The following is a 144179-nucleotide window of genomic DNA, read 5'->3' on the forward strand; positions in this document are numbered from 1 at the left end:
AGTAAATAGGTCACTGGCCGATTTGCAATTTAAAAATTAAGTAACACAAACTCTACTCTCCTTAACCTTTGCATCTCCCCTTTGCTCCAAGAGAGAGAGAAAATGAATTGATGGCAATGCACTTTTTACTTGGTTTTATAGTGGTCAAAGAAAAACCAAGGTGAATTAAATTAGGCATTAGTTTTGCCGAAGTACCTTGTAATGGAGGAGAAAACAACAGCAGTGGTGTTAAAGCCCTCGGGTGTAATTTGTTGTTACACAAACAAGTTTACCAGGCTGGGGGTTTTTCCCCCATGACCATAGCTGTTATGATGATATGAAATGAAGCTGAGGTAAAAACAATGACAAAGAGTTGAGGGCTATAGTTTTTTTTTTTTTTTGTGGTACATTCCCACTAACCATTGCCGGCTTTCATGGATATGGGAAAAATAAAGGCTTTATGAACAAAAAATAACTGGCACAATTTAAATTGCATTCAAATTTCTCAAATTTCTTTACATTGTGAGGGAAAACGAGACACATACACAAACACACAAAACCATGGCAAACCATATAAAATTCCCCAGCATAAACCTTAAACTTGAACCAAATAGTATGCAAGGAATAGAATGCATGCAAAATACTCTTTTCTCCTTTAGTATTTAAAATAATAGAGAAATATATTCTCTTTTATGAGAGTTGATATACTCACCTCCAGCAATTCACCACTAACTGACTGTTGCCTCGTTTATACGAATCATTCCTACGAAGTCGACCAGAGCGTTATATGAATAACGACACACAAACAATGGTTTTTGCTTAAGGGAGAGATGAGTGCAAGCCATCACCCACACACACACGCACACATACCCACAGCCTTACAATGACCAAATCGTATGGAGCACAAGAAGAAAACAGTAAATATGCCGAAGCATATCCTTAAGCAACGAAGCCAATGACAATTCAGTTAAATGTTGGATTTACAGATAAACGGACGAAACGGAAATTACACACCAACGAAAGACAGCCGACAAAACGAAAAGTAAAACAGAAATAAATGAAGCTTTATAAAGGGCCGCTATGGGTCGAATAACAATAACAACAACTACAATAACATGTAAACAATCAATGAAACGCGGGTGTTTTTTTCGTATGAAATAATAACGGAAATTTCAAATTTAAAACGTGGAAAAAGGAATTATTTTTGATTTATTTGTTTTTTTATATGCAAAAAAAAAGTGTTGATATTTTTTTTAGAAAAAACGTGTAAAGTGAAAGTTTTTTTGTAAATTATAAGTAACAAATTTTTTTTATTATAATAAAAAAATATAAAATAGGAAGTTTAAAAACTTTTTAGACATTTGTGGTTTTTCTGATAAGCCGGCTTTGATAAACTCCCTATCCTTTGAAAAGGAAGCATACATTTCACGGCATCATCCATGAAACGTTTCCCAGAAGACTTTATTCATTGTTAGTAAAGTTTTCACTGCCACTAGACACACACGTCCAAATTTGTTTGTAGAGAAGGCCCTTGAAGAACAACTAACTAACTATCGTCCTTAGAACTCTAGAGCTGGTGGTACCCACTTCTGTTGCTTTTATATGTTACCGGTTCGTGCCTACCAACCACTGTTGCATTGAAAACCACTTCTAATGCATTTTATGTCAATTTGAGTTAATGTTTACAAGCTGTTGTTTTAACATTTCATTCGCATGTTTCCTCATCACTAAGTAGTCCTAGTCCTTGTCGTTGTCGTCGAACTTGAAGGGGACTCAATTTGCTGTCTGCCATTCCCTGTTTTTTGTGTTTTTTTTTTTGTTTTTGGAGGTACTGGTAATGTGGTCTCCTTTGGTCTTCTCTGGCATACCACAAGCCACATAAAGCCATCATGCTGATGCAACAGAACATATCCTTGCATTCTCAGCCAAGTAAACTACTATGTGTGATGTAGCAATAGACACGTTTAGACAATGTTGAAACAACAACAGGAATGTTGTTATTGTTGTTACAGAATGCTCTTTGCTAGAAAGACTACATAGTTACATCTATCAGGACTTTTACATGATCATGATGATGATGAGGATGCTACTATTGAAGCAGGAGTTAAAGCTGGCTGTCGGTGATGAGAACAATGTTATTATGGCAGACATGCCCAAGTTGCCTTATTGTCTTGTTCGGGCGCATGGTAATACTTTAGAGGTTTGGCTTGGGAAATAAAAAAAAGCAAAGGCTTTAAATGATATGGAATAATAACAAAAAAAAACTGATATTATAAAAAGTTGAATAAAAAATAGAAAAACGCAATTTAACCCACCCAAAAAAAAAAACAACTAAGATTGCTTTCTTCCTTGCAAAATCAACAAATCACCAATAATAAAAAAACCAGTTCTGCTTTTATAAATTCTACAAATGTATCTTTATAAACTCTTTTAAATTTTTGTTGCCTCACAAAAAAAAAAAAAACGTTTCTAGATATCTTTTATATTGCATTTGTATTTTCTACTAACACAAATCCTATGGAAATGTAACATCCCGGAAAGTTGAAGCTTAACGCGTGTTGTGTTCGAATATGCCCCAAAACAGAAATATTCTTGCCACAAAATATCATGGCTTTTTGTATTTTACATTCAAAGAGCAACAACTGAGTCATCATCGTTAGTCTCATACTTTATCTGGGGCTGGTAACCGTTACCTCGTCGTCCTCGTCTTCGTTACCATCGTCATCAACAACTATTACAAATATCAGCAACAATAAGAGCCTTTTGGTGCAGCAACATAATGTCATCGTGGTGGTGCCCTTCAGGATTAATCGCTTATTCAGCAATCGTTTTACTTTGTACTTCCGGTAAGTGAAAACTTCATTATTTGCTTCAACAATCATCATCATCACCATAATCTTGAAAGCAATTCCCATTCTCATTTCCCTTTGCTCTTTCAAATGCTACCACACTAATACTACTACTACCACTACCACCACCTTTATCCACTACTCTATACTCAGTCACTTTTTGAAATCATCAGCCCGACATCGACGTCAACTTGCATTCGTTTTGTGTGGCGTTATGACTTTGCGTGTGTGTGTGTGTGTGCATGGCTATGGATTCGGCAGTCATTCGAGAAGAATGTGCCGTTTTATGTGAGATATTTTGTTCAATTTTTAATATTAGGGTGTACTATTATATCATAATTATGTACACTAAAAGAAAAAAAAATCGTAATATTAAAGATTGATGTTCTTTGATTAAAGTTAGTTTAAAATTTAAAATTAAAATTTATGTTAATACCACACGCAGAAAAGGAATATGATCACCCCAATCTATGTTTCAAGAGCACAATTTTACTTTTTAACGGAAAACATGTAATATGTTTGTCGAAACCATGTTATTTTCTCGGAAATCATATATCTGATTTCGGAAAGCATGTATGTTATGTGTGACGAGAAAAGAATATTTTTGCGACCAAAATGTCACATGGTCGCCGTGAAAAAGTAACATGGTGCTCTTGAAACATGTTTGAGGTGATCATAATCCTTCTCTGGGTGACAAGAAAAGAATATTTTTGCGACCAAAATGTCACATGGTCGCTGTGAAAAAGTAACATGGTGCTCTTGAAACATGTTTGAGGTGATCATATTCCTTCTCTGGATGCACGAAACGAACGAAGTACATTATATATGTACGTATATACAATAGCAAATGATCATAATCGTAAATAGTAGGGAAATTTAAAGCTTGGTATAAACTAAGCAAAAAACACGTGCAATTAACCTTCCAATAATCCATTGATAGTCCTTCTAATAAAATAATCAAGGTTTATCACTCCAAAGCAAGAAAACGAAGGAAGCAAAAATGTATACAATAAAACTCAGTATATGCTGAAAAAATCTCTTACAAAATTTTCACAAAGTTTAGTTTTTTTTACCCATTTTTGTTGTTATTAGGTGTGTTTTACGAAGGCCGCCTAAAGGCAGTCTTGTGCATTAGAGAGTTAATTTGGACGAACAACTTTCTATCTAGATATTGATTGCTAAGAAATGCAATAAATGAAGATGTTTTACTCTGAAACAAGTATATACGGCCAGTCCGGATCTTATGTACCGTCCACCATGAATTGCGTACAAACGTCTACGAAAGACTGTCAACCACAATCGAATTACTTGGGTTGCGGTAAAACTTGCCGATGGCAAGGTATCTTAAAACTTCTAAACACCGTCTTCTAAATTGTAAGTTAGTCCATACGGGATATATAATAAAATTTTAACAAAATTTTCTATTGAAATAAAATTTTGACAAAATTTTCTATTGAAATAAAATTTTGACAAAATTTTCTATAGAAATAAAGTTTTGACAAAATTTTCTATAGAAATAAAATTGTATCTAATTATACAATTATTTTTCGAGCTTTATGGACAGATATAGATTAAGGAACATGGTTAATAGAGCCATTGAAAAGAAAACGCCAGATACCAATCTATACACGCCTGGACTGTACATGTTTCGGTTCGGGCGAATGAACCTTTCCACAGCCTTTAGTATAGATCTGCATTACTATGTAACAAAACGAAATAAAAATAAGATTAAGGGACTTGTAAGTTATATGAAAAGATGATGTACAGTGGGAGAAAATATGATTCAATTTGTAAGAGGAAATTTCCCAAATGTTTTCTCCATAAGGAGTTAGCATAAAGGGCCCAAAATTGAGTTATCTCTCCCAGCCAGATCTATACTAAAGGCTGTGGAAAGGTTCATTCGCCCGAACCGAAACATGTACAGTCCAGGCGTGTATAGATTGGTATCTGGCGTTTTCTTTTCAATGGCTTTATTAACCATGTTCCTTAATCTATATCTGTCCATAAAGCTCGAAAAATAATTGTATAATTAGATATAATGCATTTGGACGTCAATTGCCTGTTTCGGTATCAGGCTAACATGTAATATAATAAGCAACGATGAGCCCGTCGTAAAACTAGGAAAAACACGACTAATGTACGCGTTAGAATTGTTGTTGTATCCTGGAAACCAGTTTCTGTTAATTGTCATATGTTGTAGTTGACTGTAGAAACAATAAGCATTGTTCGACTGTTCACCACTTAGGTGAATTCTAACAAATTAGCTTTCTAAAAATAAAAATTTCGTGTTGTTGCATTACTATGTAACAAAACGAAATAAAAATAAGATTAAGGGACTTGTAAGTTATATGAAAAGATGATGTACAGTGGGAGAAAAGATGATTCAATTTGTAAGAGGAAATTTCCCAAATGTTTTCTCCATAAGGAGTTAGCATAAAGGGCCCAAAATTGAGTTATCTCTCCCAGCCAGATCTATACTAAAGGCTGTGGAAAGGTTCATTCGCCCGAACCGAAACATGTACAGTCCAGGCGTGTATAGATTGGTATCTGGCGTTTTCTTTTCAATGGCTCTATTAACCATGTTCCTTAATCTATATCTGTCCATAAAGCTCGAAAAATAATTGTATAATTAGATATAATGCATTTGGACGTCAATTGCCTGTTTCGGTATCAGGCTAACATGTAATGAAATAAAATTTTGACAAAATTTTCTATAGAAATAAAATTTTGACAAAATTTTCTATAGAAATAAAATTTTGACAAAATTGTCTATGGAAATAAAATTTTGACAAAATTTTCTATAGAAACAAAATTTTCTCTAGTAATAAAATTTTGAAAATTTTTCTATAGAAATAAAATTTTGACAAAATTTTCTATAGAAATAAAATTTTCAAAATTTTTCTGTAGAAATAACATTTTGACCAAATTTTCTATACAAATAAAATGTTGGTAGAATATTTTTGGAGATATGGACCAATTTTTGTGTGATTGGGGATCGGCTATATATATAACTACAGACCGCTTTGGACCAACTTTGGCATGGTTGTTAGCGGCCATATACTGGCGTAATGTACCAAATTTCAACCGAATCGAATGAATTTTAGTCCTCCAAGAAGTTTCGGAGGTCAAATTTGGGGATCGGTTTAAAAGGGGGTTATATATAATTATGAAACGATATGGACCAATTTTTGCATGGTTATTATAGACAATACACTTACACGACGTACCAAATTTCAACTGGATCGGATGAACTTCGCTGCTCCAAGAGGCTTCGGAATTCAAATTTGGGGATCGGTTTATATGGGGGCTATATATAATCACGGACCGATATGAACCAATTTTTGCATGGATGTTAGATACTATATTTCAACACCACGAACCAAATTTCAACGGGATCGGGTGAATTTTGCTCTTCCAAGATGCTCCGGAGGTCAAATCTGGGGATAGGTTTATATGCCTATATAATTATGGAAATACAATTTTGACAAAATTTTTTATAGAAATAAAATTTTGACAAAATTTTCTATAGATATAAAATTGTGATAATATTTATATAAAAATAAAATTTTGACAAAATTTTCTATAGAAATAAAATTTTGGCAAAATTTTCTTTAGAAATAAAATTTTAACAAAATTTTCTATAGAAATAAAATTTTGACAAAATTTTCTAGAGAAATAAAATTTTGACAAAATTTTCTATAGAAATAAAATTTTGACAAAATTTTCTAGAGAAATAAAATTTTGACAAAATTTTCTATAGAAATAAAATTTTAACAAAATTTTCTATAGAAATAAAATTTTGACAAAATTTTCTATAGAAATAAAATTTTGACAAAATTTTCCATTGAAATAAAATTTTGACAAAATTTTCTATAGAAATAAAATTGTGACAAATGTATCTATAGAAATAAAATTGTGACAAATGTTTCTATAGAAATAAACAGCCTGTTTCTCTATGTCGAACGAGCTCTATCGATCGACTGAAGTTCATAGAAAGAGCTGACTTTTGGTTATAAATTCAGCTGTTTTCCTCATTTCAGTCGATCGATTTAGCTCGAACGACATACAGAAACAGGCTGAAAATTTTGACAAAATTTTTTATAGAAATAAAATTTTGATAAAAATTTCTGTAGAAATAACATTTTAACAAAATTTTATTTCTATATAAAATTTTGACAAAATTTTCTATAGAAATAAAATTGTGATAAATGTATCTATAGAAATAAAATTGTGACAAATGTTTCTATAGAAATAAAATTTTGACAAAATTTTCTAGAGAAATAAAATTTTGACAAAATTTTCCATAGAAATAAAATTTTGACAAAATTTTCTGTAGAAATAAAATTTTGATAAAATTTTCTACAGAAATAAAATTTTGACAAATGTTTATATAAAAATAAAATTTTGACAAAATTTTCTGTAGAGATAAAATTTTAGCAACATTTTCTATAGAAATAAAATTGTGACAAATGTTTCTATAGAAATAAAATTTTGACAAAATTTTCTATAGAAATAAAATTTTAACAAAATTTTCTATAGAAATAAAATTTTGACAAGATTTTCTATACAAATAAAAGTTTGACAAAATTTTCTATTGAAATAAAATTTTGACAAAATTTTTCTATAGATATAAAATTTTGACAAAATTTTCTATAGAAATAAAATGTTGACAAAATTTTCCTTAGAAATAAAATTTTGAATTTCTATAGAAATAAAATTTTGACAAAATTTTCTGTAGAAATAAAATTTTAACAAAATTTCCTATAGAAATAAAATGTTGACAAAATTTTCTATAGAAATAAAATTTTAACAAAATTTTCTATAGAAATAAAAATTTGACAAGATTTTCTATACAATAAAATTTGAAATAAAATTTTGACAAAATTTTCTAAAGAAGTAAAATTTTGACAAAATTTTCTATAGAAATAAAATATTGACAAAATTTTCTATAGAAACAAAACTTTCTCTAGAAATAAAATTTAGAAAATTTTTCTATATAAATAAAATGTTGACAACATTTTCTATAAAAATGATTATTGGTAGATTATTTTTGGAGATATGGGCCAATTTTTGTGTGATTGGGGATCGGCTATATATAACTACAGACCGATATGGACCAACTTTGGCATGGTTGTTAGCGGCCATATAATAGCGTAATGTACCAAATTTCAACCGAATCGGATAAATTTTGATCCTCCAAGAGGTTTCGGAGGTCAAATTTGGGGATCGGTTTAAATGGGGGTTATATATAATTATGGACCGATATGGACAAGTTTTTGCATGGTTATTATAGACCCTACACTTACACGACGTACCAAATTTCAAACGGATCGGATGAACTTTGCTCTTCCAAGAGGCTTCGGAATTCAAATCTGGGGACTGGTTTATATGGGGGATATATAATTATGGACCGATATGGACCAATTTTTGCATGGTTGTTAGACACCATATTTTAACACCACACACACCAAATTTCAACCGGATCAGGTGAATTTTGCTCCTCCAAGATGCTCCGGAATTCAAATCTGAGAATCGGTTTATATGGGGGCTATATAATCATGGACCGATATGGACCAATTTTTGCATGGTTGGTAGAGACCATATACTAACACCACATACCAAATTTTCAAACGGATCGGATGAAATTTGCTTCTTTAAGAGGCCCCGCAAAGCAATTCTGGGGACCGATATGGACCAATTTTTTGCATGGTTGTTAGAGAGCACATACTAACACCACATACCAAATTTCAAACGGATCGGATGAAATTTGCTTCTTTAAGGCCAAATCTGGGGGTCGGTTTATATGGGGGCTATACGTAAAATTGGTCCAATATGGCCCATTTGCAATACCGTCCTACATTAATGACAACTACTTATGCCAAGTTTCAAGTCGATAGCGCGTTTCTTTCGGAAGTTAGGGTGATTTCAACAGACGGACAGACAGACGGACATGCTTAGATCGACTCAGAATTTCACCACGACCCAGAATATATATACATTATGGGGCCTTAGAACAATATTTCCATGTGTTATAAACGGAATGACAAAGTTAATATACCCCCATCCTATTGTGGAGGATATAATAAAGACGAAATAGTTTTTTAAGGGAACCGATGAGGATGGGGAAATCCGAAATAGCAGTTAGCTTTTTGGACAACACTTTTATGAATTTCATAACACTATAACAATCAGTTATAATAGGCTTATAAATAAGCCATTATATTATTATACCAGTACTAATGTACTTCGTACAATAACAGTCGAATGCACATCAAAAATGGTAAATGCATTTTAAAGACAAAATCTTTAAAAGTTGACATATTTTTTTAGCTTAGTTTCCAAAATTTTTATAAAATTATCTGCTCTGGAAGTAACATCTGGCGACCAGCATTAAATAACTTATGATACAATACTACTTAGGTGATTAGGTATTAGTTGGCTCACTTAAACTATTCACTTTATTGTGGTCCCACACATGTTGAACTTCTCTCTAGTCAATGAATGCTGGTCGGTTCCATGTTTAGCTTAATGTTAACGACGTCCTTTTTAATGCCGAGTTGGAATGACGTTTCATTTTGTGGTGAAACCACATAGAGAAACTTTAAAACACTCAGAAATATCACCAGCATTAATGTGATGCGATACTCCACCGCTGAAATATTTTCTAGTGTTTGATCGAAACTGGGATTGAACCCATGACTGCAAGACGGGCATACTAACTATTGCACCATGATGGCTGGAAAATACTTAAAACAGAAATATATTTATGTCATCATCAATGAAATGCTTCCAACCAAATTTCAACAACATAGTCGCATTATTTAAAACTCCTTTGACTCTTGTTCGGCTTAAACAAATACACGCTGTTTGCTTGTTCATGAGGAGTGGGTACATATTTGTATTTGTGACCATACTCCTGTGAATTTGCGCGCACTCACACTGACACCCACATACTAATGCACTCACTCATCCATCCGCATTTTGCATTCGGTCGCCCAGGGGGGAAAATATGAGAGGCCTCTCGGAATTAGGCATGCTTCATGCCGTAAAGAGCTCTGTATAGTTATTAGAAGACATTCATTGTGTTACGAATTTTGAATCTACGTAGGCCTCACAGAAACCAGCCCTGTTACACTAATTGACTTACTGAAGTAGTTAAGGGTGCATGAGTTTAGAAGCAATGAATATTGCTAAACATCGTTTTGGTATTCGGTCGAAAATGGAATGGAACCCACGACCCTTTGTATGCAAGACGGGCATGCAAACCATATCACCACGATGAAACCATGATACAATAGGGCCTTCTGCATTGTTAACATGGCCTGTAAATGCCGTGATCTTTCCCACTGGGCGGTCTGTATTTTGCCATTTCACTGAATTGCATTTCAATGTTATTCAATAAACTTTGAAGTTGAATGGCGGATGGGGAAGGGGGAGCGAATAAAAATTGAAAACCCAGGAACCGACGAGCCTTTATTATTGAAATTCAACTCTTTTTTCTTTTTCACTATCAAAACTCTTCTATAAGTTTTTATGTTAATACATTAGACTGGCTATAAGATGTAGAAAAGGCAGAAAAGGCAGAAAATTATAAATATTTATAAATAATCTATTGAAGCAAGTTCCTACCTATTATATTTTATAATTATTTAATATTCGTATGTTAAACAGGACTACTAATAAATATAAAATTATCCATTGCCTAATTTCACCAACAACTTTAGAAATGGATGAATTTTGTTGCGATTCATCAGAGATCGCAAATGAAAATTCGATCCATAAGGTTTTTTGCGTTAATTTGTGTGGCATTCATATATCGAGTTTTGTTCTCATATTCAGCCTTATTATAATTGTTTGTGTTGCATATTTTAAACATTTTGCCCCAATAAATCGAAATTTTTTGTTCGATTGGAAAACCCTAGTGCAGCCTAACCAAAATGTGCCTAGCCAATAGACTGAGTGTATATATGCCGAATAAATTAAAAAAATCCTACAAATCAGCACAATGGGATAAAACTTGCGGTGGCTAGAAGCCACCCAAGAAGTCTAATCGGAAGATCGGTTTATATGGGCTCTATACGAAAACACGGACTTTTGTAGACCTATTATCATAGTAGAATTCTAGAATTTTCGATTTTCTACTTTTTGGTACCAAAGACATAAAACTGTTACAAAACTTTCTATAGAAAATAAAATTGTAACAAAGTATTCTATAGAAATAAAATGTTGACAAAATTTTCTATAAAAATAAAATTTTGACCAAATTTTCTATAAAAATAAAATTTTGACAAAATTTTCGAAAGAAATAAAATTTGAACAAAATTTTCTATAGTTTATATGGGCTCTATACGAAAACACGGACTTTTGTAGACCTATAATCATAGTAGAATTCTAGAATTTTCGATTTTCTACTTTTTGGTACCAAAGACATAAAACTGTTACAAAACTTTCTATAGAAAATAAAATTGTAACAAAGTATTCTATAGAAATAAAATGTTGACAAAATTTTCTATAAAAATAAAATTTTGACCAAATTTTCTATAAAAATAAAATTTTGACAAAATTTTCGAAAGAAATAAAATTTTAACAAAATTTTCTATAGAAATAAAATTTAGACAAAATTTTCTAAATATATAAAATTTTGACACAATTTTCTAAATAAATAAAATTTTGACAAAATTTTCTATTGACAAAATTGGACAAAATTGTTACAGCAATAAAATTATAATATTTTTTTTTTATTTCTATAGAAATAAAATTTTCACAAAATACACTTGAACCTCCTGAAAAGAAGTTTTCGATAGTCGACTTTGCTTTAATAAATTTTCTGTATAAACATCACTTTTCCTTTATTAAGTATCTGTAATTTCAAGTAAATCGAAAAAAAAAAAAAATAATTTTCTAACGGATTGACATAATTATGCGAGGTTTGCCTGGTTATCAATATGCCCACTGACAGCTTTACCGTACAGCTTCACATTTTTGAGGTTACACGTACTAAGAATATTTGTACATACGAGACTATTTGTGTTGTTGACAACAACATAAAAGATTCATCCCTCAAAAAAAAAAATAAATAAATAAATAAATCGTAAACATTTTCGTGAGACAATTTTTTACAATTCTCGACGTGGATAAAATCCACACAGGGCGTCGTATATTTTTCAATTTTTGGCTATCATGAACATGTGTTTACCGATGGTATAGTGAATTCAAGCGAGGTCGTAGTTCACTCCAAATGAATTTCGTGAAGGTCAAGTCAATTGTTTTGGAAATCATTGATGCGCCAACTGATATTGCCAGATCGTCATGTAATCTATTGTGAAATTGGGACAACCATAGGCATTAGTGGGACCAGCATATATTCAATATTGAATGAACATTTTGCCGTCAAACAATTTTGTTCGCTTTGGATCCCACACAATTTGTCAATCGTCCTAAAAAGGCTCGTGTCTATTGATCAAAAGAAATGCTCCAAAAATACGATCGCTGTAAGGGTGTTTCAAGATCAACCAAATCCAACAAAAGTTATCACACACCAAGCACTTCCCGGCAAATTATCGGCAGTTTCTTCAGACTGGACATGTCACCATCGCAATATTCCATTTCATCTAAGAGATACTTCACAAACTTTTATATAAATCATTATCTATCCATTGTGATAATAATTGCATGTAAAAATAAAACTTGACAATATTTTCTATAGAAATAAAATGTTGACAAAGAATTCTATAGAAATAGAATTTTGACAAATTTTTTTATAGAAATAAAATTTTGACTAAAGTTCCCTTAGAAATAGAATTTTGACTAAAGTTTCTATAGAAATAAAATTTTGAAAAATTTTTCTATAGAAATAAAAAGTTGACAAAAATGTTGACAAAATGTTCTATAGAAATAAAATTTTGACAAAATTTTTTATAGAAATAAAATGTTGACAAAATTTTCTATAGAAATAAATTTTTGAAATTTTCTATAGAAATAAAATTTAAAAAAATTTTCTATAGAAATACAAAGTTGAAAAAATTTTCTATAGAAATAAAATTTTGACAAAATTTTCTATAGAAATAAAATTTTGAAAAAATTTTCTATAGAAATAAATATTTGACAAAATTTTCTATAGAAATAAAATTTTGACTACATTTTCTATAGAAATAAAATTTTGACAAAATTTTCTATAGAAATAAAATTTTGACAAAATTTTCTATAGAAATAAAATTTTGACAAAATTTTCTATAGAAATAAAATTTTGACAAAATTTTCTATAGAAATAAAAAATTTTGACACAATTTTCTATAGAAATAAAATTTTGACAAATTTTTCCATAAAAATAAAATTTTGACAAAATATTCAATAGAAATAAAATTTTGAAAAAAATTTCTATAGAAATCAAATTTTGAAAAAATTTTCTATAGAAATAAAAAGATGACAAAATTTTCTATAGAAATACAATTTTGACAAAATTTTCTATAGAAATAAAATTTTGACAAAATTTTCTATAGAAATAAAATTTTGACAAAATTTTCTATAGAAATAAAATTTTCACAAAATTTTCTATAGAAATAAAATTTTCACAAAAGTTTTTTATAGAAATAAAATTTGGACAAAATTTTCGATAGGAATAAAATTTTGACAAAATTTGCTATAGAAATAAAATTTTGACAACATTTTCTATAGAAATACAATTTTTTGTTATTGTTGGTTTGTTCTCCAATAATATTTGTTGTTTTGATTTCAGCTTAAAACAAAGATAAGGGTGATACGGTCAAAATTTGGTCAAGGGAAAACGCGTGTAAATCGGTGAAATCGTTTATTTAAAAAATCAAATTAAATTTCTTTTTCAAGTTCAATTAGTAAAAATATTCAGTTAGGCTTTCGCTTTTCCAAATCCGAATTGCTGGTCCTCACGCTTGACACCTGCCATCAGATTTTGTACAGCCACCTTGTCCACCTTCTTCGCCGCAGAAAGCCAATTTAACTTGAACTGCTGCTCGTCCTTAGCAGTTTTTTTGGTCTTCTTTAGGTTCCACTTGACAATAGCCCAGTATTTCTCAATTGGGCGGAGCTCTGGTGTGTTGGGAGGGTTCTTGTCCTTGGGAACAACCTTCACGTTGTTGGCGGCGTACCACTCCATGGCCTTTTTACCGTAATGGCAAGATGTCAAATCCGGCCAAAACAGTACGGAACAACCGTGTTTCTTCAGGAAAGGCAGCAGACGTTTATTCAAACACTCTTTCACGTAAATTTCTTGGTTGACAGTCCCGGAAGCTATGAAAATTCTGCTTTTCAAGCCACAGGTACAGATGGCTTGCCAAACCAGATATTTCTTTGCGAACTTTGACAGTTTTATGTGCTTGAAAATATCTGCTACCTTTACCCTTCCTTTTGCCGTATAAAACTCCTGTCCCGGAAGCTGCTTGTAGTCGGATTTGACGTAGGTTTCGTCGTCCATTACCACGCAGTCAAACTTCGTCAGCATCGTCGTGTACAGCCTACGGGATCGCGCTTTGGCCGTCGTATTTTCTTTATCATCGCGATTTGGAGTCACTACCTTCTTGTAAGTCGATAGTCCGGCTCGTTTTTTGGCTCCATGCACGGTTGTAGACGACACACCCAGCTTATTTGCGGCATCTCGGAGAGAGAGGTTAGGGTTTCGCTTGAAACTACCGGCAACTCTCTTTGTCGTCTCAGCGGATTCCGGTTTTCGATTTCCCCCCGATCCAGACTTCCTGGCTGTCGACAAACGTTCCCCAAACACTTTAATTACATTTGTAACGGTTGATTTGGCAACTTTTAGCGATTTTGCCAGCCTTGCGTGCGAGTAGCTCGGATTTTCGCGATGCGCGAGCAAAATTTTGATACGCTGCTCTTCTTGCTTGGACGGCATTTTGGCAACTGAAGAGTGAATTCCAAAATCAAAATAGGAGCAACATTCTACACACACGCCTTCAAAATGAGGGGTGTTCAGATTTTTTAAATGCATAATTGAAAGAAATACGTCAAGTTTATATTGACCAAATTTTGACCGTATCACCCTTTACGACGTTCCTCATCAGCATCCTTTGATGACAAAATTTTCTATAATAATAAAATTTTGATAAAATTTTCTATAGAAATAAAATTTTGACAAAAGTTTCTAAAATCTCAAGAATTTCTATAGTTTCTATAGAAATTTGGACAAAATTTTCTATAGCAATAACATTTTGACAAAAGTTTCTATAGAAATAAAATTTTTACAAAATTTTCTATATAAATAAAATTTTGAGAAAATTTTCTACACACAGAAAACAACTTTGTTGTGCCAACCAATTTTTTTGCCAACCAAATTATTTGGTCCCATCTACTATCAGAGTATAACCGACAAAATTTGTTGAAGCAACCAATTGTTGTCTGGCACAACAGTACATAAAGTAGTTTAAAGAACTAAATTTTGGGTACATTAACAGTCTAATTAGCCAACAGAACCATTAAAATTGCATTCGTTTGTACAACCAACTAATTATTGTCCGACGACCAATACTTGCGAATTTAAAGAAAACACCATTTTTGTTTTTATTTTATTATATATTAATGTATATTCTAGTTATTAACCAAAAAGGAACTTGTAAAAAGTCCTTAATGAACGGTAAAAAATAATCCCATGAAATAGCTAAGGTGGAGATTTTCAAAATCTTCAAAAGCACAATCAAGTATTTCCAATTGTTGTAGTACCACATTATCATCGTTGAACGCGTCCCATAGCAAATGAATAACATGGATTTTCCCAACTGCCGCCAATACTCACGCCCATACACTAATTTTGTTAGTTCGGCCACGCTCAGTTAGTTCGACCACTCACAATCATGTGATCAATTTTCAGTGTGACTTGGGATTCAATCATGGCTCATGAAATTTTTCTTATATATCGGCATCAGGGGAATGTTGAAATTTTGAGACCGCTGATGAAGCAGACAATCTATATGTTTACCTTTCCCAACCTCAGTACTGGTAACATTTTCTATGATATCTATAGAAATTTTATAGAAATTAAGGGAAATGATGAAGAGTAAGTTGCAATTTGATGTTTATCTTACTTACCTTGATGCTTAACTTACAATGCAGCTACCGGAATTAAAAAAATTATGAAAAAATCTAACTTTAATTTTTATATAACTAATGAAACAAAAGATTATTTGTTGTCATATATGTAGTCCATAGCAACAAATTCCTTTTATAACTATCAAATCTGTTAACACAACTAACTTATTTGCTATACAGACTTTCAGTTGGGTTTGGTGATACATTGGCAAAACAAATTAGTTATCACAACAAGATGGAATAAATTGAAATAGTTGCTTACTGCAATATATAAATAACGACCAATATTTGGTCGGGTGTACCAACTTTTAGTCACACAACTATTATATTGGTTACAGAAACCATTAAACAAGGGAAGTAACTAAAAATTATTTCAAACAATTAAAAATTGTGGGTCACCACAATCTATTTGTTGTCGTACTCGAATTCCAACCAATCATTTCTCTGGGTGTATATACATAAAATTTTAACAAAATTTTCTATATACATAAAATTTTAACAAAATTTTCTATATAAATAAAATTTTGACCAAATAAGATTTGTTTGATAAAATGCTCTCCAAATTTTGGTAGAATATTTTTTGCTCGAGTGGCAATCATGTTTCTATGTCGTTGTAAAGACATTTCGAACAACACTTGCATATATTTTATGGCAAATTAACATACAAGTCTTTGAAAAAATTTATTAGCGAATTTTTCAAATATTTGTTGGAAACTGCAGAGTTTTATTTGCCTTTACTGTGTTTGGTACCCGGTAAATCTCCAAACTTTTAAATGAAGTAGAAAAATAATTTTTATAAATTATACCAAAATAATTTAGAAAGTGCTAATAAAGACAAATGAGCGTTAAGAAGAACGACTTGGAAAGGAATTCCAGTTTTTTTTGCTATGATATTTTACACCCAGGGAAGGAATATGACCACCTCAAACATGTTTCAAGAGCACCATGTTACTTTTTTACAGCGACCACGTAGCATGTTTGTCGCAAAAATATGATTTTTTCGTCAAACATAACGTGCTTTCCGAAATCAGATACATAATTTTTGAGAAAAGAACTTCGACAAACATGCTACATGTTTTCCGTAAAAAAGCAACATTTTGCTTTTGGAACCTGGTTGGGGTGATCATATTCCTTCTCTGCGTGCAGTTAACTTTTTCTAAAACACACCAACATTTTCTCTCTAAAAATCTTTGCTGGGATATTTTGAGTTAACATTTTCTAAAAACACCTTTACCTTTTCTTTTATGATTAATTCATTTTTGGATGCATTTTTCAATTTAAAATAAAAATTGTTTGAGACAGGCAGTTCTGTCCCTCCTTTGTCTTTCTTTACTTGTTTTTCTATACTTTTTTTTTTTTTAATTTTGCATAAAACATCATTTATAAGGGTCAGTACTTGAAATATAAAAAGCTTTCCTCAATAAGTTTGTCTTATTCATTTCTACTATATTTCAACCAGCACTTACAAAAACATTTAAATTTGAAAGTACTGTTCAACGTATGTCATTTTTCCAAAGCATAGTGCATGCATTTCGAGTGGATAACTGGAGGAAGTTCAATGAAATCATTATATAAAATATTCAAAGATACTTATTCAAATTTTACATAGACACATATAAGGATGAATATGCAAGTATAAATTCTATTATAGTAAAGTGGGTCGTTGAGGATATGGAATAAAAAACTTATTCAATTTAAAAATTTTAAAAAAATCACAGATCTTGGTATGTAATATGGCTATGGAGCCAATACCATATGAAAGTATAAATCAAAGAATATATACATATATAAAGAATCAAAGTATGGCATAATATTGGTAGCCAAAAACCAGATGAATTTGTTTGTAAAATGAAAAATCTTTATTTCTTCTTCTTCTTCGATTTTCTTGTATCTCTGCAATCGACTAGAAACGCATTCCTTCGAGCAAACAAAACTAAGCTTGAACATGTTTATCACAGCCTTTTAATGCTTACATAGAAGAAAATATTACCAAAATATTTCCAATTAAAAAGTTGATTGAAGCTTAAACGTAGGCAGTTAAAAAATTAACTGATACAATTAATTTTTAATCAATTTAGAAAATAAATTCAATTAATAAAATTATTGAAATTTTCTTAGTTTTTAATTAAATTATTCAATATCTCTATTAATATTTAAATAAATAATAATTAAATAAAAAAAATATTTCCAATCAAAAAAAAATTAAATTTTATTCGGAAATATTTAGTTTCTATTTGCAAACTATTAAATGATGCATTAAATTTTGACCGAAATTCAAAGAAAAATCCAACATAATTATAATCGAAAAATAAATTATACGAAATTCTAAAGGTAAAATAATTTTAAGTAAATAAATAAAAAATAAAGATTATCGACAAAAATAAATTAAATTTATAATTGAATCAATGGAAGAAATAAGTTAATTTTTTAATTAGATATACCTTTTATTTATGATAAATCCTGTGCTTGATTTGTCAATTAAAAAATTAATTTAATCAATTAATTTCGTGATTGAAACAGAAAAAAAATCTATGTATTTAGAGCATTTAATTATTACCAAAAAGAGAAAAAAAACAAGTATACACGGCCGTCAGTTCGGCCAGGCCGTATCTTATGTACCCTCCACCATGGATTGCGTAGAAACTTCTACGAAAGACTGTCATCCACAATCGAATTAATTGGGTTGTGGTATCTTAAAACTTCTAAATTGTTAGTTAGTCCATACGTGGTATATATTTGACAAAAAAGGTATGTATCGGTCCAGTATTGAAATATGGGGGTCGCTTATATGTGGGCTATATACAATTCTGAACTTGGTATGGACCAATTTTTGTGTGATTGGGGATGAGGAATATATATAACTATAGACCGATATGGAGCTAGTTAGGCATGGTTGTTAACGGTCATATACTAGAACAATGTACCAAATTCCAACTGACTCGGATGAAATTTGCTCCTCCAAGTGGCTCCAAAACCAAATCTCGGAATCAGTTTATATGGGGCTATATATGATTATGGACTGATATGGACCACTTTTGGCATGGTTGTTAAATATCATATACTACCACCACGTACCAAATTTCAACCAGATCGGATGAATTTTGCTTCTCCGAAAGGCACCCGGGATCAGATCTGGGGATCGGTTTATATGGGGGCTATATATAATTATGGACTGATATGAACCAATTCCTGCTTGGTTATTGGATACCATTTACTAACATCACGTACCAAAATTTCAACCGTATCTGATGGATTTTGCTCTTCCAAGGGGCTCCGGAGGCCAAATCGGGGGTCCGGTTTATATGGGACTATATATATATTTTTGTACCGATTTCGACCAATTTTTGTATTGGTGTATGAGGCCATATATTAACACCACGTACCAAATTTCAACTGAATCAGATGAATTTTTGTCTTCCAAAGGGCTCCGCAAGCCAAATAGAGGCTCCGCAAGCCAATAGGTTTATATGGGGGCTATATATAATTATGTACCGATGTTGACCAATTTTTGCATGGTTGTTAGAGACCATACACCAACACCATGTACCAAATTTCAGCCGGATCGGGTGAAATTTGCTATATATAATTATGTACCGATGTTGACCAATTTTTGCATGGTTGTTAGAGACCATACACCAACACCATGTACCAAATTTCAGCCGGATCGGGTGAAATTTGCTTCTCTTAGAGGCTCCGCAAAACAAATCGGGGGATCGGTTTATATGGGGGCTATACATAATTATTGACCGATGTGGACCAATTTTTGCATGGTTGTTAGATACCATATACTAACACCATGTACCAAATTTCAGCCGGATCGGATAAAATTTGCTTCTCTTAGAGGCTCCGCAAACCAAATCGGGGGATTATATGGGGGCTATATATAATTATTGACCGATGTGGACCAATGTTTGCATGGTTGTTAGATACCATATACTAACAACATGTACCAAATTTCAGCCGGATCGGATAAAATTTGCTTCTCTTAGAGGATTCGAAAGCCAAATTTCGGGGTCCGTTTATATGGGGGCTATACGTAAAAGTGGACCGATATGACCCATTTACAATATTTTCCGACCTTCATCAATAACAACTACTTGCGCCAAGTTTCAAGTCGATAGCTTGTTTCATTCGGAAGTTAGCGTGATTTCAACAGACGGACGGACGGATATGCTCAGATCGCCTCAGAATTTCACCACGGTCCAGAATATATATACTTAATGGGGTCTTAGAGCAATATTTCGATGTGTTACAAACGGAATGACAAACTTATTATACCCCCATCCTATGATGGAGGGTATAAAAATATGGTGGAATATGATTATGTTAGGTATAGTGGTGGCCCGATATTTCAAGCTCACTTAGACTATTCAGTCCAGGATGATACCACAGTGGTGAACTTCTCTCTTATCACTGAATGCTGCCCGATTCTATGTTAAGCTCAATGGCAAAGGAGAAATTTCATCGGCATTACTGAGTTGGGATAATCCACCGCTGAAAAAACTTTTGGTTTTTGGTCGAAACTTGGTTGGAACCCACGACCCTGTGTACGAATATAAAAATTGGACAAATAGTATTGGAAACCATTAAATGGTCAGATATATATCTAGAACCATTGAATGGTCGGAAAGGTCATTTACAGCTTTTTCGCGATTATTTAATTTTTCGATTTGTTTGCGGTAAAAATAATTTTATTAAATGGCGTTTTTATTTCGCCGACGAAAACTTTGATATGAAATTTAACCCGGATGTCATTGAGGGTCCTGCCAACTATAGAAATACCCCCAAATGAAAAGTCCTCCAAATTTGAATTGAAAATTTAACTTTCTAAAGTTTTGCCGACAGTAGAGAATTGCTTAGGGAATTTTATATGGAAAATTTCATAGTGCAGCCATTTAATTTTTTTTTTTTGCTTTTGAAAACTTCTTCTCGAGTAGAATTACAAAAACATTTCTAATTCTATGTCTAATATAATAACCCTTGGCCCCATATTATATTTGTTGAGAACATTTACGCTCTTTCCAATCGTACTCTACTCACGTCAATATAAATATCTTCAAATGTTCAAAAGATACCGAAGGCTTTGCTGGTATACAAAAATTCAATTGAGATACCTAAGCTCTGTATTCTGCATCGATATGATTGAAACTCTTCGTATAAAAAAGAAAACACAACCAAAATTTCAAGTGTATTACTTTTAACAAGAATTCCAAATAGAATTCAATTGAAATAAAATTTTGTAATGCAATACCAAAATTTGCAAAAATATATTTTTATATATATATATATAAAGAAATGTGCTTATATTTGTTAGATCGAATGACTTTACTTAGGTTGATATGTGTATGTGTGTGAGTGTTTGTTAGCCGATGTATATGTAAATGCAATTTGCATCGTACCAGTAAAGGACTATAAAACGAAAAACTCTCACAAATTTAACAAGAATTTCTAAGATGAAATAACTTCTGTAGCAATGCACAGAGATCACATAAAAAAAGAGGAGCAAAACGCAAAAACAAAAAAAAACTTAGGAAAACTAAAATATTGTTTTAGGAAAACTTTGAAGTGAAACTAAAGACTATATGTCAAGTGGTATGATTTTAACTTTCAATTTTTCCTAGTATCGATTTGCAAGAAACTCGTATTCTGTACATATATTAAAATTTTAACAATACATTTTTATTTAAGTTTTCTAAAGATCTGGTCCACAGAAGTCCTATGTAGTGTTTGACAATCTATGTGAATTTAATTGAAGTGGAAATTGCTATCGAGATATGTTATTTCAAATTGATATTGATTTAAGCAGTAAGTAGAAGTAGAAATTTTAGTATTTTTTATTTTAAGATTTACATTTAAATTTTAATGTAACAATAATATTTATTAAAATTTTAGTTCAAATTGAAATGAAAATGTCAATATACTTTTAATATTCTAACATAGTTCTCTTCAATTTTACCGACTATCTGACAAATCTCTATGAGATAAACTGAGTTAAATTACTAATAATTAAATATATATTTAATATATTATTTCAATTATATAAGTCGCATTGGATAAAGACTCATGCAAAAAAAATGGAAATTAATCCACTTCCACTTCCCACTTCACAGAATTTTTTCTAATTCAATCACGGAATTTATTTTTTAAAAGTCTTCAATCACAGAATTAATTAATTAATTAACAAATACAATTTTTTGATTAAAAATTAATTGATTTCTTCCAGCATTTGCAATTGATTTTTTTATTGGTTCAATTAAAAATGTAATTCAATTTGGCTCAATTATTATACCCTTCACCACTACTGTGGTACAGGGTATAATAAGTTTGTGCATTTGTATGTAACGCCATACAAAAGTCTGAGACCCATCGTTTAGTATACCGATCGTCTTAGAATTAAATTCTGAGTCGATTTAGCGATGTCCGTCTGTCTGTCTGTCTGTCTGTATATGTAATTTTGTGTGCAAAGTACAGCTCGCAGTTTATGTCCGATCGTCCTTAAATTTTACACAGAGCTTTACTTTGGCTCAAAGACAATCGCTATTGATTTTGATCGGTTCAGATTTTGATATAGCTGCCATATATATTTATCACCGATCTGGTCATAATTGACGTATTTATTAACGTATTTTCTCAAAATTTCGTACAGAAAAATGGTTTACGGTTCTCGTAAAATGTGCAAAATATCAGCCAAATCGGTTCAGATTTAGATATAGCTCCCATATATATCTTTCGTCTGATTTGCTTTTATATGGCCACAAAAGTCAGAGTTTTGTCTTGATTTGCTTCAAATTTTTCGCAAGGAGTATGTTTAATAGCAACGTTAATTGTGCCAAATTTAGTTGAAATCGGTTCATATTTAGATATAGCTCCTATATATACCTTTCGCCCGATTTGGACTAATATGACCACAGATCCAAAAGTTTTACTCTGATTTACATGAAGTTTTGCAGAGGGAGTAGAATTAACATTATAAATACGCTTGCTATATTTTGTTTAAATCGGTTCAGATTTAGGTACAGCTCCCGAATACAACTTTCGACCGATTCAGACTCATATGTCCACAGATATTTTTAGCCCGATTTTCCGTCATAGGACCACAGAGGTCAAAGTTGTAATCCGATTTACGTGAAATTTTGCACCGGGAGTAGAATTAACATAGTAACTATGCACGCGATTGAAATCGGTTTAGATTTCGATATAGCTTCCATATATATGTTTTTCCGATTTAGGCAAAAATGGCAAAAATACCCACATTTTCCTTATAAAATCGGCACTGCTAAGTCGAAAACTTGTAAAAATGACTCAAATTTTCCTATTAATATAATACACTAGCGTAACCCTGCCCGCTTCGCTGCGCCTTCCGAAGCATATTTGGAGGAATAATTTGCGTTAACTTAGTCAACTATATCCTTCGTGCTGAAAACAAATTCGAAAAGATTTGAATTCTTTTAAACAAATCGGACTACTTGATTTTTCGTTTATAGGTACAAATACGGCGGGAGAGGGTGTGTCTTCTTCTATATTTCTTGTGAATTTTAAGTGTGTTTTGTCAAGGAAAAGTATCCTTCTCCTCAACATATCTGAAAATTAAGCACTATATTATAATAACATACAAAGAATTACTGTTTCCCATCCAATAAATCGGAAAAAGCAAAAATAGTAAAAAATTTTACCACATTAACATTTGCTAAAATGCTGGAAAATGATGCAACCTCTACGTTTGCTACCAATTCCATGTAAATTTAAGTTCTTTACTAAAAAGAAGTCTGGCAGAAGCCTGTGCAAAAATCATAAAATTATGTACCGAGTTCCCATTTACGGACAACCCTCTACTTTCAATTTAAGAAAAAAAAAAAAAAAAACGGACAAAAGGGAACCCTCCCCCACCTTCGCTCCACTCCGACCTGATATCGGACTATCACGTACCCTATATTAATTTAACAACTACTCAATTGTTCCTACAAATTCTATCGAAGTAAATCGACAAAGTTTATTTCAATTTTCCCCTTCCCCAACCAGATATCGAAAAATCATATACTAATTTAAAAATCATGTATAAGTTTAATCACCTCTTCGCACGTTCCCTGTAAATTTCATGTAGATCGGCGATGTTTAAATTTTGCTCTATTGTTTTAAAGGGACGTCACTTTCCCCGATACAATATCGACAAACACCGTAGTGAATAGCACCCCTAACCTTCCCTGAAAATTCTTGAAACTTTCCTTCAAGTGTGGGGGGGGGGGGGGAAGGAAGTGTCCGCTTCGTTCATAACCTTCCCCCACTGCCTATGTAAATTTCAAGAAAACTTAAGAATTGTTTTTTTTCAGTTTTAGAGGAGGACCTCCTCCCCGACTAAATATCGAAAAGTGATGTAGCGTATCTTTTGTAAACGTCCCAGAAAATGTCAAGCAAATTATAAGCCTAAAAGGGAGGCCTCTCTTCCGTCCAAATATCACAAAATCAAGTATCAACTATTAATATCGTAACCTCTCCCCAGTCCTCTGTAAATTTCAAGTAATTCGGTAAAAGTTTAATTGTTTCTCTGTATGTACTTAAGAGAAGCGGATGTCTCCCTATGCCCTTTTATTTTTATTAAAAAATCAAGAGCCTGATATAAATTTCAAAACCCATTTTTTTCCGTAAAATTTCAATCGGGGGAGTTTAGTTTTGTTTGTACTTTCAAACAAAAAAATTGGGGTTAAGGGGTGGTCCCCCTCCCCGACCAAATATCGAAAAATAATGTAGCGGAGTTTTGTCTAGATGCCAACCCCAACATTCAATGAAAATTTCAAGCAAATCGCATAAATTTGTTCCAAGTTTAAAAAGTAGGGCAAGGGGGAGGCCCCCCTCCCCATCCACATATGAAATTATCGGGTACCCCATATTAATTCCATATCCTCACCACATGTTCTCTGTAAATCGTAGATAATTTAGAGAATTTTAGTTTTTTCACTGTACTTAAAAAAAAGTCGAACAAAGGGGAGGCCCCCCTCCGCCACCATATATCGAAATAAAAAGTAGCGGATCTTAGTCTAGATGCCAACCCCAATCTTCAATGAAAATTTCAAGCAAATCGGTCAACTTTGGTCTAATTTTCAAAAAGTCGGACAAAGGGGTGGTTCCTCTCCGCGACCATATGCCAAAAAATGAGGTACCCTATTTTCAGCACATGAGTGCACCCCACGATCTCTGAAAGTTTCAAGTAAATCAGTTCAGCCGTTTTCCCGCCAACCCGGAACATACAAATAAACAAACAAACAAATAAACAAACATAATTTGAATTTTATATATATAGATATCTATCGATTTTTTCGTCTACAAAGTGGTGAAGGGTATAATATAGTCGGCCCCGCCAGACTTTAGTCTTTACTTACTTGTTTTTTTAATACTGTTTTTCATATGTTTGGGTGTAAAAATTATATGTTTGCAACTCAAATTTATTAACACAATATTTTTAAGTGTAAGCATATAATATTCATAAACTAGCATAACATGTTTGGGGCATACATGTTAATATGTTAGAACATATGCTTAGATGCAAACATATATTAATTTGGAAATAACCTATAAACATATATATGAACAATACAAACAATATTTTGTTTGGACCGATCCTGGAAATATATATGTTTGAAGCAAAATGTGTTTGGGGTATATGTTACAGAAGCGATTTTTTTTGAGGGTGTTAAAATTTACATTTTCTGAATTTATTTTATTTTTTTAATTTGATTATAAAGTTAATGTTTTAATTTATTACGCTTTCATCTTCAATCGATTATTTTTATTGAAAACATGTTGGTAATATATTTCTATGTTTCGATGTTATTTTGAATACGTCGTAGAAAATATGCTACTCGTTCAATGGTTCAAGCAAAAAAGTTTCACAAATTGTAATTAAATAAAATTAATATAAAAGAGTAATACAAAATTGATAGAAACAAAAAGTGAAATTGGTGAAGTTTTTATTTTATTTATTTTATTTTTTTATTTTTTTTTCGAACGAAGTTCCAAGGCATAGCTTCTAAAGAAATGAAGGGGGTTTGACAACGGAGTGGGTCCGTCAAGTTGGATGCAAAATTCATTGGAAATGATCCCGATTTTCACTAATCCTGATTCAAGATACTATTTTTGAAGCTCGTTTGTTTCTTTGAAGACGAAGAAGTTTGTTTGATTAAATAAATACCAAACATAAATATATACACGTCTACACGCTAAAAAATCGCTTCTATAACATATACCCCAAACACATTTTACTTCAAGCATATATTGGACCAAACAAAATATTGTTTGTATTGTTCAAACATATTATGTTTCACCTTAGGCATAGACTGGTAGAAAAAAAAATTAATGGAATTTTCTTTGTGTATATATATTTTTAAGGCCCAAATTGGTTACTTCCATTTTTTTACTTTCAGCATACTCTCTAGGTCTCTCTTTCTAAACACATATAACACAACGGGAATTAGGTTTGTAAAATTAACAAATAAATTTCGTACAGATTTTGTACAATTTATAATTTTGGGTCTAATAAAGACAACACGAACCATGACTTAAATAAATAAGAAAGTAAATAAAACATTTATTACGTTCATTTAAATATTTGACTACCCACACTTTATCGCTATAAGTAATTTTGTTCATTGTTCCGAATTTCCTTGAAACCAGTATTTTAAAAATACATAAATTTCACACATTCAATTTAATAGAAAACAATTCATGGTCATGACCAGTGCGGGTATTCGATAGTCGCTATAAATTTGCAATATCAATTAATTTGTCACCAGCTTACGGAGGGCTCACAAAAATTGAGTCCGCAACACCAGCAGTACATTCAACGCGGAACACTTACTATAATCCCCCAATATAGAACTCTTACATTCACACTTTATTTGTTTCATTTATTTTTAGTTGGTTTTATTACCAATTTAACTGTTGCCTGTAATCTCTTTTCTCTGCATTGAAATAATTATTGTGCTTTGTACAATTTGCATTTGCATGCCACATAGAATGGGGGAGATATACAATTTTTTTAAATATTATTTATATTGAATGATAGAATTGACATAGCCCATAAACTAACATTTGCCTACTAATGATAGGATTTTTGTATAATTGTATATATATTTGGAAAAATTACAATAAGATTTGTTTTTAAGAATAAAAAAAAATCGATTTATATTCAGGGCCAGGATAATAAAGAATGAGGAGGGGCAACAATCAGTAACTAGAATTTCGACTTTATATATTTGTTTGTATACATAGGTACTTAGAGGGCCACTAAAATGACAGCATAAAATAATAGTTATTGCAACATGCCTTCCATACAGGGCTGCCAATAAAATTTCAAGAAAAATCGTCACTTTTTTCCGAAGAAATCGTCATAATCACAACTTCCATTTTAAAGATCGTCAAAAAATCTGCAATGAAAAAAATATCAAAACCAAACGAATTTTTTGGTTAAACACAAAAGTATTTATTTCATAAAAAGAACAGAATATCAACACACATAACTTTTTTTTTAATATCTAATTACTAATTCCGTAAGATTTTTATTTAAAACTAAAAATCCTTAATATTTATTGATTGACTCTCCAATTAAGAGGCCCAGTCTATAGAAATACAATTTTAACAGAATCTTCTAAAAAAAATTAAAATGTGACAAAATTTTCTATTGAAATAAAATTGTGACAAAATTTTCTATAGAAATAAAATTCTAACAAAATTTTCTATAGAAATAAAATTCTGACAAAGTTTTCTATAGAAATAGAATTTTGACAAAATTTTCAATAGAAATAAAATTTTGACAAAATTTTCTATAGCAAGAAAATTTTGACAAAATTTTCTAGAGAAATAAAACTTTGACAAAAATGTCTAAAAAATAAAATTCTGACAAAAATTTCTATTAAAATAAAATTCTGACAAAATTTTCTAAAGAACAAAAATTTTGACAAAATTTTCTATAGAAATAAAATTTTGACAAAATTTTCCATAGAAATAAAATTCTGACAAAATTTTCTATAGAAATAAAATACTGAAAAAAAATTTTCTATAGAAATAAAAAAATGAAAAAAAATGTTCTATAGAAATAAAATTCGGACAAAATTTTCTATAGAAATAAAATTTTGACAAAATTTTCCATAGAAATAAAATTTTGAAAAAATTTTCTATAGAAATAAAATGTTGACGAAATTTTCTATAGAAATAAAATTTTGATAAAATTTTCTAGAACTACAATTTTGACAAAATTTTCTATAGAAATAAAACTGTGACAACATTTTCTATAGAAATAAAATTGTGACAAAATTTTGTATAAAAATAAAATTCTGACAAAATTATCTATAGAAATAAAATTCTGACAAAAATGTTTATAGAAATAAAAATTTTCAATTCTTTTTTTTTTTTTTTCCTTGGTGTTTTATTCGATCTTTTTCTTTTTAATAAAAGTCAATAGTTTTTCAAGCTTAAGATCTTCGTTTCCTTTATTTTTTATTTTTAATCCATTATTCCTGATATTTCGCAATTCAGTGAAAATTGCGAAATATCAGGAATAATTGATTAAAATTAAAAAATAAAAGAAACGTAGATCTTAAGCTTGAAAAACTATTGACTTTTATTTTTCAATACTTTTTGTTTTGTTATTGTTGGTTATGTTCTTTAAGCATTGTTTTCGTTTTTTATTGCAGCTTAAAACCACACATTGACTAAACTACAAGTGTAGCTTAACCAACAGAGGAAAAGAAGACAAATTTTTCTATAGAAATAAAATGTTGACCAAATTTTCTGTAGAAATAAAATTTTGACAAAATTTTCTAGAAATACAATTTTTGCAAAATTTTTCTATAGAAATAAAATTTTGACAAAATTGTCTAAAGAAATTAAATCCTGACAAAAATTTGTATGGAAATAAAATTTTGACAAAATTTTCTATAGAAATAAAATTCTAACAAAATTGTCTACAGAAATAAAATTTTGACAAAATTTTCTATAGAAATAAAATTGTGACAAAATTTTCTATAGAACTAACATTTTGACAAAATTCTATAGAAATAAAATTCTGACAAAATTTTCTATAAAAATAAAATTCTGACAAAATTATCAATAGAAATAAAATTCTGACAAAGTTTTCTATAGAAATAAAATTTTGACAAAATTTTCTATAGAAATAAAATGTTGACCAAATTTTCTATAGAAATAAAATTTTGACAAAATTTTCTAGAAATACAATTTTGACAAAATTTTCTAGAAATACAATTGTTACAAAATTTTCTATAGAAATAAAATTTTGACAAAATTCTATAGAAACAAATTCTGACAAAATTTTGTATAAAAATAAAATTCTGACAAAATTATCTATAGAAATAAAATTCTGACAAAATTTTTTATAGAAATGAAATTTTGACAAAAATTTCTATAGAAATAAAATGTTGACCAAATTTTCTGTAGAAATGAAATTTTGACAAAATTTTCTAGAAATACAATTTTTGCAAATTTTTTCTATAGAAATAAAATTTTGACAAAATTATCTAAGAAATTAAATCCATACAAAAATTTGTATGGAAATAAATTTGTTACAATAAATAAAATTTTGACAAAATTTTCTATAGAAATAAAATTCTAACAAAATTGTATATAGAAATAAAATGTTGACAAAATTTTTTATAGAAATAAAATGTTGACCAAATTTGCTATAGAAGTAAAATTTTAACAAAATTTTCTATAGAAATAAAATTTTGACACAATTTTCCATAGAAATAAAATTTTGACAAAATTTCCAACAATACAATTTTGACAAAATTTTCTAGAGAAATAAAAATTTGACAAAAATGTCTAAAAAATAAAATTCTGACAAAGTTATCTATAGAAATAAAATGCTGACAAAATTTTCTATAGAAATACAATTTTGACCAAATTTTCTATTAAAATAAAATTTTGACAAAATTTTCTATAAAAATAAAATTTTGACAAAACTTTTCTATAGAAAAAAAATTTTTGGCAAAATTATCTAAAGAAATTAAATTCTGACAAAATCTTCTATGGAAATAATATTTTGACTATAAATAAAATTTTAACAAAATTTTCTATAGAAATAAAATTCGAACAAAATTGTCTATAGAAATAAAATGTTGACAAAATTTTTTATAGAAATAAAATGTTGACCAAATTTTCTATAGAAATAAAATTTTAACAAAATTTTCTATAGAAATAAAATTTTGACAAAATTTTCTACAGAAATAAAATTTTGACAAAATTTTCTACAGAAATAAAAATTTGACAACAATTTCTAGAGAAATAAAATTCTTACAAAATTATCTACAGAAATAAAATTCTGACAAAATTCTCTATAGAAATACAATTTTGACAAAATTTTTCTATAGAAATAAAATGTTCACAAAATTTTCTATAGAAATAAGATTTTTACAACATTTTCTATAGAAATATAATTTTGACAAAATTTTTCAATAGAAATAAAATTTTGACAAAATTTTCTAAAGAAATTAAATTCTGACAAATTTTGCTATAGAAATAAAATTTTTACAACATTTTCTATAGAAATACAATTTGGACAAAATTTTTCTAAAGCAATAAAATTTTGACAAAATTTTCTATAGAAATAAAATGTAGACCAAATTTTTTGATTAAAAAAATCGTCAAAATGCCGATAAATCTGCAAAATTGGCAGCCATACACACTAAACATAAACTCTCTCTCTCTCTCTCATTGTATACTTCTATAAATAACAGCACACTTGCTAGTTTAATTTTCATATGAATGAATTTAATCGAATATGCCACCACCAATATTCCGGTCGTAAGTAACACCAAATCACCGACACATATGTACATGCAATTTACTTTTGTACATTGTTTTTGTGGTGGTCTGTCTTTGTGGTCTAATATATTAACAAATAATTTTTAATTTCCTCCCCTCTGGCAAAATGCTAGACTATACCGTATAAATGAAAAAGTTAACTAAAAAATTTATTCATGTTCAGACGATGTATTTGGCAAACACATAGCGTTTGTGTTATACCGACCGAGTAGTATGTCATGGCATCATTGTTCTGGTAGCCGACTTTTATGAAATGTTGGTCAATCTAATGGATTTGTGGTGAATGTAATCATAAAGTGTTGTGCACAGAGAAAAAAATAAAATATTAAAATGGTCTACACTTTCATATTAGCTTGATTGAAGATAGGCTTCTAATATCTGTCAAAATGTACTTCAATATTAAAGCCTTGGTGCAGAATTTTGACATCAATTATTTTGACAACTAAATACATTTATATTTTAAAAGTAGTTTCAATTGTATTTTTCCATTAAATCGAAGTTGGCCAAAGTCGATTTGTATTTTCGATATCTAATTTCATAAACACTGGAATTCGATATTGATGTCTGAATCTGATGATGATCGTCCAGTCGAAATTGAATTGTAGAAACATGAATAGCTGAATAGGGACAACTTTTGAGCCTTGGTCGGGGGTTCAACTGCCAAAAATATCTTGCCGGTGCTCTTCTAATTACAGTTTTTGAATAGTTTATTTAAATTATTCATACATTATGTCTGAAAATTAAGTACGTATTATTTTATTAATCACGACAACTTTTTCTCATTTTAAATTTTTGAGTTAAAAATATTTTTCGACAAATTCAAGAAGCAAGCATTTATAATAAAATTTACAAATTTAAAGAAATAATGTCCTGCTTCCTTTTTTTGTTCGCTTAAATAAAGTACGCAAAAAAATATTAGAGTCAATTAAAATTTCTTCAAACTAATAATTCCATGAACTTAAAGTTAAATTGGTTTTAGTGAAACTCACTTTTTTTGAGTATAGTTATGAGAGGTTAATTTTAATGTGTTTAATGTCCCAGCAAAAAAATTTGGAAGTTCTTCCAAAGTCACAACTTTAAAAGCACTTCCAGAAGATGCACTCCCAATGATATTCTTTATTTTAACTACCCAGGAAGTTCTTTTAATTCAATTTTTTATAACTTGTTTTTGTCATCCTTTATTGGATAATTTTAACTTTTTTTGTTACAAATAAGTTAAAAACAGAGTTAGAATTCATAAAATGGTACAAATCATTTAAATTTTGTGGAAAAAAATGCTAAAGCCGATCTGAAAAAATTGAGAATTTTTGAAAATATTTCAGGTCAAACGTTTCCGCGAGCGTCAGAATCCATTAAAAATTATAAAAAATATAAAAATTATTTATTTGACAAAATATCACAGAATTTTTTAAGTTACATCCAAAACATTGAATTCGGATCACACCTAAAGAAGTGATGCAAATTCAGTGCAACGGCTGTTGAAATGGAGAACTTCCGTCCTATGACAAGCCCCATGTTAAATTCATCGCTTCTGCGTCAATTTTGCACCACTTCCGGATCCAAAAAGAACATTTTCATTACTTTTTTGGCGACGCTTTTTTTGCTGGGGTGTTCAAAGTGTTCACTGTATAATTTTTGTGGCTCACAAAAAATTTCCGGAGTAACGAAAATTATCGTGATATATCAATAAGGCATGGTGCTGGAATGGTTAGTATGTCCACCTTGCATAGGTATACAAATCACTGTTGCCACGAGCCAAAAACAATCGACCAAAATTTTGACACAACTTTACCAAAATCTACCAAACAAAAAATCATATTTATACATACAAAGAATTCTGTCAAAATTTTATTTCTGTAGAAAATTCTGTCAAAACTTTATTTCTATAGAAAATTCGGTCAAGATTGTATTTCTATAGAAAATTTTGTTAACATTTTATTTCTATAGAAAATTCTGTCAAAATTTTATTTCTATAAAAAATTCTGTCAAAATTTTATTTCTATAAAAAATTCGTTAAAATTTTTATTTCTATAGAAAATTTTGTCACAATTTTATTTCTATAGAAAATGTTGTCAAAATTTTATTTCTGTAGAAAATTTTGTTAAAATTTTATTTCTATAGAAAATGTTGTCAAAATTTTTTTTCTATACAAATTTTTTTCAATATTTTATTTCTATAGAAAATTCTGTCAAAATTTTGTTAAAATTTTATTTCTATAAAAAATTTTGCCAATATTTTTGTTCTATAGAAAATTTTTTCAATATTTTATTTCTATAGAAAATTTTGTCAAAATTTTATTTCTATAGAAAAATTTATTCCTAAAAGAAATATGTTTAGTACCTCTTAGTTGGAGGAGAAAATTTTCTTTGTCCATAGATAGCACTGAACTGATTTGCCCGGTAATTGAAAATTATCCTATTTTTAGCTGAAAATATTTGTGAGACAAACATGCAGAAATAAACATTTCATTGGTTTGGCGACATTTTCTTAAAAAAAAAATGCAACAAAACAAAATTTCAACTTAACATTTTCTGAGTGTATCCTTTACCACATGTAAACATGTTCCAAAAAAAATACATTATAAATTAGCTATACATGAATGTTTGAAATTTCACTCCAATTTTTATAATTATAGTTTATTTAATTTAGTATGTCGTTATTTGTAACGTCTGTGTCGTTTATAGCTTGAAAAAGGTCAAATTAAATATATCAAAAATTCCATGATGTCTAGACATTTGTTAAAAATATCCTTTCATGTGGTCGCATAGACATAATACCCAGCTAACTAACTAGCTAGGCATCTTCCGAACACAACCGCCACCACTAGCCTCATATGTAGGATTTCCTTTTAGAATGAAACAAGTTTCCATATGACTGCTTGACATGCAAAATGAGAATTGGGTAATTAAATGTCATTGCAAGAACATTTTTGTAATCTTTTAATAAAAATTCCTTGAGGCTAATTGGGATTAATTAATGTTGGCCTATGTTAGCCACTACATGTGTAGTTAACTATAAACAAGGTCAGCAATTGGAATGATCTCAAATCTTAAGATGAATATTGATGATATTTTATAAGTAATACATTCGCAGTTGAGGTTCACAAGCTTAATCATTGTTTAATAAAAATCGATATATTGCTGATATGACATCATGATTTGTTTTAATTGAAAAATCTTACAGCTCATGACTTCTAGGTGACATAAGTATTGGTTGGCACTTTCGGGCATGTACTGTCATTTATCAGAAGAATATTAGTATTTATTACATAAAATAATGATTTTACTTCACATTCTAAATATTTCGGTCGAGGCCTACTGTATTATACCCTGCACCACATTTGCTATATATAGGAATAACATTTTCTTTAGAAAACTAATTTTGGCAACATTTTCTATAGAAATAAATTTTTGACAACATTTTCTATAGAAATAAAATTTTTTCAAAAATTTTTTATAGAAATAAATTTTTTATAAAAATTTCTATAGATGGCAAAATTTTTTATAGAAAGCAAATTTGCCAAAATTTTCTATAGAAATCAAATTTTGACAAAATCTTCTAAAGAAAATAAATTTTGACAAAATCTTCTATAGAAAACAAATTTTGACAAAATTTTCTATAGAAATAAAATTTTGACAAATTTTCTATAGAAATAAAATTTTGATAACATTTTCTATTGAAAACAAAGAAGTCATACTTGTTGTTTTGATTGCAACCTAAAACATTGCGTCCATTTTCTACAGAAATAAAATTTTGAGAAAATTTTCTATAGAAATAGAAGTTTTACAAAATTTTCTATAGAAATAAATATTTTGACAAATTTTCTATAGAAATAAAATTTTTATAAAAATTACTATAGAAATTTATATAAAATTTTTTTATAGAAATAATATTGTGACAAAATTTTCTATAAAAACGGAATTTTGGCAAATTTTTCTACAGAAACCAAATTTAGATAAAATTTTCTATAGAAATAAATTTTTGACAAAATTTTCTATAGAAATAAAATTTTTATAAAAATTACTATAGAAATAACATTTTTATAAAAATTTTGTATAGAAATAAAATGTTAACAAAATTTTCTATAAAAACGGAGTTTTGACAAAATTTTGTTCAGAAACCAAATTTAGACAAAATTTTTCATAGAAATAAAATTTTGACAAATTTTCTATAGAAATAAAATTTTGACAAAATTTTGTATAAAAACCAAATTTTGAAAAAATTTTCTTTAGAAACCAAATTTTGACAAAAATTTTTTAGAAACCAATTTTTGAAAAAAATTTCGCTAGAAATAAAATTTTTACAATATTTTCGATAGAAATAATTTTTTTTCAATATTTTCTATAGATAACAAATTTTGACAAAAGTTTTTATAGAAAACAAATTTTGACAAATTTTCTATGGAAAACTAATTTTGGCACAATTTTCTATAGAAAACAATATTTGACAAAATTCTCTATAGCAATAAAATTTTGACAAAATTTTCTATAGAAATAAAAAAAATTTATAGAAATAAAATGGTGACAAAATTTTCTATAAAAACGGAATTTTGACAAAATTTTCTACAGAAACCAAATTAAGACAAAATTTTCTATAGAAATAAATTTTTGACAAAATTTTCTATAGGAATAAAATTTTTATAAAAATTACTATAGAAATAACATTTTTATAAAAATTTTATATAGAAATAAAATGTTGACAAAATTTTCTATAAAAACGGAATTTTGACAAAATTTCATATTTGTTGTTTTGATTGCAGCCTAAAACATTGCGTTTATTTTCTACAGAAATAAAATTTTGACAAAATTTTCTATAGAAATAGATGTTTTACAAAATTTACTATAGAAATAAATTTTTTATAAAAATTACTATAGAAATTTTATTTTTTATAAAAATTACTATAGAATAATTTTTATAAAAATTATGTATAGAAATAAAATGTTGACAAAATTTTCTATAGAAATAAAATTTTTATAAAAATTACTATAGAAATAACATTTTTATAAAAATTTTGTATAGAAATAAAATGTTGACAAAATTTTCTATAAAAACGGAATTTTGACAAAATTTTCTACAGAAACCAAATTTAGACAAAATTTTCTATAGAAATATAATTTTGATAAAATTTTCTATAAAAAAAAAATTACAAAAATTTCTATAGAAATAAAATTTTTGACAAAATTTTGTATAAAAACCAAATTTTGAAAAAATTTTCTTTAGAAACCAAATTTTGACAAAAATTTTTTAGAAACCAATTTTTGAAAAAATTTTCTATAGAAATAAAATTTTGACAAAATTTTCTATAGAAATAAAATTTTTTCAATATTTTCTATAGATAACAAATTTTGACAAAAGCTTTTATAGAAAACAAATTTTGACAACATTTTCTATGGAAAACAAATTTTGACAACATTTTCTATGGAAAACAAATTTTGGCACAATTTTCTATAGAAAACGTGTTTTGTTGTTGTTTTTTTTTTATTTCAGCTTAAAACCATACATTGACTAAACTACAAGTGTAGCTTAACCAACAGAGGAAAAGAATGTTAGTCAAATTTATTTGGTCAAAGCCCTATAGACTGCAATATGGTTGGATGGACACACGTTTCGGAATTACCACATTCCTCATCAGCATCCTCTACTGGCAGCAAAACTATCAACCAATTATCAGAATAAATTCAGGCAGTTCATTAAACCGAACAATAAACCACACTTGAACCCTCCGAAAAAAGGTTTTGTATGATATACAAAATTTTCTACAGAAATAAAATTTGAAAAAATGTTCTATACACTAATAGAAAAAATTACGTTCCATAGTCGTGAACGGACGGTGACAAAATGAAACGGAAACGTTAAAAAAAAATCAAAACGGAATGTTCACTATTTCGTCCACAGGCGTTCTCGATTTCATGCATTCGTTTTTCTTTGGCCATGAAAAGTCTTAAAATAATCGTTAGACGTTATATAGAAATATATATATATATATATATATATATATATATATATATATATATATATATATATATATATATATATATATATATATATATATATATATATATATATATATATATATATATATATATATATATATATATATATATATATATATATATATATATATATATATATATAGAAATTTTCTATAGAAATAAAATTTTGTTAAAATTTTCTATAAAAGAAAATTTTGTCAACATTTGCTGTAGAAATAAAATTTTGACAAAATTTTCCATAGAAATAAAATTTTGACAAAATTTTCTATAGAAATAAAAATTTTGCAAAATAAGATTTTCGGTAAAATTTTCTCAAAATTTTTGTAGATTATTTTGTGCTCGAGTGGCAACCGTGTTCTGGGGCCATAAATGCATATTAGGCGAAAGATATATATGGAAGCTGTATATAATTTTGAACGGATATCTACCAAAATTAGTAGGATTCTGACTAAAAGTGTGCGCGTGAGTGAAATTTTAATAAATACCAGTACTCACGCACGCTCACGCACAATGAATTTTTAAAAACTTACACTCACGCACGATTCACGACAATTCACTTGACTCACGACAAATTCATTAGACTCACGACATTTACCAAAGGTAACCAAATTCATGAATAGAATTCAAGAATTCACATCCACGAACTGATTTGATTTCACATGCACGCACACGCACGGCATATTTGTTTCAGTCGCATTCCCATAGACATTCACGGGAGTTGCTTTGCACATTTGGTCCCTACGGACGTGATTCACGCGTTGCACGACAATTTCGTTGATTGGGCTAAAACTGCGTTGATCACAAAAAACGAGTTCACAGGCGGACGGACATGCCTAGATCGACTCAGGGGCCAGCCCTGAGCATTATAGTCAAGGACATTATGTGTCCATCTCGTCTTCTTCTTGGTGTTGCAAACATATGCCATAATTTGTAATATACTGTTCGACAATGTGGCTCAGAGTATAAAAATGAGAACTAAAGCACCGACCGATTTTGATGGTTCAGATTGATCTTCCGATTGTCATGTATTAGATTTATAGCACATCGGCTATTAGATCTTTCTATCAGAAATATCACAAATTTTCAATTATAATTAGTCTCTTCCCTGGTATTTCAATCTTTTTTATCTAATTTAATATTCGAAAGTTTTAAATACGAATTAGCATAAAAGCAAAAGCATTGCTACAAGTCAAGTTGAAAATTAAACTAATTGTATCCTCTATGGCAGAGTTAAAGTTCCCTTTGAGTGTTAAGTGGAAACTTTCAATGTTGTAACAGGAAAATTTTCATATTTAAATTTAATTAAGATATCTCAACTAAGTAGCAGCAAATGTAAAACTAATTTTCCAAGCATATATGCACATACATCCATGTTTAGAAAATAAAATAGAAATGCTAGTTGTCCAGGAGGGCAAAACATCTTTTGGTCTTCTAAGGCAGAAACATAATCATATATTTTATATATAATCGTTCCACTTTGTCCACTACACAGCTACTCATAGCATCTCCAACAGAGTACACATGAGAAGATTTAAGCTGACCACATGCATGGTAACAAAACCAATGACCACTAAGTGGCCATTGCTTAAATGCCATCCAGATACATAACATGCTCTTAACCCACAAATCCGAAGGAAAGCTAGACAGAGAGAGAGAGAGAGAGAGTAAGGTCTAGCTACAAGAAGGCTTGGTTGGAGAGGGGAAGAACATAACGATGGACGAAGGCTTTATGCTAAAAACTCTAAGAAAAAAAAAACTCATAAAAAAACTTCCACATCCGCAAAGTTGCCAAAATCATGTACAAAGTGCTGAAAAATAATAGTGAAGCCCAACAAATTGCAGAGTGCGGACACCAACAAGATAAAGTTTGTTTTTGGAAACTGCAACATCATTTGAAAGTGGGTCGGAAGTTCTTAAATAAAAAAATATTATGGAAAAACATTTCATTGCATAAAACCATATAACCATGCTGCCATTGAATTGAAATGAAGAGATTGCAAAAAACTCGCAGATTAAAGAGGAGAAAATTCTATTTTAAAATTCAAATTTTTTTAAAAGTCAGAACCAAAATTACTAAAAAGTGTTTGATAGATGTTGACTAAATGCTTCACCTAAAAATTTCGATAGAATTCTCAGTAGCTTGGAGCAAAATGTGGCCACGTAATATCATACTGGGAAAAGATAAAAACAATCCAACATCAGGTGACATTTTGAATCACCTGGTAAATCACAAATAAGAAAATTTCATTATAATTGAGTCAACCAATATTTTCACTCACATAACGAAAACTTTGTTAATGCGAGGGTTGTCTTTTATATTTCGATATAAGAGGAAAAACAAGTATATACAGTAGTAAGTTCGGCCGGGCCGAATCTTAAATACCCACCACCATGAATCAAATATAATAGCTTCGTTTGAAAATTTCAGGGGGGGTTTTATGACAGATATTTTCCCAAGCAGATCAGTTCAACCAGTACACTTCCCATAAATAAATGTAAAGATTTTACCTATGAAGACTAGATCAGATTCTGGAATTTAAAAGAACCATTTTTTTTTTTTTGAGTTTTAGGGGAATCATAAACATTCCTTGTAAGTGTGCAAGAAAATGATGAAAAAACGCCTTGATTTGAAATCTAAAATCTGTAGATTTTCATCCCAATTATTTATATGGTTACGAGAAGTAAAATGTGGAAATTTTGCATTCAGTTTCAAGCACTTTTCATGATCAGTGTGCCTTTTGTGCCCTCAATAATTGAAATCGGTCTATATGGAGGCTTTACCAAATGAACCGATAAAACTAAATCATATACACTTTGTTATGGGATCGGATAAAAACTACAATTTGTAGAAACCCTAGGAGTTAAATCGGGAGTTCGGTGTAATGGCGGCTATACTAAAACATGGAAAGATACACACAGTATTCAGCACATCTAGAATCTCGACCCCAAATCGGAGGGCCGGTTTATAAAAGGGCTATATCAAAAACTATACCGATACTCAATATTTTTGGCACACCTCTTTATGGTCCAATAATACCTCTAGAATTCCAATTTCAATTTCAATTGCACCCTCACAAAATATCGCTTCTGTAACATATATACCAAACATATTTTGCTTCAAGCATATACATTTTTGGGTATTGCCCAAACATTTATATGTTTGATCTCTACCAATATATAATATGTTTGAAAGCATATTGGTCTAAACAATATATGTTTGGGTAGTCTAAGTTCCAAACATGTTGTATTTTTGCATCCAAATTCAATAATGTTGTCTTCCAAAAAACAATATGTTATTATGTGACCATATAATATGTTTGGAAGCATTTTGCACCCTAAAATATTATATGCTTAAAAAAATTCTCCCAAACAATATTGTGCTCAAAATTTTATTTATTTTTTTATATATTTACAATCATAATGAATTATGAAAATAAACAGGTAATATAGGTGCTAACAACATAGGTTTTCGACCTGAATGCTCCAAATTTTGTTTCTGCCCAATTGTATATTCCCCGACATCTTTCTCACTTCCACGAGATTTTTTAGTTCTTAGCACCTTTTTCTGTAATACAAACATTGTAGAAGAAATTATTCAATTTTATGATTTTTTATTTTATTTTAATTTTACCTTTTGCCGGACGGGGATTCGAACAGCGGACCACACAGTTTGTAAGGATCAAAGAAGTAGCTGATCAATTGCCCAAGGAAAAATAAAATGTTAATTTTGTAATAACAAGCAACAACCACCAACTTAATTCAATATCGCTCCCTGTTAAATAGCGCTCCAAGCTACTAAACACATATATGTTTATAGGCTATTTCTAAATTAATATATGTTTGCATTCAAGCATATTATATTTACAAACATTTTATGTCCCAAACATAATATGTTCTAACATATTAACATATATGTCCCAAACATGTTATGCTAGTTTATGAACATTATATGCTTGCACTCAAAAATATTGTGTTTAAAAATTTGTGTTCCAAACATATAATGTTTATAGCCAAACATATGAAAAACAGTCTTTTTCAACCGTGTGGATAAAAACTACGGATTCTAGTATTCAAAGAAGTAAATCTGGAGATCGGTCTATATGGGGGCTATATCGAAACATGGTCCGATAATCAACATTTTCGGCACATCTCTTTATTTTCCTGGAATACTTCTACATTTCCAATTTCAGGCAAATTGGATAAAAACTACGGATTCTAGAAGCCAAAGAAGTAAATCTGGAGATCGGCCTATATGGGGGCTATCGAAACATGGTCCTATAATCACCATTTTCGGCACATCTCTTTATTTTCCCAGAATACCTCTATATTTCCAATTTCAGGCAAATTGGGTAAAAACTACGGATTCTAGAAGCCCAAAAAAAAATCGGGAGATCGGTTTATATAGGGGCTGTATCAAAACATCGACCGGTACTCACCATTTTCGGCACACCTCTTTAATGTCCTAGAATACTTCTAGATTTCAAAATTTCTGGTAAATTGGATTAAAACTACGGATTCTAGAAGCCCAAGAAATAAAATCGGGAGATCGGGCTATATGGGGGCTATATCAAAACATGGGCCGATATACCCCATTTTCGGTAAACTTTTTGATGGTTTCAAAATACCTCGAGCTTTCTAATTTCAGGATAAAAACTACAGATTTTATAAGCCCAAGACCCCAAATCGAGAGATCGGTTTATATGGGGACTATATCAAAACTTGGACCGATATAGCCCATCTTCGAACTTGACCTGTCTGAAAACAAAAGACGAATCTGTGCCAAATTTCAGGCCATTATTGAAGGCTGCAGCGTGATTACAACAGACAGACAGACGGACATGCTTATATCGTCTTAGAATTTCTCCCTGATCAAGAATATATATACTTTATATAGTCGGAAATCGATATTTCGATGTGTTACAAACGGAATGACAAATTTATTATACCTCCGTCAGCATTCTATGGTGGTGAGTATAAAAACCAAATATCGTTTTATTGTTTTACAAAATATTACCCATTGAGATCTTTATACACTGAAAAAAATATTGTCCGGAGTCCAAAGATTTCATGTCCTTAAAATACGAATCCTAATTTTGCTTAGCATTTCTCTGTTATAAAGTATTTTTCCTTGCCCAAAAGTCGATAAACTTTTCAATGATGTTGTTTTGTCCTTAGAGATAAGTGAGTCGACTTAAAATTGAGTACCCTAAAACGAAAGAACATTGTGTTTTTGACTAAGGTCCACTTTGCTTAAATAATTCTGGAAATTCTACAAAATTAATGAGGTCATCTTTAATTTGTCGACTTTTTGCATCTTGACTACAAAGCAAAAATCTTTTAAAAATATGAGATTTTTTTCAAGACTTTTTTACTTACAACATAGCCTAATTTCTATTTGTAGTCGGGTCTGAATTCGGAAATTTAAGTAGTCGTTAACATGATTTAAAGGACTCTAATAGTACATGATACACGAAGAGATTACACTTTGTTTCCTATAATTAAGTACACAAAAATTAAACTGAAAAGAGAATTGTGTCTAAAATTTGCTCTTACTTCATTTCTCTACTTTTTTCATTCGGAATCAATGCCATTAGTTTAAAGACATGTTTTTTTTTTCTTGTGTACACTTGAATGGGTTTGAACCAATTTTATAAATGGCCCTTTGCCACCCTAAATGAGCTATCTCCAAACATACATTCTCAACCGTACTTTTTACGGCAATAAAAAAAGTCATTCGGTGCTAAGTCAGGACTATATGGCTGATGATTCATCATTGAGTTGATTGAGTGGTCCAAAATCCAGTTGTTTAAGTCGATGTTTGAGAGTTCGAATTGTGGTGGTTAAGAGCGATGCGTCTTCGGTTGTTGGTTTTCATGATTTCTTGGCAAGCAAATGGTTATGTACCACTGAAGCTTCATACTGTACAGAAGCTTCATCTAATCAAAATATTGACACTCAGGTTCTTGTACTTGCATCGGCAATTGCAGCACAATATGCACATCGAATTGAGTGATCAAATGAATCAGAAAAACAAGAATTTTTTGTAGATAATATTTCCATCTATTAACACGGGCATTTGCCTTTAAGACCCATTTCAAACTTTCATAGTTAGAACACCCTCGCTTCTATAACTTGAATGGAATTTCCTTATGGTGCATGTCATAATCATAGTATCGGTGACAAATGAAAGTCATAAGCTAAAGCCTTTTACCCTCCCCCCCAGGTATATGTTAAGTTCAAAAACCACTAATGAACAATCACGTTTTCTGGTGCACTTCCTTTCTTTCTAATGGCAAAGTGACTTGTTGGCAAGATGGAGAAACGTATAATCTTCTTAACCACTTTTCAGATACTACACACACACACACAGAGAGACACACTCACTCATGCATGTTCAGCTAGAACAAGCTAAAAGCCAAAGAAGGACAGTATGCCACTTTATCTTTGGCATGCAAATTCAAGTGAAGATACTCCCGTGCGTATGAATAATTATATCCATATTCGACATACGCACTAGAGTACATAGGTAAGCTGTTGTTCTACTTACAGACTCTTCTGGCGCATAACAACAACAACAACAACAACACAATTTCTTTATGCAAAATTCGAAAGTTTTAAGAGGAAGAGGCTTAATTCGGGTACATTATGTCATGACGTTAAGAACCAATTTAAGGGAATTTTATTTGAAGGATAGAGAGAGAGGATAGATATATATGAAATGTGTATTGTTTATATTAAGCCATAATTAAATTTTAGAAAATAGATTTATATTTATATGGGATATCCAATTTAATTGTAAGTGCAGCAAACTATTGGTATGTGACAAGTCAAATGTTCAAAAGTTTCAACATATCGAATTTTCCACAATTTAAATAGAATAAGTAAGGAAAGTCTAAAGTCGGGTGGGGCCGACTTTAGACTTTAGACCCTGCACCACTTTGTATAACCACATTTTCGATGGCATATCAAACTCGTCCAATGTGTTGGGTGCTATATATAAAGGTTTATGTTCCATATCCATATATTTAAATATGACCTGAACAAAATTTGTTAGAATTCCACAAAATTTATAGACTTTAAATTTAAGTCGGCTCTGGGGTGGAACACAAAGTTAGTAAAAAAATATGGGAAACATTTAAATCTGAACCAATTTTAAGGTAACTTCGCCAAAGTGTATTTATGATTTATCAGTCAATATATATGAATTAGAAGTAAATGCAAATTGGAGTCATTTTTACAAGTTTTCCACTTAGCGCTGGCGATTTTACTAGGAAAATGTAGATATTTTGGCTATTTTTGCCTAAATCGGAAAAACATATATATGGAGCTAAATCGAAATCTGAACCGATTTCAACCAAATTTGGTTTGCATAGCTAAAATGTTAATTCTACTTCCTGTAAATCGGAGTCAAACTTTCAAGTAAATCGAAGTCAAACTTGGGTCTCTGTGCTTATTTGTGACTAAATTGAGCGAAAGATACATATGGGAGCTATATCTAAATCTGAACCGATTTCAATAAAATTTGGACACTTTACGATACTATCAACTGTACTCCTTGTACAAAATTTCAAGTAAATCAGGGTAAAACGCTGGCTTCTGGAGTCATATAAGTTCATATTGGGCGAAAGATATATATGGGAGCTATATCTAAGTCTGAATCGATTTCTTACAAAATCAATCGAGTTCTATTCTGACCCAAAACAGAAACTTGTGCCAAATGTGAAGTCGATTAGACTAAAACTGCGACCTGGACTATTATTACAAAAAATGTGTTCACAGATAGACAGACGGACCGATCCTGAGCAATATTGCCAAAGACACCATGTGTCTATCTCGTCTCCTTCTGGGTTTTGCAAACATATGCCCTAACTTATAATACCCTGTTCCACAGTGTGGCGCAGTGTATAACAAGTATATACGGGTGTAAGTTCGGCCAGGCCGAATCTTATGTACCCTCCATCATGGATTGCATAGAAACTTGTATTAAAGATTGTCATCCACAATCAAGGTATCTTAAAACTTCGTCTTATAAATAAAATCTTGACAAAATTTTCTATAAAAATAAAATTTTGACAAAATTTTCTATAGAAATGAAATTTTTAAAAATTTTTCTATACAAATAAAATTTTGACAAACTTTTCTACAGAAATAAAATTTTGACAAAATTTTCTATAGAAATGAAATTTTTAAAAATTTTTCTATAGAAATAAAATTTTGACAAAAATTTTTTATAGAAATAAAATTTTGACAAAATTTTCTATAGAAATAAAATTTTGATGAAATTTTCTATAGAAATAAAATTTTGACAAAATTTTCTATAGAAATAAAACTGTCGACTTGACATTTGACATAAGGAGTATGGGACGAAAGGTTATTGTGTGTACTTTCAAGTGGTTTTAAATTTAATTGCGGCAGCATCCGGGTTATAAATAACAAGTATATACGACCGTAAGTTCGGCCAGGCCGAAGCTTATGTACCCTCCACCATGGATTGCGTAGAAACTTCTACTGAAGACTGTCATCCACAATCGAATTACTTGGGTGGCAGTAACACTTGCCGATGGCAAGGTATCATAAAACTTCCTAACACCGTAATATATACCACATAGTCCATACGTGGTTATATCAAAACTAAAAAAGGCCGATTAAATACGTATATAATTAAGTTTAAAGTTTCTATAGATATAAAATTTTGACAAAATAAAATTTTGATAACATTTTCTATAGAAGTAAAATTTGGAAAAAAAAATTCTATAGAAATACAATTTGGATAAAATTTTCTATAGAAATAAAATTCTGACAAAATTTTCTATAGAAATAAAATTTTGACAAAATTTTCTATAGAAATAAAATTTTGATAAAATTTTCTATAGAAATAACATTTTGACAATGTTTTCTATAAAAATAAAATTTTGGCAAATTATTTTTGGCTCGAGTGGCAACCATGATTATGAACCGATAAGGACCAATTTTTGTGTGATTGGGGATCGCCTATATATAACTATAGACCGAAAATCTGGGGATCGATTTATATGGGGGTATATATAATTATGGACCGATATGGACCAATTTTTGCATGGTCATTAGAGAACATATACCAACACCATGTACCAAATTTCAGCCGGATCGGATGAAATTTGCTTCTCTTAGAGGCTCCGCAAGCCAAATCGGGGGATCGGTTTATATGGGGGCTATATATAATTATGGACCGATGTGGACCAATTTTTGCATGGTTGTTAGAGACTAAATACTAACACCATGTACCAAATTTCAGCCGGATCGGATGAAATTTGCTTCTTTTAGAGCAATCGCAAGCCAAATTTGAAGGTCCATTTATGTGGGTGCTATACTTAAAAGTGGACCGATATGGACCAATTTTTGCATGGTTGTTAGAGACCATATAATAACATCATGTACCAAATTTCAGCCGGATCGGGTGAAATTTGCTTCTCTTAGAGCAATCGCAAGCCAAATTTGGGGGTCCGTTTATATGGGGGCTATACGTAAAAGTGGACCGATATGGCCCATTTTCAATACCGTCCGACCTACATCAATCACAACTACTTGTGCCAAGTTTCAAGTCGATTGCTTGTTTCGTTCGGAAGTTAGCGTGATTTCAAAAGACGGACGGACGGACAGACGGACGGACATGCTCAGATCGACTCAGAATTTTACCACGACCCAGAATATATATACAGTATGGGGTCTTAGAGCAATATTTCGATGCGTTACAAACGGAATGACAAAGTTAATATACCCCCATCCTATGGTGGAGGGTATTGTAAGAATCTGGTCACCTTATTCCCCTCTAGTACAATCCCAATACTATTCTCCTCTTTGTACTTTTGTCTTATTCTTTTTGATCTTGTTAAATCACTCCTTTTGTAAACCTCCTTGAATAAAGATCGTTTTGTTTTACTCGTGTACTTAATCGTGTTCTTATTTAATTCCGCTTTACACCCACATAGGTTATGGGCCCAGCGTGCCAAAACGTTAAATAAGAAATATTAAGTCGGTCGAGAATTTGTTAAAACGGAAAATTTTTGTTAAAAATTCGTGGTATTAAATTGTGAAAAATGTCCGGTTCGCTACAAATAGAAAAGTTAAATGGAGACAACTATTCCAGTTGGGCAATTCATATGAGAAGCCTTCTCATAACTATGGATTACTGGTCAGCAGTTGAAAGTGCTTGTCCTATATCGGCTACTGTAGAGGAAAAGGAGTTTTGGAGGGTGATGGACATGAAGGCATTGGCCACAATTACCCTGAGTATAAAGCCATCAGAATTAGTACATGTGAAAAAATGTAAGACTGCTAAAGATGCTTGGAATACTTTAAGCAGCATTTACGTAACGAAAGATCCAGCTCGGAAGGTAACCTTATTCAAACGGTTAGTTAGATTTAAAATCCAAGAGGGATTGCCGTTTACACAACAAATTAATGAATTTACGAGCCTCGTCGATTCTCTGAAAGAAATCGATATAACCATTCCAGAAGACTTTGTAAGTATTGTCTTGCTGTGTAGTCTACCTGAAGACTACGAGAGTTTTGTTGTTGCTGTAGAAAGCAGAGACACGTTACCTCCATTTGACCGTCTCAAGGTCAAAATATTAGAAGAATCCCAAAGACGTGGAGAAAGAGAGAATGTGGGGGAGGAACATGTATTCGCCGCAAATTCCAAGAATAAGTCAAACTCTAAAAGAAGACAAAGCGAAAAAGACAATGATGAAAATCGAAAAAAGAACATCAAGTGCTATGCGTGCGGAAAGCGGGGGCACATCAAGTCGCAATGCAGATTAAACACCCACAACAACAACAACAAGTCAATGATGATGAATGCAAGCGAGAAAGAAATATGCTCCAACAACAAGCAGTGGATATTAGACAGTGGAGCGTCATCACACATGAGTGGGGATAAGTCGTTGTTCTCTTCGTTAAGAGAGCATAAACAAAACATTTCATTAGCATCGGGAGATCATATGTATGCAGCGGGGATGGGTGATGTAAACATAAAATCGGCATTTACCGACATCACTTTATCTAATGTGCTCTTTGTACCAGAGTTGAGTGCCAACTTTTTGTCGGTGTCAAAAATTATTGAGCATGGAAATCAGGTGTATTTTTCAAAAGAGAAAATAGCTGCAATGACAAAGAAAGGTGAAATGATTTTTAAAGCAAAGGCTAAATCAGGTATTTTTGTTGTGGAATTAGATAAAAATGAAAAATTGATGATGGCAAAACCAAATGAGTGTGTTCTTTGGCATAAAAGGTATGGCCACCTTAATATGAGAGACATGCAGAAACTCAACAGCAAAGATATGGTACGTGGTATGTCAATGGAATTATTTGAACCAAATGATTTTTCGTGTATGACCTGTTCAATGTGTAAAATCACGGTGCAACCATTCCAGAAATACAATGAAAGTTTTTCAAAAAGACCATTGGAATTGGTACACACCGATATTTGTGGGCCGATGAGAATTTGTAGTGGAAGTGGTTCACGATATTTTATATCGTTTATAGACGATTTTTCAAGATTCACTACAGTGTATTTTTTGAAGAAAAAGAGTGAAGCCCTGAATGTTTTTAAAATGTTCAAAATCAATGCTGAAAAACAAACTGGCTGTGTTTTGAAAACATTACGTAGTGATAATGGTACCGAGTACCTCAGTAATGATTTTCAAAGATTTTGTAAAGGATGAAGGCATAAACCATCAAACTACTGTCATTTATACCCCTCAGCAAAATGGAATTGCTGAGAGGGCAAACAGAACCCTGGTAGAAATGACCAGATGCTTATTGCTGGAGTCGGGATTACCTCAGATGCTGTGGGCAGAAGCTTTAAATACGTCATCGTATATTCGTAATCGTTGTCCTACGAAGGTACTTGGGAACAAGACACCTTATGAATATTGGTTTGGACGAAAACCTTCTGTAGCCCATCTACGTATATTTGGCTGTGATGTGGTAAAGTTGGATAAACGAAACAATAGATCAAAATTATTGCCCAAAGGAGAACGCCTTACATTTGTAGGCTATGCTCATCAAACTAAGGGATATCGTTTGTTCAATAGCCAGGACAGAACAATAACAATAGCCCGTGACGTCAAATTTTTCGAAAATAGTTTTTCGAATTTGTCAAAAGATAAAAATGATGACGGAGGGAATGTGGAGCCAAATGACGATTGGTTTGCTGTTGATTTGGAATTGCCGAAAGCAAGAAAAGAAAATTCAAGAACAGAACCAATTAATGAAGAAGAAGCAGAGAATGAAGGTGAGACAACATTTGAAGAAAACGAAGAGGCCGAACCAGGTGAGAAAAGAAGAAGAGGAAGACCCAAAACTGTGAAAACAGGTAGAAAGGGAAGACCAAGAAAACTTCGTGTGGTGGAGCCAACTACAAGTGCATTGTTAAATAATATAACAGAAGAAGAAGAAGATCCAAAAACAGTGGCTGAAGCGATGAAGAGCAAGAATAAAGCATTTTGGAAAAAGGCAATGAATACGGAATATGAAAATTTGAAGCAGAAAGGAACATGGGAATTAGTCCAAAAACCGGTGGATAAAAATATTGTTGGGTGTAAGTGGGTGTTTGTGACCAAGCGAAAACCAAATGGCGAAATAGAAAAATTTAAAGCGAGATTAGTGGCACAAGGTTTTTCGCAACAACCCCAGGTGGATTATACCGAAACATTCTCACCGGTAATAAGAGTGTCTGCTATTCGTATGCTGTTTGCCATAGCTGCTCAGAAGGAATATTTGGTAAATCACATAGACATTGTGTCGGCATATCTCAATGGTGAATTAGAGGAGGAAGTTTTCATGCGACAACCAGAAATGTATGTGGACCAAAAGTACCCTGATCGTGTATGTAGATTGAATAAATCACTCTACGGATTGAAACAAGCCGGCAGGGACTGGAATAGAAAGCTAAATGAAATCCTGATAAAGATTGGCTTCGAAAGGTGTAAGTCAGATAATTGCCTGTATGTAAACAAAATAGATGGCGAATTGGTTTTGCTCGCCGTTTATGTGGACGACATTTTGTTGTCGTGCTCATCGGAAAATATGATGAAGAGAATTGTCCAAGAATTAAACAAATATGTAGACGCAGTTGACAGAGGGCCTGCTAAGTATTACTTGGTACTTGAAATCGAGAGAGATGGATTGAGAGGAAAAATCCGAATACATCAAGAGAAGTATGTAAGAGATTTACTGGCCAAGTGGAACATGAGCGAATGTAAGCCAGCAAATACTCCTCTCGCAAATGGATTGGTACTTGAAAAATGTTCGAAAGAGGATTGCAGTGGACACGATGCAGCTAACTACCAATCATTAGTCGGAGCATTAAATTATTTGTCGGTGTATTCTCGCCCCGACATATGCCATGTGGTGTCAAAGCTATCTCAGTTCTGTAGTCACCCTGAGAGAGAACATTTTACGGCAGCTAAGCATGTTCTTCGATACCTCAAATCGAAACCTAAAGGTATGTTATCTTATGATAAAAATAATAATGGTTTGGTTTCATACACAGATGCTGACTGGGGGTCAGACGTGAGCGACAGACGGTCGTATAGCGGATTTGTGCTATTTATGGCGGGTGGTCCCATAGCTTGGGAATCCCAAAAACAAAAACAAGTATCTCTGAGCTCTATGGAAGCCGAATACGTGGCTATGTGCCAAGGTACCAAAGAAGTGGTGTACGTTAGAAGTTTGCTGAAAGAAATGAGTATGGATGACTATGTTCGTGGACCAACAATTCTGAAGTGTGACAACCAAGGTGCACAGTTTCTTGTCGAAAATCCAGTGGCTCACAAACGTAGTAAACACATCGACATTCGGTACCACTATATAAGGGAAAAATTCGATGCCAAAGAGATCCAGATCGAATATGTTACCACAGCAGAAAACATAGCTGATTTGTTTACTAAATGTTTATGTAAACAGAAACATGAAATTTTTTGTAAAATGTTATTTGATGAATATTGAATCAAATAGTATTTGGATTGCGGCAGGGTTTGTAAGAATCTGATCACCTTATTCCCCTCTATTACAATCCCAATACTATTCTCCTCTTTGTACTTTTGTCTTATTCTTTTTGATCTTGTTAAATCACTCCTTTTGTAAACCTCCTTGAATAAAGATCGTTTTGTTTTACTCGTGTACTTAATCGTGTTCTTATTTAATTCCGCTTTACACCCACAGGTATAAAAACAGTCAGTGTTTCTAAAAAAAAAAAAAAAATCACTCGTAACATTTTGACTGCAAAACGGTCGAAATTCCTTTGGTGTCGTATTCCAAATTTTCGAGGAGTACAAAGTAAGCTTGCATGGCATCAATAATTTAGAAAACATGTAATATTTTCGCTAGAGCCAAACAAAAATGGAAGAAACACAAATAACAGATACGACTCGAGGAACCGATTTCCTCCAAAATCAATGGGGCTCTATCCTGACTCAATGTTTCAATACTCATATGTTTGCCAAATTTAAATTCAATTGGTCTAAAATTGCGACCTGGACATTGAATACAAAACCACAGTCTAGTGCACAGTATAAATATTAACGTATCTATGTGCGGATCTATCTTAAAAATTTTATGAGCTCTTCTGACGTTATGCACAACATGTGTTCCAAATTTTAAAGCGATAGGTGCATTTTTGTAGCTTTTGTCTCAAAATCGGGTCATAGTGCGGTGGTTAAACGAACTAAACTGAGGAAAAACGTTATATACAAATGTTCGTATATCACAGAAAATACTTCCGAGTTTCTTAAAATTTGTACATTTTACCCAAATTCGCCAAAAGAACATTCTTGCAATTTTAACTTCCAATCTTTTCCTTCAAACCACGAAATTATCCTTAACAACATGAAAGAAAAAAAGAAATTATGTCTAAAAAAATTCTCGAATTAGTCGAAAAATATTTACTTATATTTGTGATATCGGCATGATGTCGGCGTTTGATTTGATGATTTAGTTAAAACTTTCTACAATTGCCTACAATACTGGTGGGTTAACTGTTTTTTTTAGTGTACACATTCAATTTATACGAAAAAGGAATATTATCCTATTCTAAATAAATTCATATCAACAATAATACCTACATTACTCATTAAAAACCATTAAATATTGTTGGAACATGCATTTACAACGATAATGTTGGGGTAAATGTATTTTTTAAAAACCGTCAATTAATTTGTTTAGCAAGCGTTGTTTCAACGTTAGCTTCCAACGCTGTTACAACGCTCAATATTTAAAACCATCAGGAATTTCTGACTGGGATGTTACACCATTTTAAACTTGACCGAATTTTGGTTAAATACACAAGAATAACAGTTTTGTTAACAGATTAGTTTAACTATGCGTTAAACAAATTCCTATAAAATGAAAACGAAATTTACAATGCCAACGTCTAGCTAGCTTTCTCCCTCAAATCATAGACGAGAATTAACATCGTGTAACTAATCGATGAAATAGCATTAAAATATAAACCAAAGGATGTTTTCCCATTTAACATTAAGAGCTTACAAAGAAATCACCAACCCCAAGTCTCAAAATATCCAACCGGAAATGGTGGAGAGGGGGGCAAATTGCGATTTGTCTGTTTAGTTGTTTGCTTGCATTCAGTTGACTCGCTACTGTCTGCCTTGTTTTGCTGTTGGTGATGATGATGATGGCACTTTTACAGATGCCACAATGTCTGGCGCCATTTATCCCCACAAAAAGCAATTTTTAAGTTCACCAATCTTTGTCAAAACTTAACTCACTTTAGCATCGATAGAAGAAAACTCCCAGACTATGGGTTATGTAGCATAACGGAGAACATTGCTCTTGTGTCATGGTGCCATAACAACGACGATAATAAAACCTCCAAAGTGAATGAGAACCTTAAAGAAAATTTCGAAATTTATGTGAGTTATTATGAGCCAACAAATTCTTTTTGCAGACGACGAAGGCGATAGTTGTCATAGAATAGAGTTGGAAACCAATTTTGAATGGAACCGGAAGTAAGCTAACCCAGAAAATATTATTCCTTGAATGACTGAAGTTATTTCTTGGATTTGATTTGGTTTTTTTTTTCGTTTTTGTTTCCTGTAACAGGGCAGAAATAGAGTGTGGAAAAATAAAAATTCAACAAACACTTCGACAATTGTTATTGCCGCGGGAAATGCCGCATAATTTAAGGAGGATGGCATGAAACATTTAGGAAATTCTAATACCAAATATATTTATTTGAGAATATATTACATAGAATTTTAATAAATTTGTTATTAAATTTCACAATTACGTTCAACCATCTAAAGAAAAATATGCAACAGCGATAAAATATCCTATAGAGGATCCGTTAATAAAAATATTTCATTCCTTTTGTAACACATTGAACTATTTATTTCTAACTATATAAAGTATATATATTCTTGATCAGGGAGAAGTTTGAAGACTACATGTCCATTTCCGTCTATCTATCTGTCTATTGTAATTTTATTTTGTTATGACATATTGGTATTACTCAATTATGTATGGAACAAAATATCGGCCAAATGGGCGCCGCGACCTCGGTGGCACACTTTCATCCGATGGTCCAAATTTTCGATGACGCTGAGGCATACTGGAGGTTCTATGCCATTAATGTGCCGAATTATCTCATCCTGCAATATAGAGAAATGTCAAATAAAATTCGGAAGAAAACTTGGCGTTTAGGTGTGGTTCACATTCAACATCGGCCCCTACAATTTAACCACCCTTTATCTGTTGTAATCACGCTACATCCTTCAATAAGGACACTATAGTGTTGAAACTTGGCACAGATTCGTTTTTTTGCTTGTTGGCAGCTCAAGTTCGATGATGGGCTATATCTGTCCAGGTTTTGAGATAGCTCTCAAATAAACTGTCCTCCGACTTGAGGGGACGATTTGAGCATCCAAAAAACGTAGCTTTTATCCGAACTGTCTGAAATTAGAAACATAGAACCGACTATCATTTGTATCGGTCCATATTTTGGTATGGACCCCTCAGCAAAAAACTTGGAATTTGTTCCATGGACACAATTTTAAAAACACTTCCAAAAATGTTCTTTATTAAAACTACACTGGAAGTTCTTTTAATTAAATTTTTTATGACTCGCTTTTTTCATAGTTTTAATGGGTAATTTGTTTCAAATAGATTAAAACAAAGCAAGAATTTATAAAATGGTATTTACACATTATTTTTATGGCTTTTGAGGCCATATAAGTTAAAATCGGACGAAAGATATATATGGGAGCTATATCTAAATCTGAACCCATTTGGCTGATATTTTGCATATTTTACGAAAGCCACAAAACATTTGGCTGACCGAAATTTTAAGAAAATACGGCAATCGGTGATAAATATACGAGGGCGAATCGGAAACTTCTTAGCCTATCAATGAAAGAGAATAGTTAGGTTTTCAAAAATGTTTTTATTTTTCAATATAATCTCCTGAAACTTCAATACACTTAGTCCAACGCTTTTCTAGCAATTCCATCCCTTGATTAAAATAGTTTTCCTCAAGGTCTTCAAAATAGTGGTTTACAACTGTAACTGCATCTTCATTTGAGGTAAAACGCTTGCCAGCAAGGAATTTTTTTAGATTTGGGAACAAGTAAAAGTCACTGGGAGCTAAATCAGGAGAATAAGGTGGGTGGTCAAGCAACTCGTACTTTAATTCGTTGATTTTAGCCATTAAAACACTCTTGTGCGCTGGTGCGTTTTTATTTTATTTTTTTGTGTTGTAAGCCAGGACGTCTTTCTCGAATTTGTACATTTAATTGATCGAAAAGGTTGCAATAGTTCTCTGAATTTATTGTTTTACTCTTTTGCAGATAGTCAATCAATAAAATACCTTTGAAGTAGAGGTGTGCACGTGACACCAAAGTTGACAATCGCTATTGGTTTCGGAAAAAACGGTTCAGATTTAGATATAGCCGCCATATATATTTATAACCGATTTGGTTATAGTTAGCGTGTTTATCAACCGATTTTCTTGAAATACCGTACATCCAAATATTTTATGAATGTCGAAAATCTTGCAAAATATCAGCCAAATCGGTTCAGATTTAAATAAAGCTCCCATATATATATTTCGTCCAATTTAGACTCATATGACCACAGAGGCCAAAGTTTACTACCGATCTACGTGAAATTTTGCACAGAGGGTAGAATTGACATTCTACCAATGCTTGGTAAATTTGATTGAAATCGGTTCAAATTTAGAAATAGCTCCCATATATATCTTTCGTCCGATTTGAACTTATATGGTCACAAAAGCCAGAGTTTTGTCGTGGTTTGCTTCAAATTTTGCATAAGGGGTAATAGTATCGTTAAGTGTGTCAAATTTTGTTAAAATCGATTCAGATTTAGATATAGCTCACATATATATCTTTCGCCCGATTTGAACTTATATGGTCTCAAAGGCCAGAGCTTTGGCCTGACTTACTTCAAATTTTGCACAAGCGGTACTTTTAACGATATTATTGTATGTGCCAAATATGGCCAAAATCGATTCAGATTTAAATATAGCTCCCATATATTTTCGTCTTATCGGTTCAGATTATATATAGCCCCCATATATACGTACACCAGAGTTGGGGAAATATGGTAGACTGTTACACATTTTAGACCCATTTTCAATGAAAGTTTCCTCCAGTTGACTGGATAGCGTTAGCCGATTTAAATTTTAATTCTAGAGGTTTTGTAGAAGTAAAAAAATTGTCTCCTTTATATAGCTTCCAGCAAATGTGAAGTAGTTGAGATGGTAACACAAATTTTGGCCTACGTAGGGGTGAAGGGTGTAATATAGTTGGCCCCGCTCGACTTTAGACTTTACTTACATGTTTTTATTTTCCATATATGTAGATTGTGTTTCCCAAAATAAGACCAATTATAATACTCAAATTCCCAGATTGATTGGGGTGGTTTGGCCATTTTGGGAGAGTCTACGACCACATTTTTCAAAACTCTTTATGTTTCATCTACTAAGCAATAAACTCCAGCAAAACAGTGATTTTTGGGTCACACTATTACATCTCTTAACCATGTTAATTTAAGATTCTGTCACTCCACTTTCCTGGTATTCCACTGAATCCCTCCGAAAAACCAACAGGAAAAACTTCCCTACCAGCGAACAACTCAATTTTCAAACTCTCTATTTTTTCACTTTACGTATGGCACCTTCTCCCATGTATCACTTCTTCTTATTTCATCGACACCAATTGTACTCTCTCTCTCTCTATCTATTTTATGTCATAGCAATGGCTCGATGCGCTATTAAATTGGCGACTAAGTGACTGCAAAGAAAACAAACAAACAATCTTGGCTATCATAAAAACTGATGCCAAAACGGCTACCATCCAAGGAACAAACAATTGCTATTGCTTCAATTTTCGGGAGTTTGAAAATTGCCTGACGGAGTTGCTGGTAGTTAGAACAGCAGGCAATGGTTGTAACATGGGGGAATGAATCTGATGGCCAAATCAAATGGTGGTCTATAGTCTAGCAAGGTCCACAGTTCTAATATGAACAAGAAGCAAAAATTGATTGTCAACCTAATAGCTTAGTTTATATCTACCAAGTCATTCAATTTATTTCCGGCATTTAAGATTGTGCTATACATGGGATGATGTGATTCCAGTAAATTTCCAATGTTAACTGTATGGAAAATTATGTTCTAGGAAGATTTCTTCTATTCGACAATTGTGAGTGTAAATGTGGGGGAACTATTTATCTGTTATTTATTGATGTATTTAGTTTTATTTTTTTTTGTTTTTATTTGTTGTGGATTAAATAAAGGGGATGGAAAATATTTTGGGAAATGATGACAGTAGAAAAGCGTCTATTTACCAAAAAAAAGTATATAGGTCATATGATAGGTTTCGATTTCTGATATGTGTATTTAATTAATAAAATTACATCATCCAGTATTTTTTCTGAATAGGCTTATTGATATGTTTTCTGATCAACTTTCATTTTGTATAAATTACAAATTAAACAAACGCCTCCATACTCAATGACTCAAACTTACAATAGCGATAAATAGAATAATAATTAATAACAAATATATACACGCAAAGAAAAAAAAAAACGTTTGGAAAACGTTTACCGAAAACGGTTTTCTTTTGTTAGAGTTTTTTGAATTTCTTCGAAAATTTCACAAAATGTTTATAACTTCAATGGAAACATTACTTTGGAACCATAAACACAATCCATTTCGTTTATATCAAGCACTATTCATTTCTGACTTTAAGTCTTTAATAAAATACATTTTACAGTTTCATAGTAAAAATTTAATATAGTAGTATGTAAAATAGAATATCTTTCTGGCAAACTTCCGAACATATCTTGAATATATGCAAAAAAAAAAAAAAAATAAACAAAACAAGTAAGGAAAGTCTAACGTCGGGAGGGGCCGACCATATTATACCCTGCACCACTTTGTATATCTAAATTTTCGATACCATATCACATCCGTCAAATATGTTGGGGGGTATATATAAAGGTTTGTCCGAAATACATACATTGAAATATCACTCGATCTGTATAGAATTTGATAGACTTCTACAAAATCTATAGACTCAAAATTTAAGTCGGCTAATGCACTAGGGTGGAACACAATGTTAGTAAATAAATTATGGGAAACATTTAAATCTGAAGCAATTTTAAGGAAACTTCGCAAAAGTTTATTTATGATTTATCGTTCGATATATATGTATTAGAAGTTTTTAGAACTTTTCGACTAAGAAGTGGTGATTTTACAAGGAAAATGTTGGTATTTTGACCATTTTTATCGAAATCGGAAAAACATATATATGGGAGCTATATCTAAATCTGAACCGATTTCAACAAAATTTGGCACGCATAGCTACAATGCTAAATTTACTCCCTGTGCAAAATTTCAACTAAATCGGAGTTAAAAATTGGCCTCTGTGGTCATATGAGTGTAAATCGGGCGAAAGCTATATATGGGAGATATATCTAAATCTGAACCGATTTCAACCAAATTTGGCACGCATAGCTACAATGCTAATTCTACTCCCTGTGCAAAATTTCAACTAACTCGGAGCAAAAAAATTGGCCTCTGTGGTCATATGAGTGTACATCGGCCGAATGCTATATATTGTAGCTATATCTAAATCTGAACCGATTTCAACCAAATTTGGCACGCATAGCTACAATGCTAATTCTACTCCCTGTGCAAAATTTCAATTAAGTCGGAGCAAAAAATTGGCCTCTGTGGTCATATGAGTGTAAATCGGGCGAACGATATATATGGTAGCTATATCTAAATCTGAACCGATTTCAATAAAATTTGGCACACTTAACTATAGTACTAATTGTTCTTCTTGTGCAAAATTTTAAGCAAATTAGGGTAAAACTCTGGCTTCTGGGGCCATATAAGTCCATATCGGGTGAGTTATATATATGGGAGCTATATCTAAATCTGAACCGATTTCTTCCAAAATCAATAGGGATCTATTCTGAGCCAAAACACATACTTGTGCCAAATTTGAAGTCGATTGGACTAAAACTGCGACCTAGACTTTGATTACAAAAATGTGTTCACGGACAGACGGACATCGCTATATCGACTCAAGAGCCCACCCTGAGCATTTTTGCCAAAGACACCATGTGTCTATCTCGTCTCCTTCTGGGTGTTGCAAACATATGCACTAACTTATAATACCCTGTTCCACAGTGTGGCGCAGGGTATAATAAATAAAATTAAAATCGATACTTATAATGTTCATATAGAACTTTTTATTGGTGGGCACTAAAATGGATCTATTCAGCCCATCTTTTAGTATAAAATTTTATTAAACACAAAATAATCCCCATCATTGGAGCGTTTGACTATAATTGCAACGCATTTCATTTCCTTTCCCAGAGTCGGGCAAAATTTTTAAGACTCCAACTCCCGACCCAGACTCCACAACGTAGCCTCAAAATGCTTTAAATTTCCAATTTCAAACAAATGAAATGACATCTATATGCTCAAAAAGTCACGTCGGTAGATCGCTTTATATGTGGGTATATCGAAACGTGGACCAAAATAACCTATCTACGAACTTGAATTGCCTCTACACACAAAAAGCTGTAAAGAGTTGGTGCCAAATTTCAGCACGATAGCTTTATTATTAAAGGCTGTAGCGTGGTTACAATGGACAGACAGAATTTTACTCTGACTAAGAGTGTATATATACTTTATATAGTTTTATGCTATTTCGATAAGTTACAAACGGAATTACAAACCCATTATCATTCTATGGTGGTATCTCAAACTAATCCATCTCTTGTCAATTCCGCTCTACTAATTTGCGCTCCACAATTTTTTTTCTGTGCAGGCGCTGTAGATATTGTAATGGACGTTTGATTATTTTTTCATTTTCTAGTATTTATATAAATAAATTTTTCTTAAGTACTTTGATTGCTTTCAATAAAAACAAACTACTTCTTGCATAACATAAATTCTTTTATTAAACAAATGCAATTTTAAATCTCCTATGTTTCCAACTTAGGAAAGGATTTCTAAAAATGTTCTACAAATATGCCATTTATGTACACAATAACAAGAATAAAATACAATGGGCTTCATAACAATGCAAATAAATATGTGAGAATAAACATAGCCTAAATGTGGCCTTAAAAACAATAGCTAATAACAATATAAGCAAACACATAAAAACATAATAAAAATTGAAAACACTCCCAAATAAACATAAACTTCATACATCCTTAAACAAATACACAAACAAACAAAGAATAAAATACACAGTAGGATACTGAAAATGAAAATTCAATTTAGAGATCAAACACCTTTGCATGTCACGCACCTGAAAACATGGCAGAACACACCCATAGACACATACTAGTGCGTACTATATGAGTTATTTACTCTCCCTCCCTCCCTCTCTCACTATCGCACTCTCTTTATCACACACCCGTTCAAACAGTTTGTAAGTGATACTAGCTTACAAGCGTGTATATGCATAAAACAATCTCCTAATGATTATTTCAATGAGAATACGTGGGAAGAGTAGCTTGGTGAATAATTTAACTAAATACTTTTAATAACCTGTATAAGAGTCAATAATAGAACGCAACTATAAATAGTATGGTATTTTATTAAATTTAAAGTGCACAGCAAGATTTTTAAACTAGAATTCAACGTTAACATCTATATAAGACAACTTAATAAGAACTTTGTACACTCTGAAAAGTAATATTTCTCATATCAATAATATGTCTTTAGTCAAAATTAATGAATATAAAGAAAATTACAGGCTTTAGGGGTTTAAAGGATTCATTTTGCTTTAATACAGGGTTATTAATTGTTTTTATTTTTTCTTCCAGATAGACAAACCCTATTTTTTACACTTAGTATTGAAAATGATGTCTCTAAAATGACCACCGTTTTCTCTTTCGCACTGATGGGTTCTTTATAAAGTATTTTCCATAACACCTTTCAAAACTCGTGGCTGTAGAAAGGCAATAACGTTTGCCTTGATTTCAAAGATTTTTTCTGGCTTATTGACATATACTCGCTCCTTCATACAAACCCAAAGATAATTGTCGTGTACTGCCAAATCTGGCGATCGCGCTAGGCAAATAATTTCCGAATTTCTGGAAATTATTCGCTCTCCAAAAATTTGATTTAAATGTTTAATTGTGTCCCGAGCAATATGGACAGTAGCTACGTCCAGCTGAAACCACATACCAGGCCTCTTTTCAGGAACAGGACGTAAAAATTGTCTTTTACGGCGTTCTAACCCATGTTTCAAATGTTTTGCCTTTAATAATAATGTAATGCTTAACACAACGAGTTGTTTTCTCTATATAAAAAAATCCACAATCAAATTACTTGGGTTACAGATTACAGATTAAATGCCTATATAAGCTAATTATGCAGCCCTATGAAAAAATATGAACATATTGAATCCATTTACACGGTAAGTAGAGGGCCAAATTTCAACCGGATCGGATGAAATTTTCACCTGCAGGAAGCGCGGAAAATCAAATCTGAGAATCTAAAAATATTGGGGTTATATATAATTATTGAACGATATGGACAGAAGGGAATTAAATCAGAGGGTCAATTTATACACTGTTAGAAAAATATGTTTTTCATATATTCCGATATAAACAAAATGTGTTTCGGGCACAATTTTTAAACACAATATATTTAAGGGCAAACATGTAATGTTCCTATACTAACACAAAATGTTTGGGACACATATGTTAATATGTTAGAATATATTATGTTTGGGGCATGAATGTTTCATAAAAATAGTATGTGTGAATGTAAACATATATAAATTTACAAATTTCGAGTAAACATATATATGTTGTGATACTTTATTCAGAGAGCGACAGAGAGAGAGAGAGAGTTAGTTAGTATAGAGAAAGAAATAGAGATGGAAACCGGGAGGGTTGAATAAAAAGATATCAACATAACACAGCGAGAGAATGAAATGAGAGCAATTTCTGTGAAACCGCTTGTATGTTGTTTCGGAAAACGGTTTCATTTAATTTGAATATTAGAATGAGTATTCGGAATAAAGAGAATAGACATTCGGAACCAAGAGAATAGACATTAAAAAAAACAGTATATTTGTATTACAGAAAGAGATGCGAAGAACTCAAAAATTTCGTGGAAGTGAAAATTATGTGAGGGAATGTGCACAATATTCTTTGAGGAATTCTTCCAAGCATATACTATTTTTGGACTCAAAATGCTTCCAAACATATAATATGCTCACATAAAACAAACATATTAATGTTTCGGCAGTATCCAATAATATATGTGCTTCCTGCAAAATATGTTTGGAGCATATGTTAGAGAAGCGATTTTTTTTTGAGGGTGTAGGAGGGCTATATATAATTATAGACTCATATGGATCAATTTTTGCATGTTTGCTAGAGGCCATATACTAACACTATGTACCAAATTTCACTCGCTTCGGAGGAAATTTGTTCCTTCAAGAGTCTCCGCAAGTCAAATCTGGGAATAGGTTTATTTCGAGGCTCTATATAATTATGGACAGGTATGGACCAATTTTTGCATGGCTGTTACCAAATTGCAACCTGACCGGATGAAATTTGATGCTCCTACAGGTTCGGCAAGCCAAAATTTTTTCGTAAGTCGGAGTAAAACTGTGGCCTCTGGGGTCATATAAGTCTAAATCGGGTGATAGATATATATGGGAGCTACACGCTCACAAAAAATCGCTTCTGTAACATATACTCCCAAACATATTTTGCTTCAAGCATATACATTTTTGGGTATTGCCCAAACATTTATATGTTTGATCTCTTCCAATATATAATATGTTTGAAATCATATTGGTCTAAACAATATATGTTTGGGTAGTCTAAGTTCCAAACATTTTGTATTTTTGCATCCAAATTCAATAATGTTGTCTTCCAAAAAACAATATGTTATTATGTGAACATATAATATGTTTGGAAGCATTTTGCACCCAAAAATATTATATGCTTAAAAAAAATTCTCCCAAACAATATTGTGCTCAAAATTTTATTTATTTATTTATATATTTACAATCATAATGAATTATGAAAATAAGCAGGTAATATAGGTGCTAACAACATAGGTTTTCGACCTGAATGCTCAAAATTTTGTTTCTGCCCAATTGTATATTCCCCCACATCTTTCTCACTTCCACGAGAATTTTTAGTTCTTAGCACCTTTTTCTGTAATACAAACATTGTAGAAGAAATTATTCAATTGTATGATTTTTTATTTTAATTTTACCTTTTGCCGGACGGGGATTCGAACAGCGGACCACACAGTTTGTAAGGATCAAAGAAGTAGCTGATCAATTGCCCAAGGAAAAATAAAATGTTAATTTTGTAATAACAAGCAACAACCACCAACTTAATTCAATATCGCTCCCTGTTAAATAGCGCTCCAAGCTACTAAACACATATATGTTTATAGGCTATTTCTAAATTAATATATGTTTGCATCCAAGCATATTATATTTACAAACATTTTATGTCCCAAACATAATATGTTCTAACATATTAACATATATGTCCCAAACATGTTATGCTAGTTTATGAACATTATATGCTTGCACTCAAAAATATTGTGTTTAAAAATTTGTGTTCCAAACATATAATGTTTATAGCCAAACATATGAAAAACAGTCTTTTTCATCCGTGTATATCTCAATCTGAACCGATTTCAACAAAATTTGGCACGCGTAGTAAGAACATTAATTCTACTGCTTGTGCAAAAATTTACATAAATCGGAGTAAAACGGTGGCCCCTGCGGTCATATGAGTGTAAATCGGGTGAAAGATATATATATGGGAGCTATCTAAATCTGAACATATTTCTACCAAATTTGGCAAACATTACGATACTGTCAATTGTACTCCTTGTGCAAAATGAGGGTGAAACTCTGGCTTCTGGGGCCATAAAAGTGCATATTGGGCGAAAGATATATATGGGAGCTATATCTCGATTTAAACCGATTTCTTCCAAAATCAATAGGGTTCTACTCTGACCTAAAAAAACACTTATTTATGCCAAATTTGAAGTCGATTGGACTAAAATTACGATAGACATACGGACGGACAAGCGGCTAGAACGACTCAGGGGCAGGGTTGGCCTGTCACAAACTGTGACTTTTGCGACATACATTTGCGACGGTATAATACGTATGTCGCAAAAGTCGTAAACCTACTGTTGAAAACCTAATTTTGAATAGAAGAAATCCTGAACATTTTTAATATAGCATGACAGCATTCGCTGTGAGTTTCTGCAGAAATTTGTGAAAGTTTTTCCACCGTCAAGCCTATTTTCTTACGTGGTATCGAAATTCCCGTTGGTGAGTGTGCAAAATACCTTGGGGTTATATTGGACAGGAGACTGAACTTAAAGCTAAGAAAGGACGAGAAAATCCACGGTTACCCTGTACTCGTGCAAAAGGCAATAGGGAAAATGTGGGGACTAAAACCTTCTCTTCGCACATACCATCGTCTTGGATATCATCGAATTTGCTGCCTAGCTGACGCGACTGAAGTATTTTGAGTTTGCGACTTTTGTTACTTTTCCTACATTTACGACACGTATGTGACGTTTACGACGTTTACAACTTTGCGACAGTCGCAAACCTAAAAAAGTTTGATACAGACCATCTCTGCTCAGGGGCCGACCCTGAGCAATAGTGCCTAGGACAACATGTTCTATCTAGTCTCTTGTGAGTGTTGTAAACATATGTACTAACCTGTTCCACAGTGTGGTGCGGGTTATAAAAAGCAATGAGTACTAAATTTCTCAACGATGCCTGTATTATTGAAGTCTGAAGCGAGATTTCAACAAAAAGACGGAAAGGCTTACGAACATTGTTAAATCGAATTTGTCCCTGATATAGATTGTAAATACTTTATAGGTCGGAAATCAATATATTGATGTGTTACAAAAGGAATGGCAAACTTATTATATCGTTCCATCCTATGGATGTGAGTATAAAAAGCTTTTTAATTGCCTACCCTTCTTAATACACCAACTGTAATATGAGACAATATTTTCAATTTGACTCGTCAATTGATAGTGGCTCAATGGCATCACATATAACACACCCCTAACATAGTCATTGACATAAGGATACGTTTTCATGTCCCCCCTCGCTATGAATGTGTGTGAGTGTGTGTGGTACTATGTGCTCTTTTGTTTAATGTTTTGTCAAATTGCCATACTGCTCTTTGAGTAGAAGGCGAAGACAATAGATCGTTTTGTCTTCAATGGCATTCATCTTTAAACGCTGATAAACATCTGTCACAAATAAATGACTCCATTGATTTGTGTTAGTGGCTGTTTTTATACGAATGGAATGAATGAATGACTTGTGTTTTAGTTACACTAAGCTTTTGAATAGTTGTTCCATTACTCAGACTTGTTAGCTTTGGAACAAAGGGGGCGTAAAATTACCCCAGCAATTGCAAAATCTTAGACATGAGTTGGAAAATATTGTGGCATTCCGTTGAGGGGCATACGGCAGTATTTGTCCTATGGGCACATTTCATTGTTATCATTTCTCCAAGTGCACACAAAAAAATTTTTTTCTGATTCAATCACGAAATTAATTGATCCAATTAATTTTTTAATTGAAATGTCTTCAATCACAGAATTGATAGTATCAATTAAAAAATTAATTGACAGTCAATTAAAAAATTAATTGATCCAATTAAATATTTAATTGATACTATTAATTTGTGTGATTGATTTTTATTTCAATTAAAAAATTTGTTGAATCAATTAAATTTTTAATTGAATATTTTTTAAAACTCAATTAAGATTTTAATTGGAAAAATTTTCGTGAAATTTTTTTCTGTGTGGGGATTATACTTTCAAGTGTGCACATAAATGACTGTATTGTGGTAGATAAAATCATAAAAAGGAAATCTGCAAACTAACATATCAATATTTTTAATTTTAAAAGAAATACAGAATTACATTTATAAGCAACCCACCAAACAATTTTGGACATTATTCATAACTTATTACATTTAAAGTACATCCAAAAATGCTCTAGAACTTAATCTTCATTTCATGTGATGTAAACAAATTTCTTTTGGTTTATGCAGCTTTTGCAGCAATTTTAATTTTTTGGAATTGGGTATTAAACCGAGTAAGGACAAATAAAATAATAGAAATTTTGCGAAAAATATTTGAAGATTCTCGTCTTATGTGAAATGTTCCAATGCAATGGATGATTAAAAAGATGACTTCCACCTTATGACAACCCCATGTAAACTTAATTGATTCTGATTCGATTCGGCAGCCATATTACTGTTTTACCTTCCCAGTAGAGCAGTAATGTGGGGCTTCCCTTTTTTCTGGGAAGATATATTATTTTACCTCACCCGGTATCTCCGTACACACAAAAAAATTTTTCTGATTCAATCACGAAATTCATTGATCCAATTAATTTTTAATTGAATTGTCTTCAATCACAGAAATGATAGTATCAATTAAAAAATTAATTGAAGGTCAATTAAAAAGTTAATTGGTCCAATTAAAAAATTAATTGATACTATTATTTTTGTGATCGATTTTTGTTTCAATTAAAAAATTTGTTGAATCAATTAAATTTTTAATTGAATATTTTTTAAAACTCAATTAAAATTTTAATTGGAAAAATTTTCGTGAATTTTTTTTTGTGTGTAGCTATCACATTTGAAGCAATTTTTTCTTTGACATTTGACTATTTCTTTGACAATTGTCAAAGAAAAATCGTCAAATATTTTTCTTTGACAATTGCACGATTTAGTTTATTGGAAGTGTATCTACCAAAAAGTTATATTGGGTCCAAACATTGTGCACTTCCATTAAGGATTTTTGTAATGATTCCTAGTCAAATATGCTGCTCCTTTCAATTGAAGGAGTTTTTAGGGAGCTATATATCTTTAGCTATAGGTTCTATAAAATTAAAAATAAACAAGTATATACGACCGTAAGTTCGGCCAGGCCGAAACTTATGTACCCTGCACCATGGATTGCGTAGAAACTTCTACTGAAGCCGATGGCAAGGTATCTTAAAACTTCCTAACACCGTAATATATACCAATTATTTAGTCCATACGTGGTATATATTAAACTTAAAAAGGCCGATTAAATACGTATATAATTTAGTTTAAAGTTTCTATAGAAATAAAATTTTGACAAAATAAAATTTTGACAACATTTTCTATAGAAGTAAAATTTGGAAAAAAATTTTCTATAGAAATAAAATTTTGACAAAATTTTCTATAGAAATAAAATTTTGTCAAAATTTTCTATAGAAATAAAATTTTGTGAAAATTTTCTATAGAAATAAAATTTTGACAAAATTTTCTATAGAAATAACATTTTGACAATGTTTTCTATAAAAATAAAATTTTGGTAGATTATTTTTGGCCAATTTTGTGTGATTGGGGATCGGCTATATATAACTATAGACCGATATGGACAAATTTTGGCATGGTTGTTAGGGGCCTTATACTAACACCACGTTGCAAATTTCAACCGGATCGGATGAAATTTGCTTCTTTAGAGGCTCCGCAAGCCAAATCGGGGGATCGGTTTATATGGGGGCTATATATAATTATGGACCAATTTTTGCACGGTTGTTAGAGACCATTTACTAACACCATGTACCAAATTTCAACCTGATCGGATGAAATTTGCTTCTTTTAGAGCAATCGCAAGCCAAATTTGGGGGTCCGTTTATATGGGGGCTATACGGAAAAGTGACCGATATGGACCAATTTTTGCATGGTTGTTAGAAACCATATACTAACACCATGTACCAAATTTCAGCCGGATCGGATGAAATTTGCTTCTCTTAGAGCAATTGCAAGCCAAATTTGGGGGTCCTTTTATATGGGGGCTATACGTAAAAGTGGACCGATATGGACCAATTTTTGCATGGTTGTTAGAGACCATATACTAACACCATGTACCAAATTTCAGCCGGATTGGATGAAATTTGTTTCTCTTAGAGGCTCCGAAAGCCAAATTTGGGGGTCGGTTTATATGGGGGCTATACGTAAAAGTTGACCGATATGGCCCATTTGCAATACCATCCGACCTACATCAATAACAACTACTGGTGCCAAGTTTCAAGTCGATAGCTTGTTTCGTTCGGAAGTTAGCGTGATTTCAACAGACGGACGGACATGCTCAGATCGACTCAGAATTTCACCACGACCCAGAATATATATACTTTATGGGGTCTTAGAGCAATATTTCGATGTGTTACAAACGGAATGACAAAGTTAATATACCCCCATCCTATGGTGGAGGGTATAAAAAATAAAATTCAAAATTATAACAGCTACTTCATGGCAGCACACAAAAAGTCATGGGTCCAATACCAGTTTCGACCAAACACAAATAAGTTTGTCCATGATGGTTTATGTCCTCTCAACGGTAATGAATGGTCTGATGTATTCAAATTTTCTCTAAGTGGTTTCACCCTAGCACTCATTGATGAGAGAGACATTCATCCCTTGTGCAATTAGTAAAATTCTTAGTAAAAATTGTTTTTCTTTCTTTAATTTCAAAAAAAAACTTTAAACCAAGCATCCCGTAAAATAAGTATAAGCTTATAATAGAAGTTTTTATATTTTCCCAAAGTTTCAATATATCAGTTATTTAAGAGAATATTTCTTTAAAACAAAAATATTTTTCTTTCGCACAAAGACATGCGAATTTAACAAAGGGATGCAAATTTCAAAGATTAATCTCCTAATTTAAATAAAAATTCGGAAATCGATATATTGATGTATTACAAACAGAAGAACAAATTTACTATACACCCATCAACATCATCTGGTGGTGTGTATACAAATAAAATGCAGATTCAAGCGTTGAACTGGAAACCTTTCGCTTTGAAGTTAGAAACCGAAAACCACCGAGATCTTGCGATTTAACATATTACGACTTCTTTCTTTGGGGCCATATGAACGTTAAGGTCTACACCATTAGCACAGTGTCGATTCAGGACGTTAACGACAACATGAGTCTATCGACCAGTTAGATCAGTCACGTTGCTATTTAGGTATGCACAATTGCATGAAAAGAATTTAATCCTGTAAGCGGTCAAAATGCTATGTCAATAAGCCAATTTGGCAGATACTGCTATTTCATAATTAGCGATATTATTAACGACATACCTTCACATTTGTCTAAAATAAATGTCCGAACATATATCTAAAAAATATTTTTTTTGAATACTAAAATAATTCATCTCTTTATACCCACCACCATAGAATAGTGATGGGGGTATAATAAGATTGTCATTCCGTTTGTAACACATCGAAATATCGATTTCCGACTATATAAAGTATATATATTCTTGATCAGGGAGAAATTATAGGACGATATAAGCATGTCCGTCTGTCTGCCTGTTGTAATCACGCTACAGCCTTCAATAATGCCGCTATCGTCCTGAAATTTGGCACAGATTCGTGTTTTGTTTGCAGGTAGGTCAAGTTCGAAGATGGGCTATATCGGTCCAAGTTTTGATATAGTCCCCATATAAACCGACCTCCCGATTTGGGATCTTGGGCTTTTAAAAAACGCAGTTTTTATGCAATTTGCCTGAAATTGGAAATCTAGATGTATATTACGACCATCATAGAGTGTGCCGAAAATGATGCCTATCGGTCCATGTTTTAGTATAGCCCCCATATAGACCGATTTCCGGATTTTTCTTCTTGGGCGTCTAGAAACTGCATTTTTTATCCAATTTGCCTGAAATTAGCAATCTGGAGGTATTTTAGGACCAAACATTGGTGTGTCGAAAATGGGGTGTATCGGTCGATGTTTTGGTATAGAACCCATATAGACCGATCTCGCTATTTTACTTCTTGGGCGTCTAGAAACTGTATTTACAACCCAATTTGCCTAAAATTGGAAATCTAGAGGTATTTTGGGACCATAAAGAGGCGAGTCGAAAATGGTTCGTATCGGTCCATGTTTTCGTACAGCCCCCATATAGACCGATCTCCAGATTTTATTTCTTGGGCAGCTAGAAACTGTATTTACTAACCGATTTGCCTGAAATTTGAAATCTAGATGTATTTTATAACCAGAAATAGGTGTGCCGAAAATGGGATATATCGCTTCATGGTTCGGTATAGTCCCCATATGGACCGATCTCCCGACTTTACTTCTTGGGTTTCTAGAAACTGTATTTTCTATCCAAAGTGCTTGAAATTGAAAATCTAGATTTATTTTAAGACCACAAATAGGTGTGTCGAAAATAGGGAGTATCGGTCGCGGTTTTGATATATCTCCCATATAAACCGATCCCCCGATTTGACGTCTTGAGCTTCTTGAAACCGTAGTTTTTACTCGATTTACCTACAATTGGAAATCTAGAGGTATTTTGGGAATATAAAGAGGTGAGTCGAAAATGGTTCGTATCGGTCCATGTTTTCGTACAGCCCCCATATAGACCGATCTCCAGATTTTATTTCTTGGGCAGCTAGAAACTGTATTTAGTACCCGATTTGAAATCTAGAGTTATTTTATGACCAGAAATAGGTGTGCCGAAAGTGGGATATATCGCACCACGGTTTGGTATAGTCCCCATATACACCGATTTCCCAATTATACTTCTTGAGCTTCTAGAAACTGTATTTTCTATCCAAAGTGCTTGAAATTGAAACTCTAGATTTATTTTAAGGCCTTTGAGCTTCTTGAAACCGTAGTTTTTACTCGATTTGCCTCAAATTGGAAATCGCGATGTATTTTAGGACCACAAATGCAGAAAATGGTATGTCTCGGTCCATATTTCGATGTAGCTCCCATATGGAACGATCTCCCAAATTTACTTCTTCGACTTATAGAATCCGTAGTTTTTATCCAAATGTCGAAAATGGGGAGTGTAGGTCCAGGTTTTGATATAGCTCCCATATAAACCGATCCCCCGATTTGGGTTCTTGAGCTTCTAGAAGTAGTTTTTATTCGATTTGCCTAAAATTGGAAATCTAGAGGTATTTTAGGACCACAAATACAGCAAATGGTATGTATCGGTCCATGTTTCGATGTAGCCCCCATAAAGACCGATCTCCCAAATTTACTTCTTCGACTTATAGAATCCGTAGTTTTTATTCAATTTGCCAGAAATTAGAAATCTAGAGGTATTTTACGACCATAAGGAGGTGTGTCGAAAATGGTCCGTTAGGTCCAAGTTTTGGTATAGCCCCCTTATGACTGATTGCCCGATTTTATTTTTGGGCTTCTAGAATTCGAAGTTTTTACCCAATTTGTCTGAAATTGGAATTCTAGAGGTATTTGAGGAACATTATTCTGTGTGTCGAATCTTTTGAGTATTGGTCCATATTTTGGTATAGCCCCCATATAGACCTACCTCCCGGATTTATTTCTTTGGCAGCTAGAATCTGTAGTTTTTATCCACTTTGCCTGAAAATATAAATATACTGGTATTTTAAACCCTCAAAAATTTGTATCGCATTTATATCTACCGGTCCATTATGTAAGACATTGATCAATCGATCGATTTCACTTCTTAAGGGTATAGCAGGATCACTGATCATAAAAATTGTTTGAAACTAAAAGTAAAATTTCCAGATTTTACTCCTCGTTATCATTTCAATAATGTCGGGAAAAATCTACAGATTTAAGATTTCAAATCAAGGCTTTTTTTCATCATTTACACGATATGTTTACGATTTCTCTAAAATTCAAACAAAATTGGTTCTTATAAATCCAGAATCTGATCTAGTCTTCATAGGTAGAATCTTTAAATTTATCTTCGGGATGTGTACTGGTTGAATTTATCTGCTTGGGAGAATATCAAACATCAAACACCCTGAAATCCTACATTTATTATCAAAATACACGCACCGACGAAGAGTTTTCAAAGGAAACCATTATATTTGATTCATGGTGGTGGATATTTAAGATTCGGCCCGGCCGAACTTATTTCTGTATATACTTGTTGAAGTACGCAGTATCCAGTAGACATATTTCCACTCTGAGCAGTTTATTTCCACCTTTACAACATATTGCTTTAGAGTAAAAACAGGCGACTAAAAGCTTAAATTTCATATATGATTTCCGAAAATTAATTTAATTCGTAGCCAATTTTCTACAAAGTGAAAAAGAAGAGAAAATAGCTTCCAAAACTATTGCCAAAATATTGGGGGAACATCAACTCCATATAAACCATTATCCCCATTTACAATTCTTAGCCATTCTTCTGAAGACAAAAGCCAAAACAATAATAATCCAAAAAAAAAAAAGAAATCGAATGACTTTGTGTCTATTTGGTATTCTTAACCCGGCGCCATAATGTCAGACAGTAGTCATCGTTGCAATTCGAAGAGACTTTATGGAGTCAGAGTATTGATTGTGTAAAACTGAAAAAAAACACGAAAAAAAACAAACATTTATATATCCAACATAGAACCCTTCATCCGAATCATCCATTCGCCACAACTACTCCATACATTTCTATACAATTTTACGTAGAAAACATTGCAATAATTTATGTTCTGTTTTTCACAAATTTCCTTTCTTTCCTTTTCTATACATTTTACAGGAATCAAAGCAAGTTGGGAGGAATGGTGGACATATGATGGTATATCCGGTAAGTTTCCATAGTGCATATGAAAATGAACTCTAATAAAAAATTTGTAAATGTTTTTTTTTTTGTTTTTGCTTTCTAAAAGCAATGAGGGAAAACAGGATAGAATAGTAAGTACTTGCAGTTGGCTGTCCGACTGTTGAGAATATGAAACCATTAACAACTATAATTCAATAGATAAATAAAATACCGCCAGCATTTAATTCTTCACATTTTTTTTTTTAACTAAAAACATTAAAGTAATTAAATAATTTACATGAAGTCTATTTTATGTTAAATCGCATTTATAGGAAATTTATTCAGGTCAAGTAGAGGGATTGTAATAGAATTAAAAACTTAAAAATGCAGTAATCTTAGAATATTTCAAGTTTGTACATAGCTTTATAATTATGTTTATTAAATTTTTGTTAAATTTTATTTTATTTATTTATTATTTTTTTAATTAAATAATTCTGGACCTTTAATTGAAATTAACCGACTTTTATAGTTTTTCAAACGTTTGAGTCCGAAGCCTATGTTCCCAGCAAACAAATTTCAAAATTCTGTGATTACATTAAAATGTACATTCGAAAATTTCACTTCACTAGAAGTTATTTTACGGAGATATATTAAAGGTTGCATCGAATAACTTTTCACTGTATATATTTTTGTAAATTTTTCTAGTAGGTATATATCGTTCTATAGTGGATCGTTTTCACAGCTCACAAACTGAAGTTAGATGCCTTCGCAATTAAGAAAAAAAAAATATTTCACAATAGCTATTACCCAGCAAAAAATAGCTTACAAAAAAGTAGTTTGGATCCCCAAATTGTGATCCGGAAGTAGTGCAAACTTGGATCACCTCCAATGAATTTTACACGGGCTAAATTTTGGATCCTTTGCATTGCATTAGAAGTGGTGCCTTGGAAGTTCATTTGGGTGATGAAATTTAAAAGAAACTAAAAAACAAAAATTTGTTTTCCAATTTCACTTTTTATTATTATCAGTATTTTTTGTTACACTTTTACTTTCTTATTATCTAATTTTTACAAATTGAAAAACTTTTTCGCTTCCACCGGGGGTTGAACCTGGGTCTGTTGGCATCATAACAGAACGCCTTAGGATACTCAACCACAAACGCCATTGAACACGATGCATCAAAACGTGTATTGAACTGTTTGTGATATGAACCTAATATTTATGACACCACGTCTTAACATTGTAACTACTTCCGGAGATGTTCTTTATTGTTATGAATGAAAAAATAATAAATTCTGGTTCAAATTTCACCAGCTGCAAGTTTTTTTGTTAAAATTTTTCTAAAAAATTAGTTTTTTTATGTTAAACATCGTTTTTATTTTGTTTTTTTTTCTGCATATTTTAACGCTTGTCAGAAACGTTTGACCACAAATATTTTCAAAAATTCATAATTTTTATACCATGCGCCACCCTGGAACAGGGTATTATAAGTTAGTGCATAAGTTTGCAACACCCAGAAGGAGACGAGATAGACACATGGTGTCTTTGGCAAAAATGCTCAGGGTGGGCTCCTGAGTTGATATAGCCATGTCCGTCTGTCCGTGAACACATTTTTCTAATCAAAGTCTAGGTTGCAGTTTTAGTCCAATCGACTTCAAATTTGACACAAGTATGTGTTTTGGCTCAAAATAGAACCCTATTGATTTTTTCGGTTCAGATTTAGATATAGCTCCCATATATATATTTCGCCCGATATGGACTTATATGGCCCCAGAAGCAAGAGTTTTACCTTAATTTGCTTAAAATTTTGCACAAGAAGAACAATTGATACTATAGTCAAGTGTGCCAAATTTTATTAAAATCGGTTCAGATTTAGACATAGCTCCCATATATATCGTTCGCCCGATATGGACTAATACGGTCCCAGAAGCCAGAATTTGGTTGAAATTTTGCACTAGGAGTACAATTAGTAGTGTAGTCAAGTGTGCCAAATTTTATTGAAATCGGTTCAGATTTAGATATAGCTCCCATATATATCGTTCGCCCGATTTACACTCATATGACCACAGTGGCCAATCTTTTACTCCGATTTAATTGAAATTTTGCACAGGAAGTAGAATTGGCATTGTAGCTACGCGTGTCAAATTTGGTTGAAATCGGTTCAGATTTAGATATAGCTCCCATACATAGCTTTCGCCCGATTTACATTCATATGACCACAGAGGCGAGTTTTTAACTCCGATTTAGTTGTAATTTTGCACAGGGAGTAGAATTAGCATTGTAGCTATGCGTGCCCAATTTGGTTGAAATCGGTTCAGATTTAGATATAGCTCCCATATATATGTTTTTCTGATATCGACAAAAATGGTCAAAATACCAACATTTTCCTTGTAAAATCGCCACAGCTTAGTCGAAAAATTGTAAAAATGACTCTAATTTTCCTAAACTTCTAATACATATATATCGAGCGATAAATCATAAATAAACTTTTGCGAAGTTTCCTTAAAATTGCTTCACATTTAAATGTTTCCCATATTTTTTTACTAACATTGTGTTCCACCCTAGTACATTAGCCGACTTAAATTTTGAGTCTATAGATTTTGTAGAAGTCTATCAAATTCTGTCCAGAGTGATATTTAAATGTATGTATTTGGGACAAACCTTTATATATAGCCCCCAACACATTTGACGGATGTGATATGGTATCGAAAATTTAGATCTATAAAGTGGTGCTGGGTATAATATAGTCGGCCCCGCCCGACTTTAGACTTTCCTTACTTGTTTCAGATTGGATTTAGCATTTTTTTGGACAAAATTTAAATAATTTGAACCATTTTATTAATTCTTACTCTGTTTTTAACCTATTTGCAACAAAAAAAGTTTAAATTACCCATTAAAAGTATGAAAAAAAGTGTGAATTAAAAGAACTTCCTTTGTAGTTAAAATACAGAACATCATTGGGAGTGCATCTTCTGAAAGTGCTTTTAAAGTTGTGCCTTTCGAGGAACTTCCAAATTTTTTGGTGGGTAAGGAACTATCACAAAATTTGATCCGATATCTTCCAAATTCACAATTCGTCCTTGTGCCCAAAAAATTCCATGTAATTTTCGTAATTTAAGAAATTACAATTTAAAAAATTAAACAGATCAATTAGTTTCCTGATTTAATCAAAAACACATTTTTTTGTTTAAAACAAAGTTTTAAACATTTAAAGTTTAAAACATTTTTGTAACTGAAAGTGTTTCAGATTTATGAATTGAATCACTGTATTTGTAAACTTTACAAACACATACAATTACAACACATAAACACATCACCAGGGAAATTGTGACTCATGGATACAATGACTACGAATAGCTTTCAGTTGGAGATTTCTCAAATGTATTATTGGACTCTAAAGAAGGGTCGGTAAACATTGTCCTTCATTCGAATGATGTAAATACAATCACAATTAAATCAATGCAGAAAACATTGTCGCATTAATGTATCCATAAAATCAATATCAATACTAAATAAATATGAGGACGATTGATAAGGTCGGAAAGGGAAATATAATGTCATTAATAGTTTTGCAAGATATTAGTAGAATTAAAAAATGTTCATAATTATAGCTTGAGATATTTCGTTAAATATGGAACTCGAACCTTTGAATTTTGCAACAAGGCAAATTTTGTTTTCTTAAAATATAGAAAAACGTTATTGATATGTCCAAAATAACAGAGTTATTAATTAGTTTAGTTTGAGTTAAAAAATTAAAAATATATAAGGCTTATTTAGAAAATTTTACACCTAATTGGAAAATAAGAAAAAAATCTATTATGAAGTATTTTTTACAATTTAAATTTTTAAATTTATATTTATTTTTACATAAATAAATTTGGTAATATATCTCAAATAGAGAATGAAAATTCGATCAATAAGATCTGTATCGTAATTATAATTTTATTAAATCCATATTTAAAGTTATACAGCTTCCTGAAAATGTATATATTTAACAGGTTGGCTGATAAGTCCCCGGTCTAACAAAGAAAACATAGTTTCATTCAAGAGCGATACAACGATTATAACGACCTTACAATTTTTTGATACAATTTTGGTAGTACTCCTTCGGTTTTGCCTCAAAATAGGCCTCAGTTTCGGCGATCACCTCTTCATTGCAGCCAAATTTTTTCCCTACGAGCATCCTTTTGAGGTCTGAGAACAAGAAAAAGTCGCTGGGGCCAGATCTGGAGAATACGGTGGGTGGGGAAGCAATTCGAAGCCCAATTCATGAATTTTTGCCATCGTTCTCGATGACTTGTGGCACGATGCGTTGTCTTGGTGGGACAACACTTTTTTCTTCTTCATATGGGGCCGATTTCGACCTTCAAACGCTCCAATAACGCCATATAATAGTCACTGTTGATGGTTTTTCCCTTCTCAAGATAACCGATAAAAATTATTCCATGCGCATCCCAAAAAACAGAGGCCATTACTTTGCCAGCGGACTTTTGAGTCTTTCCACGGAGACGGTTCACCGGTCGCTGTCAACTCAGCCGACAGTCGATTAGACTCAGGAGTGTAGTGATGGAGCCATGTTTCATCCATAGTCACATATCGACGGAAAACCTCTGGTGTATTAAGAGTTAACAGCTGCAAACACCGCTCAGAATAATCAACACGTTGTTGTTTTTGGTCAAATGTGAGCTAGCTCGGCACCCATTTTGCACAGAGTTTCCGCATATCCAAATATTGATGAATGATATGACCAACAAGTTCCTTTGATATCTTTAAAGCCTCTGTTATCTCGATCAACTTCATTTTACGGTTATTCAAAATCATTTTTTGGATTTTTTTGATATTTTCGTCGGTAACCACCTCTTTCGGGCGTCCAATGCGTTCACCGTCCTCCGTGCTCATTTCACCACGCTTGAATTTTGTATACCAATCAATTATTGTTGATTTCCCTGGGGCAGAGTCCGGAAACTCATTATCAAGCCAAGTTTTTGCTTCCACCGTATTTTTTTCCCTTCAGAAAACACGAAATTCCTTTTTTTCCATTTTTTTCACAATAACAAAAGTTGCTTCACAAAAGACGCTCTAATTGACGTACAGACGTCAAATTTTGACACGAATCATTTGAAGGTTGGTACTATATAAAAATAATATGCATTTAATACTAGCGACGCCATCTATGTGTCAGACCGGGGACCTATCAGCCAACCTGTTATTTTAAAGAAGCCGCATCAATACCATAATCCTTAAGGAAAAATCAAATTCTTTGGACCCAAGTAAACTGCATTTCGAATATTCTTTAACCCCCATTTTCATAAAGCTCCGTTAGTGTTCCGTTAACTAACCAACTTTTAAACCGTATTATGGACGAAACTGTCATCTTGCATATATATTCCATATGCCAGTTAGGAACCTAACTGACGAAAATTTTTCAGTTGAAATTAACTGGAGAGAAGATATTTGCAATTTACTTTCTGTTAACTGGCAGTTAAAGCCTAACGGAGCTACATGAAAATGGCCGTAAATGTTATTTAAAACAAATAATTGAACGTTGTAATTCTAACATAAATAATTTAAACACTATTTCCCGACTTCCCATTCATCACTTTCCTACCGAAAGAATAAAAACAACTTTTTTGGGCTACCTGACAGCAAGAAGAGGGAAATAAATATCAATGAATTGCATACATCTGTCTGGTCTCTGACACCATATCACTAAATGTCATTGCGTTGTCATTTAGTTTGACACGAACATCGTTGGTTAACAGGCATGAAACAAAAATCAGAGAAAACTATCATTTCGACAGCGCTTTTCATAGTATTAACACCAACGACAACCAAGAGACGAACAATAATATTGGAGGTTCGAAAAAATAATTATACAAAAAAAATTAAAAATAATCAATTTTATTAAGGTAACTTAATGCAATACGTTCCAAGAAGCACAAAAAGTATACAAATAATCAAGCATTCATATTTAAACTATAAAACGAATATTCGTATTTACAATGTGGTCACATGGCAACATTTAAAAGGATGAACGATAACCGTAGAATATGCAAATGGCTAGCCAGACATTGGAATACAATGACCATCAGACGGGATATTCAACAACGTTAGCATCAGGTATCTTGTCATTTTCAATTATTTTCAACATTTTCCAAAATTAATTTATACCAAACAACCAATAGGTCGATAGGCTATTGACCATATGCAGAAGAGAAAAAAATCTGAAAATTTACGCATGGCATGTTACTGTCTAAAATGGGATATTTAATGAGGATTAAAAATAAAACTCCTTGATTCATTGCATACGAGAAATGTATAAATCGAATTAATCATGACTCACTAATATACGAGTCAATTCCAAAACCTTAGCAATATTCATCTTTCCGCAGCTAAAGAAGGACAAAGTGTTTTTATAGTCCGTGCGAGTGTCTGGTTTTCGGTATTGTGATGGGTTTAGCAAGTCGTAGTGGCATATCGGTCATAGTAACGTCTAGAGAAAGAAACTGCAGAGTCGCATCACCGATTTTAGCAGCCGTGGACTACTTTTGAACAGTCTATGTCTATATTATCTAGACTGGAAATTAGCCGCCAATTAATCAAAATCTTTTTATTTAATTTTGCTTCTATTTATGTTTTTTAGTCAAACAAGCAATGAAAATGTTCTATTTTGGATGAGGAAATGATGAAAATCGGATCATGAACATTGGATTTTATATGGGCTTGTCGGAAGATATCTTGTGGAGCATCCACTATATTGATTTTGAATTAATTCTTTTGATGCAATGTTCAGATGAATTTATTTTGAAAAACTAAGAAAAAACTTAAAAATATTATTTTTTTTGCCTTTTCGATTCTTACCTCTATGTAAAGATGTTGTTAACGCTAGTACACTCAAAAACAAGTTAACTCTCTATTTCACTAAAGCCAATTTAACTCAATTTAAATTAAGCATACAGATTTACTAAATTCGTATTTCTCACAAAATGGTTCATTATTTCTTGAAAATTTTTAAATTTTACTACAAATGCTTCCATCATAAACTTCGTATGTCACTAAAGACATTCTTGCAATTTTGAGCTCCAATTTTTTCCTTCAAACTACAAAATTTTCTTCAACAAGTGAAAAAAAAAAAAATAATGTCTAATATTTTTTTTTTGGAATTTGTCGAAAAATATTTATTTATTTTTGTGATATCGGCGTGACGCCAGAGTTTGTAATACTGTTCAGTTAAAATTTTCTAAAAATAGTCCAAAATTTTTAAAATTAACCCACAGTTTTCTTCCCCGTGTGTTCACTGTTTTTTCAGTGTAGCACATATTTTATTGCAATTTTCACGCCAGCCTAGCCATGGATTGGTACGCGTTTCAAATATTTTTTTTTTTTAATTTTTAATATTTTATTTACAGTGTTTTGTGCTCTGTAAAATTTAAAAATTTAAATTCACTACAAAGACTAAGTAAAGCAGAGAATTGTTTAATTTCACCTCAAAAGTACTTTTTGCGAAGATATATATCGATGTCCTTATTCCAGAGTACGCCAAGTCGACTTAGTATTCTTTGTTCTCAATGACTTGTGGCACGATGCGTAGTCTTTGTGGAACAATACTTTTTTCTTCTTCATATGGGGCCGTTTTGCCGCGATTTCGATCTTCAAACGCTCTAATAACGCCATATAAAAGTCACTGTTGATGGTTTTTCCCCTCTCAAGATAATCGATAAAAATTATTCCATGCGCATCCCAAATAACAGAGGCCATTACTTTGCCAGTCTTTCCACGCTTCGGAGACGGTTCACCGGTCGCTGTCCGCTCAGCCGACTGTCGATTGGGCTCAGGAGTGTAGTGATGGAGCCATATTTCATCCATTGTCACATATCGATGGAAAAACTCGGGTGTATTACGAGTTAACAGGTGCAAACACCGCTCAGAATCATCAACACGTTGTTGTTTTTGGTCAAATGTGAGCTCGCGCGGCACCCATTTTGCACAGAGCTTCCGCATATCCAAATATTGATGAATGATATGACCAACACGTTCCTTTGATATCTTTAAGGCCTCCGTTATCTCGATCAATTTCATTTTACGGTCATTTAAAATCATTTTGTGGATTTTTTTGATGTTTTCGTCTGTAACCACCTCTTTCGGGCGTCCACTGCGTTCACCGTCCTCCGTGCTCATTTCACCACGCTTGAATTTTGCATACCAATCAATTATTGTTGATTTCCCTGGGGCAGAGTCCGGAAACTCATTATCGAGCCAAGTTCTTGTTTCCACCGTATTTTTTCCCTTCATTATTTTCTTATCAAAACACGAAATTCCTTTTTTCCATTTTTTTTTCACAATAACAAAAGTTGCTTCACAAAATACGCTCTATCTCACAAACTAATTGACTTACAGACGTCAAATTTTGACACGAATCATTTGAAGGTTGGTACTATATAAAGATAATATGCATTTAATGCTAGCGACGCCATCTTTGTGTCAGACCGGGGACTTGTCAGCCAACCTGTTACGTAGCCTATGGCTAAAGTTTTAAAAATTTCCAATCCAAAAAGGGCAAAAAGCTTTTTTCGGTCTAAAGTGGTCTAAGTCATTTTTAGCCATGTTCTATTATCACTATTTTGAATTCGTACATACTAATAAAAATCTACAATAAACATGATTTTATGACCGAAAAAAAGTAAATTTATATCTAGTATGGTTTTTGAAAATTCAAAAAAAAAAAAACTTTGAACTTGTTTCTTGAAAAATGCACTTTTTAGACATAGCGTACTTTGGAATGGAGACATCGATATAAAGTCCATGTTTAAAAGCAAAAATTGACATTTTTATATTAAAACCTCAAAAACCCGAAAATTCCACCCAAATCCTGAAAAAATGTAAATTTGTACATGAAAAACTTATTTTGCTCATATCTCCAAAACCAAGCGTCGTAGAGCCAAAAAGAATTAAATTCGTTATCAACCCCCAAAAATAGAAAGGTCCATCAAAATCCAAAAACATCGAAATTTTTCTACGAAAAACTTAATTTGTCATATCTTCTAAACTATACGTCGTCGAGCCAAAAGGGGTTAATTCGCGACCACCAAAAAAAAATCGAAAATTCCATCCAAATCCTAAAACATGGAAAATTAAAACCCAGTCGAAGGCCGACCACACAAAATCCAAATTTGGTGCGATACAAAGCACCATACAGAGAAAATAAAAACACAAGAGGACGAACATTTCTCTTCTACACTGAAAAAAATATTGTCGTGAGATTAAAAGATTTCATGTTATTCAAATACGAATGCAAATTTTGCTTAGCATAGAAGACGCATTTCTCTAGTATAAAGTTTTTTCCTTGACCAAAGGTTGATAAACTTTTCAATGAAGTCGTATTGTCCTTATAATTAAGTGATTTGATTTAAAAATGGATATCATAACATGAAAGAAAAAATGTTTGGGCTAAGGTCAACTTGACTTTAATAATTTAGAAAAAATCTTTAAATTTAATGAAATTGTCTTTAAATTTTTTGTCTTTTTGCATCTTGACTACAAAGCAAAAAATCGTTCAAATATAGGACATGTTTTTCAACACTTTATTTTAAAGACGTTTTGTACTTGAAACACAGCATAATTTCTACTAGAAGTCGAGTCTTAATTTTGGAAAATACAGTCGTCGTTTTTAAAGGACTTTGATAGCATATGCAGAAAAAAAGCTGAAAAAGCGAAAAATTAAAATTTGCCTCCTAGAAGCAAGTACACAAAACCCGATTTTAAAAGAGAATTGTGTCTTAAAAGTATCCATACTTGTATTCTCCGCTTCTTTGGCTCGGAATCAATACCAAATTTTTTAATGTAAAGACAAAATCTTTGGAACCGGGTATGCTTTTTTTCAGTGTACAAAAACAACAAATATCAACCGTATAGATGTCGCACAATGCCTGCAGCGTTGGTATTACCGACGTCGCGGACGAAGCGCTGTATTAATAAATTGTTTATAAAGGCATCGGCAGTTATAATTTCAAATTGTCTGCCAAAAAATTTAATAGAATGAAAAGAAAGAAGATAAAAGAACATTTGTTATTACAAAGTAGGTTCTACACCCTCAAAAAAAATCGCTTCTCTAACATATGTTCCAAACATATTTTGCAGGAAGCACATATATTATTGGATACTGCAGAAACATTAATATGTTTGTTTTATGTGAGCATATTATATGTTTGGAAGCATTTTGAGTCCAAAAATAGTATATGGTTGGAAGAATTCCCCAGAGAAGATTGTGCTCATTCCCTCACATAATTTTCACTTCCACGAAAATTTTCAGTTCTTCGCATCTTTTTCTGTAATACAAATATGCTGTTTTCAAATGTCTATTCCCTTGGTTCCGAATGACTATTCTCTTTATTCCGAATACTCATTCTAATATTCAAATTAAATAGTATTTAGACTTACGTCCATTTTCATGTGGCTCCGTTAGGCTTTAACTGCCAGTTAACAGAAAGTAAATTGCAAATATCTTCTCTCCAGTTAACTTTAACTGAAAAATTTTCGCCAGTTAAGTTCCTAAGTGGCATATGGAATATATATGCAAGATGACAGCTTCGCCCACAATACGATTTAAAAGTTGGTTAGTTAACGGAACACTAACGGAGCTTTATGAAAATGGGGGTTAAGCATATAAAATTTGTGGCCTTATTATGAAACAGTTTTCCAAAACAACATACAAGCGGTTTCACAGAAATTGCTCTCATTTCATTCTCTCGCTGTGTTATGTTGATATCTTTTTATTCAACCCTCCCGGTTTCCATCTCTATTTATTTCTCTATTCTAACTCTCTCTCTCTCTCTCTGTCGCTCTCTGAATAAAGTATCACAACATATATATGTTTACTCGAAATTTGTAAATTTATATATGTTTACATTCACACATATTATTTTTATGAAACATTCAAGCCCCAAACATAATATATTCTAACATATTAACATATGTGTCCCAAACATTTTGTGTTAGTTTAGGAACATTACATGTTTACACTTAAATATTTTGTGTTTAAAAATTGTGCCCGAAACACATTTTGTTTATATTGAAACATATGAAAAACATATTTTTCTAACAGTGTAAATCCTATTTTCTTTACGTTTCTTAAAGCCGGCAGAGAACTGAACTGAGTGACGCCGACGCAAACTGTAAGATAGTTGAGGGAAGCGCCGACAAAAACTGCATGATATTGGATAAATTTTCCTCATGACTGCCACCTACTGACGAAGTTTCGCTTCACAGTTTCGTCCTCTTGTCTTTTTATTCTCTTTGCACCATATTTATGTATAGTTGCCACCATTGTCAAATACCAGAATGAGAAAATAAAACTCAGTTGAAAAATAAATCACAATACCAAAAATAAAGTTTGGGTTTTGTTATCAATTGAAATATTGAGGTTTATTTTCCTAATGCAAACGCGCTTCAAAAATAAAATGAAGTTACTCCCTAAAAAAACGTAAAAATTTTCATATAATTTGTATACCCAAAACCAGGGTGGTCAGGGTATATATTTTAGACCCCATAAAATATATACCGATCGACTCAGAATCACCTCCTGAGTTGATCTAGCGCTTAGTGTCCGTCCGTCCGTCTGTCCATGTATTTGTTGTTCACAGGATTCCGGTCGCAATTATTAATCGATTTTGATGAAATTTCGTACAGGGAGTTTTTTGGCCACAAGGACGAACGCTATTGAATTTGGAAGAAAACGGATCAAATTTAGATATAGCTCCCATATATATGTATCGCCCGATTTCGACAAATGGGGTCACGTTGGGCTTTTTTTCAAACGGATCGGCACCAAATTTGGCAAAAGGTAATCTTTTCCACCGCCCATCAAGTCTGCAAAATTTCATCCGAATCGGTTCAGATTTAGATATAGCTCTCATATATATGTATCGCCCGATTTTTCTAAATTTGGCCATAAAACCCTTATTTATCAACCGATCTTACTCAAATTTTGCTAAATGTAGTCTTCTACAGCACTAACAATGTGAGCAAAAAATCTTAGAAATCGGTTCAGATTTAGCTATAGCTCCCATATATATATACCGCCCGATTTTCCCAAATTTGGCCATAAAACCCTTATTTATCAACCGATCTTACCCAAATTTGGCTAAATGTAGTCTTCTACAGCACTAACTATATGTGCAAAAAATCATCGAAATCGGTTCAGATTTAGATATAGCTCCCATATATATGTATAGCCCGATTTTCCCAAATTTGGCCATAGAACCCTTATTTATTAACCGATCTTACTAAAAGTTGGCTAGATCCAGTCATCTATAGTACTTACTATATGTGCAAAATTTCATCGAAATCAGTTCAGATGTAGATATAGCTCCCATATATGTATCACCCGATTTTGAAAAATTCGCCCCTAATAACTTTATGTTTGACCATACAGGCCTCATTTCTTAACTGACCTTACTCAAATCTTGCACAAGGTAACCTTTTGTGGTATTAATTAAACCAGCAAAATATTATGCAAATTGGTTCAGATTTAGATATAGCTTCCATATATATGCATCGCTCGATTTTCCCAAATTTGGCCATAGTACTCTTATTTATTAACCGATGTTACTCAAATTTCAAATTTTGATGTACTAGCCGATCGTTCTTATACGTACTTGTAGCTCTTACATAATAATATTGCTCGATTTTTACAAATTTGTATTTATTACCCACACTAATTTAACGATTTTCTCTTTTTATTTAATAATGGGCTCAATATTAGTGGCATACTAACTCCGTAGGTGCAATATCAACACAGCCAGTGTTGCTAGAAGTAGGGGAAATTCCCTATATGTAGGGTTTTTCTAATATTTAGCGTCTTGTAGGGACGTAGGGCCACAATGTAGGACTTTTTCACTTAGCACAATTTGTAATAATTTTTACATTTTGGTGACTCTAGAGGAGGAAATTAGAAGCCAGCAAGGCTTGATCTTTAACAATGTGTGGTAAACTTTATTCCTGTAGAAAAATTTGTCAACATTTTATTTCTATAGAACATTTTGTCAAAATTGTATTTCTATAGAATTTTTTTTAAAAATATTATTTCTATAAAAAATTTTCTCAAAATTTTATTTCTGTGGAATTTTGTCTCAAAATTTTATTTCTATAGAATTTATTGTCAAAATTTTATTTCCATAGAAAAATTTTTCACAAAAATTTGATTATAGAAACTTTTTCCAAAATTTTATTTTTATAAAGATTTAACAAAAAAGATTACTGATTTGGGTAGAATTCTACCAACTTTGGCAACCGTGGTCGTAATACAAATTTATTTTCTAAGTTATTTACGTTGCATATTCATGTTTTATGATAATAAAGTACTTATAACCATTTTTGTTTTGTAAAATTTTTTTAAATTTAACGAAAAATATAGTATGGAAAATTGTTTGGGAATGTATAGGAAAGTAGGGAACTTTTTTTTGTCCTTGTAGGGTAAACCGAACATTTTCCCTGGCAACATTGACTATGAGCTATAGTCAGATTGACACAAAGCACCCATAGACATGTACCCCTTAATTTTCTTAAATATGCAACTGCGGTTTATCTCCCAGACCTATATGTTACCCCACAAATGCTTATGATTACTAATTCTGTAATGGTGGTTTAGGGTATGATATAGTCGACCCCGCCCGACTTTCTACTTTACTTACTTGTTTAATTATAAATTTTAGTCCTAGTTAATTTAGACTTTGGGGCTAATTTTCATGGAGCCCGTATCTTCCGGTATTTTCCCTTTTCATTCTGCGATGATTGGATTTTTCATATTTAAGTTTATTTTCCCATTATCAAAGAAATCCATGTTCAATTAAATAATTTTTCATTTCATACCAATCCCTTTGTCTATAGGTAGAAATAACTCAAAAAATCCGCCTGTAGCTTCTCATTAGAAAATCGAACTAAAACCACATTTAAAATTTAAAAGTATACAGGAGATCTAATTCAGTGATACGTTTGTATTCGACTTTTAAAAATGATTACATATATATCAAACTATGTGTTTCTTTGCCAACATTTCCAATAACCCTTTATGAGATGTGGTAATACGAGATGTGAAATAACTGTGTAACCACATTGAGTTCCTATGGTTATGCAAACATTTTTTTTAATATCCTTTCGTTAATAGTCCTCAGGATAGCCAAGAGCTTCAATGTTTTTCATTTAATTTTGAGTTTATTTACAAAATTCTTTAGTTACAGGAACATTAAAAGAAATAAACATCAATTTCCCAGAAAGCCCATAGCTCTTCCATTCAATAGTTAATAAGAAATTTTACATTTGAATTCAGTGATGTGAAATTATTTTTCTCTTTAAAGAAGGAGATGAGGTTTAAACAAAATTCTTCACATTTTGATTTAGAATTAGGCCAACAAAAAATTAATTAAGATATTAGTAAGACCAATTTTATATATATCAATAATTTATTATATATGTTTCTTTCAGGACCAAGTTTTTGGGGCCTTATAAATCCACAATGGAATATGTGCAATAAAGGTAGACGACAGTCACCCATCGATATAGTGCCAGATAAGCTGCTGTTTGATCCGTTCCTAAGGCCATTGCATATAGATAAACATAAGGTATGTAACATACAGAGAATAATTAAATACCTGTAACCGGAAGAACAATATTTTGTTGCATATTTGAGTAAATCCATAAAAATACCAAAGAAAAAATGAGAAATAAAAAATTTTAAAAAATATTTTGAAAATTCAGCTCTTCCAGCATAATCTTCTTTTGTAACATTTTGCTTCATGTTTCATTTGATTTGTGGATTTACCCATATAACACCCATATACCATGAGTAGGATATTTGCCTTATGCATCACCCTCTATTTAATATTCCTTGTGTCTATTTCGTGCATTTTTCTGCTTGCTTTCATTTGTCCTTATCAATAGGTTTCCGGAACTTTGCACAATACAGGTCAATCTCTGGTATTTCGCGTTGACAAGGACACCAAACAGCATGTGAATATATCCGGTGGACCATTGGCATACAAATATCAATTTGAGGAGATTTACATACACTATGGTACCCAGGATACACGTGGCTCTGAGCACTATGTCCAAGGCTATAGTTTTCCAGGAGAGGTGGGTGGGTGATGGATGCATGGCTTGATTTCTATTATTTTTATTTTAAATTATTGCTTTATGCTTTTTTTATTTAATTAAAATTTTATAAGAAATATTTTAAATTATTAAAAAAAAACTTATTTTTAATTATTTAATGTTTAATTATATTATTTTAAATTATATAAAAAATAAATATAGTAAATTAAAATCAGTTTCATTTATATTTTTTTAATAATTGTTATATATCTTCATTTTTCTATTTATATATTCATTTTTTTGATATTAATTCATTTATTAATTTTTCACTCATTTAATTTATTACTTTTATTTATATTAAATTTTTTTTTTTTTTAATTTATTTATACACTTTATTTGTCATTTTTATTTTCTTTTTTACTCAAACAAATAATTCTTGTAGTTAATTTCATTTCTGTTTTTTTTTCTGTACACAATAAAAAAATGTTTTTTTAAATAAATTAATAATGTAATTACTTCTTTTATATAATTTTTTTTATAATTTTTTTTTCAAAATGTTAAGAAGTATATTTCAATTCCACTAAATGTGCATATTCCCCTAATCGAGTTTATATTTTTTCTATTATTTTTATTTTAAGCAGTAATATGCGTTTTTTATTAAATTAACATGTTTTAAATTAATATTTTAAATTATTAAAAAATTATTTGTGGTAATTTAATATTAAGTTAAATTTTTTATAATTATTTTTAATGAGTAGACTATTAATATTTTTATAATATTATTTTAGATTATTATTATTTAATATTTTTATAATAACTTCTTATGTAGAAGCCTATAGTTTTCCAGGAGAGATGGGTGGGTGATGCACCCTCAAAAAAAAAATCGCTTCTGTAACATATACCCCAAACACATTTTGCTTCAAGCCTATATATTTTCAGGATTGGTCCAAACAAAATATTGTTTGTATTATTCAAAGATATTATGTTTCACCTTAGAGCATATACTTCTAGTAAAAAATGTTAATGAAATTTTCTTTGTGTTGATATATTTTTAAGGCGCCAACTGGTTACTTCCATTATTTTACTTGCAGCATACTCTCCAGGTCTCTCTTTCTAAACACATGCATGTTTATAGGCTATTTCCAAATTAGTATATGTTTGCATCTAAGCATATTATATTTACAAACATTTTATGTCCCAAACATGTTATGCTAGTTTATGAACATTATATGATTGCACTTAAAAATATTGTGTTAAAAAGTTTGAGTTCTAAACATATAATTTTTACACCCAAACATATGAAAAACAGTCTTTTCGTCCGTGTGGATGGATGACTTGATGCTTGTTTTATTTATTTTTTGTTTTGTATTATTAAAAAATTATGTTTAGTAATTTAATATTTAATTATATTTATTATTACTTTTTAAAAATTTAAATTATTTTTAGTAATTTAATATTTAACTAAATATTATATTTATTTATTGTTTATTTTAATCATACAGTAAATATATGATAAAAAGAGAACAGTATAATCGGCTGCGAAGGCCATCAGCTATAACTATATATTATTTTAAATTATTAATTATAAAAATATGATGTTTTTAAACAAAATAATACATTTTATGTCTTTTTTAAAGACTTCTTTGTTATAAATTTAATTTTTAAAAATATTTTAAATTGTTAAGAATTTTGTTTATTTCAATTTCACTTATTCTTTATATACCCCTAAAAGATCTTCTGCTTTTTTCTATTATTTTTATTTTAAATTACTGCATTTTTTTTAAATTAATTTTTTTTAAGAAATATTTTAAATTATTAAAAAATTATTTTTATATTTATTTAATTATATTTATTATTATTATTAATACTTTTATAAAGTAAACTATGTTTAATAATTTACTTCTTTGTTATAAATTATTTTTTACGAAATATTTTAAATTATTCAGAAGCTTCTTTATTTAAATTTCTCTAATTCTGGATATTCACTTAATTGAATTTATGTTATTTTTTCTTTTACTTTCTGATAGATCCAAATTTATGGCTTCAACAAGGAATTGTATCATAATATGTCCGAAGCTCAACACAAATCCCAAGGCATTGTTGGCCTTTCGCTAATGGTACAAATTGGTGAGACGCCAAATCCTGAATTGCGCATCATAACGAGCACATTCAACAAAGTGGTTTTTCGAGGTGAGTAGGCCACCAACGCCATTACCCAATACATATACACTGAGAGTACTTCAAAACAAATAATAACACTTCTCAATACAATAACACTTAACGTTTGGGGGTTGTCATACACATAGAAAAATCCGTGTACAATAAAATAGTGGATATCTCATAGGCTAAGCAATAGAGGGATAAACGAATGTGGTAGGGAGCCACCGTTGTGCAATGGTTAGCATGCCCAACTTGCATACACAAGGTCGTGGGTTCGATTCCTGCTTCGACCGAACACCAAAATGCTTTTCAGCGGTCGATTATCCCACCTCAGTAATGCTGGTGACATTTCTGAGGGTTTCAAAGCTTCTCTAAGTGGTTTCACTGCAATGTGGAATGCCGTTCGGACTCGGCTATAAAAAGGAGGTTCCTTGTCATTGAGCTTAACATGTAATTACTGGAAATGTACACCTTCGATTGGCACCAGAACTCAAGCGCTGCCGATGGTATTGGTATGAGCTACCCTAATAGCCCATGGTCGTTCCCAGCTCGTATACATCGACCATGGGGTTAAAATTAAGACCGAATATTAAAAGGTAAACGTCCATCATGGCACTCAGTACGCGTCAGCCATGAATGTCTTAAAAAAAGGAGGTTCATCCTTTCATTGCTATCGCCACTAAAATCTCCGGACTTCAATGCACACACAGAGAAGAAATATTATCACTTCCTAGAGCAGATGTTTTTTTTTTAATGGAATATTTTTACTGCAAAAAATAATATTTTGCTTTAGTAGGTGATTATATTCTCTGCGTGTACTCTGCCGCAAAAATATTATATATTACCCGCCAAATACAAAATGGTTATCGAAATCAGATACACAATGTCCGAAAAAATAACATGGTTGCAAGAAACACGTGATATGTTCACCATCCAAAACATATTTCTCTTGTAGGTGAACATATTTCTTCTCTGCGTGTAAAAATGATGATTCTCGCTTTATTTCCATTGCACATTGACCACTAAAATCTTCGGATCTCAAATCGACAATTACGCCGGATAAATTTCGGGAAGGTTGGCAATAAAAAAGTACCAAAATTTCGATCATCTTATGACGACACTTCAACGGGAATGGGCCAAAATCCCGCAGTGCCACTTTTGTGCAGCGTGTGATGGCTTTTTCGGCCACTTGTAGGCCATAATTCCTGTCACCGGTAGCCAATTTGAAGAAATCTGAACTAATTCAAAAACTCGATGTCATTGGTTACCTGTTTTGCTTTTGAACAAAAACATTTAAAACAACAAATTTATTTGGGCAAAGCCCTATAAATTAAAATAAAATTTTGAAAAAAATTTTCTGTAGAAGATTTGACAACATTTTCTGTAGAAACTAAATTTTGACAATTTTTTATGGAAATAAAATGTTGACAAAATTATCTATAGAAATAAAAGTTTGATAAAATTTTCTATAGAAGATTTGGCAACATTTTCTATAGAAAATATATTTTGATAAAAATTTATATAGAAGTAAAATTTTAACAAAATTTTCTACAAAAATAAAACTTTGGCAAAATTTTCTATAGAAATAAAATTTTGATAAAATGTTCTATAGAAGTAAAATGTTGACAAAATTGTATATAGAAAAAGAAATTTGACCACATTTTCTATAGAAATAAAATTTTGACAAAATTTCCAATAGAAATATAATTTTGATAAAAATTCCTATAGAAATAAAATTTTGACAAAATTCTCTATAGAAATAAAAATATGACAAAATTTTCTATGTAAATAAAATGTTGACAAAATTATCTATAGAAATGAAATTTTGACAAAATTGTCTATAGATATGAAATTTTAACAAAATTGTCTATAGAAATAAAATTTTGACAAAATTTTCTATGGAAATAAAATTTTGACAAAATTTTCTATAGAAATAAAATTTTAACAAAAATTACTCATGTGCACACCTCAGGTGTAAATCAAGTCAGCAGTCAAAAGGTACATGCTCTTCAGCCCAACTAACCTGCGAATTATTCTCGCTGGCAAATGAAAGTGATCACTTCTGAAGTTCTCAAAAATATTTCAGTATTGAAGGTAACCAGCTTAAGACCACTTCCGACTTCAAACTATATCATTTACATCTTCTTCTTACTGCATAAAGTCAGTAGGGCTTCAATTTTTTTTACTACAATTACAAAATTCAAATATTAAAGTCATTTTAGTTTTTTCTTCGATGACAATTTTAAAATCATTTATTCATGTTCAAACGAAGAGGGAATTTTTATTTCTCGTGTATTTTCAATGCAATGCCAATTTCGCCACACCGCAATCACACCCAGCCTTATTCGGATTGACAACGACATGGTGTGATTGTTCGAAATTGAATATGTAGGTCAACATCATCCAGGTTGATGTTGGCGGCCAGTTTGTATTTATGAGGGTCCCTGTGTTAAGGCATTGTAGTGAATGCTATGTTGCATGTTGTACGTCGTCCATGCTGGCATTTGTTGCTACTCTAGCCACTATTGCCATATCTCCTTTGTCGGCACTTTTACTGATGTCGAGTGTCAGGCCCCAAAAGCAGGTGTCAAATATTATGACATTAACAAGACTTTATATTTCCGGTCATTTAAACATCATAGATTTATATTAATGACCTTATTTCACACCACAAACGAATGACAAACGAAAAAGGATAGACGAATGAGAGGGTAAATAAGACGATGAGCACGGCAAAGGCCAAATGTTATGTTTTGGTGAGGGAGGGGGGTGGAGAAATGAATGAATATCACAGTGATTTAATCAAATTAGGTGTGATGGTGTTATGACAAAAGGTGAAAAAGAGTGAAATGGGCAAGGAATGTTGATGATGATGAGATCCCAATTTAAATAGTAATGGCAATGGTTCTGTTGCCACAAAATAAAAAAATTAAAAATACGAAACTCAAAGAAGAATCGAGCAAATTATATTTAGTGCTAAATAAAGAGTATAATTTTGTGATAGCAAAGAGACACGAAAAGAATTTTTTTTTAATTATTTAAAGGAATTGTTGTAAAAAATTTAAATTGGGGTTTCATAAACGGGTGTGGCAAACATAGTTCTTTTGTCACAGATGGTGTATCTCTCCCAAAATTCCAAACTTTAATCACCGATTTTTCGGTTATTATCTTTTAGTAAACACTGTTTTAAACAGCTGACACACGTTTTGTGTTTCATTTCATTATTAAATATTTTCAGATTTTTCTATAATTTAACCCTGAATACGGTTGCTACAGTTGGTAGAATTCTACCAAAAATGCTAGATGGTAAATTGGTAGAATTCTTAATATTTTCGCAAATTTTGCTAAATACTTCTCTTCAACTAAGAGGTACTTAAATTTTTTTACAGAAAAAAGTGTTGACCAAATTTACTATTGAAACAAAATCTTGACAAAATCGTCAATAGATATTAAATTTCAACATATTTTAAAAAGAAATACCACATTTTCTGTAGGAATAAAATTTTGACAAAATTTTCCAAAGGGAATACATTTTTAGAAAATTTTCTACAGAAATAAAATTTTGACAAAATTTTCTGTAGAAGATTTGACAACATTATCTATAGAAACTAAATTTTGATAACAATTTTTATAGAAATAAAATTTTGACAAAATTTTCTGTAGACAAAAAAAATGATAAAATTTTCTATAGAAATAAAATTTTGATAAAATTTTCCATAGAATATTTGGCAACAAAAAATAGAAGATTTGACAATAAAATTTTTGACAAAGTTTTCTATAGAAGTAAAATTTTCACAAAATTTTCTATAGAAATAAAATTTTGGCAAAAATTTTTATAGAAATAAAATTTTGTTGAGGAGAAAATGTTTGCCAAATTTATTTGGGCAAAGCCCTATAAATTAAAATAAAATGTTGACAAAAATTTCTGTAGAAGATTTGACAACATTTTCTGTAGAAACTAAAATTTGACAATTTTTTATGGAAATTTTGACAAAATTTTCTATAGAAATAAAAGTGTGATAAAATTTTCTATAGAAATAAAATTTTGATAAAATTTTCTATAGAAATAAAATATTGATACAATTTTCTTAGAAGATTTGCCAATATTTTCTATAGAAAATAAATTTTGATAAAAATTTATATAGAAATAAAATTTTAACAAAATTTTCTACAAAAATAAAACTTTGGCAAAATGTTCTATAGAAATAAAATGTTGATACAATTTTCTATAGAAATAAAATGTTGACAAAATTGTCTATAGAAATAAAATTTTGACAACATTTCCAATAGAAATATAATTTTGATAAAAATTCCTATAGAAATAAAATTTTGACAAAATTCTCTATAGAAACAAAAATTTGACAAAATTTTCTATGGAAATAAAATTTTGACAAAATTTTCTATAGAAATGAAATTTTGACAAAATTGTCTAGAGAAATGAAATTTTGACAAAATTGTCTATAGAAATAAAATTTTGACAAAATTTTCTATGGAAATCAAATTTTAACAAAATTTCCTATAGAAATATAATTTTGATAAAAATTCCTATAGAAATAAAATTTTGACAATATTTTCTATAGAAATAAAATTTTGACAACATTTCCAATAGAAATATAATTTTGATAAAAATTCCTATAGAAATAAAATTTTGACAAAATTCTCTATAGAAACAAAAGTTTGACAAAATTTTCTATGGAAATAAAATTTTGACAAAATTTTCTATAGAAATGAAATTTTGACAAAATTGTCTAGAGAAATGAAATTTTGACAAAATTGTCTATAGAAATAAAATTTTGACAAAATTTTCTATGGAAATAAAATTTTGACAAAATTTTCTATAGAAATAAAATTTTAACAAAATTTCCTATAGAAATAAAATTTTGATAAAATTTCCTATAGAAATAAAATTTTTCCATATTTTCTACAGAAAAAAAAAAAAAAAAAATTGGTATTGATTCCGAGCCAAAGAAGCGGAGAATACAAGTAAGGATACTTTTAAGACACAATTCTCTTTCAAATTTAGGTTTTGTGTACTTGCTTCTAGGAAGCAAATTTTAATTTTTTTTATTTTTTCTTTCATGTTAAGATACCAATTTTTAAGTCAAATCACTTTATTATAAGGACAATACGACTTCATTGAAAAGTTTATCGACTTTTGGACAAGGAAAATAACTTTATTTTAGAGAAATGCGTCTTCTATGCTAAGCAAAATTTGTATTCGTATTTTAAAGACATGAAATCTTTGACCTCACGACAATATTTTTTTCAGTGTACAAACGGCCATAAAGCCATCACACTATTCAGTAAAGAGGCTCAGCGGATGTTTGGCTCATTTACGGCTAACCGTCTCTTGGGATAATCTAAACTTTGGTATTTTGTTTTTTTTTTTTTTTCAATCTTAATCTCCTAAATGCCACATCGGATTGAGATGCGGATATTTTGGCGGTCACTGCACTGAAAAAACAGTGAACCCACCAGGAAGAAAAATTTCGGTTAATTTTAGAAAATGTTGAATATTTTTAAAAATTTTAACTAAACAGTATAACAAACTTAAAAATAAGTAAACATTTTTCGACAAATTCAAGAAAATTTATTAGACATAATTAAGTTTTTTCACTTGTTAAAGAAAATTGTGTAGTTTGAAGGAAGAAATTGGAGTTCAAAATTGCAAGAATGTCTTTAGTGACATACGAAGTTCATGATGAACGCATTTGTAGTAAAATTTACAAATTTAAAGAAATATTGAACTATTTTGTGGAAGACACGAATTTAGATTATCTTTATCCTTCATTTGTGCATATTTTTTTCCTCGGTTTTAGTTAATTTAACTAACGCACACAAAAAATTATTAGAGTAGAGGAAACTTTCACCAAACATAATAATTCCATGAACTAAACGAAGGTTAAATTGGCTTTAGTGAAATAGAGAGTTCACCTTTTTGTGAGTGTGTGTGTCAGAAATGAAGCGAGGAACCTTTTCTTAAACCTCTTTTTTCACAGTATACTTCCGAAATATTTTTCTGCCAAGGACTTTTGTCCTGTCTCCAGGACATTTATATGAAGTTCATTGTGGAAGTTCACACCACATTACGCGGCGGCGCTTCAGCTCTGTAGGCCAATTTTTTAGCTGACCTCTTTGGCAAGTAAAACCGATCACCTAAACACCTATAGTTTAATCCGATTTCCTGAACTTCACAATCTAGTGGTATTTTAGGTCTAGGAAATTGGCTCTAGAACCCCAAAAGGTGATTTTATAAAATTCTCTCTAAACAGCAATTTACTTCTGCAAGACATAAGTAGTTTTTCTTGCTTCCAGTTTCTGCAGAAATTCGTGAAAAGTTAATTATGAGCGAGTACCGGCCGTGACGTTTACTGCACCATCGAATAGTTCATAGTAATGTTGGTTTCCAATTGAAATAACTTCATTCTCAAGTTTTTTATGAACATGAACATTCCTGAGAATTGAAACTTCTTTGCACGTATCATCATATTTGATATCATTCGTTGACTAGCTGAAGGGAATGAAGTATTTAGAGTTTGTGACTTTTGTTACTTGTTCTATATTTACGGTGTGCATGTGACGTTTACGACGTTTACAACTTTGCAATAGTCGCAAACCTTAAAAAGTTTAATACAGACCACCTCTGATAGTGTATACACTATAATTGTTAGTAGTGTTAATAATTCCTCTTTATTTCCACTGCTAACCTTCAGAAATGTTCAAAGCATCTTACTTTCGATCGTTCACCCAATTTTCAAGAAGAAAATCAACAGAAACCTTGCAAGAAAATTGCCAACAAACAATTTTTGTACACGGACAATAGGTGCAGACTTAGACGACTGTTGCATTAAAATTATGCTTCAAAAATTTTCCACTTATTATAGCACATTGCTTGGGAAAAGAAAATTCATAGAAAAACCATGAAATCTACCACGGTATTTGTGGCGATGGCAAAAGACAAGAGCGAAAAAATGCAAGCATAGACGAATTTTTTTTATTTTCTTTCGCTTTGAAACTTCCAAGAAGTGATAGCTTTAGGGGAAATGGGGCTGGGGTTGAAAAGTGTTTGCTTTCCAGCTAGTAATACGTGTTGGTTTATGCATATTATGAAATATTTTCATTGGCTTTAATGGCGCGCAAATGGCAATACCAAGACATCATCAATGGTTAGAGTTCTCCGCTAGTGGGATACCCAGAAAATATGCATAACTCCTGAATACAGGCCTTCCTCCAAGATGATTTGTGTTTGACAGCGCTTAGAGCCTTGTTGCTCCACGGAACGTGCAACAACTGATAATAGCGTTTAACTTTGAAAACAAAAAAAAAAGAATTCATAGAAATTGCCTTAGTTTTGAAAGGAAAAGGAAGTTCAAGGAACATAGACATTCTTGTTTGTGGTAGATATAACTGTGTATTAAGCCGCAATAACTACTTCAGTATTATGTCGATAATAGTCTTATACTTCGTGCTTAGTTTCAAACTTGGAAAAAATTAAAAAAAAAAAATGAATGGAAATATAAAGATACTCAAAGGGCAGATTTATGAGGTATCAAAACAAGCATGGCATGATGAAATGTATCCGTCTAAAAGTGCAATCAAAAAAAGTTTACTTGGATTCAAAGATTTTGCCGTTTCGTTAAGGATTTGGTATTTTTAGCGACCATATGAGTTGACTGCTATATATAAAGGTTTTTGTTCCCCTATACATACATTTAAATCTGACTCGGTCTTGACAAAATTTGTTAAACTTCTAAAAAACTGTAGACTTACAATTTAAGTCGGCTAATGTTCTAGGGTGGAACCAGATCTAGACAAAATTTGTCAGAGTTCTACAAAATTTATAGACTTTAAATTTTAGTCGGTTAATGTCCTGGTGTGGAACACAATGTTAGTAGAAAACAAGTAAGGAAAGTCTAAAGTCGGGCGGGGCCGACTATATTATACCCTGCACCACTTTGTAGATCTAAATTTTCGATACCATATCACATCCGTCAAATGTGTTGGGTGCTATTAATATCACTCGATTTGGACAGAATTTGATAGACTTCTACAAAATCTATAGACTCAAAATTTAAATTGGCTAATGCACTAGGGTGGAACACAATGTTAGTAATTCCCAGCAAAAAAATTTGGAAGTACTTCTAAAGGCACAACTTTAAAAGCACTTCCAAAAATGTCCTTCCAGAGATGTTCTTTATTTTAACGACTCAGGAAGTTCTTTTAATTCAATTTTTTAAAACTCGCTGTTTTCATACTTTTAAAAGGCACTTTTAAAATTTTTTGTTTCAAATATGTTAAAAACACGGTAAGGATTAATAAAATGGTATAAATTATTTAAATTTTGTCGAAAAAATTTCTAAATTCATTCTAGAAAAATTGTGAAATTTTGAGGCCAAGGGTTTCAGACAAGCGTTAGATTGCATTAAAAATCATAAAAAAATATAAAAATTAATTATTTGTCAAAATACCACAACATTTTTTAACTCACATCCAAAACACTGAATTCGGATCACATCTATGGAAGTGGTGCATATTTTTATGTTATATCCCAGCTGGGATCTTATATCCCAGAAAAAAAGCGTCGCCAAAAAAGTAATGAAAATGTTCTTTTTACATCCGGAAGTGGTGCAAAATTGACGCAGAAGCGATTAATTTAACATGGGCTTGTCATAGGACGGAAGTCCTCCCTTTCAACAGCCGTTGCACTGAAGTTGCATCACTTCTTTGGGTGTGATCCGAATTCAATGTTTTGGATGTAGATAAAAAAATTCTGTGATATTTTGTCAAATAAAAAATTTTTATAATTTTTAATGGATTCTAACGTTTGTCGGAAACGTTTGACCTCAAATATTTTTAAAAATTAACAAATTTTTCAGATTGTATTTAGCATTTGTTTTTGACAAAATTTAAATGATTTGTGCCGTTTTATGAATTCTTACTCTGTTTTTAAACTATTTGAAACAAAAAAAGTTAAAATTACCCTTTAAAGTATGAAAAAAACAAGTTATAAAAAATTTAATTAAAAGAACTTCCTGGGTAGTTAAAATAAAGAACATCAGCATCTTCAGGAAGTGATTTTAAAGTTGTGCCTTTGGGAGAACTTCCAGATTTTTTTGCTGGGATGTTACCCTGTTCCACGGTGTGGCGCAGGGTATAAATATGGGAAACATTTAAATCTGAAGCAATTTTAAGGAAACTTCGCAAAAGTTTATTTATGATTTTTCGCTCGATATATACGTATTAGAAGTTAAGGAAAATTAGAGTCATTTTTACAACTTTTCGACTATGCAGTGTCGATTTTACAAGGAAAATGTTGGTATTTTGACCATTTTTGTCGAAATCAGAAAAGCATATATATGGGAGCTACATCTAAATCTGAACCGATTTCAACCAAATTTAGCTCCCTGTGCACAACTTAAACTAAATCGGAGTTAAAAATTGGCTTCTGTGGTCATATGAGTGTAAATCGGGCGAAAGCTATATATGGGAGATATATCTAAATCTGAACCGATTTCAACCAAATTTGGCACGCATAGCTACAATGCTAATCCTACCCCCTGTGCAAAATTTCAATTAAAACGGAGTAAAAGATTGACCACTGTGGTCATATGAGTGTAAATCGGGCGAACGATATATATGAGAGCTATGTCTAAATCTGAACCGATTTGAATTAAATTTGGCACACTTGACTATACTACTAATTGTACTCCTAGTGCAAAATTTCAACCAAATTGGCGTAAAACTCTGGCTTCTGGGAACGTATTAGTCCATATCGGGCGAAAGATATATATGGGAGATATATCTAAATCTGAACCAATTTCAATAAAATTTGGCACACTTGACTATAGTACTAATTTTTCTTCTTGTTCAAAATTTTAAGCAAATTAGTGGAAAACTCTGGCTTCTGGTCCATATCGGGCGATATGTATATATGGGAACTATATCTAAATCTAAACCGATTTCTTTGAAAATCAATAGGGTTCTGTTCTGAGCCGAAACACATACTTGTGCCAAATTTGAAGTCGATTGGGCTAAAACTGCGACCAGACGGACGTGGCTAGATCGTCTTAGGTACCCACCCTGAGCATTATTGCCAAAGACACCATGTGTCTATCTCGTCTCCTTCTAGGTGTTGCAAATATATACACTAACTTATAATATCCTGTTTCACAGTGTGGAGCAGGGTATAAAAATTGATTTTTTTCAATACTAAAATGTATTTATTTTTTTTTACTTTATTATTTTAAAGAAATTTTCCCCTAATATTTTGTAAATTGCGCATTCTAAAATTTAGGTTGCGTCTTATTTATTTTCACGTAAATTTTTCAGTGCAATTTTTGTATAGTTATAGTAGTAGTACACGCAAAAAAATAATTCTTTCCTCCCAAACGAAATTTTAGACAAACAAAGTTCGTTTCTGTAAGGAAGTGTATTTGGAAGAAAAGTATATACTTTTTGTGATAAACGTCTAAACGTCTATTCTTTTCCAGGATGTGAAAACAATTTCATAAAGACAAACTCAAAAAAAAAAAAACATTGTTTTCTTGCTAATTGCATTTTCCCTCACATCCACGAGGTTTTTTAGTTCTTAACACCTTTTCCTGTAATACCAACAATGTAGAAGAAATTATACGATTTTATAAATTTTTAAAATTTTTTTTATCTTTCGTCTGGACGGAGAATCGAACCGCGGACCATGCACTTTGTAAGCCAACACACTAACCACTGAGCTATGTACCTGTTATGGTCATCAATAGATAAATATCCATATAAGTTATATTTATGTAGCATAGCTTGCGGCGCCGTCGAACCGAATAAACAAAGTTTATTTAACAGAAACAAACATTTAGTTTGGCACCGTGGAGCAGTGGTTGCTATGTCCGACATGCCAAGGGCCGTGGGTTCGATCCCTGCATCGACCAAAGTTTTTTTGTTTTACATATATTCCAGATATGTTCGGAAGATTCCGAAAAAATGTTCAACAGTACGTTGTACTATATTAAATTTTGAACTGTAAAATGTGTCTTATTAAAGACCTAAAGTCAGAAAAGAACAGTGTTTGATATAAACAAAATGGACTGTGTTGTTGTTTCCAAAATAACTTTTTTTTATTGAAAAAATAAAAATTTTGTAACAAACGATTTTTTTGGTGATAAAAGTTTAAAATTTTCGAAGCAATTCAAAAAACTCTAACAACAGAAAAACGTTTTCGGTACACGTTTTCCAAACGATTTTTTTCTTTGCGCGTAGTTAAGGGCATACGTACCAAATTTGAACCGAATCGGTCGAAATTTGCTCTCTCAAGAAGCTCTGAAAGTCAAATCGGTTTTCAAAGGGGCTATTGATAACAATGGACTGATATGGACCAATTTTGGCATATTTCTTGTAGGAGATGTTCTAATCTCAAGAACCAAATTTCAACCGGATCGGAAATATTTTCCATCTCCAGGAAGCTCCGCAAGCCAAATCTGTGGATTGGTTTATATGGGGGCTATACTTAAATGTGGTTCGAGTAGCTATATAATAGCTACTTGAGGCAAATTTCAACTCGATGTTTTGTTTCGCTCGGAAATTAGCGTGATTTCAACTGATACACGGATGGACGGATATCGCTACATCGACTTAGATTTTTACCATGACCCATGGTATGTTATATATACTTTGTGGGGTCTGACACCAGTATTTTGATGTGTTACAAACGGAATGACAAAGTCAATAAATATATATAGTCATCCAATGATGGAGGGCATACAAATGTCTTTGTCCCCTCACAAACTTAAACTTAACATTATTACAGTTACAAAAAATATAGTTTCATATTTATCGATCACTTCTTTAATTATGTTCTCAATTAATTTTATAATATATTTTCTTTGAATTTACAGGATTTTCAACACCAATCAGACATTTGTCCGTACGTGCTCTACTGCCAAATACCGACCACTATATAACATACGAAGGATCCACCACACATCCTGGCTGCTGGGAAAGTACTGTCTGGATAATAGTTAATAAGCCAATATACATAACAAAACAGGAGGTAATGAAAATAAATATGACGCAAATTCATTAAAAAATTTTTATAATTTTGATTTGATTCACCATGAAGGGAAGAGTATCAAAATTTTCATACATACTTGGGATAAGAAAGGAATTGCATTGAGCTGTTGAAATTTTCGAAAAAAATAAAACTAAACTGAAAACAAGGAATTTCTTCTACAATAAAAATTAGTTAAATTAGCACATACATTTAACCATAAAACGGATGTTAAACTATTAGTACGTTTACGTATTTGCTGGACCAACATACACAGCATATTTATTCAATCAACTCTGGCATAACTATTCAATAATTAAGAAGATTTTTTTGCCAACCCACTAAATGATATACATCAATGGAACATTCGATGTTTTTTTTTTTTGTGACATTATATTTAAATTAACATATGCATATTTTAATATCTTGTTGAAATCCAATGGAAATAAACAATCATGTCATTTATTCTATTACCAATCCATCACATGTGTTTAAAATAATCTTCTCGATTCAAATCAGTGAATTTGATGACATTGGCTTACACAATGGTTATTGCAACATTTACGTATGCTTAGTTGATTTCTGAATGACACCCTACTTATCAGCTTACACAGATTTTTGATATGTTGAATTACGTTGGAAAAGGAGGCAAGATTTCCCAAGTCGGATCATGGGTTACTATGTTGTCCAATAGAAAAACTATTTTAGAAACTCCCTTTATTTGACGACATTCCCCAGTTATCCTTTCTGGTATCCTATCATGGATTTGTCCAAGAACTAATACTATGTCAATCGTGTTTTGCTCTCTTTCTACTCTATTCTTTTTTCTCCTATTTTTACTCTGTTATGGTATTTTCGAGATCACACCATGTCGTGGCTGTTGTTACTTTTTTACTTTATTATGCCACATTTTTGTTATGTTGTGACAAAATGTTGTAAATTCCTGTTACTGTAAATTTTGATGATTTTGCGTTAGCAAATAAGGCACTTTACACGTCCACTGCAATAGTTTTAAACACTTTTTCTTACTCATGCAAATAGTGTGCCACCTTTTACTATGAATGGAACCTTTTATGCCACCTTAAAGATATTCTCTGCCAGTGTTACCGTTATGATACCTTTAAGAAATTCTCTGCCAGTGTTACCGTTATGATACTTGTGTGCAAATTTGCCACGTTTTTCATTCGTTGAAACGTTTGTGATACTTTCTTGTTGTGCCACAAAATACTGTATGCCTTGGAACTTTTTGTCATATTTTTACCTTTTTGTATCACTTTTAACGATGTCTGTTGTTCCGTCTGTTGTAATCACCTTAGAGCCTTCAATAATTGAGATATCGTTTTTTTTGGGTATCCGCAGACCCCATATAGATCGATTTCCCAATTTGACTGCTTAGGCATCTAGACCATGCTATTCTTATACTCTTTGTTTGATATAAAATTTTGACCAAATTTTCTATAGAAATAAAATTAATACAAAATTTTCTGCAGAAATAAAATTTGGACAGAATTTTTTATAGAAATAAAATTTTGACAACATTTTCTATAGAAATAAAATTTTGATAAATTTTCTATAGAAATAAAATTTAGACAAAATTTTCTATAGAAATAAAATTTTGGCAAAAGATTGTATAGAAATAAAATGTTGACCAAATTTTCTACAGAAATAATTTTGACAAAATGTTCTACAGAAAATTTTTGATAATTGATATTTTCTATAGAAATAATTTTCTACTAAACTAACATTTAAAATTTAGACAAAATTTTCTATAGAAATAAAATTTTGACAAAATTTGTTATAGAAATAAATTTTTGACATAATCTTCTATAGAAATAAAATTTTGACATAATCTTCTATAGAAATAAAATGTTGACAACTTTTCTATAGAATTCAAATGTTGACGAAATCGTCTATAGAAATAAAATATAGACGAAATTTTCTATAGAAATAAAATTTTGACAAAATTTTCACTAGAAATACAATTTTGACAAACTTTTCTATAAAAATAAAAATTTTAAAAAATTTTCTATATAAATAAAATTTAGACAAAATTTTCTATAGAAATAAAATTTTGACAAAATTTGCTATAGAAATAAACTTTTGACATAATCTTCTATAGAAATAAAATGTTGACAACTTTTCTATAGAATTAAAATTTTGACAAAATCTTCTATAGAAATACAACTTAGACAAAAATTTCTATAGAAATAAAATTTTGACATAATCTTCTACAGAAATAAAATGTTGACAACTTTTCTACAGAATTAAAATTTTGAAAAAATCTTCTATAGATATAAAATTTAAACGAAATTTTCTAAAAAAATAAAATTTTAACAAAATTTGCTATAGAAATAAAATTTTGACATAATCTTCTATAGAAATAAAATGTTGACACCTTTCCTACAGAATGAAAATTTTGAAAAAATCTTCTATAGATAAAAAATTAAATGAATTGTATTTAAAAATCAAATTAATAAAGAAGAATTTGAACAATGAAAATGAATGAGACGAAATTTTCTAAAGAAATAAAATTTTGACAAAATGTTCTATAAAAATAAAATTTTGAGAAATTATGACAAAATTTTCTATAAAAATAAAATTTTGAGAACATTTTCTGTAGAAATAAAATTTTGACAAAATTTTCTATAGAAATACAATTTTGACAAAATTTTCTATAAAAATAAAATTTTCTATATACATAAATTTTGACAAAATTTTCTGTTGGAATATTTTCTATAGAAAAAAAATTTGACAAAAATTTTCTATAGAAATAAAATATTAACAAAATTTTCTATAGAAATAAAATATTAACAAAATTTTCTATAGAAATAAAATTTAGAAAAAAATTTCTATAGAAATAAAATTTAAACAAAATTTTCTATAGAAATAAAATTTAGACAAAATTTTCTATAGAAATAAAATTTTGGCAAAAGATTGTATAGAAATAAAATGTTGACCAAATTTTCTACAGAAATAATTTTGACAAAATGTTCTACAGAAAAATTTTGATAATTGATATTTTCTATAGAAATAAAATATTGACATAATTTTCTACAGAAATAACATTTAAAATTTAGAAAAAATTTTCTACAAAAATAAAATTTTGACAAAATTTTCAATGGAAATAAAATTTTGACAAAATTTCCTACAGAAATAAAATTTTGCCAAATTTTCTATAGAAATAAAATTTCTAGAACATTTTCTATAGAAATAAAATTTTAAAAAAATTTGCTATAGAAATCAATTTTTGATAGAAATAAATATTTGACAAAATTTTCTTTAGAAATAAAATTTTGACAAAATGTTTTACAGAAATGAAATTTTGAAAAATGTTTTATAGAAATAACATTTTTAAAAAAAAATCTATAGAAATAACATTCTGACAGAATTTTCTATAGAAATAAAATTTTAACAAAATCTTCTATAGAAATTTGACAACTTTTTCTATAGAAATAAAAAGTTGACAAAATCTTCTACAGCAATAAAATTTAGAAAAAATTTTCTATGGGAATAAAAATTTAACTAAATTTTCTATGGAAATAAAACTTATGAAACAAAATTGTTATAGAAGAAAGATTTTGAAAGATTTTGAAAGAATAAAATTTTGTCAAAATTTTCTAAAGAAATAAAATTTTCACAAAATTTTCTACAGAAATAAAATTTTGACAAAATTTTCTATAGAAATATTATTTTACAAAATTTTCTATAGAAATAAAATTTTGACAAAATTTGCTATAGAAATAAACTTTTGACATAATCTTCTATAGAAATAAAATGTTGACAACTTTTCTATAGAATTAAAATGTTGACAAAATCGTCTATAGAAATAAACAAGTAAGGAAAGTCTAAAGTCGGGCGGGGCCGACTATATTATACCCTGCACCACTTTGTAGATCTAAATTTTCGATACCATTTTACATGTGTCAAATGTGTTGGGGGATATATATAAAGGTTTGTCCCAAATACATACATTTAAATATCACTCGATCTGGACAGAATGTGATAGACTTTTACAAAATATATAGACTCAAAATTTAAGTTGGCTAATGCACTAGGGTGGAACACAATTTTAGTAAAAAAATATGGGAAACATTTAAATCTGAAGCAATTTTAAGGAAACTTCGCAAAAGTTTATTTATGATTTATCGCTCGATATATATGTATTAGAAGTTTAGGAAAATTAGAGTCATTTTTACAACTTTTCGACTAAATAGTGGCGATTTAACAAGGAAAATGTTGGTATTTGGCCATTTTTGTCGAAATCAGAAAAACATATATATGGGAGCTATATCTAAATCTGAACCGATTTCAATCAAATTTGGCACACATGACTATATTACAAATTGTACTCCTAGTGCAAAATTTCAACCAAATTGGACCAAAACTCTGGCTTCTGGGGCCATATAAGTCCATATCGGGCGAAAAATAGATATGGAAGCTATATCTAAATCTGAACCGATTTCAATCAAATTTTGCACACTTGACTATACTACTAATTGTACTCCTAGTGCAAAATTTCAACCAAATTCGGCCAAAAATCTGGCTTCTGGGGCCATATAAGTCCATATCGGGCGAAAGATATATATGGGAGCTATGTCTAAATCTGAACCGATTTGGCTGATATTTTGCAAGATTTTCGAGATTCATAAAATATTTGGATGTACGGTATTTCAAGAAAATCGGTTGATAAACACGCTAACTATGACCACATCGGTGATAAATATATATGGCAGCTATATCTAAATCTGAACTGATTTTTTCCAAAACCAATAGCGATTGTCTCTGTCCCAAGAAACGGCCCTCAGCGAAATTTGAGGACGATCGGACTTAAACTGCGAGCTGTACTTTGTGCACAAAATTACATATACAGACAGACGGACGGACAGACAGACAGACAGATAGACAGACAGACATCGCTAAATCGACTCAGAATTTAATTCTAAGCCGATCGGTATACTAAAAGATGGGTCTATGACCACTATTTCTTGGCGTTACGTACAAATGCACAAACTTATTATACCCTGTACCACAGTAGTGGTGAATGGTATAAATATAGACGAAATTTTCTATAGAAATAAAATTTGGACAAAATTTTCAATAGAAATGCAATTTTGACAAACTTTTCTATAAAAATAAAATTTTTAAAAGAATTTCTATATAAATAAAATTTAGACAAAATTTGCTATAGAAATAAACTTTTGACATAATCTTCTACAGAAATAAAATGTTTACAACTTTTCTATAGAATTAAAATTTTGACAAAATCTTCTATAGAAATAAAATTTAGACAAAATTTTCTATAGAAATAAAATTTTGACATAATCTTCTATAGAAATAAAATGTTGACAACTTTCCTACAGAATTAAAATTTTGAAAAAATCTTCTATAGATATAAAATTTAGAGGAAATTTTTTTAAGAAATAAAATTTTGACAAAATTTACTATAGAAATAAAATTTTTGACATAATCTTCTATAGAAATAAAATGTTGATAACTTTTCTATAGAATTAAAATTTTGACAAAATTTTCTATAAAAATAAAATTTTGAGAAAATTTTCTGTAGAAATAAAATTTTGACAAAATTTTCTATAGAAATACAATTTTGACAAAATTTTCTGTAGGAATAAAATTTTGACAAAATTTTCTATAGAAATAAAATTTTGACAAAATTTTGGCAGATTATTTTTAGCTCGTGTGGCAAGCGTGATTTTGAGTCCACAAATAGGTATACCAAATATGGTGTGTATTGGCCCATGCTTGTTTAGCCCCCATATAGATCGATCTCCCAATTTGACTTCTTGGGAAATCTACACTCCACCATTCTTATCCAATTTGCTAGCAATTAGAAATCTAGAGGTATTTACAAAGATGATTCTTATTAACCCAGAATGTGATGTAGTCCGGGAAATTTTACATTTAATTTCGGGAATCGGACCACCTGAATTTGTATATGTTTTATATTTTATCTATACATTAACGACGAGTTTTGTTAAGGAGACTCTAATATTTGACCCATGGTGGGTATTTAAGATTCTACCCGGCCGTACACACATGCATTTGCAATTTAGCAAATGTATATGTGTACGTCATAGTGTAACATCCCGTTTAATATTTGTTATTACCTGTTTAATACATTAGGCCTTTCAACAAATATCTCAGTGAGCATATTACAACTCAATTTGCAACATAATTAAATTTCGCTTCAGCCACCGGAAACTGTGACGCCATAATTTGCATGCAAATTGCGGTTTTCCTTCTCATCCCAATGAATGGTGTGAAAAATGTGGTTACAATTAAAATCGAAAATTCTTGTTAACCAATGTAAATGAGTGAGGAAAAAAACTTCAACACCAACAACAACAGCAACAAAATTACATAAAACATCAGCATAATAAAAAAAAAACAAAAAAAAAAAACTCACAACTCGAATAAATGATGATTGTTATTTTTATCTGTTATGATTAAATTTGCCCTAAAAAAACAGGAGAGAGTCATTAAATTTTTTGATATGTTATTCACAGTGATGCCATGTTAAGTATGGATAATTTGTTATTTTTTAATTGTTTTTACAAACTAGTAAAAACAATACAAAACTGGCGATCAACGGACCAAATATGATTTATGGCTAGGATACATTTTACATGTAAACCAACTCTGAACCAATTGTCCATAAATAATCATAAATATTTATTAAAAGCTTAACAATTTAATTTAAATGTAATTCATTATAAAATCAATAAATTTTCATTATTTGCCATATTTTATTTATTTACAGTTGTATCAGCTGCGACGACTAATGCAGGGCTCAGAGACAACGCCGAAAGCACCTTTAGGTAATAATGCACGACCAGTGCAAAATCTACACCACAGAACTGTTAGGACTAATATAGACTTTAAGAGGAATAAGGTAAGCTTCATTGATAGGAAGAAAAATTAAAGTTATAAATATTTTCTTGGTTTTGGCTACAAATGGATTAAATGTAAAACAACTCTTAAAATTGAGACAATATTCACCCAGAGAAGGAATATGATCACCTCAAATATGTTTCAAGAGCAAAATGTTTTTTTAGACGGTAAACATGGAATATGTTTGTCGCATCCATTTATTTTCTCGAAGATTATGTATCTGATTTCGGCAAACCACATATATTTTTGCCGAGAAAACATAATTTTTGTACAAAAATGATCCATAATCAACGTCCAGAAATAACATTTTGCTCTTGAAACTTGTTTGGAGTGATCATATTTTTCTCTGCGTGTTTTTGTTGAAAATGAATGGTGAATAATTGCCAAATGACACGAACATTTTGGTGAATCCCACGTGAACGGTAAATCAATATTTTTAGCCACGAAACTAAATGAATAAAAGGGAGAAACCGACAGATGTTGGAAATATCGAACAATTTCGTTTTATTTCTAATGAAAGTCTTCTCACCTACCATTCGAGAAAATGGTATACAAATATCGTCTTTCTAAATGGTGAAGATTTATTTAGGGTAATTAAAAAAACAAGTATATACGGTCGTTAGTTCGGCCAGGCCGAATCTTATGTACCCTCCATCATGGATTGCATAGAAACTTGTACTAAAGACTGTCATCCACAATCGAATTACTTGGGTTGCGTTAACACTTGCGGATGGCAAGGTATCTTAAAATTTCTTAACACCGTCTTCTCAATTGTAAGTTAGTCCATACGGGGTATATATTAAACAAACAAAAAAGGCCGATTAAATATAATTCATGGAATGAATTTTGATCCTCCATGAGCTCCGGAGGTCAAATCTGGGCATCGGTTTATATAGGGGCTATATATAATTATGGACTGATGTGGACCAATTTTTGTATGGTTGTTAAAGACCATATGCTAACACCATGTCCCAAATTTCAGCCAGATCGGATGAAATTTACTTCTCTTAGAGGCTCCGCAAGCAAAAATCTGGGGATCGGTTTATATGGGGCCTATATAATAATGGGTCGATGCGGACCAATTTTTGCATGGTCCGCATGGTCTGTCATCCACAATCGAATTACTTGGGTTGTGGTATCTTAAAACTTCTTAACATCGTTTTCTAAATTATGAGCTAGTCCATACGTGGTATATTAGACAAAAAAGGTATGTGTAGGTAAGTCTACAAATAATTACGAATCGATATGGTACGTAGAGAGCCAAAAATGAAATATGGGGGTCGCTTATATGGGGCTTATATACAATTATGAACTTGATATGGACCAATTTTTCTGTGATTGGGGATCGATTTATCTCAGGGCTATATATAACTATAGACCGTCCATATCGGTCTCGTTGGGCATGGTTGTTAACGGCCATATACTAGCACAATGTACCAAATTTCAACTGACTCGGATGAAATTTCCTCCTCCAAGAGGCTGCAAAACTAAATCTCGGGATCGGTTTATATGGGGGCTATATATGATTATGGACTGAAATGGACCACTTTTGGCATGGTTGTTAAATATCATATACTACCACGACGTACCAAATTTCAACCAGAGCGGATGAATTTTGCTTCTCCAAAAGGCACCGGAGGTCAAATCTGGGGATCGGTTTATATGGGGGCTATATATAATTATGGACTGATATGAACCAATTCCTGCATGGTTGTTGGATACCATATACTAACATCACGTACCAAATTTCAACCGAATCGGATGGATTTTGCTCTTCCAAGGGCCTCCGGAGGTCAAATTTGGGGATTGGTTATATGGAGGCTATATATAATTATGGACCGATTTCGACTGATTTTTGCATCGGTGTTTGAGGCCATATGTTATATTAACACCACGTTCAAAATTTCAACTGAATCAGATGAATTTTACTCTTCCAAGGGGCTCCGGAGGTCAAATCGGGGGATCGGTTTATATGGGGGTTATATATAATCATGGACCAATTTTTGTATGGTCATTAGATACCATATACTAACACCATGTACCAAATTCCAGCCGGATCGGATGAAATTTGCTTCTCTTAGAGGCTCCGCAAGCCAAATCGGGGGATCGGTTTATATTGGGACTATATATAATTATTGACCGATGTGGACCAATTTTTGCATAGTTTTTTGAGACCATATACTTACACCATGTACCAAATTTCAGCCGGATCGGATGAAATTTGCTTCTCTTAGAGGCAGGGCTGTGGAGTCGAGCCAATTTTGCTCGAGTCCGACTCCAGCATTTGTCATCAGCTCGACTCCGACTCCGGAGTCGACTCCGGGTAATATAACTAAATTTTAATTTTAATACCACTAATTTGTAGTTCTATTGTGGGGGTACCGTAAGTGGATCGATATAAAGTATCATATTTATTTATGTGAGCAAAAAAAGGTCTTAATTTCACATTAGATGCCAACTGAACTCTATATTTCAAATTTAGGGCAATGTTTAATAAATAAAATAATGATATAAATACCCATCATAATATGAGAAGATACCAACAGTATATCAAATCCCTTAATTTTTTTGCGAGATATATAAAGGTTTATATTTCCACATGCATGAATTTGAATCGATTTCGACAAAATTGTATATACTTCTACAAAATCTATGTACTTAAATTTTAAATCTAACGTTAGGGAACGTAACACAATTTTAACAAAAAAATAAAAATGCAAGGAAAGTCTAAAGTCGGGCGGGCCGATTATAATGCACCCTGCACAACTTTGTATTTAGATCTACATTTTGATAAAATCTCAAATCGGACTTCTACAACATCTCGGGCAATATTTGGGAAATATTTATAATTGTTTGGAAAAATTTTTGTCTAGTAAATAAAATTTTGCAACATTTTATATAGAAATAAAATTTTCAAAATTTTCTATAGACACAAAATGTGGACTAAATTTTCTATAGAAATAAAATTTTGGCAAAATTTTCTATAGAAATCAAATTTTGACCATATATATAGAAATAAAATTTTGAATAAAATTTTTATAGAAATAAAATTTGGCAAAATTTTTTATAGAAATAAAAGTTTGAAAAAATTATCAATAGAAATACAATTAAAAAAATGTGTAGCGAACAAAATTTTGCAAAATTTTCTATAGAAATAAAATTTTGCAAAGTATTCTATAGAAATAAAATTTTGACTAAACTTTTTATAGAAATAAAATTTTGACTAACTTTTATATAGAAAAAAAATATTTCTATAGTAACACAATTTTAAATAAATTTTTTATAGCAGTGAGTATCAGTGAGCATCAGTAAGAAAAAAATTTTGAGAAAATTTGCTATAGAAATAAAATTTGACAGTTTTTTTTATAGAAATAAAATTTTGAAAAAATTATCAATAAAAATACCATTTTAGAAAAATTTTTGTGTAGTAAATAAAATTCTGCAAAATATTCTACAGAAACAAAATTTTGATTAAAATTTCTATAGAAATAAAATGTTGACAAAATTTTCTATAGAAATAAAATTTTGACCAAATTTTCGAATAAAAAAATTTATTGCTATAAGATTTTGGCAAAATTTTGCTATTTATAGAAATAAAATTTTGACTTAAATATTTATAGAAATAAAATTTTGACTTAAATTTTTTATAGAAATAAAATTATCAATAGAAATAAAATTTTGAAAAAATTTTTGTGTAACAAACAAAATTTTGCAAAATTTTCTATAGAAATAAAATTTTGCAAAATATTCTATAGAAACAACATTTTGACTCAATTTTCTATAGAAATAAATTTTTGACTCAATTTTCTATAGAAAAAAATATTTCTATAGTAATAAAATTTTGAATAAATTTTTTATAGAAATAAAATTTTGACAAAATTTGCTATAGAAATAAAATTTTGACAAAACTTTTTATAGAAATAACATTTTGACAACATTTTCTATAAAAAAAAAAAAAACTTTGAAATAATTTTCTGTCAATATTCCACATATGTATATGGCCTTAAAATAAAATTAAAAAAAAAAAATCGATTGTTCGAAATATTTCAATTAAATTGATATGGGCATTAAAATGGATCGATCCAGCCCATCTGCTAGTCCAACATTCTAGGAAACATAAAAAGATAACCGTAATTGGAAATTGATTTTCATTTACAATCATGCTGTACATCGATCGAATGAATAACACAATGGAAACTAATTTGCGTAAAAACTTTCTTAGTTACAAAAATGTGAAGTGTTTTAAAAAATTTGGTTTAGCCGGAGTCGGAGTCAAGCAAAATTTTTACGACTCCGACTCCAGCAAAATTGTCAGACTCCGACTCCGGCTCCACAGCCCTGCTTAGAGGCTCCGCAAGCAAAATCGGGGGATCGGTTTATATGGGGGCTATATATAATTATGGACCGATGTGGACCAATTTTTGCATGGTTGTAAGAGACCATACACTAACACCATGTTCCAAATTTCAGCCTGCATTTAATTAAAAGAATTTCCTGGGTACACGGATGAAAAAGACTGTTTTTCATATGTTTGGCTATAAACATTATATGTTTGGAACACAAATTTTTAAACACAATATTTTTGAGTGCAAGCATATAATGTTCATAAACTAGCATAACATGTTTGGGACATATATGTTAATATGTTAGAACATATTATGTTTGGGACATAAAATGTTTGTAAATATAATATGCTTGGATGCAAACATATATTAATTTAGAAATAGCCTATAAACATATATGTGTTTAGTAGCTTGGAGCGCTATTAAACAGGGAGCGATATTGAATTAAGTTGGTGGTTGTTGCTTGTTATTACAAAATTAACATTTTATTTTTCCTTGGGCAATTGATCAGCTACTTCTTTGATCCTTACAAACTGTGTGGTCCGCTGTTCGAATCCCCGTCCGGCAAAAGGTAAAATTAAAATAAAAAAATCATAAAATTGAATAATTTCTTCTACAATGTTTGTATTACAGAAAAAGGTGCTAAGAACTAAAAAATCTCGTGGAAGTGAGAAAGATGTGGGGGAATATACAATTAGGCAGAAACAAAATTTTGAGCATTCAGGTCGAAAACCTATGTTGTTATATATATATAGCACCTGTTTATTTTCGTAATTCATTATGATTGTAAATATATAAATAAATAAATAAAATTTTGAGCACAATATTGTTTGGGAGAATTTTTTTTAAGCATATAATATTTTTGGGTGCAAAATGCTTCCAAACATATTATATGTTCACATAATAACATATTGTTTTTTGGAAGACAACATTATTGAATTTGGATGCAAAAATACAAAATGTTTGGAAATTGACTACCCAAACATATATTGTTTAGACCAACGTGCTTTCAATATATATTGGAAGAGATCAAACATATAAATGTTTGGGCAATAGCCAAAAATGTATATGCTTGAAGCAAAATATGTTTGGGAGTATATGTTACAGAAGCGATTTTTTGTGAGCGTGTAGTTGAAATAAAGAACATCATTGGTAGTGCATCTTCTGGAAGTGCTTTTAAAGTTGTGCCTTTTGAAGAAGTTCCATTTTTTTTGCTGGGTATTTAAACTTTTGTTTGTCCTTTAAGCTGAGTATTATTAACAGTTTTCGTTAAAAACCATTGTTAAATTCCATGTTTTACAATATTTTTTTTTTTTTGCTATTTGCTTTTTCAGAATCAAAATGCCTGTCCCACAATGTATAAGGATATGTACTATAGAGCGAATCGTTGGTCACCTGACACAGGCCTATTGATTCGTTGACCCATCATCTACAATGGCATGGGCAATGACAACAACTCCAGCATTTGGGATATGCCCAACATCATTGGCATCAACAAGACTAGTCGCCATCGGATGGATAGAAACAATTATGGCCATCGTATGAAAAATATGAAATTAAAATTGGCTACAATTACAAAAACAATGGGAAAAACAAAAACAATAGTAGCAGGATGGCCAAAGGAAAAGGATATTGAGAGTGACGATGAGGATACGGATGAGGATATGATTGCTGGTTCAGGAAATGGTAGCCTTGTGATGACAACTCACAAAACAACAACAACAATAGCAACAGCAAATGCAAAAAGACTTGAACCCATATGGAGAAAATCAACATTTACCCCAATTCAATTGTCGGCATCAACATTGACTTCTTCACATCCATTATCCTTTTGGCCATCATCGATAGCAGTAGGAATACAGGCAACGACAACAACAACAACGCAGACAACAGCATCGACATCTACCATGTCAGCAATACCGGATGTTAAATTTAAATTTGATTTACCATTATATACTCCGGTTGAAACAAATAATAATTATATCACAGATAATGACAATGATGCCAATGCCATTATTAATGAGGACAGCAATGGGGTTGTTGTTGTTGATAATGATGATGATCAACATAATGACGATGATAGCTTTGATGACGATGATGATGATACAATGGATGGCATTAATGCTGCTGCTGTTGAAGCAAATGTTAATAATAAATTTAAATTTAATAACAATTACAATGATTATACAACCATAGACTCAGGTCTTTTATTTAAGTATTGAAAAATAACAACAACAACAACAACAAAGAAAACAAAAACGAACAAATTAATACTATTAATATAATTCTGTTGCCTTTTTTTATCATTGCTCTCTTGCTGCATTTATTTCACTTTTTTTTTCTTTTGTGCATATTTTTTGTCAATGACATTTATATTATGACAATTTTTTTTTTTGTTTGTATTAAAATTTTTCGTTTTTCCTATCTGTCGATTGATAGAACATATTATAAGTCTATATTAATTATATAAAACTGACAAACTCATGTTAAAACATACAAAACGAGCAAAAACAACAAATATTGAATTGCAGAAAACACAAAACTGGATGGGTGGACAATAACTTTAAATATAAACTATTTAAAATTAACAAACAAAAAAACAAAACAAAAACAAATTCAATGAAAATTAATATTAAACATGATATAAAAAAAAACTAAGGAATATACAAATAGCTAACCATGAAACAAAGAAAAACCCGACATAAAAAATATAATTATGGGAAAACAAACACACTAACGGCAACTGGCTATATATATATATATATAAATTTATCAAATATTTATAGAAAATCATATATACAAAAATATTGAATTGAAAATGTATGTATGTATGTATGTGTAAGTACTTTTCTTTGGATTGACGCAAAATCCATAATGGAAAACTTGATTTTTGTTTCGACAATGAAATTTTAAACCAACAAGGATGCGAAAAATTTACCTACAAATGAAACTGGGCGCCATATTTCCTACGAAACCAATAATGTAAACCCTCAAAAAAAAATCGCTTCTGTAACATATATCCCAAACACATTTTGCTTCAAGCATATATATTTTCAGGATTGGTGCAAACAAAATACTGTTTGTATTGTTCAAATATATTATGTTTCAGCTTAGGGCATGCACTGGTAGTAAAAATTTTAATGAAATTTTCTTTGTGTGGATATAATAGGTTGGCTGATAAGCCCCCGGTCTAACAAAGAAAAACACATTTTTATACCCTTCACCTCTACTGTGGTACAGGGTATAATAAGTTTGTGCATTTGTATGTAACGCCACGAAGGATTAATCATAGACCAACCTTTTAGTATACGGATCGGCTTAGAATTAAATTCTGAGTCGATTTAGCGATGTCCGTCTGTCTGTCTGTCTGTCCGTCTGTTGATGTATTTTTGTGTGCAAAGTACAGCTCACAGTTTTAGTCCGATTGTCCTAAAATTTGGTATAGGGTCCTGTTTCGGCTCAAAGACGATCCCTATTGATTTTGAAAAAAATGGGTTCAGATTTAGATATAGCTGTCATATATATTTTTCACCGATCTGGTCATAATTGGCGTGTATATCAACCGACCTTCCTCAAATTCCGTACATCCGAATATTTTATGAGTCTCGAAAAACTTGCAAAATATCAGCCAAATCGGTTCAGATTTAGATATAGCTCCCATATATAACATTCGCCCGATTTACACTCATTTGCCCACGGAGGCCAATTTTTTGCTCCGATGTAGTTGAAATTTTGCAAAGGGAGTAGAATTAGCATTGTAACTATGCGTTGCAAATTTGGTTGACATCGGTTCAGATTTAGATATAGCTCCCATTTATATATTTTTCTGATTTCGACAAAAATGGTCAAAGTACCAACGTTTTCCTTGTTAAATCGCCACTGCTTAGTCGAAAAGTTGTAAAAATGACTCTAATTTTCCTTAACTTCTAATACATATATATCAAGCGATAAATCATAAACTTTTGCGAAGTTTCCTTAAAATTGCTTCAGATTTAAATGTTTCCCATATATTTTTACTAAAATTGTGTTCCACCCTAGTGCATTAGCCAACTTAAATTTTGAGTCTATAGATTTTGTAAAAGTCTATCAAATTCTGTCCAAATCGAGTGATATTTATATGTATGTATTTGGGACAAACCTTTATATATAGCACCCAACACATTTGACGGATGTGATATGGTATCGAAAATTTAGATCTACAAAGTGGTGCAGGGTATAATATAGTCGGCCCCGCCAGACTTTAGACTTTCCTTACTTGTTTTTATAAAAATTCGCGTTTATTATTCAACATAGCTCCCTTCAAGAGCGATACAACGATTATAACGACCTTCCAATTTTTTGATAACATTTTGGTAGTACTCCATCGGTTTTGCCTCAAAATAGGCCTCAGTTTCGGCGATCACCTCTTCATTGCAGCCAAATTTTTTCCCTGCAAGCATCCTTTTGAGGTCTGAGAACAAGAAAAAGTCGCTGGGAGCCAGATCTGGAGAATACGGTGGGTGGGGAAGCAATTCGAAGCCCAGTTCATGAATTTTTGCCATCGTTCTCAATGACTTGTGGCACGGTGCGTTGTCTTGGTGGAACAACACTTTTTTCTTCTTCATATGGGGCCCTTTTTGCCGCGATTTCGACCTTCAAACGCACCAATAACGCCATATAATAGTCACTGTTGATGGGTTTTCCCTTCTCAAGATAATCGATAAAAATTATTCCATGCGCATCCCAAAAAACAGAGGACATTACTTTGCCAGCGGATTTTTGAGTCTTTCCACGCTTTGGAGACTGTTCACCGTTCGCTGTCCACTCAGCCGACTGTCGATTGGACTCAGGAGTATAGTGATGGGGCCATGTTTCATCCATTGTCACATATCGATGGAAAAACTCGGGTGTATTACGAGTTAACAGTTGCAAACACCGCTAAGAATCATCAACACTTTGTTGTTTTAGGTCAAATGTGAGTTCGCGCGGCACCCATTTTCCACAGAGCTTCCGCATATCCAAATACTGATGAATGATATGACCAATACGTTCCCTTGATATCTTTAAGGCCTCCGCTATCTCGATCAACTTCATTTTAAGGTCATTCAAAATCATTTTGTGGATTTTTTTGATGTTTTCGTCGGTAACCACCTCTTTCGGGCGTCCACTGCGTTCACCGTCCTCCGTGCTCATTTCACCACGCTTGAATTTTGCATACCAATCAATTATTGTTTATTTCCCTGGGGCAGAGTCCGGAAACTCATTATCAAGCCAAGTTTTTGCTTCCGGCGTATCTTTTCACTTCAGAAAACAGTATTTTATCAAAACACGAAATTCCCTTTTTTCCATTTTTTTCACAATAACAAAATTTGCTTCACAAAAAACGCTCTATCTCACAAACTAATTGACTTACAGACGTCAAATTTTGTCACGAATCATTTGAAGGTTGGTACTATATAAAAAATAATATGCATTTAATACTAGCGACGCCATCTATGTGTCAGACCGGGGACTTATCAGCCAAACTGTTATGTGCTTTATTAGCTTAAAACATATGAGAATGCAACGTACATTACGTAAAAATAAATTTTGTGTTACCACCACGGTTGACACAGATGGTAGAATTCTACCAAAAACAGTATATTTTTTCTGTTTGGTAGATTGATAGAATTGTTATTATTTTGGTAGATCAAAAATGCTAATATATAGGGCACTGATACAAAGTCATCTGAACTATTTGATTATTTTGTATGGACACGGGAAAAGTGAGGAATTGAAATCCCTATTCAGATTGCAGAGCAAGGCTTTGAAAATTGTAGCTGACTTGCCCATCATGTATTCTACACTTGATCTATATAAAAATAGATTTCCTTCGATATTGCCAATATATGGTTTATATAGAATGCAACTTTTGACTTATGTTTACAAATGCTTACATCATATAGGACACCATACTGTAACGTTTGGAGTAAATCAAAGTTCTTTTAATACAAGAAACAACAGTAATTTAAGATTAGCTGGATGTCGCCTTGAAACTACGAAACAGAGGGTTGAATATATGGGAAGTAAAGCGTATAATAGTTTGCCAAATAATTTGAAAAATATTAGTACGATTTCTTTATTTAAAAGGTTAATTAAAATGCACCTAAATGATAGTATAGATGAAATTCTGCCATAATTTGTTTATATCTACATAACTTTCATTATATATTTCATACATTAACTTCCTAAAATAATGTATTTACCTAGTTTTTGCATATCCATTTTATGTTAATATTCAAGACTTATGTTATTTATTGAGCTTTGAATTTACCTTTGCCAACTAGCCTCAACAAGGTCTATAAGACGCTGAGGCATCTATATCTTGTATAAACCATAAAGCTGTTATTTGAAATAAAAAAAAAAAATCTCTATAGAAATAAAATTTTAGAAATAGTTTATATAAAAATAAACTTTTGGAAAATCATTCTGAAAAAAAATTGAGAAAATTTTCTATAGAAATAAAATTGTGAGAAAAATTTCTAAAGAAATAAAATTTGATGATTTATTTCTATAGAAATAAACTTTTGACAAAATTTTCCATAGAATTAAAATTTCGACAAAATTTCCTATAGAAAAAAATAAAATTTTAAGAAAATATTCTATAGCGATAAAATTTTGAAAAAATTTTCTGTATACATAAAATATTGACAAAATTTTCTATAGAAATAAAATTTTGACAACATTTTCTATTGAAATAAAATTTTCATTTAGAAATAAATTTTCTATGGAAATAAAATTTTCACAAAATTTTCTATAGAAATAGAATTTTGACAAAATTTTCTATAGAATTATTCGTTTGGTAGATTTCAGGTAAGATTTTCTTCAAATGTTGATATAGAACTAAAATTTTAAGAACATTTTCTATAGCGATGAAATTTTGAAAAAATTTTCTATAGACATAAAATGTTGACAAAATTTTCTATAGAAATAAAATTTTGACAACATTTTCCATTGAAATAAAATTTTCATAAAATTTTCTATAGAAATAGAATTTTGATAAAATTTTCTATAAAAATAACATTTTGACAAAATTTTCTATAGAAATATTCGTTTGGTAGATTCCTGGTAAGATTTTCTTCAAATGTTAATAAAATTTTCTATAGCAATATAATTTTGAAAAAATTTTCTATAGACATAAAATTTTAAGAAAATTTTCTATAGCAATAAAATTTTCAAAAAATTTTCTATAGATATAAAATTTTGATAAAATTTTCTATAGAAATAAAATTTTCATAAAATTTTCTATTGAAATAAAATGTTCATAAAATTTTCTATAGAAATAAAATGTTCGCAAAATTTTCTATAGAAATAGAATTTTTGAAAAATTTTCTATAAAAATAAAATTTTGACAAAATCTTCTATAGAAATATTCGTTTGGTAGATTCCTGGTAAGATTTTCTTCAAATGCTGATAGATTTTTTTGGTACGAGTGGTAACCGTGGTTACCACACATTGCTAAAGACTAAGCCTTGCCGGCTTCTAATTTCTTCCTCCTTAAAAAGTGTTTTGATTAAAAAAAATCCCTACATTATGCCCCTACGTCCATACAAAGTGCTAAGTATTAGAAACAAACCTACATATAGGAAATTTCCCCTACTTCTGGCAACACTGCATAGAAGCAACTTTTTTCAAGCGATGATAATTTGTGCCACTAAATTCCATATTGTAAAAAAATTTTTGCTACTTTGTTTGTCCCTTTTGATCCCAAATCTCGTACGGAAATGATCGGTGTCTGAATAAATAATTGAGATATCGACTCGAACCAAACATAATGTTCACAAAAAGTCCCCCTTTTTTATATTAATGTTTTCAGTTGAAATATTTAGCGCCTGAAAGTATGCAAAGAATATTTTCTATATTACACAAACCGAATTAATCTTCTGAATATTAAATTCAAACAAAAGGATTTCAATGATATGGAGATAAAATAATTGTTAGCTTGGTAAGGATGGTAAGGATTGCAATTAAAAAAAGTTTTTTCAGAATAAATATATGTATGAAAAAAGTATGCCACCTTTTATGACGAGTGAAGCTTTTTGTGCCATTTTTTAGAAATTCTCAACGTTAAGTATATTTCGGCAAAAATCCACCAACCACCTATGTCTCTTTTTGAATCGTGGAAGCCATTTTTATGCTCTGCTTAAAGGAGATGCCTTATCACGGCACTGACGGGCCATTCTTATGGCCCGTCTTAACCCCCGAAAATATAAAAAAAAAATATAAAGCCATCATCCTGCGTGTGAGGATCTAGCTGGAAAATAATACTTCAGAATTCTATATAAAACACTGATTCAAATGGGTTTAGGTGATTCTGTTACCCACATTTTGTGCTACTTTTCAGAAATTCTCGATGGCAATGCTGCTACGGCCAAAGACCAGCCACCTATGTTTCTTTGAAATCGAAATTGTTCTCTGTTCATAGGATAAAGCCTTAAACCAAGGCACAATGCGGGCCATAATTATCGTTTTAAGTTCGCTTTAGCCTTTAGTCTTAAACTGTGGAAAATATAAAAATTGGCCCTACTTAAAAGCAAAACAGAATCTCATGCCCATTGACGCATATCCACTATCAGAGCATATCCACTATCAGAGTAATATGAATTAATTAAAAATATGTCTCAGTTAATTTAAAAGGAAAAGGCTTTTCTTAAATTGCGTTAGTTCCACCACATAAAACTGTACCAGAGAAACCCAAATTTCAATTTTAATTAAAATTTCTTTTAATTAAATATCCAGGAAGTTTTTCCTCAACATTGTTTAAATTATGTGTCCTAAAGTTTAGATGGCATAATCTTTTAATTATTTAGTATTTTTGAATATTAAAATCGGCTAATAAAAATAGATTAAAAAAATCTAGTGATCCCACTTAATTTAATTTAAACCCTCTTAAATTGTTTAACATATTTGTGAAACATAAACACCATCATAAAAGAAAATGTAGATTTTTTGTAGAAAGTTTTGACTAAAATATTTTACTAATTACAACTTGTTACAAATAAGTTAATAATTTTTGCCAAATTGAACAAAAATTTATTAAAACTAATATATATTTTTTTTGCGTTGTTTAGGAAATTTTTAATATTTTAAAGGAAAAAATTGCTATATAAAGTGCAAGACACACACAATTTAAGTAAACTTAACCCATTTTAGTGAACTATGAACTATTTTTCAAAAAAGTATTAGTTTAATTTTTTACTTTATTAAATTGAATTAAAAATTATTACAAATAACAAAAATGTTCTCACATTTGGCAAAATTTAACTAAAATCAATTAATTTTCATGAACTAAAATAAAGTCAAATCGAATATACTTTTTTTGCAAATTCGAAACGTTAATAAATATACTTTTTCAATTGTGAAAGAGTTGACTTTTATAAAACTCGAAATTTTCAACTTTTCAAATTTTGGAATAGTTAAAAAATCGAGCGTTTCAAATTTTTATTAAATTGGCAAATTGTATTTTTGATGCCAATTTCAATCTTTATTTGGCATAGGATTCCCCATTTTTTTAACGTTTCTTCAGCTTTTTGCACGTACATACATACCTTCCTACATATATGATTTCATTAATATAGTTATATAAATATTTAAAAACTAGCTATTATTAGTCAGACTATTGTTACGAAACAAGTCATAAATGTAGACAAATATATTATTATATTATTTTATTGTAATATAAACTCTTAGTTTGAACAATATTATAAACAATCATAAAATTATTTACTAAATTTAAAAATTGTTTAAAAGTTCTATGTGGTTTAAGCTTTAATAAAATTAATTTAAATTTTATTTGATATATGGCTACAATTAAAAAAAAAAAATATTTTATACAATAATTTCACTTGATAATATAAAATACAAATTTTCTTTTTCTGCAACACTTTACTCACTGAACTTTATTTAATTTAAAAATGACAAAAAAAAATAAAATGCATTTTGAACTTCTGTCCATTACATGAGACAGAATATAACTTACCAATATACCATAGTTTGATTTACAATTGAAAAGAAGGAATAATTTTTCTTTATTATAAAAATGTAATTTATTTTTTTTACACCTTTCAAATCTTTTGTAAATTATGAATTGTTAATAATATTCTAATCTTAAATGTAAACCTATCCATAGCTGTATTTATTATTATAAAATAAAATAATAATAATAATTAAACATATTCTCTACTGCAACTATCAACTATTGAAATAAATATTAATAATATTTTCCATTCAATGTGCATTTCGCCAGATCCTTAGTTAGTCTTTAAGAATCAAAGGACGATAGACATTTTTAATGCAAAAAAAAAAAAACAAAACTAAACTAAAGGCATATAACATATACATATATATACATATATATAATTATATGGTAAATATCTAAATATAAATAAATACATAAGTAAATATAAGTCCATTATATACATACAAAATAATAGTCAATATACATATAGCAAATAAAAAATAATAATAATAAAATTGTTAGTTAAACTAAATTAAAAATACAAGTATTATTGTGCAATTATTGTTAATTATTTTAATATTGGATTTAGGTGCGCTAATAATTAAATATAGAAATTATAAACAAAAATAAAACAAAACTACATTTAAGTTAAATTGCTTAAAGTGAAAATAAAAGAAATTATTTATTTAATAATATATCACCATCAAAAACCGCTCCCCCTCCCCCCAATTGGAATGTATTATGTAGAATGTGTAGACACTTTGTATAAAATGCAATTAGGAAGTATATAATTATATATAATAAACTATTGAACATAAGTTACTATTTATAAATGGATAGACAACAACAAAAACCACGAACAAACCGAAAAAAGTATTAAATATTAGAAAAAGAAAAAAATATGTATTACAAAAATTATAACAAGAAATAAAAAAAAAACAAATTATGTTGTATATGAAGCAAAATGAAAAACAAAACAAAAATGTTGATTATTAAAAAAAAACAGCGCTGAAAATAAACATTGCAGAAAAAAGACATATAAAAATAAATACAAAAATACGAAAATAATAAACACTCGTTTTATTACATATGGTTACTGTAACATTTTGTGTAACAAAAAGGGACGGAAGTTGTTCCGTAAATTTTTCGTTTTAACAGTATACCGGATTTAACAATTTTTTCATTAGGGATGGTCCAAATTTCCATTTCACGAGCTGATGAACTTATGTTAAACAGAAACAATTTTTGCCAACATTTTATTTCTTTAGAAAATATTGTCAATATTTTATTTCTATAGAAAATATTGTCAAAATTTTATTTCTATAAAAAATTTTATCAAAACTTTATTTATATAAAAAATTTTATCAAAACTTTATTTATATAGAAAATTTTGTCAAAATTTCATTTCTATCAAAAATTTTGTCAAAGTATTATTTCTATAAAAATTTTCTCAGAATTTTATTTCTATAGAAAATTTTGTCAAGATTTTATTTCTGACAATTTGTCAAAATTTTGTCAAAATTTTTATTTATAAAGAATTTTTTTTTTTCAAAATTGTATTTCTATAGAAAATTTTATCAAACACAATTTTAGTTCTATAGAAAATTTTATCAAAAATTTATTTCTATAGAAAATTTTGCCAAAATTTTATTTCCATTAAAATTTTGTCAAAATTTTATTTCTATTAAAAATGTTGTCAAAAATTTATTTCCATAGAAAATTTTGTCAAAATTTTATTTATATCACAAATTTTGTCAAAATTTTATTTGTATCAAAAATTTTGTCAACATTTTATTTCAATCAAAAATTCTGCCAAAATTTTATTTCCATTAAAATATTGTCAAAATTTTATTTTAATTAAAATTTTGTTAAAATTTTATTTCTATTGAGAATTTTGTCAAAAATGTATTTCTATAGAAAATTTTGTCAAAATTTTACTCCTATCAAAAAGTTTGTCAAAATTTTATTTCTATCAAAAATTTTGTCAAAGTTTTACTTTTATAGAAAATTTTGTCAAAATGTTATTTCTTTAGAAAATTTTGTCAAAATTTTATTTCTATCAAAAATTTTATTAAAATTTTATTTCTATCAAAAATTTTGTCAAAATTTTATTTCTATAGAAAATTTGTCAAAATTTTTATTTATAAAATTTTTTTTCAAAATTGTATTTCTATCAAAAATTTTGTCAAAATTTTATTTCTATAGGAAATTTTGTCAAAAAATTATTTCAATAGAAAATTTTGCCAAAATTTTATTTCTATCAAAAATGTTGTCAAGATTTTATTTCTATATTCTGTCAATATTTATACCCTTCACCACTACTGTGGTACAGGGTATAATAAGTTTGTGCATTTGTATGTAACGCCAAGAAGGAAAAGTCTGAGACCCATCGTTTAGTATACCGATCGTCTTAGAATTAAATTCTGAGTCAATTTAGCGATGTCCGTCTGTCTGTCTGTCTGTCTGTCTGCCCGTCTGTCGATGTATTTTTGTGTGCAAAGTACAGCTCGCAATTTAAGTCCGATTGTCCTAAAATTTGGTATAGGGTCCTGTTTCGGCTCAGAGACGATCCCTATTGATTTTGGAAAAATCGGTTCAGATTTAGATATAGCTGCCATATATATTTTTCACCAATCTGGTCATAATTGGCGTGTATATCAACCGATCTTCCTCGAATACATTCGAATATATTAACAGTCTCGAAAAACTTGCAAAATATCAGCCAAATCGGTTCAGATCTAGATATAGCTCCCATATATAGCTTTCGCCCGATTTACACTCATTTGCCCACAGAGGCCAATTTTTTGCTCCGATTTAGTTGAAATTTTGCACAGGGAGTAGAATTAGCATTATAGCTATGCGTGTCAAATTTGGTTGAAATCGGTTCAGATTTAGATATAGCTCCCATATATAGCTTTCGTCGATTTACACTCAAATGACCACAGAGGCCAACTTTTTGCTCCGAATTAGTTGAAATTTTGCACACGAAGTAGAATTAGCATTGTAGCTATGTGTGCCAAATTTGGTTGAAATCGGTTCAGATTTAGATATAGCTCCCATATATAGTTTTCGCCCGATTTACACTCATATGACCACAGAGGCCAATTTTTTGCTACGATTTAATTGAAATTTTGCAAAGGGAGTGGAATTAGCATTGTTGCTATGCGTTCCAAATTTGGTTGAAATCGGTTCAGATTTAGATATAGCTCCCATATATATGTTTTTCTGATTTCGACAAAAATGGTCAAAATACCAACATTTTCCTGCTTAGTCGAAAAGTTGTAAAAATGACTCTAATTTTCCTAAACTTCTAATACATATATATCGAGCGATAAATCATAAATAAACTTTTGCGAAGTTTCCTTAAAATTGCTTCAGATTTAAATGTTTCCCATATTTATTTTAGCCAACTTAAATTTTGAGTCTATGGATTTTGTAAAAGTCTATCAAATTCTGTCCAAATCGAGTGATATTTAAATGTATGTATTTGGGACAAACCTTTATATATAGCCCCCAACACATTTGACGGATGTGATATTGTATCGAAAATTTAGATCTACAAAGTGGTGCAGGGTATAATATAGTCGGCCCCGCCCGACTGTAGACTTTCCTTACTTGTTTTATTTATAAAGATTTTTTTCAACATTGTATTTCTATCAACAATTTTGTCAAAATTTTATTTCTATTGAAAATTTTGTCCAAAAATTATTTCAATAGAAAATGTTGCAAAAATTTTATTTCTATAGAAAATTTTGTCAAAATTTTATTTCTATCGAAAATTTTGTCAAAATTTTATGTCTATCAAAAATTTTGTCAAAATTTTATTTCTATGAAAAATTTCGTCAAAATTTTATTTCTATAGAAAATTGTTCAAAATTTTATTTCTATAGAAAATTTTGTCAAAATTTTATTTCTATAAAAAATTTTGTAAAAATTTTATTTCTATAGAAAATTTTGTAAAAATTTTATTTGTATAAAAAAATTTGTCAAAATTTTATTTCTATAAAAAATTTTGTAAAAATTTTATTTCTATATAAAATTTTGTCAAAATTTTATTTCTATCAAAAATTTGTCAAAATTTTATTTCTATCAAAAATTTTGTCAAAATTTTATTTCTTTAGAAAATTTTGTAAAAAAATTATTTCAATAGAAAATTTTGCAAAAAAAATGTTCCTATAGAAAATGTTGGCAAATTTCATTTATATCGAAAATTTTGTCAAAATTTTATTTTAATCAAAAATGTTGTCAAAATTTTATTTCTATCAAAATTTTTGTCAAAATTTTAATTCTATCAAAAATTTTGTCACAATTTCATTTCTATCAAAAAATTTCTCATAATTTTATTTCTATAGAAAATTTTGTCAAAATTTTATTTCTATAGAAAATTTTGTCAAAATTTTATTTCTATCAAAAATTTTGTCAACATTTTATTCCAACCAAAAATTTTGTCAACATTTTATTTCTATCAAAAATTTTGCCAAAACTTTATTTCTATTGAAAATTTTGTCAAAAATTTATTTCTATAGAAAACTTTGTCAAGATTTTATTTCTATAGAAAATTTGTCAAAATTTTTATTTATAAAGAAAATTTTTTTAAATTTTTATTTCTATAGAAAATGTTTTCAAAATTTTATTTCTATTATATAAAAAAAAATTGTCAAAATTTTATTTTCATACAATTTTCTGTGAAAATAAAATTTTGACAAAAAAATTTTATAGAAATAATAATAATATAAAATAATATCAATAGTTTATTTCTATAGCAAATTTTGTCAAACTTTAATTTTTATAGAAAATTATGTCAAAATTTTATTTCTATAGAAAATGTTGTCAACATTTTATTCCTATAGAAAATTTTGTCAACATTTTATTCCTATAGAATATTTTGTCAAAATTTTATTTCTATAGCAAATTTTACCATTTTTGGTAGAATTCTGCAAACTGTGGCAACCGTGGCCGCTAATTCAGACCGGTATACGCTAGTTCAGCACACCTAGTCATAACATACCTCTAGTTGTCGAATTTTAGAAAAATCTGATCCAAATGGGGGCTATGCCAAAACATGGAGTAATGTGCACCATATCCGAAACTATCACATCATGAGGTGGGGGGTATACTAACTGTGGCATTACGTTTATAGCACATTGAAATAGTCGTGGTGAAATTCAGAGACGAGTCTATACCAAAACATGCAACGGATATAGCCCATCTTTAAACTTGGCCTGCTTACAATAAACGAATCTTCGCGAAAATTCAAGTCGATAGCGGACATCGTTATATCATCTTAGAATTTCACCGTGTTCACTTTATATAGTCGAAAAGGTATTATTCGATTTTCTTATTTTTTATTATATATTTTTGTTTATTAAATAAAATTATTTTTTTCTGTAGTACAATTTTCACGCAGTGCATAAAACCCGTAGTCTTTGAGCCAAACAAATTCTTCTTCGATAAATTCAATATGATATAAACTATAACATAAACCTTGTGAATCACTCATTTGTACAGCAAAATCCTGTCTGCAATATTTTTTGGCCACGTGGCTGTGTACCATATAATAATTGTTCCATATATTTATTATTAACTAAATTAAAACAATAAAACTTGAATACAATACCATATTTATTAATTTCCCTTGTTATTTAATTTTTATTCATAATCCATCCATCAAATACGTAATTTATAAGTATTCAATTATTGTGTCTATTTTGCTACTGGGTATCGATTGTCAAACATGGCAGGGAAATTAATATTTGCAAAAAAAATATTTTCACTAAAATATGTATTTTTAATCTCAAATAGCAGAAATAAATTGGAATATGATTCAATTTATAAAACTGTTATTTAATACAAATGATTTCCAAACACATCTACACGCACACCCACAAATATGAGCATACGCGTGCGATTATAAACACATTCAGTTGCAATTGCAATTCACTCACTCAAACACTCACTTAAAAATATGCAGCCTGTTTTGCTATACCAGTATTTGGCAAAACAATAAGGTGGGTATGATAGTATTTCTATTTTTCACACTATATATTGAATTGACATAAAAAATAAACTATTTTTCGTGTTAGACTGATATTAAAACAAGCACAATTTAAAATCAAATTCACGATTTATGTATAATTTTTTTTCGATTTTTATAAATAAAAAAGATTTTTAATATTTCAAGTGCAAAAATGTATACAAAGTAAAAACAAAATATTCATGCTTGTTGCAATGAATGATGAGATATTCAAAAAGGAATTTGCAATGAAAAATAAAAACTTGATTGAAAAAATATGTATTCCAAACGTGAATGCCTCCAGGGAAATTAAGAATTCCAGCACAAATGGAACGATTGGTTTCATTTATTCATAAGTTTTTCCCTATTTGTGCTATTAATTTTTTGTTAAAAACATTCTTATACCACTTATGCCATTTACCTTATAAAAAAGTGTTTTCAAATCCAGTTTTAGTAGGTTTCGAGCCAAATATTAATTTTAATAAAAAAATCAAAATTTCTATACATGCATGCATGGCTCACTCTAATATTCCCATTTATCCCTGAACTTGCCTATTCGTCTATCTCTTAATATTTATTTTGACAATATGCATTATTCATTTTATTTATAAATATTTATTTTACTATAAATAGTCTAGGAACACATGATAGATAATTGTTTGTATTCGAAATCATCATTGCAAATGTGGCGTCGTTGAACGCGTTGAAGCGTTTGAAAAAAGAAATTATCCTCGTTCAACATAACTGAGTTATGGCGCCTTTATACTCCTAATGAAAATAACTTGGTATGAAAATTTTGTGATATTTTTAATTTACTATGCAAGTGGAAGAACTTTTGAAAAGTTATACACCTGCACTAAATTTGTTTTAGCTGTAAAGTTCACACCCGCAAGTACACATAACAATAGACTGAATAGTATAGGTTAGGTAAGGTTAGGTTAGGTGGCAGCCCGATGTATCAGGCCCACTTATAGTATTCAGCCCATTGTGATACCACATTGGTGAATTTCTCTCTTATCACTGAGTGCTGCCGGATTCCATGTTAAGCTCAATGACAAGGGACCTCCTTTTTATAGCCGAGTCCGAACGGCTTTCCACATTGCAGTGAAACCACATAGAGAAGTTTTGAGACCCTCAGAAATGTCACCAGCATTACTGATGTGGGATAATCCACCGCTGAAAAACTTTTTGGTGTTCGGTCGAAGCAGGAATCGAACCCACGACCTTGTGTATTCAAGCCGGGCATGCTAACCATGGCACCACGGTGGCTCCCAAATAGTCTGAATAGTCTAGGTGAGCCTGAAATATAGGGCCTATACACATCCGAGACTTTGATGAATGATGAATGTCTTTTTTACTCCAGATATAAATAACACTTAAATAGAAGATGTATCTTCAATACACAGGTGGCTAAAATGTAACGGAACAATTGTTTTCTTTTACTTTTTTATCTAGGGAGTATTGTGGCTTATTCCTGGTTAAACACCTTCTTCATGGGATCGACACTTTGATATTCTTAGTGCCAGCCTTAATCTGGAGATCCGTAGAGTTTTGTGGCCATTGTGTGGCAAAATGAAGAGTGGCCTGTCATTGTTTAAACCATTATTGGTTGTCGCGTGGTAAGAGCGACGGCTGAATCCTTCTGGGATGTCCATGGTCTGCCGCTAAAATAATACTCGGCACCGTCGATGAAAACGACCAAAGAGCGACCATCGACCGTTACAGCGGCCCACAATGGCGGCCCTTAAGTTTTGGTTACTCTTTGCTATCTGTCATTTTGTTTATTCACAATCTGCCCAATTTCAAATGGCTTCTCATCGGAGAAAACACAATTCGGTAATTAGCCACTTTCGTGGTTCTTTCCAAATTAATTTTTTGAGCACTGGTGAACTTCTATGTTACACTTTTTGGAACTTCAATCATTATACCCTGCGCCACACTGTGGAACAGGGTATTATAAGTTAGTGTAACACCCAGAAGGAGACGAGGTAGACATATGGTGTCTTTGGCAATAATGCTCAGGGTGGTTCCCTGAGTCGATATAACCACGTCCGTCTGTCTGTCTGTCCGTCCGTCCGTCTGTCTGTGAATACATTTTTGTGATCAAAGTCTAGGTCGCAATATAAGTCCAATCGCCTTCAAAATTGGCACGTGTTCCTTTTTTGGGTCAGAATAGAACCCTATTGATTTTGGAAGAAATCGGTTCAGATTTAGATATAGCTCCCATATATATCTTTCGCCCGATATGCACATATATGGCCCCAGAAGCCAGAGTTTTGGCCCAATTTGGTTGAAATTTTGCACTAGGAGTACAATTAGTAGAATAGTTATGTGTGTCAAATTTGATTGAAATCGGTTCAGATTTAGATATAGCTCCCATATATATATTTCGCCCGATATGCACTTATATGGACCCAGAAGCCAGAGTTTTATCCCGATTAGCTTGAAATTTTGCACTAGGAGTACAATTAGTAGTATACTCAAGTGTGCAAAATTTGATTGAAATCGGTTCAGATTTCATGGATATGAACTAATATGGTCCTAAAAGCCAGAGTTTTGCCCAACTTGGTTGAAATTTTGCACAGGGAGTAGATTTAGCATTGTTGATATGCGTGGTTGAAATCGATTTAGTTTTAGATATAGCTCCGATATATATCTTTCGCCCGATATGGACTAATATGGTCCTAGAAGCCAGAGTTTTGGCCCAATTTGTTTGAAATTTTGCACTAGGAGTACAATTAGTAGTGCAGTTAAGTGCGCAAAATTTTATTGAAATCGGTTTAGATTTAGATATAACTCCCATATATATCTTTCGCCCGATATGGACTAATATGGTTCTAATAGCCACAGTTTTGGGCCAATTTGTTTGAAATTTTGCACAGGGAGTAGAGTTGGCATTGTGCCTATGCGTGCCAAATTTGATTGAAATCGGTTCAGATTTATATATGCTCCCATAGAGGCCAATTTTTTACTCCGATTTAGTTGAAATTTTGCACAGGGAGTAGAATTAGCATTGTAGCTATGCGTGCCAAATTTGGTTGAAATCGGTTCAGATTTAGATATAGCTCCCATATATATGTTTTTCTGATTTCGACAAAAATAGTCAAAATACCAACATTTTCCTAGTAAAATCGCCACTGCTTAGTCGAAAAGTTGTAAAACTGACTCTAATTTTCCTAAGCTTCTAATACATATATATCGAGCGATAAATCATGAATAAACTTTTGAGAAGTTTCCTTAAAATTGCTTCAGATTTAAATATTTTCCCATATTATTTTACTAACATTGTGTTCCACCCTAGTGCATTAGCCGACTTAAATTTTGAGTCTATACATTTTGTAGAAGTCTATCAAATTCTGTCCAGATCGAGTGATATTTAAATATATGTATTTGGGACAAACCTTTATATATAGCCCCCAATACATTTGACGGATGTGATATGGTATCGAAAATTTAGATCTACAAAGTGGTGCAGGGTATAATATAGTCGGACCCGATCGACTTTAGACTTTCCTTACTTGTTTTTTACTAAAATTGTGTTCCACCCTAGTGCATTAGTCAACATAAATTTTGAGTCTATAGATTTTGTAAAAGTCTATCAAATTCTGTCAAAATCGAGTGATATTTAAATGTATGTATTTGGGACAAACCTTTATATATAGCACCCAACACATTTGACGGATGTGATATGGTATCGAAAATTTAGATCTACAAAGTGGTGCAGGGTATAATATAGTCGGCCACGCCCGACTTTAGACTTTCCTTACTTGTTTTTAAATTTACGGTATGTTCAGCTCACGAGTAAGTTTTCTATCTCTCTATGGCCTTGGACTTCAATTGTCGGATTATTTCAGACACCGTACACTAGGTTTTGTGCCATCCGTCATTAACTTTCGTTTATGCAAATGACAAGGACTATCCTTAAAAAAAAAACACCAAATAAAGAAAACGAGATGGAACACAATGAGGTGTACCTAAAAAACATATGAAATATGATGACATTTTTCAAATTTGTTATAACGACCAATTGTACTTTGGACAAAAAAGGTTTTTTCTAACAAAAAGTACGTAACTGTTTCATAAAAAGTACGAAACTTTCTCATAAAAAGTAAGAAATTTTTTTCACAAAAAGTACGAAAACTATTCATAAAAAGTGCGTACGTTTTACCTACTACTATGAAGAACAAATTTCGATAAAAGAACGTAACATCTCGTTATTTTATATAGGACTTCTTTTATTATAAAATAATTAACAATTTTGTACATTAAACGTTCTTTTTACGCAGAGAATTCTATCATTGTATCGATCTGTTTCTCTACTTGACATATCGGTCCTTTGGAAAAAATCTATGAAAATGGAGGATTACCTCCCTATTTTAGAGAACAATTTACCCGATTTTGAAGATCCCACGGCATACCCAGATGAAAAAATTACTTGTAAACGGACATATGATCCAAAGCCTACAACAAATTTAGTAAGTATCGCCACTATATATAGGATACGATATAAATATTTTCAATAACGAGGCGTCATATATAAATTTCTACAATTTCTATACCATCTCCGTTTACAATTGCATTTCCAACAAATGGTCCATTAGATTGTAAATGAGAACACTGATTACCATTATATAGATACTAAACAAAATTTAAAGGCCTTGTATTTTAAAAATCTATAGATATAGAGTTGAAAATTCATTAAAATCAATTTAAATTTCCGACAATACAAATTGAATTTGGTGTAAGTGTTGTTGTTGTTGTTGTTGGTGGACGGCGGAGAATTTTATAACGATTTCAATATAATAGCAAATAGAATAGAATTGGCGGTGTTTATATTTGAAGCACTTTGCAAACACATGAGTATACCTAAAATAATCGCGAATGATATAAAAGTGAGGAATTTAAATTTTTATTTACAATTCAACAAAATTATTCATGATACCCTACTCATCGTAATTTCTGGCAAATTGGATAAAATTTACAGTGTGTATGTTACATGACGAAGAAGAAAAATTTATAGATCGGTCTAAATGTGGCCTTTATCAAATCAAGGACGTATATGCTACGCAAACCTTCGTGGTCCAAAAGCACCTCTATATTTCCAATTTCAGTAAAATTGGATTGAAAATGAGGCTTCTGAATGTCCAGAGAGAAGTTCACGAATATGGTATCACAATGGACTGAATAGTCTAACTGAGCCTGATACATCGGGATGCCACCTAACCTAACCTAATGTCCAGTTTATATGAGGTTAGGTTAGGTATTCAGGATCAGACTAATTGGGACTAATTTTGTCAAGGTTGTTAGAGGCCATATATTAACACCATACATCCAATTTAAACCGGTTCGTATGCAATTTGCACCTCTAAGACGCTCCAAATCTTAATTATGAACCGACATGAACCATTTTTTTTGTGGTTGTTAGAGTCTCAATACTAACGCCACATACCAAGTTTCAACCGTATCGAAAGGATTTTGCTTCTCCAAGAGGTTCCGGAGGTCAAATCTGGGGATCAGTTTATATGGGGGCTATTAAAAATAATTATAGACCGATATAAACAAATTTTCACGTGGTTGTTAGACGTCATATACTAACACCACGTACCCCGTGTCAACCGGATCGGATGAACTTTCCTTCTTCCGGAGGCTCCGCAAGTCAAATCTGCTTGGGTTCCAAATTAATACTAATTTCATTATTGAATAAGAACTTACATCTAGAATAATGAAAATCTTAAATCTAGCCTAGAGGCAACACATGGTTGCCACATGTTAACCCTACAATCTTATCGCTATCTTAAAAAAACTGCGCTGCGTTTTACTAGAGTCTTCTTAGGAAAGAATATCATAAAACACAACGACACGCAAGGCACTGATATGTTAAGAGAGACAACCAGATGCACTTAATATACGTTATTTATTTTTATTTAATTATTTATTGAATTACATACCAATACAACAAGATAATTATCTTAAATATTACAGTATTGGAATTACAATGTTATCATAATCTCTATGTTATTGAAATGTGGATTAAAATTAATTATAAAAGAAAAACAAGAAAAAAAAAACTTGACAAACATTTAATATTTAAATAAAATTAAAATTAATATTTAAAACTAATACGAATGCAAAGATGCAACAATTTTATAATATGAAAAAAAAAACAAAAACAATATTTATCTTTCTTGTGTTAGATGTAAAAAGAGTTTATTCTTAAAACATTGCACGTTGCTAATATTTTTAATAAGATTTGAGAGATGATTCCAGGGACGGATTGATTGTATGAGAAAAAAAAAGTTTTGCAATGATATTCGACGGTATGATATTTGTATTAGGTTCTTTCCTCTAGATGACCTAGCAAATTGTAGTCTATTGTATAAGTAGGAGGGATTCCATGTATAATTTATTTTGTGTACAAATAGCAGAGATTTTTATTCTAAGTACTTTTCCCAAGGCATTTTTAGCACTTGAAGTGAGAACGATGAAACATGATAACACTTTCTAAGTCCAAAAATACAGCGTATGGCATTGTTGAAGGTGGTTTGGAGTTTCCTTTTAGAGTTTGCGTCACAGCCTGCAAAGATCTCAGAAATATAAAGCAGCGTAGGTAAAATGTAGGCCCTTACTGGAAGTATTCTGATGTTCAGAGGTGTATAGCATTGAGACGTCCAACGGTGTCTTTGCATTGAGTAGGTTTTGCCACATGCAGAACAGAAGTTTCCGAACTGGCCCCGTATATATAGAATTTATAATTTGTCCCCGATCAAAAATGTACGAACTATATATAATTGAATTTATTAGACCAAAATTCTATAGTGGTGGGTATAAAAAGGCAGATAGAATCCTATATAGGTTTCAGGTTAGGTGCACGCAGAGAAGAAACATGATTGTCACAATCATATTCGAAGAGCAAAATAATATGATAGCAGCTATTTTTGCCGCGACCATGTAACATTTTAACGTGCAACCATGTTGGCTCAGTCAACATGGTTCTAAGAAAAATACTATTGTCCTCATCTAAAATGTTATTATATTGATAAAAAGAATTTTGTTTCCATTAAAAGACAATGGTCACGATCTAAAATGTTATGTTATTCGTCAAAAATGTTTTTCTTCTAGTTAAAAGAACATGGTCACAACCTAAAATGTTTTGATTTTTATGAAAAAACTGTTTTCGTCGTCGAAAAAAGGACGCCACTTGAGAAAAGAAAACACAAAATCAACTTTGTTTATTTGTTTTTATATATTTATAAACTAATTCATTGTTTATTTGTATTTATAATGTCGTGCACACAAACATCACATATTTTTACACACTCTAGTTTGGTTCAATTTCAACAATAAGTAATCATTCCATATTTACTTCGTGCCCATCAAATGTACAAACGCAGACATCATGTAACTGCAAATAAAAATAAATTATAACATATATCAAAATGCAGAATAAAAACCAGATACATTTTTATACCCACCACCATAGGATGGGGGGTATATTAACTTTGTCATTCCGTTTGTAACACATCGAAATATTGCTCTAAGACCCCATAAAGTATATATATTCTGGGTCGTGGTGAAATTCTGAGTCGATCTGAGCATGTCCGTCCGTCCGTCCGTCTGTTGAAATCACGCTAACTTCCGAACGAAACAAGCTATCAACTTGAAACTTGGCACAAGTAGTTGTTATTGATGTAGGTCGGATGGTATTGCAAATGGGCCATATCGGTCCACTTTTACGTATAACCCCCATATAAACGGACCCCAAAATTTGGCTTGCGAGGCCTCTAAGAGCAGCAAATTTCATCCGATCCGGCTGAATTTTGGTACATGGTGTTAGTATATGGTCTCTAACAACCATGCAAAAATTGGTCCACATCGGTCCATAATTATATATAGCCCCCATATAAACCGATCCCCCGATTTGGATTGCGAGGCCCCTAAGCGAAGCAAATTTCATCCGATCCGGCTGAAATTTGGTACATGGTGTCAGTATATGGTCTCTAACAACCATGCAAAAATTGGTCCACATCGGTCCATAATTATATATAGTCCCCAAATAAACCGATACTCCGATTTGGCTTGCGAGGCTTCTAAGAGAAGCAAATTTCATCCGATCCGGCTGGTGTTTGTATATGGTCTCTAACAACCATGCAAAAATTGGTCCACATCGGTCCATAATTATATATAGTCCCCAAATAAACCGATCCTCCGATTTCGCTTGCGAGGCTTCTAAGAGAAGCAAATTTCATCCGATCCGGCTGAAATTTGGTACATGGTGTTAGTATATGGTCTCTAACAACCATGCAAAAATTGGTCCACATCGGTTCATAATTATATATAGCCCCCATATAAACCGATCCCCCGATTTGGCTTGCGAGGCCTCTAAGAGAAGCAAATTTCATCCGATCCGGATGAAATTTGGTACATGGTGTTAGTATATGGTCTCTAACAAACATGAAAAAATTGGTCCACATCGGTCCATAATTATATATAGCCCCCATATAAACCGATCCTCCGATTTAGCTTGCGAGGCCTCTAAGAGAAGCAAATTTCATCCGATCCGGCTGAAATTTGGTACGTGATGTTAGTATATGGTCTCTAACAGCCATGCAAAAATTGGTCCACATCGGTTCATAATTATATAGCCCCCATATAAACCGATCACCAGATTTGACCTCCGGAGCCTCTTGGAAGACCAAAATTCATCTGATTCAGTTGAAATTTGGTACGTGGTGTTAATATATGGCCTCAAACTCCCATGCAAAAATTGGTCGATATCGGTCCATAATTATATGTAGGCCCCATATAAACCGATCCCCAGATTTGACCTCCAGAGCCCCTTGGAAGGGCAAAATTCTTCCCATTCGGTTGGAATTTGGTACGTGATGTTGGTATAAGGTATCCAACAACCATGCAGGAATTGGTTCCTATCAGTCCATAATTATATATAGCTTCCATATAAACCGATCCCCAGATTTGACCTCCGGTGCCTTTTGGAGAAGCAAAATTCATCCGATCTGCTTAAAATTTGGTACGTGGTGGTAGTATATGATATTTAACAACCATGCCAAAAGTGGCATTATTATTGGCACGATTATCAGTCCATAATCGTGCATAGCCCCACATAAACCGATCCCGAGATTTGGTTTTGGAACCTCTTGGAGGAGCAAATTTAATCCGAGTGAGTTGAAATTTGGTACATTGTGCTAGTATATAATCGTTAACAACCATGCCTAACTAGGTCCATATCGGTCTATAGTTATATCAGATAAATCGATCCCCAATCACACAAAAATTGGTCCATATCAAGTTCATAATTGTATATAGCCCCCATATAAGCGACCCCCATATTTCAATTCTGGCTCTCTACGTACAAAAAGTCACTATCGATTCGTAATTATTTGTAGACTTAATTATACATAACTTTTTTGTCTAATATATACCATGTATGGACTAAATCACAATTTAGAAAACGATGTTAAGAAGTTTTAAGATACCACAACTCAAGTAATTCGATTGTGGATGATAGTCTTTCGTAGAAGTTTCTACGCAATCCATGGTGGTGGGTACATAAGATTCGGCCTGGCCGAACTTGCGGCCTTATATACTTGTTTTCAATTACACTTTCCTTTTTTTTTGTATTCACATAAAACCACGTGCCATTTCTGAATAAATAAATTAACACAAAACACAATAATTCCGTATTCTCCGTCCATTCCAAGAAACAATCAACACACTGGCGCGCTAAATGAAAATCGTGTGTACCTGCTCAATGTTTATATAAAATTCTTGTCGCTGCAAAAAAATTAAACAATTAAATGGTCACGAAAACAATGTACATGGTCTTTATGGCCATGTAATGGTTGTAGACATGTCTATACGTAAACTATAAAAATACTTTTTTCTCTGCAAAAAAGTAAAAAAAAGTGAATGGTCAGGTACATGATTTTCCTGACCATATAATGGTGTCAAATTCTATCGTTTAAATAATAGAACATGTTTGCGGCATTTGAGAACCATTTAAATGATTATTGCCAACATATATTTTTCTCCGCTCGAAAATTATTTTTACAAAGACAAAATACATGGTTTTCGCGACAATTACATACTCTAAATAAGCATTAAATGGATGCGGCAACCATGTCCAAACATGTTTTTTCTGTGCGTGTGGGAGCCCGATATATTAGGCTCACTTAGACTATTCAGTCCGTTGTGATACCACATTGGTGAACTTCTCTCTTATCACTGAGTGCTGCCCGATTCCATGTTAAGCTCAATGACAAGGGACCACCTTTTGATAGCCGAGTCCGAACGGCGTTCCACATTGCAGTGAAACCACTTAAAAAAGCTTTGAAAACCTCAGAAATGTCACCAGCATTTGTGAGGTGGGATAATCCACCGCTGAAAAACTATTTGGTGTTCGGTCGAACCCACGACCTTATGTATGCAAGGCGGGCATGCTAACCATCAGGGCTGTGGAGCCGGAGTCGGAGTCTGAAGATTTTGCTGGAGTCGGAGTGGGAGTCGGAGTCGTAAAAATTTTGCTCGACTCCGACTCCGACTCCGGCTAAACCAAATTTTTTAAAACACTTCACATTTTTGTAATTAAGCAAGTTTTTACGCAAATTAGTTTCCATTGCGTTATTTATTCGATCAATGTACAGCATGATTGTAAATGAAAATCAACTTGCAATTACGGCTATATTTTTATGTTTCTAGAATGTTAGACTAGCGGATGGGCTGGATCGATCCATTTTAATGCCCATATCAATTTATTTGAAATATTTCGAACAATCGAAATTAGTTTTTTTTTAAATTTTATTTTAAGGCCATATACATATGTGGAATATTGACAGAAAATTTTTGCAAAGTTGTTTTTTATAGAAAATTTTGTCAAAATGTTATTTCTATAAAAAGTGTTGTCAAAATTTTATTTCTATAGCAAATTTTCTCAAAATTTTATTCCTATGAAACATTTATTCAAAATTTTATTACTATTGAAATATTTTTTTCTATAGAAAATTTAGTCAAAGTTTTATTTCTATAGAAAATTGAGTTAAAATTTTGTTTCTATAGAATATTTGGCAAAATTTTATTTCTATAGAAAATTTTGAAAATTTTGTTTGTTACACAAAAATTTTTTCAAAATTTTATTTCTACTGATAATTTTTTTTTCTATAAAAATTTAAGTCAAAATTTTATTTCTATAGAAAATTTAGTAAAAAATTTGTTTCTGTAGAATATTTTGCAGAATTTTATTTACTACACAAAAATTTTTCTAAAATTGTATTTTTATTGATAATTTTTTTCAAAATTTTATTTCTATAAGAAAAAATTGTCAATTTTTTTACTGATTTTTTTTACTGATGCTCACTGGTACTCGAACCCACGACAAAGTTGTGCAGAGTATATTATAATCGGCTCGCCCGACTTTAGACTTTCCTTACATTTTTATTTTTTGTTAAAATTGTGTTACGTCCCATAACGTTAGATGTAAATTTTAAGTACATAGATTTTGTAGAAGTATATACAATTTTGTCTAAATCGTTTCAGATTCAGATTCAAATTCATGCATATGGGAATATAAACCTTTATATAGCTCGCAACAAATTTAAAGGATTTGAGATAGTATCAATAATTTTGATCCACAAATACATATACTGTTGGTATCTTCTCATATTATGATGGGTATTTATATCATTATTTTATTTATTAAACGTTGCCCTAAATTTGAAATATAGAGTTCAATTGGCATCTAATGTGAAATTAAGACCTTTTTTTTGCACACATAAACAAATACGATACTTTATATCGATCCACTTACGGTACCCCCACAATAGAACTACAAATTAGTGGTATTAAAATGAGATTTAGTTATATTACCCGGAGTCGACTCCGGAGTCGGAGTCGAGCTGATGAAAAATGCTGGAGTCGGAGTCGGAGTCGAGCAAAATTGGCTCAACTCCACAGCCCTGCTAACCATTGCACCACGGTTGCTCCCTAGAATTCCTATATAAGCCATTATGATTATGGACCAATTTTTGAGAGGTTTTTAGGAGGCGTAAACCTAGACCTAAACTGAGGATCTATATATTGACATCACGCACCCAATTTCAGCGGCATAAGATGAAATTTTTTCCTCCATGAGACTTAATTCCTTGAACGGTTCTTATAGGGCTTATACTGACATATCAGATCGGATAAACTTTGCGCCTTCTGCAGACATTAGAAGTCAAATTTAGGGATCGGTCTGAGGCCTTTATATGATACATATTAGAGAATGTATACTGACATCTCTGAGCAGCAAAATTTGCTACCGTTTTCACATATTTTAAACTCTAGCACTCCGAAACAGCCAAATACGTAATCCTTAAAATTCTCTATAATGGGTTTCGCAGTAAGTCTACGTAATGGATTTAGATATGTGATCTAAAATCACTTATATTGCCATAAGCTCTATATTGGCGCTATACCAAAAGTGGTCTTATATGACTTATTTGCCTATGCCATCGGACCTATACCAATACCAGCTACGTTTCAAGTAGATAGCTTGTATTCTTCGAAAGTTAGCATGCTTTCAACAGACGAATGAATCGATTATGAATTTCACAACGGCCACAACTTTACAAGATCAAAGATCAATATTTCGATGCGTTGCATATGGAATGACAAATTTCATTTGCCATTCCTATGGTGGAAGGTATAATAAATGTTGATGAACCTGTACCTTTACCAGTACCAGTGTGCATTGTATTTGTTTGTGAGAATCTCTCAAATGTAAATAATTAGATTTTTCCACATTTACTGATTTTCTACATGAAAAATATACAAGAGTGCAGTCAGTGGAAACATTTTTGCTACCAGTAAATTTACCACCACAATTTTGTTGTCCTTCAATCACCTTTCACTCTTCCACTACCACTATCATTGAATGGCAACATTTCCGAACAACAAAATCATCAAGAGCGTGAGATGAGGGATCCTAAATATATTTTGTACTCTATTGTTTTACAATGTTAACAACAATTGAAATTTATTCAATAGGAAAATTGATTGGTTAACTAAAACGTTTTAAATCCACTTTTGTGGATATATATGAATGCTTTTCAGCAAATGTGTTCCAGAGCAACGATGAGCCTTTACAGATGGCTAACCTCCAGCCCTCCAATAAATATTCGGATCGAATGTGGTTTCCATTGAAAGCGTTTAGGAGTAATTAGTTATTGTAGCCACATTGGTTGTACGTCTAAAGAGCTTTAATTTTAATTACTGTACATTTGAGGTTTGTATTTGTGTGGGTGTTTGCGTATGTGTGCGTGTGTGTATGTGTGTTTTTACTATTGCTTGTTTGTTTTATTGCCAATAAATGTGTAACAAATGATGGAATTTTATATTGAAATTTTCTAACTATTACAAATTCATTTTGTATAGCCCCTATGGTTATTGTATTTAGAAATAATAAAAGAATTTTTGGTGTGGATTGAAAGGAGCCAGTATGATTTAAAAAATACTATATTGTAATACTGAATATGTTATATAAACAAATTTAAACTATAATTCCATAATATTTTATTCTGTCGATTTTGTGATTAACACTTTAAAATTTGTGCTATATTGGTATAGATGTGTTTTTTATTTTAAGCAATGAATTTTAATTTAAAATGATGAATTTGTCTTAAAATATAAAGAAACAAGTAAGTAAAGTAGAAAGTCGGGCGGGGCCGACTATATTATACCCTAAACCACCATTACAGAATTAGTAATCATAAGCATTTGTGGGGTAACATATAGGTCTCGGAGATAAACCGCAGTTACATATTTAAGAAAATTAAGAGGTACATGTCTATGGGTGCTTTGTGTCAATCTGACTATAGCTCATAGTCAATGTTGCCAGGGAAAACGTTCGGTTTACCCTACAAGGACAAAAAAAGTTCCCTACTTTCCCATACATTCCCAAACAATTTGTCCTACTATATTTTTCGTTAAATTTAAAGAATTTTACAAAACAAAACTGGTTCTAAGTACTTTATTATCTTAAAACATGAATATGCAACGTATATAACTTAGAATATAAATTTGTATTACCACCACGGTTGCCACAGTTGGTAGAATTCTACCCAAATTAGTAACCTTTTTTGTTAAATCTCTATAAAAATAAAATTTTGAAAAAAGTTTCTATCTAACAAATTCTAACAAATTTTTGTGAGAAATTTTTCTATAGAAATAAAATTTTGAAAAAAAATTCCACAGAAATAAAATTTTGAGAACATTTTTTTATAGAAATAATATTTTGAAAAAAATTTCTATAGAAATACAATTTTGACAAAATGTTCTATAGAAATAAAATGTTGACAAAATTTTCTACAGGAATAAAGTTTACCACACATTATTAAAGATCAAGCCTTGCCGGCTTCTAATTTCCTCCTCTAGAGCCACCAAAATGTAAAAATTATTACAAATTATGTTGAGTGAAAATGTCCTACATTGTGGCCCTACGTCCCTACAAGACGCTAAATATTAGAAAAACCCTACATATAGGGAATTTCCCCTACTTCTAGCAACACTGGCTGTGTTGATATTGCACCTACGGTGTTAGTATGCCACTAATATTGAGCCCATTATTAAAAAAGAGAAAATCGTTAATCAGTGTGGGTAATAAATCAAAATTTGTAAAAATCGAGCAATATTCTTATGTAAAAGCTACAAGTACGTATAATAACGATCGGCTAGTACATCAAAATTTGAAATTTGAGTAACATTGGTTAAAAAATAAGAGTATTATGTCCAAATTTGGGAAAATAGAGCGATGCATATATATGGAAGCTATATCTAAATCTGAACCAAATTGCATAATATTTTGCGGGTTTGATTAATACCACAAAAGGTTACCTTGTGCAAGATTTGAGTAAGATCAGTTAAGAAATGAGGCCTGTATGGTCAAACGTAAGGTTATTAGGGGCGAATTTTTCAAAATCGGGTGATACATATATGGGAGCTATATCTACATCTGAACCGATTTCGATGAAATTTTGCACATATAGTTAGTACTATAGAGGACTGGATCTAGCCAACTTTTAGTAAGATCGGTTAATAAATAAGGGTTTTATGGCCAAATTTAGAAAAATCGGGCTGTACATATATACGGGAGCTGTAGCTAAACCTGAACCGATTTCGATGATTTTTTGCACATATAGTTAGTGCTGTAGAAAATTATATTTAGCCAACTTTGAGTAAGATCGGTTGATAAATAAAGGTTTTGTGGCCAAATTTGGGAAAATCTGGCGATACATATACATGGGAGCTATATCTAAATCTGACCCGATTTGAATGCAATTTTGCAGACTTGAAGGGCGATGGAAAAGATTTCCTTTTGCCAAATTTGGTGACGATGCGTTTGCAAAAACGCGCAACGTAACCCCATTTGTCGAAATCGGGCGATACATATATATGGGAGCTATATCTAAATTTGATACGATTTCTTCCAAATTCAAAAGCGTTCGTCCTTGTGCCCAAAAAACTCCCTGTACCAAATTTCATCAAAATCGGTTAATAATTGCGACCGGAATCCTGTGAACAACAAATACATGGACAGACGGACGGATGGACGGACACCAAGCGCTAAATCGACTCAGGAGGTGATTCTGAGTCGCTCGGTATATATTTTATGGGGTCTAAAATCAATATTTCTGGTAGGCACATTTTTTGGCCGATCAAACTTATTATACCCATATATATATGGTTTAGGGTATAAAAATGACCTTAAGCCAATTCATTTCATTTATTGAATGGTATTTCCAGTACAACAAGATAACATCTTATAAATTATATTACTGAAGT

General features: G+C 31.2%; 1 protein-coding gene across 1 annotated transcript; it reads left to right on the plus strand.

Annotated features, from left to right (window-relative positions):
* Positions 1-2405: 2405 nt before the first annotated feature.
* Positions 2406-113802, plus strand: CARPA (Carbonic anhydrase-related protein A). The gene is made up of 8 exons (XM_075300198.1): positions 2406-2825; positions 71824-71871; positions 86305-86441; positions 86761-86952; positions 88938-89100; positions 100956-101110; positions 107883-108014; positions 113691-113802. Exons 1-8 carry the CDS (start codon positions 2759-2761, stop codon positions 113775-113777), a joined length of 981 nt encoding a protein of 326 aa, XP_075156313.1. The 5' UTR covers positions 2406-2758; the 3' UTR covers positions 113778-113802.
* Positions 113803-144179: the final 30377 nt, after the last annotated feature.

The sequence above is a fragment of the Haematobia irritans genome, chromosome 3 (genome assembly GCF_050003625.1).
Source record: "Haematobia irritans isolate KBUSLIRL chromosome 3, ASM5000362v1, whole genome shotgun sequence".
Taxonomy (NCBI): domain Eukaryota; kingdom Metazoa; phylum Arthropoda; class Insecta; order Diptera; family Muscidae; genus Haematobia; species Haematobia irritans.

What these genes read in the sequence shown, in the direction of transcription:
- CARPA (XM_075300198.1), top strand. Translation starts at nt 2,759, where the DNA reads ATGTCATCGTGGTGGTGCCCTTCAGGATTAATCGCTTATTCAGCAATC. An exon ending in TGCATATAGATAAACATAAG is followed by an intron (nt 86,442 to 86,760) that starts GTATGTAACATA and finishes CCTTATCAATAG; the next exon opens with GTTTCCGGAACTTTGCACAA. An exon ending in TAGACTTTAAGAGGAATAAG is followed by an intron (nt 108,015 to 113,690) that starts GTAAGCTTCATT and finishes TTGCTTTTTCAG; the next exon opens with AATCAAAATGCCTGTCCCAC.